The following is a 144179-nucleotide window of genomic DNA, read 5'->3' on the forward strand; positions in this document are numbered from 1 at the left end:
CAGTTGAAAAATCCTTTTCACCCTGGTGGAAGGTCATTTCAAAAATGGCACCCAATAAATCATGCCCCTTTATGTTCTTGCCCTTATGTAGTCCTTTCCCACAATGACCCTGATCGTTATCACGTGACTTGCTTTGGCCAATGGTGCATCAGCAATGTGATGCATGCAGAGAGTTGAAAAATGCTTTGTGCAGTGGGGCTGGGGTCTGAATGCTCTAAGACGATCTTGGGATGTCTAGCGATTGGGGCTGACGGTTGACTGGAACTCTACCTCCAGGTAATACCCCAGTCAACAGCCAGCCCGAACTGTCAGACACTCCAGGTTATCTTAGAGCATTCAGCACCAGTTGATCAGCCAGGTGTCTGAAGCGACATGAGTAGCCTCCAGCTAACTGCTCAACTAAGTCTGGCACAAGTTGATACTTTCAAAAAATAGTAACTAAGGGATGGGGTAGAGTTCAGTTGGTAGAGTGCTTGTCTTTCATGCACAAGGCCCTGGTTCAATCCCCAGCACCACACACACACACACAAATAAAATTAATAACTAAACTTTTAATTTTGAGGTATTAGATTTATGTCCAGTTATAAGAAATAGTAGAAATCCTGTATATCATTTACCAGTTTCCATCAATACCAGTACAAAAAAAACTATAGTACAATACCACAATCAGGATATTATCATTGAGACAGACAGATTTTGCTCAGATCTCTCCATTTGACTTGTACTCATTTCTATATATTTAGTTCTATGTATTTTTTCTTTAGCTTTTGTTTTGTTTTTGTGGTACTAGGGATTGAACCCAGGGGTGCTCTACCACTGAGCTACATCCCTATCCTTTTTTTATTATTTTATTCTGAGATAGTTTTCCCCTAAATTGCTGAGGCTGGACTCAAACTTGTTGTCCTCCTGCCTCAGCCTCCAGGGTTGCTGGGATTACAGGCATGCACCACTGTGCCCAGCATTTCTATGCAGTTTTGTCACATGTGTAGGTTCTTATATCCATTACCACACCAAAAAGTGATATTTGTGATTTATAAAGTTTATTTATTCAATTCTTTTAATACTTTTGAAGAATCAGGGTTTTGTTTGTTTCATTGATTGTCTACATTATTGTTTCCAGTTTCATTGATTTTTGCTTTTAATTGTATTATTTCCTATTGGATTTATTGTGTTCTTCATTTTCTAATTTCTTTTATGTATGTATGTATGTATTTTATGGTACTGGGGAATGAATCCAGGGATGCTCCACCACTGACCTTCATCCACAGCCCTTCTTGATTTTTTATTTTGAGACAGGATCTTACTAAGTTGCTGAGGCTGGCCTCACACTGGCGATCCTCCTGCCTCAGCCTCTCGAGTCGCTGGGATTACAGGTGTGCACCACTGTGCCCAGCTTTTTCTAATTTCCTAAAGTAGGAACTTAGGTTTTGGATTTGTTGCCTGGTATCTGAAATAAGCATTTACTGTCATGCATTTCCCACTCAATCCTGTCAGCAGTACTTGAGATTTTGTGCTTGACTTGTAGGTTTCGATGTTGTTGCTTATTTTATTAACAAAGGTTCTATTTGATTTTCAAATATTTGAAGATATTCCTGATATTCTGTTATTGATTTTCAGTTTGATTTCCTTACTTCTTTAAAAAGTCTTGTTGGGATTTGAGGATTTGGCTCATGAAGGCCTTATTTTAAGGGAGATGGCGACTAGTCACTGTCATGGATGAGAGGGGCTTCAACTGAGGAGCAGTGGCAGCAGAGGCTGGGGTAGAAAAAGACAAGAAACTACTAAGCATGGAACAAATGGGGCCACCTCACAATTTCACTGCACCCTACTACAAAGGATTTTCAGGCACATTTTGCTTTTATACATGTTACACAGTCATTAACATATGAAAGCCCCATGAAGACTCTGAGACTTAGCAATTAACTTCATAACTATAATTTACAGAAAAGGAAACTCAGGCTCAGAGAGGCTGAGTGACTTGCCTGAGGATGCACAGTGACAGAGATGGATCTCCAACCTATGTTGTCTTTGCCTCCAAATTCCAGTGCCTTGTTGTGTCATAGCTATTTCCTGGTTACAGAAGATGGGAACAAAAGGAAGAAGAAACACTGGAGAGAAGCAAATTTGATTAAATAAAGAGTGTTTTTGAAGGACAGGTGTGTGTGTGTGTGTGTGTGTGTGTGTGCAATTATTATTTTTTTAAATAAGAGAGATCTGTAAATACATGATAGGAAAGGGATATGATAAAGGGGAAGGATTAGGCTACAAAAGGGTGGGGTTAGAATGTCACAAATCAGAGGCATTATTCCATCCTTACTGCCAAGGATTCTAATCAGAGCATCCAACAATTGCACACCAAATGTTTCCCACACCATCTAGTGAGGCAATGTGGCAAGCATGAATCAGAATCTTAGGGGAACTTGGAAAGGCAACCAGGAAACTTTCAAAGTTTGAATATACACAAACTACATTCTCATGAAATAATACAGGGCACTTAAGGCATCGGACAGTAAGCTGCAAATCCTGAAGGAAGCAGAAGAGAAAATAACAGAGGTCAGGGATGCTAAATCTAGTCTTCCGTGAATGTACTACCCACTGGGACAGCGGCTGGAAAGGGTTCAGTTGGGGGATTTGGAGAATTCTTGGATCCGTTGCTGGTAGCACCACTATCTCTGATGCACAGCTCTCAGGGATTAAGAAAAAAAATAAAAAGCAATGAAAGAATAAAGCCAGTGGGTTTCAGACAATCAAAAAGGCCTGCTCTGGTCCCAGGCATAGTTGCCAAGAGAATCATTTATGCTGGAGGGATTGTCATTCGGATTGCCTTAATATATTCTTTTCTCTGAATGTGAACTTGCTCTTGTGAGGACTGAATTCTCAGATACCCAGGGAAGACGATTAGCCAAGCACTGTGAAATGACCTGAGTATGAACAGGAATGGGGAGAGGAAAATGAATGTAAAATAGATGGAGTCCAAATGCAGAAAAAAAAAAAAAAGCAACAACAAAAAAAGCTAGTCTGTCATTTAGTTGGATGCACACAGACCAATGCACATATGAAATTGATCATATCTGCTTCATTTTTCTTCTGTTGAAGGATGTTAAAGTAAATTGCATTAAGGTATTTCACCTTTATTTATTTTTTTTTAAAGAGAGAGTGAGAGAGGAGAGAGAGAGAGAGAGAGAGAGAATTTTTAATATTCATTTTTTAGTTCTCGGCGGACACAACATCTTTGTTGGTATGTGGTGCTGAGGATCGAACCCGGGCCGCACACATGCCAGGCGAGCGCGCTACCGCTTGAGCCACATCCCCAGCCCGGTATTTCACCTTTAAATCTTTCAGTAGATATCTCTAAAGATAAGGATATATTCCTACATTTTGTTTGATAAATGGTTGAGCATCAGCATTTGCTGGACTGGGTTTGCTAAGGCATGGGTGAACATAACAGAGCTCATGTTCCTTCAGTGGAGTGGGGGATACAAGATTTTGGTATAATTAAGTTACAAAGGTGATGCTCATGATGCTGTAGGAGTGTGTAAAAGGGAGACCCCTCCCAGGGGGTCTGGAAAGACCTCTCTCAGGAAGGAACCCTCCAGGCAGAAGGAACTACATGTGGTATGGCTCTGAGGGGTGAGGAGGGGCAGCATCTTGGATCAGAGAATTAAGTATGGATTCTGAGGCCACCTCTACTACCTATTAGCTCGCCATGTTTCAATTTCCCCACCTCTAAGTGGGCATGTTAACAATGGTGTTTGAAATGATGGCTGACACTTGGCATGCACTCAACCATCCTATCCTAAGTCATGTTGGTTAAGGAAGTGGCCTATGGGCAGAGGATGCCAGTAGCTAAGGGCATCAAAAAACATGGAAGGGATTATGTGACAAGTCAGGTTCTACATTTTTAATTTTTCAGGGGTTTACCTAATTACAAAGGTGACGTCTACTTTCACATTGGAGTACCCACATGTCCACATCTTTGTCAACACTGGATAGGACTGAACTTTTCAATGTTTGGCCAACCATATGAATTTTAAAACTCTATTTCTTGATGACAGATTGAGTGGCTTTCATAGTTATCAACAGTTTGCCTTTCTTCTTCTATAAAATGCCTGTTCCTTCTCTTAGTTCATTTTTTCAATTTGTCCGCTATTTTAATATTTATTTACAGAAGCTCTTCATATGTAATATTGAACTTCTGTTTGTTAATGCCTGTAGCAAAATTTTGTCTCCCAGTCTGGCTCTATCTTTCAGCATTGCTCTTCCTTAAAACAAACAAACAAACAAATAAACAAAAAAACAAAAACAAACAAAACCCCCTTTTTTTGGTTTGTTTTTACTTTAAGACTTCATAAATAGAAGACTAAAAAGAAAACACACCTCTACATACTCATCATCTGGACTCAGTACCTTGTGGATATTTTTTTATATGTGCATCATCTTGTTTCTATTGAACTATTTTATTTTTAACTACTTTATTTATTTGGCATTGGGCAATGAACCCAGAGACTTTTTGCCACTGAGCTACATCCCCAGCCCTTTTTACTTTTTGTTTTGAGAAAATGCCTTTAGTTGCCCAGGCTGGCCTCAAACTGTGATCCTCCTGCCTTAGCCTCTTGAGTTGCTAGGATCACAAGCATGTGCCACTGCACTGGTAGACTAAAGTACTTTAAGGGAAATTACAGATATTAAGATATTTTATCCTAAATACATCATAAGTATATTTGCTCACAAAACATAATGCCATTATCACAGATTTATAACTTTGGGTCCAAGTTTTTTCATTTTTTTTATAGTCAAAACTGTCAGTCTTTTCTTCTATTGTTTTGCAGGGCCATCTGTTTTAGGAAGAACTTCTTCATGCAGAAATCATAGAAGTGTTATTCATAGTATCATCTGTAACTTTTATACTATTATTTCTTATACCAAGATCCTTAATCTATCTGCAATTTATTTTGGTATATCATTTGAGATGGATATCTCATCATTTATTGGATACTTAAGTAAGTCATTCTTTATGAGCATTTGAAATGTTATCCTTAACAAATTCTAAGTTTCCACAAATATGGCAACTTATCTTCTTCTCTCGCTTAAACTCTTCTAATAATTTCCCATTGCCCTTAGAATAAAATTCAAATTCTCTACCCTGACCTACACTATGATTCTGAAATTCATCTTGTCCTCTGCAGATTGTGGGACTTGTGTCTAGATGCTTCCAGTTCATTCCAGGGTGTTTCACATTAACTCTACACATGCTGTTTCCTCTGCCTGGATTCCCCAGTCACTTGCCGAGGCTCCTGAGATCCCTGCAGCTCTCACCTTGACTGCCCCTTCTTCAGGTTTCCTCATACCACTCAGTCCACAGTGCCCACTCCAGCCACCACCACATCATTCTTTATTCTCCCAGAGCACTTCTCACTCTTCAAAACCACCTTGCCTTTGTGTCTAAGTGCCATGAGAGCAGGAAACCTTCTGGGTCTGCCTCACTACTATAGTTGCTCAGTCGCAGCTGTGGAATGCAAGAGTTGTTAGGGCAAAAAAGATGTGGTTTTATAATTCTGATAGAGGATGCTAAATTGCCCTGAGAAAGGCTAGCCCAATTGGCCTTCCCATTGCTGCTAACCAGAGCACCTGTTTCCCTGAAAATTCTCATGCACTAGATATCTTTCAACTTTTAATTTTTTCCTATTTTTCCAAATATATTCAATTTATTTATTCTTAAATTTATGTATTAATTTTTACCAGTATTAGGGATTGAATCCAGGGGCTCATTACCACTGAGCTACCTCCTCAGTCTTTTTCTTTCTTTCTTTCTTTCTTTTTTTTTTTTTTTTGATACAAGGTCTTGCTAAGTGCTGAGGGTCTTTCTAAATTGTTGAGCCTGGTCTGAACTTGCAATCTTCCTGCCTCAGCTTCCCCAGTTGCTGGATTATAAGTGTGATTACAGGCATGTACCATCACTCCTGACTCTTTTCAACTTTTATTCTCTAAAATATTAAAATTGAGACACAAAACAAACAACAAAGTGTGTCATTGTTTTCTACATTTCAGTTTTTTACAGTTAAGTGTAATTAGACATGATTTCATATTTATTAAACATGTGTGTGTGTGTATACATATACACACAGATCATCCCCAACTTACGATGGTTTGACTTAACAATTTTCTAAATTTTTGATGGTGCAAAACTGAAATGGTATTTAATTCACATTCCATTACACATTCATTGAAAACCAAACTTCAAATTTAGAATTTCTGTCTTTTGCAGGATCAACAACATATGATACTCCCTTGAAATGCTGGACAGAGATAGTTAGTCGCAGCTCCCAACCAACCAAGTGGTCACGAGGGAAAACAATCAGTACTCAACAGTATACTGTGTTGTTAAGTAGGTTAGGTATGATAAATGCATTTCTGACTTCCAGTATTTTCAGCTTAACAATGGATTTATCAGGGCATATTACAAATTAATGGACCTATCAGGCTATATTAAGATCCACTGTAGGGGCTGGGGATGTGGCTCAAGCGGTAGCGCACTCACCTGGCATGCTTGGGGGCCGTGGGTTCCATCCACATACCAATAAAATAAAGATGTTGTGTCCACCGAAAACTAAAAAATAAATATTAAAAAATTCTCTTTCTCTAAAAAAAAAAGATCCACTGTAGGAATGGGGATATAGCTCAGTTGGTACAGTGCTTACCTCACATGTACAAGGCCCTGGGTTCAATCCCCAGTACCCCCATTTCCACAGCCCCCTCCCTGCCACACACAAAAGATCCAGTGTAAATTGAGGAGCATCTCTATAGTTTTTTCTAACTGTTCATATCCTTTGCCATTTTCTTCTTCTTTTTCTAATGCTTTTTAAGAATTCTTTTTGTTGAAGAAAAAGTCTGTTATATGCATTTCAAGTGTTTTTCCTAGTTTTGCTCTTGTTATGGCTTTAAGCATTTTTTTTTTTTTGCCTGTAGAATTTTATGTTTTTAGGCAGTCAACTTTAGCAAATCTTTCCTGTACAATTTTTAGGCTTTTCCATTCTTAGAAAGATCTTCCCTATGCCAAGATATCCAGATCTCTCCCTACATACATGTTTTAATCTAGGATTTTTATGATTTTTTTTTAACTTTGAAATCTTTAACCCATCCAGCATTCATTTTGATATGGGAAGCAAGATGGAGAATCCAGTCTTTTTTTACTCTCCCTTCCCCAAAGTGGGAAACCAATTTCTCTAAGATGATTTGCTAAAAACACTATCTTTTCCTTATAGATTTGAAATGCTCCCCTCATGTTATTAATTTTTGGATTAATTCAGTTTATTTTAAAAAATTTAAAAACATATTACCCTTCATAGTTTCTACAAAAGCATGGATTAGATGTAGTAAGATGCAGCAGTTGTATTTTTCAACATATGGAACTGAACAAATTAACAATTAAATAAACAGCATCTGTGTGGCACCAAAAGTGATTTCGTGTGCTAACAGCAGTTTGAGGAAATTGGTCAGAGCACTGCTATCAGTTCTCCAAATGAAAACCTCCACTTGGAAGCAGGCCATGGAGCCTGGCTGGTAATCTGATCTGTTGCCTGAGTAGAATGCTGGTTGCCCAGTAGGGCTGACTTTGTGAAAATCACCCAGAGGTTCAGTGATATATGTATTTTTCCAAATAATTATCATCTAATGAAATGTTTTCCAAGCTTTAAAATGTTTTAAAAGTACCGCTGTACTGTTTTGTACTAATTACTGGTAATACAACCTGTTGCATATGCTCTTAAATACAAAGACAGACTTGGGGGTCTGGTAGCTCAGTGCAAGCTTGCAGGCTTAGCAGGGAGAGACTCCAGCTGAGTTCCATCCCCAGCACTGATTACACAGTCAGACTAACAAAAGGAATGATGCTACACAAACTTAAACACCAGTAGAAGTTTTCTTCTTTAGAGTTCTGATGTTTCTGCAAGCAGATTCATCCTCACAAAGGTCCTGGTAGGTCTGAAAAGGGCCATAGATGATATCATAGGCCAGGCACAATGTTCGTGGGATGAAAAGATGTCAGTGAATTTATCTGCAAGACGGAATTAGACAATAATGCCAAAGGCCAGAGCCTCAATATTCTTATCTGTTAGTCTTTATTAAAGGTTTACAGAGATAAATGGAAAATTCTATCCTAACCTCCTGGAGATCAAATTAAGGAGCATGATTGCAGGTAATCAAATATCTTACACTGACCTGTCACAAATAATTAGAAGCAAGCAAACATGTCCCATGACGTTTTACCCTAAGGTGATTCTGGCTTTTAGACTTCCACATTCTCTGCTTTCAGAGTCCACCTCTTGCTGGGCACCCTCAGCATTGATAGTCATAAAGATCACACACTTTTAATACTAAAATCTCCCTGTAAAATAGAAGCTGCTGATTCTTAACATGGAGATTCAATTAGGTTTTATTTTTTTGTCCTTTAAAACAGTATAAAATAACCCAGTTTCCTTCTGTTGGTAGCCATGGAGACTAATTGCAAATATTTCAGTGGCTGAATAATTCTAAAAATGACAACAATCTTCAAGGGCATCTATTAATATGCTTCACATTAAAAAAAATAAAGCTAGCAATCTTAAAATTCCACTGCCAGGTTTTCAATAAGTCCCACTGGTTTCACAATTATTTGGGAGCCCATTGATTAGGAGAAAGAGGTAGATGATGCTTGTCAAAGGAAAAGCTCGAGTCTTATTTTCTTGAGTTCCTCTCAAAGGCCTGTTCATTTCCAATTTTCTACAACATAGGTGTGCTTCCACTGGTGTCTCTGCCCTTCAACTTGGAAGTTTCTTACCTCTGATCTTCCCTGAACTGGAAGCCTCTGAGTATGTATGTCATTGCGAACCTTTAAAAGGCTCCTCTCTCCATCCAAGAGTCCCCAAGAGACCTTCCTGAGATGGTACATTCACTTTTAATGTACACTTTTAGGCTGCCCCATTTGCATAATCTGCTTTCTGGAAAGCTTTTTGGAGCCTTATGCCAATTAAATTTCACCTCAAGTTTCTCAAAATCCAATTGTAGCAGGTTGCCAGCTTTTGTTGCTTCCCAAAACAAATGATATAAACCTTTCTGTTAAGGTAATTTGCTTGAAGAACTGTCAAGGCAGGGATTAGTACGAGGCTTCCAATTATACTTCCAGAGAGCTCTGTGCCAGGTGATGTAATTCTACCAACGGAGTCTGAAACCAGCCTCCAGGACACGACCTGCAGAGCAGAGCATCTGCTAGTGTAAGCCTGCAAGGGCTATTTAAAGAGCTCCAGGCCTGGAGGACAGGGGCAGGGTGGCAGTGAAGCCCCGTTCTGGGCAAATGTTTGTAATGGAGCTCAGGGTGTTGGAGGCAAGGACAGGAAAGGGTGAGGGCAGGGACTGTTCAGAGGATGACAGAGGATGCTGGTGGCAGATAGGCAGAAGAAAAAATAACAAGAGGAAGGATGACCCTCCACCTGGGCAAAGGATTCCTGTTCTCTTCAAGCACAAACTCACAAGCCCACATGGTGTCAGGCTAGAAGATCATAACTGCACTTATACATATTTTGGTGGGTGTTTATTTCTTCTCACCTTTCTCATTGCAATAGGATGGAGACAAAAATTTTTTTTTTTAAATTTGTGAATTTTAGTTGTTATCTTAGATGGTCCAAATTTTCCTTCCACATTCCTCATTATAAAATGGAAATTCTGGATCTTGGAGAAGAGTCAAGGTTAGTGTGGCGTACTTTTTAGAACCATATTTAAAGGCTGGGCAGGGTGGCATACGCCAGTAATCACAGCAACTCAGGAGGCAGAGGCAGGAGGATTACAAGTTCAAAGCCAGCCTCAGTAACTTATAGAGATCCCAAGCAACTTAGTGAGACCCTATCTCTAAATAAGACATAAAAAGGGCTGAGGATGTGGCCCAGTGGTTAAGCACCCTTAGGTTCAATCCCTGATACCAAACACAGACAACCAAAAAACACCAAATTTAAATCCCTATATTATTTCAGGACTTATGATCTCAAGCATGTGGTCTCCATCTTACAACCTGGTTTAATTCTTATACTTGATTCAGTATAGAGCTTTGTCCCTTCACGAAACTTACCCCACTAAAGCCTGTTCTCTTAGGTTGGACTCTCCCAGGGGTAGACCCTGAGCCAGGGATTCTGATATAAGAGGTGTATTAAGGAAAGGCTCTCAGAGACACCTGTAGGTAGATGGCAGGAAGAAGATGGAAAAGGGTAAAGCAGAGCAAGGCTGTGATGTCTTGCAGAGTCTCAGTCTTGGCCTGACCCTAGGAAGAGAGAACTCTGGAGCATAGATTGAGGCAAGGAAGCCAGGCTTCTGACTCCTAACCCTGCCAGTCAGCCTTGGCCAGGGTGAATGGGAGGTGGCATAGGAGGTAGGTTTCTTCACAGGGGCTGACTGACTTCAGGACAGATTGCAGGTGCCAGTGTGTAACTGCAAAGCTTTTAGCTGCGGGCTGGGCACACACAGCTGTCAACAGACCCCAAAGGACCCAAGGGTGGGGTGGTGTTGGGGGCGGTGGGGCAGGGGGAGGTACCAACAGCACTGCCACAGTGCTGTACCTATGCTGCTGCCTGTTCTCACTGCCAGCACCAGTTATGGATCTTTTATCACATTCTGCTGCAACAGGAAATGAATAATATCTTTTGAAAGTCCTGGAATTGGCTTTTCATTATCTAGAGAAGCACTCGCTTCCCCCAGTGGGTAGAAGTGTGCGTCCCTGGAATGCTTCTGTAAGACTGAGCAGCCATCCCGGTTGAAGATGACCCGGGCCATCTGGAAACAGCGGAGGGCATACTTTTGGCTCTCCTGGCCCCCCAGTTCAGTGATTTTCTGAGACAGGCAATGGAAGACAGATGCAGAGAGTGGATTCCCAGAGACTGGCTGCAGATGGCCAAACACTTCATAGAATCTATCCAGGGATTTCCGAAGTTCATCCTCCTCCTCTGTGGTCTCTGATTGGCCTTTCATAGAAATGTCAAACCAGATGTTCTCAGAAGTCCAGGAGTCTTTTTGTTCAGTATTTGGATTACTGCTGTCTGCAAGACAAAATACATTCCAATAATCAAGCATACAATTAAAAATATTGGAAAGTAAGCCAAGAACAGATGATGTCTTTTTTCAGTTCAACACACAACTGCTCCTAGGGAACTAGCAATGGCAGAATGAGCTGATTTCAGAATCTGTTCTCACCAGACTCAGCCCTTGCCACTTACTTGCTCATCATAAGAGCACCTTACTTGCCTGTATCAGGGTCTTAACCTGGGGTTGCTGCATGGCAATGCAGGAGGTTGTGAATCTGGATGGGAAAAAAATCGTTTTTATTTTTATTAACCACTACCTAAAATTAAGCATCGCCTTCCATGATGAATGTAGGCAACAAACCACAATATTAACAGCAATCATTATGGCTCTGTCACCAAGAGATCACAGCTATTTTCATATCACACTGTAATGTGTAAAAGATGCTTTGAAATATTTATGCCTATCATTATGCTACAGACTGTTTGTGTTCCCACCAAATTCATGTGTTGAAGCCCCAACCCCTCATGGAATTGTATTCAGAAAGGACTTTTAGGAGGTACTTAAGATTCAATGAAATCCTTAACGATGGGGTTCTAATCCAATGGTACTGGTGGACTTATAAGAAGAGGAAGAGGTGGAGGAAGAGAGAAGAAGAAAGAGACCAGGGAAAGACAATATGAGCACACAGTGAGAAAGTGGCCTTATGCAAGCCAGGAGAAGAGTGCTTGCCAGAAACCAACCATGCTGGCATCCTGATCTTAGACTTCCAGCCTCTGGTACTATTGGTTATGGTATTTTTCTATGTCAATCTAAGAAGATCAAGACACACTACTTTGAAATTATCATTTTACATTCATGAATGGATGAATGGATAAAGAAAATTGAAATTATGTCATTTGCAGGAAAATGGATGGAACTAGAAACCATTATATAGCGAAATAAGCCAAACTCAGAAGATCAAGGGTCATATGTTTTCTCTCATATGCGGAAGCTAGAGAGAAAAAAGGAAAAGAAAGTATGTGGGGGAATGGCAGAGTGGATTTCATAGAAAGGGATCAGGGAGAGGGAGGAGGGAATGAAAAGGAAAATACTGGGAAATAATATTGGCCAAATTATATTCTTATATCGTGTGCATGTATAAATGTGTAGCAACCAATTCCACCACTATGTACAACTGTAATACACCAGTTTAAAAAAATGGAAGTATTAAAGCATTTTTAGAAAGAAAAAAAGAAGAAAGAAATTATCAAAGTTATTATACCTGATACTAGATTTTATGGTTTATGCATTAACTAAAAAGCATACATTCATTACAATAGCATATATTTGTTTTAAAAATACTCCAGTGTTTTTTTTCTTAGTAATTCTATATTCAGTATTTTACTTTATATATTTAAAAATATTATTCTGTGAAAGGGTTGATAGGCTTCAGCAGACACTAAAGGTCCCTATGGCACAAACACTGTGAAGCCACCTGATTAAACAGTTCTTAGCATTTACACAAATTCAGATATTTTCTTTCTTGATGTCCTATAATAATTCTACAAACTATTTCTAAATTAAAATCACCACCTTCATGTGTTTTCAAAGGCAGAGTAAAAAATAAACTGAGTCATTTAACCACAGACAATAAGAAATCAGAACTGAAGCCAAATCCTAGTCCTTTCTGAACCTCTCAGACCACTCGGATTCTTGATATAGGGATCTCTTAGGTATTTTGAAACACAGGGCTTTCTTTCCTATTAATGAGTTCAAGAAAAGATTTGTACAAATAATTAATCTGAATTATTTAGTTTGTAGAATTCCTTATATATCTGTTTTATTCTATAACATTTTATACTTTGAATCAATATGTTTTCCCTTTTGTACACGGATAAAAGCTTTCATAAATCATTAGCTTTGAAAGTTCCCTGCTTCTGCTAACTTAATTAACAGCTATGATTAAAATATTTGCATTAATTAATGATAAAGGAAAGTGCTTGCTGCAGTGGGTGGAGCTTTAGAAAAGGGAGGGTTTGGGATTTTTGCCCTAGTTTTGCCAACAGTTAGATACGTCGCCTTAGCCACGACATTCAACCTTTCTGGTCTTCAGTATTCTCACCTTCAAAGCAAAGTTTTACTAAATCAATTCTCTCTTTTCTAGAATGTCTATGGTATTATAAGGCTGAGAGAAGTAGATTATACAAAAAGAATGTGGATACATGTCCTGAGACACACACACATGAACAAGCATTTATCTATCCAATACACATTTATAGAAAGCAAATACTAGGGCAATTAATCATTGTGAGTTGCTGCAATATATAGCAAAGGTTGGTGATGTGGTTTGAATCCGGACTGACATACTTCTAGACATCAAACTGAAAATTAAACACAAGATATACAAAGATACATAACAATGTGATGACATTAACTGGAACAGTGTGAATTCAATGGAGAAATGCAGTATAAGGTAAGGATTAGCTTGTAACAGAAGGCCACTTGCAAACTTATCCTGAAAGAACCAAAAATCAGAGATCACAGAAACAGAGGAGCAGGGCCAACAAAGACGAAGTTGCAAAAAGAAACAAAAACTACTTATAACTGGTTCGAGTTCATCTCTTTTACCAGCTGACCATGTTCCCAGCATCCTGAGACAGCCTGGAGGCAGGAGAGCAAGAATTCAGAGTGGCCAGACAAGGTAGTGTGACCAACGACAGAAACCAAGTTTTTAAAAGAATTCACTAGTAAGGGATGGTATGCCCACCACACTGGTTCCCAGAAAGCCTAAAACCATGTTGTATGCTCCTCAATCATGGAAGGAAGGGAGGGAAGAAGAGGAGAAGGAGAAAGAGGAAGAAGCAGCTAAAGAAACTTCCCTGGACTCTGCTAGGCCCAGAGCTTCTACCCAGTTCTCCTGTCTGTTTCTCCCAACAACCCCATTGCTGAACTGATGTGTCCTGGGTGGATGGAAGGAGAGGGAGGCAGGTACTGGCCTCTTGCTGGACCTGATGTCAGAAAAATAGCAATAGCTTATATTTTCAGAAGTGCCAAGTTCATGAAAACCAAGGAAATACTAAGCAACTGCCCAAGACTGCAAGAGTTAAAAAGAGACATGAAAACTCAAAGCAACAGGTGATTCTGAACTGGATCCTTTTACTATAAAGTACTTTATTGGAACAACTGAAGCACTGTGAATGGGGCTGGTGGATTAGGTGGTAGGAAGGTATCACTGCTAATTTCCTGATGTTGATATTTCAATTTCATTATGTCCAAGAGTGTCCTTGTTTGTAGAATAATCAGGAGTGAGAGATATCAGGTTAGCAATTTACTTTCAAATAATTCACAAAAAAGTTATCTGTATTGTTTTTGCAAATTTTCTATGAGTTTGAGGTTGTTTTTAACAAAATTTTTTTAAATTTGGAGGGATAATTGTGAAAACTTCTTTGCTGTTCTACTTTAAAATTAAACAAACAAGTGAATGGAAAAAGCCTAGGGACATGGCTAAAAAGCACTTGCCTAACAAATGGTATTGCTATTAATGAACCAAGAAGGAAGGAGGATTAGGGTCCACATGGCAGTAATAGGTGTCCCTTGCCACCTTCTTCCCCACAGATGATCTGGCTTTAGGTAGGAAGGTAAGAGGAAGGGGGCTGAGAAGGGTCTAAGAACAGGGAGATCCTCAGGAACTCTGGGGAATTTGGAGAATTCTTGAAATCTGCCCACCCATGGTAGTCACATATACAGAACACTCCAAATAGCCCAGCATGTCCTGGTAAGTAATTGGTCAACATACTTTCATTTACAAGATGTCAAATATTCACCAGAGTTTCATTTTTAGGTTTAAATTTATTTTAACTTCTGAAACCCAGTGTCTACAAAAAAAGCCTCAAAACTAGCCTGCCTCCTGAATTTTTCATAAAAATGTCAAGCAGAATGAGACACATCTTCAAAGAAACAGCCTTCCCCTTTCAAAAGAACAACGACATATTGTTTGAGTCATTTACTGTGTCAGTTCTTTCCAACGTGCCTCCAGTCCATTTTGGTCTTTGATTTCCTTTAAAATGTGCTTTACTACAGCTACAAAGCCTTCTCTCTAGTCATGTTGCTGTTGTGGTCTTTCCGATGTCACTGTTTCTTTGCCAAAATTGAAGCTTATCACCTATCCCTTCCTGATTCCTTTATGTTAGGAAAAGGTGGATCTTCCATAACCTGGTCAGTTCCTGCTCAGTGGTCCATCCTCCCAGCTGTGTTCTAATCCCATCTTTTTCTACATGCTGGTATGCTGCAAATTTTCAGGGCTCTCAAAGGTGACAGAAAACCACTTTAGGGAGAGTCTGGGGAAGTTTGGGTGTTAGTGATTGCAAAGTGCTGCTTTGTATTGAGTGAAGGGGCTCAAGGATATAAACATCCTGCAGTGCACAGGTCAGTCCCACACAACAGAGAAGTGTTCATCCCCAGAATGCCAATAATGTCCCTACCTCTATTTACTCCTACCCTGAAGAGGAACATTGACACAAAGGACAGATTTTTGGAAAGAGAGAAAGTGCATGCTGAATCCTACTGCACTGTAACAGACTGACTTGGCCTTGAGCTCCCAAGGCAGCTTTGCCATTGCTCCTCCTCTGCTGCACAACACCCCTTGGTCCCCATTCACATTATATGTCTTCTTCCCTTCTTTGACCTTGAGATGGCTTTTTCTTCTTTCTTTCTTAGCAAGGACCCCATTCCCAATGATTGGCATTACCTAAATTAGATGAAACTTCCCTTTCTACTTCGACATGCTTTCCATCGTGAGCAAGATTTCTTTAGAAAACTATAAGAAAAGGAGGACATCAAGACTTGATACCACAATGTCTTTGCATGCATTGTTTCAAGGTAACCCATTTACCAGAGTGTCCATTTGTTAAATTTTCTCTTGGAAGTGTGGAGAAGATCATATAGATGTTTGAGATTCTTTTAAAAGAAAAAAATATTTTATTGCTTTAGGAATTACCAATGATAATTTGAATTCACTAATTCAAGACAATCATTTAGCACAGTTGTATATTGTGAGGGATGTCATTGCCTTCAAAAGCCCCAATGTCTAATTGGGGAATTCTTCCAGAGAAACTTCCATGGCTACATCTGTGGTTGATAAATGCACAGCAGGATTTTATCTCTGTAAAACATTTTAGCCTTCAACTTTAACAAGTTTCTACTAAATACATTTGATATTTAGAATTTTGTCTCCACACATCTTTACCAATAGCCATCCTTTCCCCCATTTCTTTTACTAGCAACAGCTTGTTAGGAGGATCTGTAGTTTCAAGGTTGTACAGAGATGAAAGAATCTAAGACTCAATATAAAAATCTGGGGAAGCATGAGGATCCAGGAAAAGAAGGACTATGTGGCTTCTAAGTCTGTTTCTATGCTGCTTGATGGGAATCTACCCATTTCAGGGTGCTACCTGGCACAATCCCCAGTTCCCAGGCCTGGATGCCTTGGTTTTTCTGATGGAGGCTCCCTGGGTTTTGTGTGGCTCTAAAAGGAAGTCTGGGCATAAGAACAAGATGAATAGGGGTGTGGGGTGCACTTCCTGAAAGTCAAGTCATTTATTATTACACTTTGATACACCACTTATCTTTGGGGACAGATGTTAAACTTCAGAAGCCTCACATTGCCCTGGACAACAGTAGGGGCTATGGCCCACAGATCAGGGGCTCTGCTCTGCTACACTACATCTGCCTGCTCTGGTCTTTGCTTTCTTTTCCTTCATACCCTTTTCTGTTCCTCTTATTTCTGCTACCCTACTCCATACTCTAGGGAGGAAAGAATCATAGAATGAACACAATTAAGTGATACCTTAAGTCCAGCCCTGTAAGCCTGCATGAATGTCTGACTGGCACTCGTACCTCTGACTGCATTTCCACTTTGAGAAACCTGGCTTCTTTCCTGACCCTTGAATGCATTAAGCAAGCTCCCCTTCAGAACCTTTGCATTTGCAGTTCCTCTTCATGCAACATGCTTTCTTCATATGTTTGCACGATTGGTTCCCTTATCTCCTTTAGGTTTCTTTTCAGATGTGAATTTTTCAGTAAATTTTCAGTATCAGTCATAATAGGCTAAGTTATACTGTATAACAAATAAGCACCAAATCTCAGGTGCTTATTTGTGAAATAACAAAGGAATACTTATCACAACCTATAGAAATGTATCACATCACATGAATACACATATACAAATAGACCTATTCACCTTACCTTTAACCTAGAAACCAGTCTGATGGAGCAGCAGTTAGCATACTAACTGCTCAGTGACTGTATGTAACAGAGCTAAAAGAGCACGTGGAAGCAGGCAGTGAATGAGGAAGCCCTATTCACATTCCAGTGATCAATATGCAGTCATATGGCCAAACCTGATTTAAAAGGATGAGCATGAAAAATTATCCTATAGGGAGAGAATACTGGTGAAGAGCAATTCAGTCTATCATATCTTCTCTGAGCATACTATTTAAAATTTCATTTCCCATTTTTATAATAGCCCAAAGGTCGAAGGAATCATGTTCCCATGATAAAGTTTGGAATATGCATACAATGGAATAACATTCATCCTTAAAAAGGAAGATACTCCCCACGCATACTTACATGGATAAATATTGAGGACATCATGTTAAGTGAAACAGACCAGCTGTAAAAAGATAAATATTGCATGTTTCTACTCTGATGAGTTACTTAAGGAATCAATTCATAGAGACAGAAAGTACAGTGGTGGTTACCATGGGCTAGGTGGGAGGAAAATGGAGAGTTGTTATTTAATGGGTATAGTTTCAGTTTTGAGAGCTGAAAAGAGCTCTGGAGAGTGTTATTACGTTCACATTGCTGTCCACCAAAGGGCATGTTTAAAAATGGCTAAGATGGTCAATTTCTTGATACACATATTTTACCATAATATCTAGTAACTGCATTTTTCTTGCTTCCCTAAATCAGGCTATCCCCTTCCTGCCTTATATTTGTTGATTTTCTATTTTTCCCTATTCAAGGTTTTTTTTTTTTTTTTTTTTTTAAAAACTCTCTTGTTTCTTGTTACCTGCTATATCCTGAGGGCCTAACATGGGTGCCTGGTACATGGTAAATACTCAGTTCATTAAAATATTTTTCCTTTTAGTTGATGAGTTCCATTTTCAAAGACATAATTGACTTTGGGCATACAAAGACCTATCTATTTTATATTTATTAATCCAGAGACCTCCCCCAACTAATACATTTGTGGAATGAATAAGCAAGTGAATGAAATTAAGGTTAACAAAATTCTAAAGGAGACATGTAAGCAGAAAAAGTATGAGCAGTTGAATTTCTACTCCCAACATAACTACAATTCAAGGACACTTCCTAAAGATTGGCAAAATATAAGGAAAAATATGAAACACTTAACAATAGGAAACGATAGAATTCCACACAGTGTAATAAAGTATGATCTGAAAATATACACATCTCTGTGCTATGCAATACACTAGCTACTAACAACATGCTACTAATGGGCACTTGCAGAGCAGTTAGTCTGAATAGAGATGCAAGTATAAAATCATATCAGATCTTAAAGACTTAATATGAAAAAATATATAGCTCAATAATTTAAAAATACTGTGATGTAATGTTTGATGTATTGAGTTAAATAAATAAATGAATTTTATGTTTTTAAATGTGGCTACTAGAATTTTTTTCTTTTTCTTTTTTTTTTTTTTTTTTTTTTGTGTGTGTGTGTGTGGTGTGGGGGATCGAACCCAGGGTCTTGGGCATGCCAGGCAAGCACTCTACCAACTGAGCTATATCTCTAGCCCTAGAAATTTTTAAATGACATTAGATTACATTTCTGTTGGATAATGGTTGGTCTACCCATTCTTTACAGTTGTGATTTAAGAAGAAGTTGGCTCCATAGTTATCTTTCCTGAAGGCTTCTGTTGATGCTCTTGGAAATCAGGTGACATTCTAAGGCAGCCTGGATAAAGATTGCAGTATCATTGTATTAGTCTGTTTTACGTTAGTATAATGAAATAGGTTTATTTACCACACAGTTCTGGAGTTAAAGGGGCTCACATCAGATGATGGCTTTCTTGCTGGCAGAGGTCCAAGTTGGTTCAGGGAATCACACAGAAAGAGCCAAGAAGAGCCAGTGAACATCTCTCATGTATGTGACTCTCTTCTGTTCTCCCTCCCTCTTCTCATAAAGCCATCAGTATTCAATCATGAGGGCTCTTCCCTGATGACCTTGCCTAATCCTAATCACCTCTTAAAGGCCTCACCTCTAAACACCACAGATGGATTTAGATTCTACCCTTTTAACCCACAAAGGAAACTGAATCTCAACACACAAACCCTTGTAGGACAAACTCAAAAACCATTCAAACCATAGCAAATGTGTTGTCTTATCTGCTAGGGAAGCATGAGATGTCCACACCCAGGTGGTCAGTGCTGTGTTGTCCTCCTCTGCTAGCTGCCCCTGCAGAACACTCCTACAAGGAAATGAGGCCCAGCTTTCTAAAGTGGCTCAGATGTCTCTGTCTTTCAGACTCAATAATTACAGACCATCTACTACTGGAGGCACAGAGTTTGGCCCAGTGATGGCTGCTAATGTCCAGGATGAACAGGTAATACTGGGATGGAAAGATGAGTCATTTTCAGAGGAAGGAAAGCCATGCCAGTTGGGGGAAGGCCAGAAGCAAGGTGTAGAGAGAAAGATGTCCAAGAGCCTCATATGCATGGTCTGATGAGGGCAGAGAATTCTTACAAGACAGGAGAAGCCAGGTTAGGCTCTAAAGACTCATGTGCCAGGCAGAGAGGCCAGGCAAGCACTTTTGATAACCAGCCAGCTTCAGGTATTCCCTACTGTGAAAGCATGTTATTATTAAGGTGACCAGTACTCTCTAGGGCTTCTGGGAGGTTTATCCAGGACATTCCTGGTTTATGCCTATTGTCTCAATTAGTTATTAATAGTGCCCTCTTTCACTCTGGCAAGGGCCCCAGATTACATTATTCATAACGTATGTACAAGCATCGTGACACATTGATGGGCAGATACAGCTGGGTTAACAGTGCCTCATTCTTACCCCATATCCTATGTCATGGGATGGGCCAGGGGGTTGAGATTGAAGCTGGAATAATCCCAGTCCATGTGTAAATATATAACGTGTACAGATTTTACTTTCTGATAAATCTTGGGTTTGTTCTACTACTCCAACACAATCTTCCTTTTCTTTTTCCTCTTTTCATAAAATATATTATGAATTTTATGTTTTTAAATGTGGTATTTATTTTCATAACTGGTATTTCTTCTATTCCCTTGCTGTCCGAGAACCTGGTTACTGCCAGTAAATGAAGGACCCATTCACTCTACCCATCTGTCCCTCAAAGGTTTCTTCTTTCTCGTTTTATCTGTCCCCCCACACCCTGCCACTCTCTACAGTGCAAAAATAGCAGCATTGGCACTCTAAGGCACCTTAAATTCTTTCTTACTAATCATAAAATTAATGATCCAAACATCAATACATTTAAGCTTGCTTTTTCCTGATAGCAACCCTACCAAGCACAGCTTACACCTTTTAGAATTTGCAACTGTTCCTTTAAAGGACAAAAACCACATACTCACAAAGAGAGGGTTGTGGATATCAAGATAATTTAATCCAAATTAACACTTCAAAAGGATGGATGCTTTTGTCAGGTGCTTTTGAAGCCAGTCTCTGTACTTGTTTACATCTGAAAGCTAAAAGTGGATGAATCACCCAGAGGGAAATGGCATATGCTGTTACCCTTCATCCTAATGACAAACAGATGCAATGTACAGAGGATAGGGTCCTCTCAGAGGACACTGTTGAGGAATAAAATGAATGCTGGAAAAAACCAGAGACATGTGTGGGCAAGTTAAGACCCTTCAAATCAGGTGCCAGGGCCATTTAGTGATGTCAATGGTCTGAGTAATAAGTTATTTTACTTTTGCAAATTTTATATTTTCTTAAGAAATTAAGATGTTTTTCTTTCCCATATTTTTGCTGGCACATTAAATCATACACAATGGTAGGATTCTTTGTTACATATTTGTATATTCACATAATATAACAATATAATTTGGTCAATATTGTTCCCCAGTAAGAAATTAAAATGTTCTAAAAATTATGGAGAACTAACAAGCTCACACTTCCCCAAACTGACAATTTACATAATGTCACATTTGCTTCAAATCTTTTTCTCATTAAGTATTTCAATTAAAGTTGATTGCTCTCTCACGGATATGAATGTTTCCTTCCAGTCCATTTTTATCTATCTATTTATCTATCTATCTATCTATCTATCTATCTATCTATCTATCTATCTATCAGCCATACAGAACTGCTTTATGTATGGTGCTTATTTTAATTTAACTTTCAATATACAAAGTTTTGCATCTTACTTTAAAGCTTTTTACTTTCCATATGCAAAGTTTTGCATCCTGCTTTTGATACACAAACTTTTACTTCCAACTTTGTAATTTTTTATTTCTAGCCATTGTTGACAGATACAAACCTGCTTTATGCTATTCTAATATAGAAACATACTATTATTTTTCATCCATTCTCTTGCTGATGGACACGTAGGTTGATTCTGATTTTTCATAATCACAAACAAAGCCTCAGTGAGCTTCCTGACACATACTTCTTTGGGAAACTTGCAAGACTTTCTCTGGAAATACATCCAGAAATGGAATTACTGAGTCAAGGGGAATATACATTTCAGTTTTACTAGACCCTGCCAAACTGCTCTCCAAAGTGGTTGTAGCAATTACACTCCCACCAGCAGTGTCTGGGTTTTCCTGTTTCTCCACATCTTTGCCAAACCCTGATATTGTCAGACATTTCAAATTGTATCACCTTATTTGGTTTGCATTTTCCTGATTACTACTATGGTTGAGCTGCTTTTGCCACACTTATGGGCCCTTTCTATTTCCTATTCTGTGAACTGCTTATTCATATTTTTTAACCATTTTATATTGTTTTTTTTGTTCCCTCTCTCTTTGTATCCTCTTTCTAATAGCATACAAAATGAATTATTAAGAAGACATTTTTTTGCCTAATTTTTATTTGATTAATTTCATAAATAGATTACTCCAGTCTCTTACAAGGAAGTGGATAAAAAGAATGTGAGAATTAAAGACTTCTGAGAAAATACAAGTTTTTGTTTTAATGACAAATCTCAAGCAATACATCACTCACAGTGTCAGCTTATTACCACCAAAAGATGAGGATATTGTGTTTCAGCTCCATTTAATAAAAAAGTCATGTACCAAGCTGGATCCAAGGCTGGGAAAACATCTGGCTCAACAAGGTCTGATTTTTCAGACAAGAAAACTGAGACAAGGATCAAGTTTCCAGACTTACTGGATGAAGGGATGGGCAATTAAAACATAAAAAACTCTATCTGCTCATTAATTTCTCTAATTCATGGAAACTTCATATGGTTATCATTTGTCATCATAAGAACCCGTGGCAGGTTTACATGTTGGCAGTAGTGGGCCAGGCAGTGGAGTGAGAGGGCCTCCATTGATGATTCAGTTAATTAAAGTTTAGGACTTACTGGCTTGGATCATAAAAATATTTAACAATTCTCTTCTTTGTTATGAGATTGAAGCTTAGCCTGAAACTTGATTTACTTGGTTTTACATTTTGTCATAAAGTTAGAGGATCAGAATTTATGTATGTATGTATGTATGTATGTCTACATTTATTTTTGTGGTGCACATGATTGAATCCAGGGCCTTGCACATACAAAGCACATACTTTGTTACTGAGCTCCGCCCCCAACCCTAAAGAATCAGAATTTGACCTCTTTGTATCTAGAAAAGGCATTGGGAATTATCTGGTTCAACTCTTCTGAACTAGAACCTTATAGCTAGAGCTGAGACAAAGAATTACAATCCCCAGACCCTGCTTTATGCTGAGGAATAGTTCTTGGGCGATTCTATATTTCATGTCCTAAGAGGAGACAATGAGGGAGGCTGTCAAATAAGGAGAAAAGAGACAATTTCCTCTAGGAGTCTTTTGGAGTTCAGAACATCATCGAAACACTTAAAACAATAATTTAAAAATATTTTCCCTCAAATGGTTTTTAAACTTTCATTTCACATAGGAGGTTTCTGCAGATTCATTTAATATCCTGGCCTAGATGAGTAAGGAGCCCTTGTGAGCAGAAAGGAAAAGCCAGTGATTTGGATCTTGGTTGCTATGGCAACACCGCTATTTTGATTATGACTGTTTACTGTAGCAGAATTAAGTTAAATGTGAGGAGCCAACTAACATGAAGCTTGAAAATTTAACCTTAACTGTAAGAAAAATATAAGCTCTTTAAAAATGATGCTTCGAGTACATTAATGGATACATAAAATTTAGCAAGAAGATCATTCCTGTTTTCTGAGGAAGCAGAAAGGTGATCCTTTATTGAAGAGGAATGGGGGCCTCCCACAATCTGCCCAAATCAACAAGTCAATATTTGGCAATTTTAAAACCTAAAGAAAAACTGAACAAAATTCCAAATCAACACAGACAATCCCAGTGTTGACATCTACTATATCTGAGACTATATATATTCTCTTGGGTTTCCAAGAGAATATATATCTGAGATAGGGAAGTCTGACATTTCTACCTGTAGCGGGGTTTTGCAGATTTTTGCAATGGATCTCCATGTTGATCTAAGAAATCACAGACTAAATTGTAAACAAACATACCAAGGGCTGGGGATGTAGCTCAGGGGTAGAGTGACTTCCAGCACTTCAAACAAAAAGAAAAATAAACAAAACCTCCACCTACCAGAATGTACTTATATGGCTCAGGGCTCCTCTCCAAAATCACCACCCTAGGGGCCAGTTCTTATTTGTAAAATGCTAACACTGCTCACAGCCTGTTAGGAAATGTCTTCGCTCCTTCTGGAAGTTTCTTCTGAATGTTTGAAAATAATGATTTTGGATTCAGAAGATTGAGCTATGTGACCTGGGCAAGTAACTTTTTTTTTTTTAAGAGAGAATTTTTTTTAATATTTATTTTTAGTTTTAGTTTTTGGTGGACAAAAAACATCTTTGTATGTGGTGCTGAGGATTGAACCCGGGCCGTATGCATGCCAGGTGAGCGAGCTACCGCTTGAGCCACATCCCCAGCCCCCCTGGCAAGTAACTTAATATCACTTAATCTCATGTCCTCCTCTATATAATTTCTATACTAATAGCTCTTATCTCATAGGACTATTGAAAAAATTACAATGATTTATTAACATAAAGCTTAGCCCATAGTAAATACTCAATAAATAAAAAATATTTTTGTAATCATTACCATAGTAACAGGAGCAGTACCCATAGCAGAGTTGTTATATCTAGGTATCAAAGCGCTTGTCATTTAACATCTGGGATTTATGAAAATAAATTGTAAACGCTTTTGTATTTCTACTACACAGTGATAGATACATATCATAAGGAAGGTCCAGATGGACAAACAGTTACGTATGACTGGAAGGAACATCATCTTTATCAATAGCTACAACTCCACCCGCTAACACAAATGAAGAGATGAATCACCGTGAACACCACCCATCTCACAGCAGTGGGACTGTAACTACAGAGAGGTCCCAAGTGCACCCACTACAAAGCAAACATGATCCCAGCGTGGGTAGAAACAGCAGGTGCCTCAGTGTGTGGGAGTGTCAAATATTGAAGCCCAGGCTGGTGGGGCCCTCCAGCTGTCCCCAAAGACATCCTCCCAAGGGGGACTAGCACCAGAGTGTGGGTGGGACTAAAATGATTCAACCTCCAGAGCCGGATGGTGGTAGCAGTTTTTGTAAGTTGAGGGCAACTATAAATCAGGTAAAGAGCTTCAGGGAAAAGTCTGAGTTAATAAATACACCAAAGAAGGAGAATAGGCTATATTAAAAAACAAAACAAAACAAAAAAGATTGTGAAATTAGGCAGGAAAGATCTAGGGTTCACAGAATGATTGCAGACTGAGTCAGAAATGCAGTGAATGAAGTTAAACATAAAAAGGCAAGGTGAGACTGGGAAATACAGAATAGTTATGGAGTCGATTCTAAACCCCTACCCCCATTTATACTTAAATCTGAGGCGAGTAAGTTTTGAGCCTTGTCTTCTGAAGCATATAACTGCAGATAACATGAAAAACTTAGAGAAATTGGGATGGGGGGGAGCCCCAAACAAATTTAAAACTTCTATAAAACAAACTATGCAGAAACTCATTATAGAAAGCAGAGAAGTACAAACCGAGGTTGACTAAACAACTGAAAGTATCAGCCAGGATGAGTTTGGGATGTACTTGTGTTGAAACATTTCTTTTCTTTTTTTTTTAAGAGAGAGAGAATTTTTTTTTAATATTTATTTTTTAGTTCTCGGCGGACACAACATCTCTGTTTGTATGTGGTGCTGAGGATCGAACCCGGGCCGCAAGCATGCCAGGCAGGCGCGCTACCGCTTAAGCCACATCCCCAGCCCCGTGTTGAAACATTTCTAATGAGGATTTAAAATGAATTTCTACATTTGAAAGGATACTCTAGCAAGATTTTAGAGATGTTATAATTTTTTTACAAATATGGTGGATGTTATAAAAATCTCTATACTATTGAACATCTAAAAGTATTAGATAAAATATGTTTAAAAGTCTTTCAAGCCAGATGCAGTGGCTCATGCCTATAATCCTGGTGGCTCAGAAGGCTAAGACAGGAGGATCACAAGTTCAAGTTCAGCCTCAGCAACTTAGCAAGACCCTATGAAACTTGGTGAAACCCTGTCTCAAAATTAATATTAAAAAAGGGCTGGGGATGTGACTCGGTAGTTCCTGGATTCAATTCCTGGTACAAAAAAAAAAAAAAAAGAAAGAAAGAAAAGAAATGTCCTTCAAGATACAAGGCAATAAAGTAAAGACAGTCCTAGAGACCATTAAGAAGCAAAATGAAAGTGGGACTTCCAAGAGGTTACTCAGACCTAACATGTCAACTTCAACAGATTCACAGGATTCAGAACATGCAAGTCTAGAGGCATGGCAAGATAGTGTGCTTAAAAGAGATTGATACATAAAGTCAAGAGCCCTGAAGTTATACCTTCAAAGAAAAGGTGAACTAGAAAAAACAGATCTTGCAAAAGGTCACAGTAAGAAAATTTGTCTTAACCTTGATCTAGGTGGAGAGAGAGAAAAAAAAGAAACACCTCCCCTGAGATTTAACCACAAGCCAGAACTCACGTTTGTGGACTGAATTGTGGTCTAAAAACCTCCAAGCCAGGTATTTATTTTAACATGATTTCAGATTGATGTGCCCTCATATGTCTCCTGAGAGCAAATTTTAATCTTAGAAGAATGTGCTCCCAACCTACAGCTCAAAAACCCTACAAATAAAGTTCCACTGATCATGAGCTCACAATAAACCAATACTCACAAAATCTACACTGTTAAAAAACCTTTATTGAGAGGGAGTAAGCAAAAAAGAGCCAACAACAGGATGAGACCCATAGAAACTTTAGATATTAAAGGAATTAAATAGAGAATTGAAAGTCTGAGTAAGGAATAAGAAACTACAAAAAAATGAAGAAGTATATGAGAAAAAGAAACAAAAAGAACAATTAAAAATGCAATTTATAGAAAAAGTGAAAAATTACAGTACTAGATATGTATACAAATGGGTAAAACAGAAGCCTCGACATAGTTGGAAGAAGAAATTAAAAATAGAAATCAGAATTAAAGATATTACTTAGAATTTAGCATAGACACAAGGTGATGAAGGAAAAAATAAGTAATATGTTAGTCAAAATGAAATAGTCTAATAATATGTATCTAATTGAAATTTCAGAAAGAGAACATGGGGGCAGTGCACAATGAGTTAATGAATGGGAATTTTCCAGAACAATGAAAAGCATAAATTCTCAGATTTAGCAATCTCAATGTTTTACAAGCAGGATAAAAGAAAATCTATAACTAGGCACTTGATAAAACAAAATATTATTAAAGGCAAAGGTAAAATTCTACAACAATGAAAGGAGGAATTACCCCCAAATGAATGACAATTAAGTTGGATGAGACATCTCCATAGCAGCATTGCAAGCAGACAGCAATGGAATAATGCCTTCAAAGTTCCATGGAAATAATTACTAACCTAAGGCCAAGCAGGAAATGGTGAGGAAATTAAGACATCAGATACAGAAGTGGCCGCCAAAAAATCATAAATGTCAGAGTCAGATTGCCCTTGGCTCACTAAGAGATTAACATGTTCAAAATTCATATCACTTATATCAATTTATGGAGATTTTGCCTGAAGGCAAAGGAAAGAGCCATGTGGAATTGTAAAGGAGTATTAATTAAGTGGGTATAAGTCTGCTTAATTTCCAAGGTGCTCCTGCTATCCTTGAAACAGTATTCCAACCTAGACTTTGATTCCAAATCATATGTGATCATCTTAAAGTATAATTCATGTCCATTCTACATTTTGCTCTAAAAGTTTCATTCCAAAAGTCAATTATGTAAAATAACTCAAAGTTGTTAAAAGTTGATTTTATTAAAAAAAATGTTCTTGATGTTTTGCAGATGATATTTTCTCTCTCTGTAATCAACTGTTTTCATTTGCTTTTGAAGTAACTACTAACTTTATCTCTCTGACTCAGCTGATACCTACTGTTCTGCACTTCAATACTCACTGCATAGCCTTTGGCCCTCAAACCAAGATATCTGTTCCAAACACTCTTCTGGAAAAAAGGGGAAATAATTATACTTACCCTCTCATGATATTCACTCTCTTTGAAGAGATCATGCAAAAGAAATTATACAGCTTAATTTGAAGAAGCTTCATTTTAGCCAATAAACTAATCATCAGAAAATAAATAGGGACAGGGCTGGGGATACAGATCAGTTGGTAGACTGCTTGCCTTGCATGCACAGGTCCCTGGGTTCAATCCCATCACCGCAGGGGGTGGGGGGAAGACAAGAAAATAATCAGGGACAAAGCATCATGAAGTTATTGCTGGTAACATTTACTATCTTACTGACATTTTAGAATGTTCTGTTACCTAATACCTTCCTTAAATTTATTTCATTTCACATATAAATGCATAAATCTAAAAAGGAATAAAATCTTGAAGGGAACTATGAAGAAGAAAAAAATTTAAAAAATGGCCTAGTTATACTGGTCATTCTGAATGACTAAATTTTTTTTAACCTCTAAGTGGCAAAACTTCAAGTGCATTACTTTAGCTCCTAAAAGGAACCCTCAGAAGCCATCTTTCATGCACATGCTGTTTTTCTGCATCTTGATCTGAGTAGTGGTCACATGGGTAGATACAAATGTAAAAATTCACCAAAGTATAACACACATTTGTGTACTTTATATACATTATACCTCAATTAAAAAATATAACTACAAACACATATATTACATGTCTTCAGTAAGTCTTGGAGATAGCACAGAAATGAAATTTTCAAAAAGATTTCCAGATGGTTCTAATGTTCAGTTAGTAACTGAACTGGGGTAACCAGGATAATGTTCTAAGCACTTTAAATGTCTTGCCTTATTAAATTTTGGTGTAGTTTGGATTAGTGTTCTTCAAATGTCTTGAAAGTATTGGTTCTCAGGGTGGTGTTACTGGGGGTAGTGATACCTTGGGAGGTGGGGCCTAGTGGGAGGTCCTTAGGTTATGGGGGACATGAGCTTGAAAGAAACTGTGGACCCTGGTCTCCAGTGTTTCTTAGCTTCCTGGCTCAAGGTGTAAATGGTTTGGTCCTCCACTACCCCCATCATGACATGTTGCTGTGGTCAGAGTCCCAAAGCAATGTGGCCACCCAATATTATACTGGAACCTCCAGAACTATAAGCTAAAACAAATATTTTCTTTTTGAAAGTTAATTGTCTCAGGTATTCATTACAGTAACACCAAGCTGATTAATAAAAATCTCAAAAGCCCTATGAGGTAAGTTAACTGTTCTGGGCTTTTGGTTACAACCAACTTAAATCACTATTAGCTACTATAAGCAGAAAGATATATTAAGAAATGTAATGGGCCTGGGGTTGTGGCTCAGTGGAAGGGCGCTCTCGAGGCATGAGGGGCTGGGTTCAATCCTCAGCACCACATAAAAATAAAGCAGTATGGAGATTTCTTGGAAAGCTGGGAATGGAACCACCATTTGACCCAGCTATTCCCCTTCTGGGTCTATTCCCTAAAGACCTAAAAAGAGCATGCTACAGGGACACTGCTACATCAATGTTGATAGCAGCACAATTCACAATAGCAAGACTGTGGAACCAACCTAGATGCCCTTCAATAGACGAATGGATAAAAAAAATGTGGCATTTATACACAATGGAGTATTATTCTGCATTAAAAAATGACAAAATCATAGAATTTGGAGGGAAATGGATGGCATTAGAGCAGATTATGCTAAGTGAAGCTAGCCAATCCCTAAAAAACAAATGCCAAATGTCTTCTTTAATATAAGGAGAGTAACTAAGAACAGAGTAGGGAAGAAGAGCATGAGAAGAAGACTATCATTAAACAGGGATGAGAGGTGGGAGGGAAAGGGAGAGAGAAGGGAAACTGCATGGAAATGGAAGGAGACCCTCAGGGTTATACAAAATTACATACAAGAGAAAGTGAGGGGAAAGGGGAAAATAATACAAGGGGGGGAAATGAATTACAGTAGAGGGGGTAGAGAGAGAAGAGGGGAGGGGAGGGGAGGGGAGGGGGGTTAGTAGAGGATAGGAAAGGCAGCAGAATACAACAGACATGAGTATGGCAATATGTAAATCAATGGAAGTGTAACTGATGTGATTCTGCAATCTGTATACGGGGTAAAAATGGGAGTTCATAACCCACTTGAATCAAAGTGTGAAATATGATATATCAAGAACTATGTAATGTTTTGAACAACCAACAATAAAAAAAAGAAAAAAAAAGAAATGTAATACGATTGATTTTACTGTTGGGAGAGTTGCAGAAATAGCCTATAGGATAAGCTTGTAGAAAACATTGCTCAAAACATTCAGCAGAACTGGATAGCCAAAGGGAATGCTGCCTCCATCACTATCAGAAACTTGAAGGATTAGGAAGCTGCTGCTACAGATGCTGTTCCAAACTATGAAAGTTGCTGTTACAACCAAAGCTTCCCAGTCAGAGAAATATCAGTAGAATAGACAGAGGGGATTGAGTGGGAGGGAGGAGAGACAGGATAAGGGAAGAACAGAAGAATTAATCTGATCTAACTTGCCGCAGTCTGGCTGGGCACAAAATCACCGAGCCACCACAAAAGCCTTGTAGATTCCAACAGCAACTCTTTATTCCCGAACTCTCACTGACACTCTACATGCACGTTCTGGGAAAATACACTCCCTCCACTGGGCTCTGCATACCAAGTACTCTCAGAACCCCACAAGAACTCCAGGTTACTCAAGGAGTGGGTGCCTGAGGCAGCAGGATACGCCCTATTCCCAGCAGGATCCACCCTAAACCGGGAGCAGCCCTAATCCCTGAGCAAGGTCACCTTTCAAACCAAAACTCTCAAACATTCATGCAATGTCACTGCAAATGACCTGGGTCCAAGGCAAGCCCATTTCCACAATGGAGAGTCCTCCCTCTAAGCAACATTGAGTAGGCTGACAAGGAAATTGCCATGCATCATTCCTACTTGGCTATGGCTCTCAGCACTAACTTTCCTATGTACATATATGAATATACCACACTGTATATTCACAAGACACCAAGTAAAAACAAAACAAAACAAAACAAAACTGTAAGAGCCAAAATATCAATAGAGGGGACAGGGGCAGGAGGAGAAAAGGGGGGGGGAGGAAGTATTTGGGACTTAATTAGAGCAAATTATATTCTATGCTTTTATAATTATGTCAAAATGAACCCTAATGTTGTGTATAACTAAAAGGAATTGATAAAAAAAATAGAAGGGGGTAGAAAAACTTCCCCATCAGGAAGTTGTCTGTTGAATCAGGGAACTGTCAATACAGCAGCTAGTTCTAGAACCATGTTGTTTTTTCTGCTACCAGCTAAAAATGAAGGCTCCATGCCACATATCTCTATTCCCACATAATCTAGGTCTGAATTCAAAGGTTTATGGGAATACATTTGATTAGCAAATTTTTAAAAAATATTTTTTAGTTGTAGATGGACAATACCTTTATTTATCATTATGTGGTTCTGAGGATTGAACCCAGGGTCTCAGATATGCTAGGCGAGCGCTCTTCCACTAAGCCAAAACCTCAGCCCCTGATTAGCAGATCTTGACTTATAACCAGAACACTATAGTTACTGGAGATTCTGGAAATGGAAAGTTCACATCCTCTGTAAAACAAGAAATCATGCTAGAAGGGAACTGGAATAGGCATTGAGTGGGCTGAGAGATTCACATATGACTAAACCAAAGCACAGAGATTAAGAAACTGTTCAAAGACACACAACTATTAAGTGGCAGAGCCAGTATGCAAACCCCAAAAGTATGTCCCCAGAGATTAAGCAGATAAAAGAACAATAATACAGCACACAGATAAACTCATAGGTAGGAAGTTTCCATTCCTGTCATAAATTTCCTCATTAGAATGGTACTGAATAAAATTTGTCTGCCCCACTTAAAAAAAAAAAAAAAAACAGTGTGTGTGTGTGTGTTTTACTGCAAATAAAACACAAGGTTTTGTGCATGCTATTCAAGCATTTTACTACTAAGCTACATCTCCAGCCCTTTTTATTTTTTATTTTAAGATAGGGTCTTGATAAGTTCCCCAGACTGGAAATACTTGTGATCCACCTGGCTCAGCTTCCTGGGTCACTGGGATTACAGGTGTGTGCCACCATGCCCAGCTTATAAATAGCAACTTGTAATTTACTGTATTCATTAATTCTAATAGTACTTCTAGGAATTGAATCTCACAGTTTCTTATCTTCTAAATTCAAAAGATGTTAATTTATGTGGCTTTTTTACCTGTGGTATAGAAAGTAATTTCAAGTATTGTGGGAAGAGGGAGGGGAATCCAAAAATCATCCTTCCACCACACAGTTACTGAAGACATCCATACCTAGACTTTTATATCCATTTCCAATTCTAGATCCTCACATCAGTTTCATGGTACAAATAAAAAATATCCATTAGTTATTTTAAAACTTTCTAAGAGAGCATATTACTGATTCTTCCTTCAGCAGTAACTCTTGGGTGTAATAGAATGATCATTATTTAGCCTTTGCTTGGAAAGCTGACCATTATATAGATTTTTATGAACTGAAAACCTTAAGACTAACACTTACAACGTATTCTCTGTTATCTGAAGCTGTATTTACGTACATTTGGTCTTGCCTGTCTAATAATCCATCCATTTATCCATCCATCCATCCATCTACCAATCTCCATTCATCCATCCATCTATTCATCCATTTATCCATCTATTCATTCCTCCTTCTATGACTCAGATATCCAAATAAAAACATTAAACCATACCCCAAATAAACATATCAGTAAGTGTATCCTATGACTCTGAGGAGAGAAAAGAGTAAGTTCCAAACCACAGGATGGAAATGTTGAATGTTCCTCACAAAAGAGAATTTGTCAGCTATTTTTAGAAGATAATTTTGAACAGAGATCCTTCTGGAGGGTGGACGAAAGATAAAATGCTTCCTTTGACATGGCAAGTTATAAATTGTAAATATGCCAGTTTGGGAAGGTAAATATTTGCTAAAGAGTAAGTACATGGCAAAGGTACGTCATTATATCAAAAGCAATTAAAAAGCTCCATTTAATATCACACACATCTATTCCATTTTTAATAAGCTTATAGCCTCCGCTGACCATAGCCCAATCTGTCTCCATGGTAGAAAAGGAAATGATAAATATCCTTAGCATGACTTCCAACAAGGTGAGTCTGAGTTAATTATTCTGTATGCAAGTGAAAATGGATTTGGTTAAATAAATTAGTCTGCCAGGCAAGTTCATCAGCCACATGCTGGACAGAATTTCCTATTAATCAAACGTACATCAAACTGTATCAATGATGTGTTCACAAGAAGAGCTGCTTAAAACTTATATGTTGGGACTGGGGTTGTGGCTCAGCGGTAGAGCGCTCACCTAGCATGTGCAAGGTCCTGGGTTCAACCCTCAGCATCACATAAAAATAAATAAACAAAATAAATGTATTAAAAAAACAAACTTATATGTTGATTAATAACTAACTTTTAGTTCTATCAATGTAATATATGCTCATAGATTTTAAAAATCACATGAGGCTAAAGGTGAAAAACAATAGTTCCTTTCTCCCTTCTATTATCTTCGCCCCCATTCCTCATAGTCTACTATAGAAACTTGCCATTCTAGTTTTTACAATCATTATGTATTTAATTAATATGTTTACCTACAATAATGCATCACTTTTAGATAGTATATATTGGTATCCTATTATGGTAGGTAAGAATTTAGGCCTCAAGCTGGATGTGGTGGTGCACACCTGTAATCTCAGCAATTCAAGAGGCTGAGGCAGGAGAATCGCTAGTTCAAAGCCAGCCTCATCAACTTAGCAAGGCCTAAGCAATTTAGCAAGACCCTGTCTCAAAATAAAAACTAAAAAGGGCTGGAGACATGGCTCAGTGGTTAAGCACCCCTGGGTTCAATCCCCGGTACTAAAAAAAAAAAAAAATTTAGGCCTCAGATATACATATATGTGTAGATAAAAGGCTTCCTTCCCCATTTTCTAAATATGGTGAGGTCAATTTTTTTTATTAAAACAATATGTAGTGTTTATATTATTGTAAACATATAAATATTGGTCACTGCTAAATAGCCTAAGAATATCTTTTATTATATAATAATATTATATTAGTATATTGCTGCTTCTAAGGTAAGTAGTTTTTCTCTTCTGCATTTGCATTGCCTGTTCCACAGTTGTTGACCTGGGACTACATGCTATTCCTCTGCTAAATTTCTTGTATCATTTCTATGATGATTTCCTCTGCCTTGTCTTTTGTTTTTTGTTTATTATTCCTCCTTCATTATTGTTCCTGTTTCTTTCATGTTTTTTATTTCTTATTAGTCTTGTTCTTTGTATTTTATAATACAGGATCTCTTCAAGTAGCTGGTGATCTTTGGCTGTGGGTTCATAGTTAAGGGTGAAGCATTAAAATTTAACTGGAAGCTCTTGCTGTGGATAGGGCTATGGATTGAGGGCTTTGTACAGTATGTCTGGACTGTTTTGCCAGAAATGGATCTTCCTACTGCTTGACTAACCAGAGAAAGATGGGTAAGGATACTGTTTCGGACAGAGAGGTTCAAAAAGTCCCCTTTGTGGTGACAGCATTTAACCAGAGAAAAACTGAACAAGGGTTGGAGCAATGCAATGATCTGGGACAGGTTCTAAACAGAGAAAATGATAAAGGCCCTAAGATGGGAACAGGTTGGCAAGGATGAGAACCAGCCAGGAGGCCACAGCCATGTGAACAAAGGAGATCAGGAGGAAGGATGTGCATTTCTGATATCTGCAAACAATTTTTAAATAGATTTTGTCAGGGACATTAAAAAGCCAAACATTAAAATATTTCATGACATTTTATAAAAATAAATCCAAATTCTTTTAACAATGTTTGACATCAGACATAGAAACTCATCAATATTTTTTCTTTGGTGAGTCAGGCAAGCTAACAGTTATGTGATATTTTTTATCCCATTCAACCTATTAAGATTCTGAAAAATAAAAAAATTCATGCCTCATAAACACTTACATTAGAGACTCTCTGAATAAGATACAAATCTCTACACAGAGGTCTCAGCTAAACCAAAGGAAGTAGCTCATATTGTTGAAAAACACCAAAAGCTTAAAAAAAAAAAAAAGCAGTTGTCAAGGCAACAAGAAAAATAATTACAAAAAGTTTTCAACTCATTAACTATCGTGTTCAAAGCTGAAGTTTTATTTACCCTTAATAAGCCATTTTAGAAGATGGGATGTGAATGAAGAATCCACAACACAGGGGAAACTCACTAGTAAAAAGTCACTTAGGAAAATAAAAAGTGAGTCCCAAAGTTTGTAGGCTAAGTCACTAGAATTTTTATTTTTTTAATTTAAAAATGATTCTGTAACTTTCTGCACGGCACAATTTTGCAGAGAACTGCCATTTATTAGTGTGACACCAAATGGTTACTGAGAGACCAGAAGGTCAAATAACTTGCTGGAGGGTTTCCAGATCTTTCTCCTTGAATGTCTGTAATTTCAGAGTGACTCAAAGTTGACTTTAAACGCCATCTGTGCTCTTCTACCAACCACTCTGCCAAAAATCCTAGTACTCACATGCCATCAAAAAGGTTCCTAAAGGGCTGGGGTAGTAGCTTAGTGGTAGAACGCTTGCCTTGCATGCCTGAGGCACTGGGTTCAATCCTTAGCACCACATAAAAATAAAGATTGTGTCCATCTACAACTAAAAAAAAATTTTTTTAAAAAAGAGCTATAAAAAGGTTCCTGACTCTCCTCTTCCCTGGTTTCTCCACTTGGAAGCCTCCACAGTTCTTGGGGACTCTGTTGTCCTCCTCCTATGGAAAACCTTCCCCAATTTCCCAGGTGGAGCTGGCCAGCCCTCACCCACACTCCACAGCATTCAGTATATGATATCAACAACTATTATGTCTACTGAATGTTCACATGTGTCTCTTACCTGTCATTTCTTAGAGTCAGGAGCCCTATCCTATCTGTAATGCCCTGGCACAGTGCTAAGGTAAATGTATTTGAGGGAATAAGAAATAATGAATTATAACTTACTGCCCTAGTTTTCATTGCTAAAGGAAAATCCCAAATCACCAACTAGCAGGAAGACTCAGGAAAGTTCGTAATGCAGCGGGAGGCAAATGCCGTCTGGTTCTAGCTCAGCCCTAGCTGGAGGTTTGACTATTGAACCTCTTATTTTCCAAAATGTGTTTATAGAATACCACCTGTGTCCTCTGAGATGCTAGCAAGTGTTCCAAGAAATAAATAAATAAAGACAAGATTTTCTAATAAGTTTGAGAATAGCAGGGTGCTCATGGTCTGAATATTTGTGTCTTTTCCAGTTTCCTGTGTTGAAATCATAACCCCCAAGCTGATGATCTTAGGAGGTGGGCCCTTTGGGAGGTGATTAGGCCATGTAGGAGGGGCCCTTATGAATGAGGTTAGTGCCCTTATAAAAGAGACCTCAGAGAGCCCTGGTGCCCCTTCCTCTATGTGAAGATACCTAGAAGGCACCATCTGTGAATCATGAATCAGATCCTTACCAGACACCAAAGCTGCTAGCATCTGGATTTTGGATTTCACAGCCTCCAGAACTGTAAGCAATACATTTCTATTGTTTATAGGCCACTTAGTCTATGATATTTTATTGTAGTAGCCCAAAGAGACTAAGACAGCAAACAGATCTTTTTACAGCAGTCCTCTGTACAACAACATCTTGCCCCTAGGACTAGAGGAGGATGGGATGAAGTGAGGCAGAAGTGCTAACCAACAGTTAGATAAATGCAAACTGTGTTTTCCATTATTATTACTTTTCACCCCCACCAAACTCTGTAGATTAAGTACTTTTCACAATAACAATTAAGTACTTTTAATATTAATATTTTAATGTACTCAAAGAACTAGTCAAATTAGAATGCAACCCAGCAGGGTGAGTTTGTAATATTTTTTGCTTGTATTATATAAATGACCCCTTTCTAGTTTCTCCTCTGCATGAAAGTTCCACATTGCTACTTTCTCAAAAACAAATGGACAAAAACTTTGAAAAGTTATATTGGAAGAGAAAGACTCAGAATAGTGAACCAAAGACCCTACCATAAACCTTCCTCCTGCAGGCAGCTGCTCCCCAGGCTTTCCAGGCCTCCAGGAGAAGGCGTGGATATGAATGACAGCTCCCAACTTGCTTTCCCAAAAAATTGAGCACTGCCTTCCTGACAGCCAGAACATAAATATCACCATTACAAACTCACCCTCATGCAGATATCTGGACCCTGATGGTCACTAAGGGAATAAAATATAAACAATCACCTTAAGTTTTGGCTCCTCAGCACCAAAGGACAGCAGGAATATTGCAGATGAATGGGAGGTTCCAGGCCACTTAAGGTAACTTAGCATAGGCCGAGGGTTAGATAAAACAGAAATGATAAAGATACAAATCCAAACTATACCCTGCTTTTCTTTTCTGAACAATTCTCTCTTTTAACTTCTCCCTTTGTTTCTATATCACAGTCATAGACCCACCACCACCACCACCACCACCACCACCACCACCACCACCACCACACAGCAGGGTACTCAATTAAATGGACTGTGCTCAGAACAGGCAATAATTTATAGTAACCCAGTTAAGCAGAGGTCTAGAGATAATGCAAATGTCACATTGTCCTAAACCAGAGCAGAGCAGAACAAACAAAACAATGTACCCATTAAGGTATTTTAAAGGTCAGGAGAAACACAGTCTATCAGTGTTACAAGGATGAATAATCTAATTTAAATGAGGATCATTTAAATACTTCAGGAGACAAAGGAGAAACTAGGGACAAAGCTCAGAGGAGTCTGGAAGGAAAAATCTGAAGAAAGTCAAGAAGGAGAGACGCCTAGGAGTCTATTTTAGGACTGTCTTAGGACTCTATTTTTAGGAGGCAAGAGCAAGAGTACAAACACTGTAGGTTGTGTGCACCCAGGAGCCTGACAGCTCCAGGTCAGAACAAGGGGGCCATGTCAGCCACAGAGCACTGGCTGGCCTCCATGTGGTTCCAGAAACATGAAGAACAGTGCAGCATTGCACAACTGCCCAGAAATCCAGGCGGGACCTAGAGAAGCAAATCTTCAGACTGTAAGGCAGGGAACCAGGAGTCATGAGATTTTAGTCTAAAAGCTGTTGGATCCAGGCCTGCTTTCTAGATGAGACTGAGGACAATAGCATTAGTAAGCAGCATGGTTCTATCCTGGAGGAATTCTAAGTCTTTCTCAGAGGTTTGGAGTATATGATATACTATGACCAACATAATTTCAAAAATTTAAGCTGTGGACAGGAGGAGCATGAGTTCTAGGTCATGTGATACTATTTTCCAGCAAGACATGAAAGCCCAGATCCTAATCTGAGTTACACCTTTGTGTGTGGTGGAAAGAAAATGGAGGCGGCAACATATGCAGGTCCCATTTGACCCAAGAATCCTACAACAGTGGAGAAGTTTCTCTCTTGAATTTACTTCCACTTGTCTTAAGAAATGAAAATAAGGGCAGCGGTGGGACAGGAGAGAGGAGAACAGAGGGCATGAAACCAATGGAATTATACGAAAAACAAAAGAAGGAAAAACATAACAAAACAACATGAGTTTCCCTTTGTACAGAAGGATTATAATGTTTAGTCTTTTTTGTTTTTATAGGTTTTTTTCATATTTCCTAATCTTCTACAATGAACACTTAAACAGAAAAATTTTGAGAGAGAAAGAGAGGCCAAAGGGATTAATCAAATTGAGACAGTCCAAGGGAAACAACAAAGCTATTGCCACGTAAAAGCTATTGCCTCAGGCACTGCCTCCATTCATCTTATTATTTCTTCAAGGGCAACAAACAATCACTTATTATGTATTTATTAAACATCCACCACATTCCTGACCCTGGATAGAGAAATGAAAGATGTGGCTGGTGGTGTCAACAAATTTGCAGTCAAGTACCAAAAGAAATAATGACTATATATTAACACATATGTATATGCATATAACATCATAAGCTCTGAATCATTATAAGCTCTATTAATTTTTACAAACTGAACATACCTAAGGATACTCAGCAATGAGATCAAGAAACAGAACCCCAGAAACCCTCCTTATGTCTGTTTCTAATTATTACTCTTCTAAGGTACTTCAAAGGATTCTGAACACCTAGATTGTCTTTTAAAATACTTTGCATACATGAAACCACACTATATGTACTCTTTGGTACCTGACTTCTTTCACTCATCCTTATGTTGTGAAATTCATCCCTGCTGTATACAGCAGTAGTGTGTTCCTTTGCAATGACAGATTTCCATTGTGGAAAACCATCACCATTTACTTATCCATTCTACTGATGACCGGCATTTAAGTAGATTCTAGCTATGGCTGCTTTGACCATTTCAGGGTATGTTTTTCCATGAACATACGGATGCACTGCTGTTAGGTACCTACCTGGGAGTAGAACTACTGCATTGCAGTTATACATATATTCAGCTTCTGGAGATACTGCAAACATATGACAACTTCTCAGAGAATTAAGGGTCCAGTTCTAGTTTTTTCTGCATCATAATAATGGCATCAAATACCAGGTCTGTGACAAATCCAATCTACTACCCAAGATTGAGAGCCCCCAAAATCAATCTGTTTTCATTTACCTTAAAAATACTATATTTGCAGATATTGCCTAGGCCTATTTTTTCTCCCTAAAGAACTGACTATGAATTAAAAAGTGCAAAGGAAATTATATTGTAGCTAAAAGCAAATCATATCACAAAAGAACAAGTTGCCTAAAAAAACACAACTTGTAATTACTATTCACTTCAAAATAAATCAAATTATCCATATAAACTCAACCACTTACTGGTAAATTAATGAAAAATATGACAGTATTGAACATTTAATTGCTTCTAATACAAAACCTCCAAACTCAAGCTTAGTTTATCAGACAGGCAAGGGGAAATTAGTTAGCAACAGATGCATCAGTAAAAACCTGTTAGAACACAGCTCCAGAGTTAATCTTCCCCAAGTTTATTACAACCATCTGCCCATTTCTTTTTTAAGTTTTCACTTTAGACAATCTTACTTAGTACCTCCAAACAAAATGCTTTTTGCTTTTTTTCCCCTTGATAAGTATCTTTTCTAATATCTTCAGTTTATAAGTTTCTAAAAGCTCTGTTATCTCAAACTACAAGTTTAATTTCCTTTCCAGAATGTTTTTTTTTTTTTTCAGATTATTAAGCCTCTGGAAAATGGCAGATGAAAAGACCATTGAGCAATGGTAGGGCTTAAATAAATTAAGGCTTCTAGGCTATGTTGCTACTTCCTGTTTCCACAAGGTAGTCTTTTTTTCAGGTTATTAAACATCACTTGTGACCTTTAGAAAGAACTCCCTGAAGTCATTCATCAATAATAAAATTTGGTTTGACTATCACAATAGAGAATAATATAAAATGATGTCAACTTTCAATAACAAGATGTAATAATGCCTGTTATCTATTTTCAAAATTACTAAATTGATTCAAGGTAGTCCAAATTACAATTAAACATATTTTACTTGGCACCAAAAATTAAGAAAATACAAATAAGCATAATTAGGAAAGACAAATGAGAAGTTAAAATAAAGCATTTATGAAAGATTTATTATATACCATACACTGTTCTAAGGCCTGGAGAGTTCAGGATGCACACCACAAACATACAGAAATCACCCTGCCTTCATGGAGCTAACGATGCAAGAAGGGAGAAAAACAGAATAAGTAATTCACAGATAAATTCTAATAAGTCGCATGCAAAGTGCTCCCTGAGGCCATGACATCAACTAAATGTGGGTGAGTAGCAGGTATGTCAGGGAGTGACTAGGTTATGTACAATAGGTGATACTGTTAATGAGAGTAAAATGTGCTGGATCTACTAACCATAACTAACACCATTGCAGCTAGTAAATGATACTCTTCATATCTTTCCATTAGTCATTTGAATGCAAGTAATTTTGTTGAGCACTCATTTTTATATCAAATAATTGGAAGCAACACAAAGAAATGTAGAGATGATTATGGTGTGGTCACAAGGAATAGATGATCTAGTCTACAGGGGAAGCAGTCCCACAAGAACCAGCAAGACCACAACATGAAATGTACCACCTTTATAGAGTCAGGAGGCAAGGGGAGGTTCCAATGCTGCATTCTTCGAGCATTCCTCCAGGCCTAGAAAGAGGACAGAGAACTCCTGGGAAAGGGACTAGACATAAAAGGTTAAAAAGAGGTGCAAAGGTCATGGTGTATTTGGTAAGTAGCCTGTAATGGGCAGAATGGCAGAGGAGGAGACAGAGAAGTCTTGGCCTCTTGGCCATCCATGTAGACTGCTGAAGAAGAATTACTTGAGACAATCTTGCTGTCCTATACAAACTCTAGGTAAATGACAATACATCATTTTGTGTAGGTAGCAGAATGCTCAACTAAATTACTGTAGCCAAATAAATTAATTAGTTTTGCTATACCATAATTATGTTCTGAAGAAACCTTACATTATTAGAAAGCATATTAATAAATAGCTATTTCCACTTGAGAAAAGGAGGGTTGTGTTTACAGAGAGTTAAACTAGATAATTTTTCCTGCAGGAACTTCAACAATAAAGAGTAGAATTACTGTGAAAGTCAGTATGGAGGGTCTTCAAAAGATAAGGAATAGGGTCTGGGGATGTGGCTCAAGCGGTAGTGTGCTCGCCTGGCATGCGTGCGGCCCGGGTTCGATCCTCAGCACCACATACAAAGATGTTGTGTCCGCCGAAAACTAAAAAATAAATATAAATATTAAAAAATAAATATTAAAAAATTCTCTCTCTCAAAAAAAAAAAAAGATAAGGAATGGAACTACAACAAAACCCATCTATACTACTCCTTGATATTTATCCTAAAGAATTTAAGTCAGCAAATTATAGTGATGCATGCATACCTAATGGACAGAACTTCAGAACATTGTGTTAAGCAAAATAAGCCAAACTCAAAGAAATCAAGGGTCTTATGTTTTCCCTCACATATGAAATCTAAAGAGGCAAAAAGAAAAGAAAGGTAGAGGGGTGATCTCATAAAAATCAAAGGGAGATCAAAGAGATGGACATGAGAAGGGAAAGGGGAAATACTAAGGGATAATATTGGCCCAATTATATTGTTATAGCATGTGCATGTATGAATATGTAATAACAAATCCCCCCATTATACATGGATAGCACAGAAAACCTGAGCCAAGTTCACACCCACGCATAGCAAAAAAGCCTGTGCTGCCAGCTGACCTCCTGCCAGGCACAGGGTGGGAGGTGAGCCCTGTGCCCCACGGGCAACTGCTTCCTTCCTGCAGGCCCAGGGCTCCCTCAGGTGCTGAAACCACAACCAGAATATTCAAACCCTGCTCCCAGCCCAGTCAGTTACATAACAGCCAGTTCTCAGGATAATAGCCAGTTCTCAGAATGAAAATTTACACTGTAAGGAAAATATTAATTAATTATGTTTGTTTAAGGTCTCTTACAGCAGATAAAATCATGAAAACAACAGTGTTCTGGAAAGTGAGGTCTGCTCGATAGGTATAACAACAGCAAGACACATCCTGTTACTTGTTTTAAATGGCATCTCACCATCTTAACTCAGGCTGTCTCAGCCCAGCCAGCATGCCTATTAATACCAGAAATAACTACCACAGCAAGCACTCTCTTCTCCTTAAGGAGGAAGATAGAAAAGGAAAATGCTCCCTAGTCAGACCCATATCTTTCTTATTTGTCCTGCGGGCTGCTAAACATACCCACTCAGCCAAGACTGCAATGAGGAATTTAATAAATGGTTCTTTAAAACATCACCAGGGGACTTCAGCTGTATGGTGGGCTTTCGATAACAGTGAGTGACTCTATTGACTGGCCTTGACCTCAGTCTGCTCTTCCTGAATGTTCTCATGCAGGGTCTCATGCACAGTAGTTCTGTCACTGTGCAAAAGGTCCATTTTTGCAATTGTTCACCCAGCATCAAAAGCACGTTGCCATGATTACGCACACACTTAGTTTTTATGTGCAAGAAAGGGCAGTGGGCAGATGACACTTGTTAATCAGTGATGTTCCACAAATTATATCAACAGCAGCCCCACAAAAGCAGGTGCAAACTGCTAATTTGTTTTAAAGGAGTACATCTTCTCCTTCGGGTATGGTAAAGGGAGGGATTCGATAAAATAATAAAAGAACATCGTTTAGCTAAGCAATCCTGTAGTTCTGAAAGGAAAGCTAAGTAAGGTCTCTAATGATTACAATGGTCAATATGTTCAAATAAGCCACAGAAATCAATCCACAACTTTAAAGTATTAACCTCAACATTAAGTATTGGAAAAGGCAATCTCAATTTTAAGATATTCAAATGAAACTGATAAGAACAAACTTCAATCTACATTGTAGAAAATTGGAGATTTTGCCATAAAGTTGCTCCAGGTACATTTTTTCCCCCTTAAAAATGCAACCTTAATCTAAAATTAAGTTTGGGCACCTAGGGCTGGCAGGAAGCCTGCTTTCTGGTCTGCTGCTCTGACTGTACAAAGGCAGCCCTGCCTCTGTGGGTGGGGCCTGAGTTATGCAGAACTACCTGGGTTCTTCTAGAAATCCTCCAGTTATAGCTGACAGGGATGAGAATGTACATTCACATTTTGCTTCATTCTGTATCTAGTAGCTCTGGGATCGTTTCCCTTTTCACTATGACATTCCAGTACTTGTCCCCCGCAAATATGACTTTTGCTTCTTTGCGTACACAGCTTGGCTGCATTTCCAACCAAGTATGGCCATATAACTAAGTCCTCTCCTCTGGAATGAGATCAGAGGTGATGGGTGCCCCTTCCAAGAGTGGCCCATAAAAAATATTGTGTTCACTACTTCACACTCTTTCCCGTTTGAATGGACGGATGTGAATAATGATAATGCCTGGGGAGCCACATGATGGAAAGAACCTGGGCCCCTGTGTGGCTGCTTGGAGGAAAACCACCTTGCTGACCTGCCTAAGAGTTTTATATGAGCAATAAATAAATTTCTATTAGGGTAAGCAAAAGAGTGTAGTATTACATCCTATTCTTAGAAAAGTTATTCAAAAGTTTAATAAAATATTAAAATATGTCACCTAAAAAAGTTTGCAACTGACAATTCAAAATCCTGTTATCAATTTCCCTATATACACTCTAAAAGATGAAACTATGGAGACAATAAAAAGATCAGTGGTTGCCAGGATTTGAGAAAAAAGAAGAAATAGGCAGAGGAGAGGGGATTTTCAGGAAAGTAGAACTACTCTGTGTGATACTATAGAATGAACCCTCATGTAAACTACGGATTTTAGGTGATAACAACATATCAGTACAACAAATGCACCACTCTGGGAGCAGATTTTGGTAATAGTGCAGGCTATGCATGTATTCAGACAAGACCTCTATATTTTCCTCTTGATTTTGCTGTGAATTTAAAACTGCTCCAAAAAAAAACCTGATATTTTTTAAATTCACTGAAAAACAAAACAAGACTATTTATATAGAACTCTGCAAGAGCCATTAGGCCACTAGCAGGAAAGTTCATTTTTGTTTCCTTCTCGTAAACCAGGGCTACCCAGCAGAACTTTCCATGAGGGAAATGTTTTCTATCTGTTCCATCCATCCAATGTGGTGCCACTAGATCATGTGATCATGGAGCACTTGAAATATGGCAAGTACAACTATGGAAATGAATTTTAAACTTCATTTATTTTTAATTCATTTTAATTTAAGGAACTTTATATAACTTCTGGCTACCATATTGAATAGTGCTGTTCTAGACTGCCCCATAATCTCATGGTTATCCAGCTCAGAATGGGGACTGGATGACCTAGATTCTATTTCTGATATCTGGCATATAAGATATCATCTACATTTTTAATCTCTAAAACTTAAGAAAGAGGCAATACTTGATACTTCAACGGCTTCTGTCCTAACCACCAAGTCTCAAATCCACCACGAGATAAATGCTCCTATATGCAAATGGCTAAAAATCTTCCTGCATAAACTATTATTACCTGTTATCTCAGATAATATAAATAATTACATTACACTTATACTTTCTTTCAATATCACTGTTTAGGTTTGTGTGCATTTCAGTGTACTTTTCTTTAAATATTGTCCAAATAATTTTACTGTTTAATTATAACTTTGAAAGAAAGGGCAGATGTGTGTGTGGGAAGATATTCCTTGGACAGAAAGCCTGTACACGCAAGAATCATTTTAATTCACAAGTGATGTGCCATGAAGCAGCAATACAAATACTTACAAAACAAATTTTGTGTTGATAATATATTTGGTACAGAATGTTTTTAATAGTATTTTATCAAATGACTTAATTGTAAAACAAAAATAAAAGATTCATAGTTTATTTTAATGCAGCCTGAAAAATCAAGTACCTTGTTTTATCTTAAAACTTTAGAAAGTCCCACATTTGAAATACATAGTCTTAACATTAAGGTAACTTTAAAAATTATGCCAGGAAAGGTGGCGCATGCCTGTAATCCCAGTGGCTCAGGAGGCAGAGACAGAAGGATTGCGAGTTCAAAGCCAGTCTCAGCAACATAGCGAGGCACTAAGCAACTCAATGAGATCCTGTCTCTAAATAAAACACAAAATAGGCTGGGATGTGGCTCAGTGGTTGAGTGCCCTGAGTTCAAGTCCCGGTACAAAAAAAAAGATAACTTAAAAAATTAAATTACAGGTTATTCCTATGAAATTAAAATTTGTTAACATTTAAAATGCAAAAGCTTTCAATACAACTTTAAAAGGTTAACAAAGTTAATAAAGTAGCAGGACGTGGTGGCGCACACCTGTAATCCCAGTGGCTCAGGAGACTGAGGCAGGAAGATCTTGAGTTCAAAGCAAGCCTCAGCAATGGTGAGGTGCTAAGCAACTCAGTGAGATCCTGTCTCTAAATAAAATATGAAAGGCTGGAGATGTGGCTTATAGTGGGTCAAGTGCCCCTGAATTCAATCCCTGGTACCCCCGACCCAAAAATGTTAATAAAGTGGTACCCAGTATGGTTTAAAAAAAAAAGGCAAAAATTTAACAAATAAAAAAATTACTTTCTATAATCAGAATTACTTATTTCCTAAAAGAAATGAGCTACACTGATATATCATTGTATTACATCTACATTTTCCTATAGTTCTCCCGAAGTTGCATAGCCAGTTACTACAAACCATGTGCACGTGTTGAACATCATAGCAATTCTGAATTCCTCAGCATGGGATTCCACTGAAAGTTGGGTGGGACTGAGCTGTTATGCTAACAACTGCTGAAGCAGCTACAGAGGCAAAAGCTAAGAGAAGCAATCTCCCTATCATGACCCACAGGCTCCAGGTGAGCAAAACCAACTTTTGAGTATAGGCATGCTTGGAAATCTGAATGCTACATACAAAACAGTTTCTACAGGGAAAAACAAAAACAAAAACAAAAACCTGCATTTTAAACAACTGACTTATAAAAGGTATTTTTTAAAACATAACTCATCTATAACCTTAGGGTTACCCAAATACATATTTAAATCAATTCTATACTGGGAAGAAATTTTAGAGAGACTATATAGGGTCAATTTATATGCAAAATGTTTATAATTTTAACGAAATATATTTACCAAGTTTCTGATCTATTTTTTTAATTTCATTTTTTAATTTGCTCTAATTAGTTGTGCATGATAGTAGAATGCATTTTGACATGTTGGACACAAATGAAACACAACTTCTCCTTCCTCTGGCTGAACAAGGTGCAGAGTCACACAGGTAGTGTAATCACATATGCTCATCTATTTTAAAATATTTAATCCAGGTTCCTTTTAATGCCATTTATCCAGTGACTGGTAACATTTCTCCCCCTGTGAACTCTTGTTTTCATCTTGCTCAATTCCCTAAGCCACCTCCTTTTCCAGGAAGGAAATGTCTCATTTCACTTAAGCCATGGTCATATCAAAATTTTAGTCTACTCTAAATTATGTTTGACAGTTATCATAAAAAATGGCACTTCCAATCCTTTTCACTAAAAGGTAAAAGTAGATGCTAGTACCAGTAGGCTTTAGATCCCCCTCACATAAGCAGAATCCTGCAGATTCTATGTTGTCACTCCTTCACATGACAAATAATACTTTAGATCAAGGCAAAAAAGCAGACACATAAGCAAATAATTCACCCAGAGATCTGTATTATTTTGTTTAAAACACAGCCTTTCAATTACATTAAAAGAGAAATATTCATTTATTCATCCAATATTTAGCACAAATTTCTTAAGCAGCTACTTCGTGTTAGGCATTATTCCATGTGCTGGCAATACAGCAGTGAACAAGACCAAGTTAGCAAGGTCCTAAGCAACTTAGCGAGACCCTGTCTCAAAATTTTAAAAGTATAAAGGACTGGGGATGTGGCTAGGTAGTAAAGTGTCCCTGAGTTCAATCCCAGGTACCAAAAGATAAAAAATGGAGAGAAGGACAAAGTGCTTGATATCATGGCGCTTAGGTTCCTGGTGCTAAAAACAGACAAAATACAAAAAAGAGAATTTTATCACTGAAGGTAGTGATAAATGTTTTGATGAAAGATAAAGCAGAAAAAGTAAATAGGAGACAAATGAATGGGAAGGCCAGGTTGGATGGGTGGGCCAGGAAGAGTTCTTGGAAAAAGTTATATTTGAGCAGAAATCTGAAAGACACAAGATAACACTCCATGCTCTGGGGGAAGAACATCCTAGGATAAGGGTCCAGAGCACAAAATCCTAGAGGTGGGAATAAGCTTGTGTGTGAAAACCAAAGGAAGCCCAATGTGGCTGGGGACAAGCAGGAGGAGCAGTCCTCGTCCGGGAGGGATAGCCAGATTACCTGGGGTTCTGAGGGCTGATGGAAGCACTGGGTTGTGTCCTAAGTACCCTGGAAGCAGGAGAGAAAAGTGGAGGATCTGTCAGTTTTAAAGATCATGCTGGCTGCTGCTGGGAAGCAGACAGGAGGGTAAGAATAGTACTGGAGACCAGTTAGGAGGCTTCTATGGGAGTGTGTGCTAGCTGGTGTGGCCTGGGCTTGGATGGAATAGAGGAGGTGGAGTCATTACCTTACTCAGAACACATCTGGAGTTAGGGCCAATAGGACTTGCTTAGATTGGGTACAGGGAGTGGAGGAAAGAGGGGCCTAAAGAACTGAATGAAGCCAGGCCTGGTGGCCCACACCTGTAATCCCAGCAACTGCAGGTCAGGTGGTGTGAGGTGGGGCTGGCAATGAGGGTTGAGGCAGGAGGATTGAGGCCAGCCTCAGCAACTTAGCAATACCCTGGTCTCAAAATAAAAAATAAAAAGTGTTGGTAAAGCACCCCTGAGTTCATTCTCCAGTACTAAAAAACAAAAACAAACAAAACTGGATGAAGAGAAGATAATGAGGAGAGAGGTAGAGTTGTTTGAGGGCATCAAGAGCTCTGTGTGAACCTGCCAAGTCTGAGGTGCTTATTAGATCCCATCTGGGGATGCTGAGTAGTCACTGGTAGCCCATGTCTAGGGCTCTCAGGAGAGGACTTGCACCACAGAGGTGGAAAGAGAATGCCAAGGGACAGAGGACAGAGGGTAGAGGGAACCAACCAAAAAATTGAACAAGTGCAGCCAGTATGGTGGGAGGAGAAGCAGGAGAAAGGGGTGCACAAGAGCCAAAGAAGGAAGGGAGTCACCAACTGCATCAAATGCCACTATTTCATCTAACATGGTAAAGACTGAGAACTGTCCACTGGATTCTGGAAGACAAAATCCACCACAGCAACGCTGTAACAGTGGTGGAGAGTGTGGTGGGGAGAAGGTTAGGGGTGGCGAAGACTAAAGCCTGACTGGAGTGGGCTGGAGAGAAACTGGGAAGGGAAGAGGTGGAAGAGTGGGTATAGACAAATCAGGCACAACTTTCACAGCCTTTTGCTATAAAAAGGACCGAAAACGGGGCAGTTATCTGAAGAGAAATATGTGGTCAGGAAGGATTTTTTTTTTTTTAAGATGGAAACTCTTACGTCATCTTTGTATGTTGCTAAGAATGAGCAGGTCAAGAGGGAAAAAATCAATAGCGTAGGAGTGAGGAGATTATTGCAGGTGTTATGTTCGTGACCAGGGGACAGGATGTAGGATTAAGTAGATCAACTGCCTTCAATAGGAGCAGACAGTGCATCCTCCTTAAGAGTTGGGGGCACCTGGGGACACATGCAGGTGGTAGGGAGATGAGAAAGATTTTTTTTCAGTTTTCTCAGCAAAAGTAAGAAGCAAGGTTTGTGTGGTGGGAGGAGAAGAAGGAGAAAGGGGTGCACAAGAGGCAAAGAAGGAAGGGAGTCACCTTATGGGGTGATCCCTAGAAAAGGCAGAAACGGCTTCTGTAGACAGAAACAATAACAAGCCTCAGGCTGGATGCATGAGGATGCCAGAGCCCACCTGGCAGCCCAGCTCTCAGCAAGGGACCTGCCAAGCCCATTTCTAAGGAGAGAAATACCTACTTTGCAGCCAAGAGGGGGCAAAAGAAGGCAAACCTCTCGGGGAATCAGGACCAGGCAGAGAAAAATACTCAAAAACCTTTTAACAATGCCTTAAAAATAAAATCTTTGATCCATTTGCTCTCAATTTTCCCAATGAATTCTTTCTACTCAATGAAAAAAAATACTAATGTTTCAATAGGAAAAATAGGCTAAGGTCACAAAGAATTCACATGTTTAAAAAAATGTGAATGGCCAATACATTTAAAAAAAAAAAAAAAGCTGTATTTTATCCATAGAGACACAAAATGGGTGGTGGCTGCCAATGACTGGGCACAGGGGAGGGGCAGGGTATTAAGTGTTTAATGGGCACAGAGTTTCAGTTTGGGAAGAAGAAAAAGTTCTGAAGGTGGATAGTGGTGATGGTTATACAATATGGTTGTTTGTTTGTTTGTTTGTTTTGTGTGTATGCTTGGAAATTTGAATCCAGGGCGTCATGCAATGCCAGGCAAGCACTTTTCCACTGAGCCACATCCCCAGCCCAATAATGGGTGTTCTTATTGCCACTGAACTATACACTTAAAAATGGGTAATATGGTACATTTTGTTAAATGTAGTTTAACACAATTTTCTTTAAAATTGCATTTTATTGGCCAAAAAAAATGCAAATTAAAACAATAGGGTGACACTTTGCATGTAAGCTATGTCTTTGATGAGGACACATAGTAGGCAAGGAGATCTGCCGAATGAGTGAATGTCCCCTAGGGTTGAAAGAGGTGGGAGATGAGCCCCCTCCCAACCTGCTGGGAGCAGGTTAAGCAGATGTCATTTTCCCAGAGAGCCATGGGACTCAAATATTTTGAGTGCGTTATCTGTCAGCAATCTATTCTAAAGAAACAGTAGCCAGGCTCAGAATATCTAAATGCATATGCCTTGATCCACTGCATGCTGGAAGGCCAGAGAGTACCACCAGTGGACAACAACCGGGAGAAACGTCAGAATGATACAAAGAACAGTGGGCAAGAGACCAGGGAACCCTGCCCAGCTCCAAGAAGACTGTGAGTTTCCTGGCAGAAATCTGAAATCACCCTAAAATCAGAAACTAGAGGAGCTGGAAAGAGAAAGAGTGGGGAAGGAGGTCAGCAGTCCATCTGTATATTATTTAAAGGGATCAGAAGGGCTGAGTCAGGTGTCCCTAACACACTTTGTAACACATATCTTTTCAGACTTGCCAGCTCTAATGTGTGTATTAGCAGGACAAAATGCAAGATATATGGGAGGTTGTGTTCACAGTGGCAGTATCTGAAAGCAAAAATATTAATAATAGGCAGCAAAAATGGTTAATAAATTGTAGCACATTTATGTGTTGGAATATTACTTGTCACTAAAAATTATTGTATTTCAGAATCTAAATGACTTAAGAAAAGGCTTACAGTACAATGGTAAAAATTTAGACAACTGGCAAAATTTGAATCAGGTCTATGGGTTAGATAATAATTCTGTATCAATGTTGATCTTTCTGATTTTGATAATCATGCTGTAGTTAAAAAAGAAAGTAACACTGCATGGTGGCACACATCTGTAATCCCAGATTCAGGAGGCTGAAGCAGGAGGATCATAAGTTTGAGGCCAGCCTCAGCGATGTAGTGAGGCCCTAAGCAACTTAGTGAAATCCTGGGGCTGGAGGGTGTGGCTCAGTGGTAAAGAATCCCTGGGTTCAATCTCCAGCACCAAAAAAGAAAAAAAAAAACCCTGTTTTTAGGAATATACACAATACACAACTTCAAAGTACCCAAAGGAAAGGAAGTGGGGAGATCATGAATACACTTACTCTCAAATTATTTCAAGAAAAAAAAATATATCAAGAGAATGATGAAGCAAAATGTTAACAATGGGAGAATCTGGTAGAGGTTATAATTTTTAACAAAAGCAATAACCCAACTTCGGGGGGAAAAAAAAAGAGCTAAGAAATGGATAGGAAACTCACAGGAAAATAAACATGTCTAACAAAATTACATGGAGTAATCATCAACTTCACTAATGAGAGAAATGCAAATTAGAACAATAATGAGTTCTTGTTTTTTTACCCATGTCAGCAAAGATGTGGGAAAACAGGCATTCTCAGACATTTTTGGTACTGCCTTTCAGACTTATCAGCAGTTCTCTAATGAATTTGGAAATGTGCATGCCCTTTGATGCATCAAGTCCACTTTTAGAAATCTGTTCCATAGACTGAAAAAGTCAGGTATAAAATCTCATGGAGAACATAATCCTTACTAGGTTAATTAAAAAGCTACAAGTAAATCACAAAAATGGTAACAATGATTATCTCCAGCCTTTAAAAAGGAGACTTTCTTCTCTTCATTCCTTAAAGAAGAAGAAGAAGAGGAGGAGGAGGAGGAGGAGGAGGAGGAGGAGGAGGAGGAGGAGGAGGAGGAGGAGGAGAAGAAGAAGCCTTAAAACAACTAGAATACAAATAAAAGCAAATTTACTTAACCTCTAAGTACCCACCACCCACCATTATTATTATTTTGAGGGGTTGGGGGATTGGGGATTGAACTCAGGAGCCTTTAACCACTGAACCACATCCCCAGCCCATTTTTATATTTTATTTAGAGACTGGGTTTCCCTGAGTTGCTTAGGACCTCACTAAGTTGCTGGGGCTGGCTTTGAAATTGTGATCCTCCTGCCTCAGCTTCCTGAGCTGCTGGGATTATAGGCGTCAGCTACTGTGCCCACAAGGCTCACCCAGCATCAATAACAAATATTGATGGTTACAGGGAAATAAATCATTAGATACATTTGAAGACCATCCTATCTTTTCAACTTTTTCTTCTCAAGTTCCTTTTTGTGCATGCATGCACGCATGTGTGCGCGCGTATGTGTGTGTGTATATATATATATATATATATATATATATAGGGTTTTTTTTGTGTGTGTGTATGGTGCTGGAGGTTGAACCCAGAGCCTTGTGCATGTGAGACAAGCACTCTACCAATTGAGCTATATCTTGAAGTTCCTTCTTTAAGCTTTTCAGTATGTCCCAATGACAGTCTTTACTCTTATAACAACTAAAGCCTTTTTAAAAGCAACATTGACCATGCATGTATAATACATCGATATATACTCTACTGCCATGTATATCTAAAAAGAACAAATTTTTAAAAAAGAAAACCAACACTGGATATAAATAAGCAATTGGTCTGCACACTGCTTATTATGCCCAGGGACTTTGGAGATTCCCTCCAACTACTTTGCACTGTTGTTGGGTATGTCCATTTGCAATGAGATAAGATTGGCTGGTTTCAGGGTTCTGAGGTGGTATCAAATGTCATGTGGGAACCAGTAACTTTCACATTCGAGTGCCCAGGTAACTGCAGTAGAATTCTTCCATGGAATACTGGTGAACTAGCAGCTGCAAAATGACCAAGCCAAATGGAAGGACTGTGCTGATCACCTTTCTGGTTCAACTACTTGGGTCACTGTTGAGGAAATTAAGATCCAGGGTAACCATGTGTCTTGCCGAAGACCTAACCCCAGGTCTGATATGGAAACGGGCACCACCAGCTGCCTGGGACTGGGTTCTCTTGCTTTTCCCTTTTTGAAAAGTGAAGATGAAAAGCTACCCAGGCCACATTTGAGAAGGTGTTCCCAGAATAGTTCCACTGAAAAAAGGCTCCCTCCTCAGATTTCCCACAGGGTGAACCTGGCCAGTGCCCCCTGTAGTGAACTAAAGCATGGAAGAGAAGGGGTTGTCCTTAGACCTGAAGCATTGTTCTTATTCAGGATGAGATTTAAAACTTTTGAAGTCTTCTTGTTGACTCATCCCTGCCTCTCAGGAGTTAGTTCTTGGACCCCCTAGAATGATAAGAATTGGTTTTATTGCTGAGACACACAGCCATACAGCTCTTGAGGGGGAAAAAATAGCTACAGTAAATGTCAGTTCACCTGAGCCAACACAATAAACCAATTACCTAAGTGAAATTCTGCCTGTCCAATAGTCCATGGGGTGGCCAACCTCCAAGATGGCCCTCACCTCCTGGTAGTCACACCCTGTGCATTCCACATTGTACCTGGGCTGGTCTGTGTGACTTACAGAATATGGCAGAAGTGAAGCCTGCTCTCTGTCTCCTCTCTCTGTCTCTCTCAAGACTTACTGTCAGGAACACTGACAGCCATGTATTGAGGATGCTCAGCAGTCCTGGGGAGAAGCCTCTGGAGAAAAACCAAAGACTCCAGGTACGGGTCACCTGATGCTCTTATAGAAGCAGACCCTCTAGCACTGGTCCAGGTTTGACCACAATCCCATAAGACAGCTGATTCAGAAGCATCCGGCTAAGCCACCTGGATTTCTGATCCAGAAACTGTGAGATGGTCAGTGTTTGTCACTTTAAGCCTCTTGTTTGAGGGGTAATTTGTAATATCTCCCAACAGATAATCAAACTCCCTATCCTTCCACATCTAGTATGCTATAAACGAAGTCTCTACCAAACTGTATTTTACAGGTTAAAAAAGTATTGGTCACTCAAACTCTAGATAGGGCAGAGGGGTGGGCGGAGAAGGAAGCTAATTAAACTCAAATGCTAAAAGATAGTTCAAAGGACTACAAAATCACCACTGGACTATCCAATACCCAAGCAAATTATAAATGTCAAAGAAGGGTTGGGAAACTCTTTCTTTTATGGGGCTTTAGGGGAACTACCTTCCCAGCAGGTTCTCCCTGAGGTAGCTAAGGATTTCAGGATCTAGGACAACACATCAGGGGTTTAGGTACATCCTGGCTGAATTTGTCTTCTCTTTTCTCTTTCTTCAAAACACTATAAATCAAAGGCCCAAGCTAAACCTATATGTCAAACCTGGTGATGAAAAGGAGACAAGACCAAAGAGAACATAAATAAAATCTTTCCCTGTGAGATAGTATGGTCAGTCTCAAGTAATATTTTTTTCTTTATTTTATAAACTTTCCCTTGTCTTTTGCAATGATTCATTTTTAAACTTTCCCAGGTGAAAATATCACTGTGGGAGAGTTTTTGCTAATCTCAATATTTTGGGGGCTGGTTTGTTGATTGTTTCATCACTAGGCAGTAAACTACAAAATGGCAGAGACTAATTGCATTTAACTCACACTTCATCCCCCCTAATAAGTGCCAGCACTGTGCTAGCTTATTAATATCTGCTGAATAAATGCACTGAATTTGCTTTCCATCTCTGAAAGTCTACCAAAGAATATCTGTTGAGTGCTTATGACTATAGCGTAGTATAAATGCTGCCAGGGCCATAAAACTTGATATAGAATATTACTGCAAGTATTTAGAAAGATTCTCAAGTCCTCATTGTTTGTCCACTTGGATCCAGTAGGTTTTCAGGCATGAACATAAAAATATGGCTTTCTTGGCAAGTTATGTAATATTTAAATATTCTATACCATTCCTTTGGTACCTGAAATCAAAAGGCATTCATTGAGTACCTCCTATATTTGATGGAGGCAAAGCAATTATGAAGATGAGCATTATAGTTAATAAGCAAAGTTGGGATTGGAAATAATAGATACAGATAAGGGTATAGATGATTCTTTATAGTCTTTCAGATGTTCTATATCTGTTCAGATTCTTCTATACTTAGCATGGATTGGTTTTAAAGTCAGAAGAAAATAAACGGTCCTCCAACAGGGATGGAAGGGGGGAAAACAGTATTCGGGCAAATCAATAAAAATTAGTACATGGAGAGATAATACCTGGTAGTTAACCATATGATCAAAAGCATGAGCTTTGAAGTCTGCAGATATGGGTTCAAATCTTAGCTCTGCTGCATATTAGCTGGGTCTCTGAATGGATAACTTTGCCTTTCTTAGGCTCAGTTTCCTGATCTGTGAAATAGTGATAAAGGGTCCTCTTTAGATAGAGAATGAGGATTTGTAAAGATGAAACAATGAAGGATCTTGGCATACTGATAAAGGTGCCTACTATATCTATATCATTATGGGTGACGGGAGTAATATTTGTTGCAGCTCTTGGGGTTACTCTATCGGGCCTGAAACTACTTCCTAACACATAGCTATACAGCCTTCCCCTGCTCTGTTCTTCTATCACCTGTTTTACTCTTTCTTCTCTACTTTTTTTTTTTTTTTATTCCACTGGCCTTGTCTCCACCAATTGAAACCAGTAATACCCATAGTGTGCTTAGGTCTGCAGAAGGAAGGATATGGGATTTAGTCAAGTGAGGCAAGGGCCGGGCTCCTGCCATCTTGTCAACCCAGTATGTGCTGTCAAGCTCTTACTCACTCTTGGCAACTCTGGATTATCTGACCTATAAAATGGGAACTGGTCCAGGCATAGTGTGCATGCCTGTACTCCCAGTGACTCTGGAGACTAATGCAGGAGGATTGCAAGTTTTAGGCCAGCCTCAGAAATTTATCAAAACCCTGTCTCAAAATAAAAAGTAAAAAGGACTAGGGATGTGGCTCAGTGTAAAGTGCCCCTGGGGTCAATCCCCCAGTACCCTCCCCCCCAAAAATGGTGACTGGATCCTGAATTTACTTACAAGAGAAAAATATCAAGATGCTGGGTGTGGTGGTACATGCCTATAACTCCAGCAACTTGGGAGGCTGAAGCAGGATGACTGTAAGTTTGAGACAGCCTCAGCAATTTAGCAAGATCCTGTCTCAAAATAAAAAATAAGGGCTGTGAATGTAGCTCAGTGGTAAAGCACCTCTGGGTTCAATCCCCACTACCAAATATATACATATATCAAAAGAAAAATCTAAGTAAACAGCCTCCAGCAATGACAGAATAACTGGACTAGACTTTTTATTCTGCAGTAAACAATTAGAAAACTGGGTGAAATGTATAAAACAATTATTTTCAGATACTGAACTCTGGTGGTATAAAACTTTGATCCCTGAGCAAAGGGAAACAAGTAAAGTAAGCCTACAATTGCCCTATCATTCTGCCTGGAAGCACTATCTAGACCACAGTGTAGGAAGAGGGAATCTAAGCAGAGCATAGCAGTCTTACTGACTCTCAGCAGTCTCCAATCTCCCCACTGAGACAGAGATCAGAGATTCAGATGCTTGGATGTGTGCAGCAGAGTCCTGGGGAGAGACAGCCACACAGAGAAAGGGCTTCAGGAATCAGCAAAGGGATTCTTCTGAGTCTTCATCATTAAACTGTTCATGTTTAGGTTGAAACTCCATAAAAGCAGGCAAAGCCAGGGGAACTGAGAACTGAACAGCTCCCACAGCTCTCACAGGGTTGAGAAACACACATGTCCTGACAGCCAGAGTGGAGAGATTGGTGGAAAACCTGGATTATTCACGAAAGACCCAGAAATGCCACACGTCAATATGGCATCTAGTCAGAGAGTAAATGCTATTCTAAAATCTCCCCCGTGATCTTAAAAGCAAGCCTTGAAAGGATCATAATGATGAGCGAGTAACTTAACTGCCTTCCAAAACAAACTTTAATATTTTTTGAAGAAAGAGAACAAAATCCAGACACTCAACAATGTAATATCATTAAGTCCAGCATTTAATAAAAATATTAGATAGGAGAAGCAGGAATATACAATCTATACCCAGAAGAAAAATCAGGCAGTAGAAACAGATGTTGAAATTACAGAGATGATGAAATTAGCAGGCAAAGATTTGAAAGTAGCTGTTATAAATATCCTCAAAAACTTAAAGAAAAGCATGAACATAATGTACAAAGGAATAGGAATATCCATGATAAGTTTTTAAACTGGCCTTTTATACTGTTATACATTTTAGTCATAAATTAACTCTTGAGTAGGATGTGATGTCACAAAAAAAACTATGAAATGGAGTCCAACCAGGAGATCAAGTTCCAGTTCTGCCAATGTCTTGCTATGGTCCTCAGATCCTTACCTGAATTTTTTAAGAGCTAGTTTCCTCAGTTTCCCTATCTGTAAATTATAGATGTTGACCTTAATAATTTTCCTATTTTTAGATTCATACTGTTTATTCTTAGACAAGAATTCACTTATTCAGCATTTCGCCTGATTTTCACTTTTCATTTTTCAATCAGGTTGTGTTTGACAAATCCTGGGTTTGCAATACTGGAACTTTTTATATCCAGAGAGAAATCTTCAGTGATTTTTGAATCCTTCTTCCCTGGGAACCCTTATTTATTTGTTTTTTTAAGAGAGAGAGAGAGACAGAGAGAGAGAGAGAATTTTTTTAATATTTAATTTTTTTTTAGTTTTCGTCGGACACAATATCTTTGTTTGTAAGTGGTGCTGAGGATTGAACCTGGACCGCATGCATGCCAGGCGAGCACGCTACCGCTTGAGCCACATCCCCAGCCCAAGGAACCCTTATTTAAAACCAGAAAATTACCAGATGCTACAGAACATAACTGTACTTGGGAGGCTGAGGCATGAGGATCATGAGTACTAGACTAGTCTGGAAATTTAGCAAGACCCCCTCCTGAAACAAAATAAAAAGAGCTGAGGATATAGCTCAGAAGCAAAACATTCCTGGGTTCAATCCCCAATATGTATATATGTATGTATCTATGTATGTGTGTATAAATACAGAAAATCATCACTCAAAGAGAAGGTGTCTTTTGGGTGTTACATTTACAATAAAATCACTAAAAAAAAAAAAATTTTTTTTTTTTTGGTACTGGGCATTGAACTCAGGGGCACTCAACCACTGAGCCACATACCCAGCCCTATTTTGTATTTTATTTAGAGATAGGGTCTCACTGAGTTGCTTAGTGCCTTGCCATTGCTAAGGCTAACTTTGAACTTGTGATCCTCCTGCCTCAGCCTCCTGAGCTACTGGGATTCCAGGTGTGTGCAACTGCACCTGGCCACTAAAGAATTTTTTAAAGTAAATGTAGTGACCAGGCACAGTGTCACATGCCTGTAATCCCAGTGGCTTGGGAGGCTGAGGCAGGAGTATTTCAAGTTTGAAGCCAGGCTCAGTGACTTAGTGAAGTCCTAAGCAACTTAGCAAGATCCTGTCTCTAAATAATAATTTTTAAAAAGAAAGTAAAATAAAAAGGGCTGGGAATGTGGCTCAGTGGTTAAGTGCCCCTGGGTTCAATCCCTAGTACTTCATGTGCAGAAGAGAGAGAAAGAGAGGGGAACAGGGAGAGGGAGATGAGGGGATAGAGAGAGAGAAAGAGAGAGAGAGAGAGACACTCTCTCTCTTAGTTCAATCAAATCAATCATCAAGCTTATCTGGTTAGTAGGGAAAGCAGCCCAATTCTCTGCTGGGGCTATTCCTTTTCAGGGATGAATGGATTCCAGAGCCACAAGGTCTAGCAAGGAGCAAGAATGATGACAAAGAACATTGAGAAAATTCTTACTATCTCCTTCCAAGGCTCTAGTAGTATGTGTCACTAGAAAAAGCAATTTGGAAATATAGAACTTATCTTAAAGGATGCTAGCAATTTCAGCCTCAAAAGTTAAACATTTACCTAATGTTTAATGGGCTAAGCTATATAGAGTCTCAAAAAAATAATAATATAGGAGAAGAAATAGTCTAGGACTCTTAAATATATATTCCCTAACATTCATCATTTTCAACTTTGGAACTATTTAAAGGATCTAGCTCAATACTTTAGGGTTGTGCTAAAAAATATTTACAATCTGGAACATTTAACTGAAACTATTCAGTTATTCCTAAATAGGCCACCAATGAGTGGTCGGTACGTTTTTTTCAAGATCCTTGGATTCTATGGAATTTCACACATGAGACTTACTTTACCCAGTGTTAATAAATATTAAATGCCTTTAAAGATGGTTTCAGAATTATACCCAGGCAGTCAGAGTGAAGAAATAATCTATTTAAAAAAATGTATTTGGAAAAAAAGCAGGCTCATTTCTTAGCCAAAAAAAAAAAAAAAAAAAAATCTAATTTAAAACAACCAATTAACTCAGTTTGTGTGTGTGTGTGTGTGTGTGTGTGTGTGTGTGTTTTCTTTGCTTTGTAATGTGCAGAAATAGTGCTATAAACATAGGACCACTTCTTGTTCTCTTATTTAATATTTACATATTCTCTTCCTCCACAGAAGAGAGGCACTTTATCACAGAACTAGTGTCATAAGCAAAGGAAAACATATGAATGTACTCCCTTAATCCCAGAGTTCTTCCAGGCTCTACAAATTTTGTGTCATCACAGAGGACCTTCCTGGACACCTTGTATTAATCACATCCCCATCTTTAATACTGCTTTCCTTTTCTTCATAGCACCAGCTCATATAGCTCTTTGTAGTCCATCCCGGCTTCAGTACCCCACTCCAATCCTGGGTAGAATAGAAAAGCCACTTTGACATCAGCATATTTGCTCTGTTCACTGTGTGTCCCCAGAGCCAAGCATAGGGCCTGGAACAGAAGAGACGCTGAATGAACAACATCAACTGCACTGGAAAGAATCCAGTCATGAGGGGTTCAAATAAACACCCCAATAAGATAAGGAGAAAACAGAAGAGAACTCAGTGTGTTGGTGAGATACAGACCCAGTGAAAAGTAACACACACAGCAAGCCACTGCTCATTAACCTCATGATTTACTTTATAAAGCAGAGAGACACTTTTATGAGCTCTTTAAAGACTTACATAATCTAAAAAAAATATGATCCACAAAACTTTTAAACTTGTTTTCTTATAGAGGCCACCCATTCACTTGTTCAGTGATTGTAGTTATTTTTAGAACTGAAAGAAAGGACTCTTCTAAGTTTTTACGCATCATGATCTTTAAGCAATATAGTTATTAATATTTCTTACCATCTTACAGTAAGCCCCCAGTACAGAGAACAGTGCTATATATGCTACATACACCATAGTTTCTTTCCTAAGCACTGGTCTACAGATGATGAAATTCTTCCCAGCCATGGTCAAGTGAAAGAACCAGGAACTACAGAAAGCTGATCTTTAACTAGGCTTTACTTTCATTTTCAATATTAAAATATAATTTCTTTTATAAGATCATGTTGATTTGTGGGGACCATGGTGTACACTATTTTTAACATCTTTCCTTGGCAAAGTAAAAAGTTGGGCTAATCTATATGGACTCTCAAAAAAAAATAAAGGAGAAGAAAAAGTCTAGGACTCTTAAATATAAATTACCTGACTTTATCCTCATAGTAACCCTATAAATTTATAAGGTTTTTTCCATATTTTATTGGTGCATTATAATTATACATAATGTTGAGATTTGTTTTTACATATTCATATATGCACACAATGTGACAAAATAATTTGGGCGATATCATTCTCCAATATTTCTCCTTTCCTTCTCTTCCTCCCTCCCCTTGTCCCTTTGTTTTACTATACTGATCTCCCTAAATTAAATATTATTAATTTCAGTTTTGCAGATGAGAAAAATTAAGGTTCAGAGGTAAAGTAACTTGCTGATAAGTGGAGAAGATGGAATTCAATGCAAGACTCCAACTCCAAAATATCACTGAACCACATCCCCATACCTTTTGATTTCTTATTTTGAGACAGAGTCTTACTAAGTTGCTTGCTAAGGCTGGTATTGAAATTATGATTCTCCTGTCTTGGCCTCCCCAGTTGCTGGGATTACAGGCATGTGCCACTACACCTGGCCAAATACATGTTCTTTTGTCTACAATTCTGTTGCCACAGAGAGACCATTTAGTGCTAATACCCTTAATGTCAAAGATGCATTATTTACAGAGGAAATTTTAAACACTTGAGACTTTTGTCCATTTTGTGAGATGTCACCTTTCTTTTTTTTTTTTTTTTAATATTTATTTTTTAGTTCTCGGCGGACACAACATCTTTGTTGGTATGTGGTGCTGAGGATCGAACCCGGGCCGCACGAACGCCAGGCGAGCGCGCTACCGCTTGAGCCACATCCCCAGCCCATGAGATGTCACCTTTCTGAGGGCACATGTTTTCTTTTTTTTTTTTTTTAAGAAAGAGTGAAAGAGAATTTTAATATTTATTTTTTAGTTTTTGGCGGACACAACATCTTTTTTTGTATGTGGTGCTGAGGATGGAACCCGGGCCGCACGCATGCCAGGCGAGCGCGCTACCGCTTAAGGAGGGCACATGTTTTCTAACCTGATCAGTAAAGACCTTGACTCAGATGCAACTGGCCATGGTTCTGCTGTCCTGTGACTTAATGGGACCACAAGAGAAACATGCTCCCTTTAAGAATTAAGGGGATCTAGGAGATAGCCATCCTGAAACTGTCATTTAGGAGGCCATATGACCTGAGACATTTCTGTAAGCTGGATTTCTGCACCCTAATTATAGAAGAATGAGCCCTTTCCTACCTGTCTTCAGCCTTGTTTTGGATCAAATAGTTAGCAGAGATCAGTGCTCAGTAAGTGTCCAAAGAATGAATGTTGAATGAACTAATGCTGTGTTACTGTTGCAGGAAAACTAAGAATCAAGTGTGATACATTATTATTAGGTCATCAGAGCGTCTTAGAGTTGGAGATCTAGTCAAAGAACAGGTTGATCTCAAAATCCAGGATATCTGTAGAGTTATCAAAGAATCAGATGACAAAACAATGTCTCAAAGAATCAATGGGACAGCACATCTGTATGTACCTACTGTTCATCCTCACCCCACCTTGGAAATTACATTTGCAATGGTATAGTGATGAGATATTTTAAGCCTTAAAGAGACTCTGCAGATAACTCAGGCAAATGCCCTCATTTCAGATAAAAATAATTAAATGGCTTGCCAAAGGTCCTGCTTCTAATTAGAAGCAATAATGAGCTTAGAATTCCTATCTCCTAATTGCCATCTAGCCTAATGCTAATATCACTCCACCACAGTATCAGTCCCCTTAGTTACTCTGAGTCTAAGGCGGTCCATTATTGAACAACACAATTTTTGTCAAAAGCACAGTACATAATAAACTAGATGCCAGAAAATTAAAATAGTAATTTTAAAATAGCCAGAGACCTCAGTATTTGGCATCATTGAGTACAACAGGGTTTCATAACCCCAGCACACCTGGGCTAGATAATTCTTAGTTATGTGTGGGTTGCAGTTCTGTGCATTGTAGGATATTTAGTGGTTTCCCTGGGTCTCTACCCTCCAGCTGCCATTAGCACACCCAAGGCCATAACAACCAAAAATGTTAAGTCCAAATGTTGTCAGATACCCCATAGGCAAAACTGCCTGCAGTTGAGAAGCATTGATGAAAATACTTGAGTTAACTTACACTGAGAGAGGATGGAAGCAGTTGTTGTAAGATGTTGGATAAGAGCAGCTAGAAGAAAAACCAGTCCAGCTGGAGCTGGAGCTGCTAAAGGCCAATTGCACTGGGCAATCAGTGGTGGCAGAGTGGCAGTCCCCTTAGGAACAAGCTGAACTGTTTTAATGGGGCCCACCTCACATGAGATAGCTTCCACCTGGAGGCTGCTAATCAGACACCTGACTGTAGGGATGTGACATAAAGGGAAATGTGATTTAACTGTGAACTCACAGCAAATAAATCTAATTCCAAGGATTTACTTAAAAACAGTCATATCCCAGCAGCTTGGGAGGCTGAGGCAGAGGATCACAAACTCAAAGCTAGCATCAGCTACTCAGCAAGGCCCTAAGCAACTTAGCGAAAACTTGTCTTAAAATAAAAAATTTAAAAAGGTGCTGAGGATATAGCTCAGTTGGTAGAGTGCTTGCCTCACATGCACAAGGCCCTGGGTTCAATCCCCAGCATCACAAAAAAGGGGAGGGGCTGTGGAAAAAAGTGGGGATGGTGCTGGGGATATGGCTCAGTTAAGTGTCCCTGGTTTCAATCCCTGGTACCAAAAAAAACCAACCAAACAAACAAAAAACCCCAGTCATATCTATTAATGCTTTCAAGATTCACTGTAAACAACAGTTAGTATTCATTTCATGTAATTAAAATCTTTCCTATTTTTGTACAAATACATACATTCAGTACATATTTAATTCTTAAGTAATTTTTAAATGCTATTATTTTAATCATGTATAAATACACTCTTAGAAAGAAAAGTGCACCCTCAACATTTCTCACCTCCTCTTACGAGTTATTACTCATTCTCAATTCCACCTCTGGAAGTACAGGCTAATGTTGCATGTGCCACAGGGCTATATCTGCCACTACAGAAACTCATAAAAATTGTGACCCTTTTAAATTCCTGCATGGACTATTAATTTAATGCTCTAAAATATTTTTCTGAAATTATTAATAAATTAATAAACCTAACTAACCTGACTTCTAAACACCTCTACCATCTGGAAATATGTTTTCTATACATTTTTAGGAAGATCATTTGTTAGTCATTAGGCTTCAACATATTTTCTGCTAAAATCTACTAAATTGCTAATACTCAAAATACAGCAATATAGTATTCAAGTTTGACTACATTAATGAGGATATTCATTCACCAAATATGTCGGGTAAGAGACCCACTGCAATATTGTTTATAAGAGTAAAAATGTCGGAGGTAACTTAAACATCCATTGGCAAGCATCACATTAACTACATGTGGCTAAGTCATACAATGGAAAACCATGAAGCTCCTAAATTGAGCAATCTACATGTGCTAACATAGCAAGGGGCCTTGATAAAGCACTAAAAGAAAAGAGCAAGATACAAGATGGTAGAGTGGTAAAATTCCATTTGTAGTTTTGTTTGTTTGTTTGTTTTTAAGAGATGTGTGTGCTATTTGTGTGTGTAAAATTGTGTGCAGGTATACATGTGCCTAGGTATATATGTCCATGTATGTGTTTATATATATATATATATATATATATATATATATATATATATACATGCTTATAATTGCATGGAAAATACCTGGGTGCTTTGTTTTTGGCTTTTTGGCAGTCCTTGGGATTGAATCCAGGGCTTGTATGAGCTAGACAAGTGCTCTACCACTGACCTATACCCCCATCCCACATGGGAAATATCTGGAAGGATATATAGAACTTATATAATGATTACTTCTAGGAAAAAGCATTGAGGAGATCCAGGACTTCAATATTTCATTTCTTTCTCTTCTGTTCTATTTATAACTTTTAATAAATAGTCCTGACAAAGGAATGTAAGTGGTACTTCTTTCCCAAGAATTCATTTAGCAAACTAGGAGCATTCCACAGAAATAGGACTCTGTAACTTATGAAACTGTTTTAAAGGACTGGGATGGGTATTATTGTCAGAAATATTCTCAGAAGTGAGGAGTCTATACTGTATTTCCCAAATTTTATTTTTTTTAATGAAAGTGATTCTGAATTACAATTCAAGTATAATCAAACATAGCCAAGAGCAGCACTGAGCCTAGCATAGGAGGGGAATGATGCAAAGGTTGATCACAGAGAGGCACAGCCCTGCAGGGCTTCAGCTGGAAGCACTGAATATAATCCTAGCACACAGTTACTAGGTAACTGATTTCTAAGCCAGAGTGTGTTCATGAATAAAATGAGAATTCAAGGCAGAAAATTATAGGTAAAGGTTACAAGACCATTCACTCAAGTGCTAAAATCAGGTCTTTTGTGGAGAGACACAAGAAGTGGTATTCTAGTGAAGAGGGTGGCAGCCCTCACTGCCACCACTCCAAACCTCCTACACACTCTCTGGGTGCACAGAAACAAAACCACAGAATGTAAATACAAAATGTTGGTGTCTTAACTGATCTGCATGCCATGGGCAGACAAGATGGCTAAAGCCAACTCTGCCATCATTCTGCAACAACATGGTGATGCTGAATTTCTGTCCATGGCCAGAATTTCTGTCTATGGTCAGGAGCTACTGAGACAGCACTGTGAGCCTCTGCCACTTCTTTCAAAATTCTATTGCTTGGTTTCTTTCAAGCTATTCCTAATTCTTTCAAAAGTTGGGAGGCAGTTTATCAAAACCTCATGTTTCATTGGTAAAAGTAGAAATGAACAAAATGGCTTTTATTGAAGATAATCCACTTTCTCACTGTAATCTCACAAAGAGATCATGCCCCAATACGCTTATTTTAAGTTGAAAATGCATTTAATAACTCAAATTCAGAAGGTTAAGGATGTATGTTTTCTCTCATATGAGGAAGCTAGAGAAGAAAAAGGAAAACAAAGGTGAGGATGGATCTCCTAAAAATCAAAGGGAGATGAACAGAGGAAAGGGTGGGAGGCATGAACAGAGGAGGGAGATGCTGGGGAGTGATACTGACCAAATTATAGTGTTACATTATGTACAACAACAAATCCCAACAATATGTACAATATGTATAATATGTACAATATGTACAAGTATAATGCACCAACTACCTCCTGTGGTTGTGAGGCTAACTGGGAGCTGTGGCTCACTGCCATGCCCAGTGTCACAAGAAAGTACATACCACACATTGCAAGTCTAGGAAAAGATCAAATTTCAAAATTCAAAGTACGGTTTCTCCTGAATGTGTATGACTTTTACACCATCACAAAGTCAAAAAAAAAAATCACAACTAATTCATTGTTAAGTTGGGAACCACTTATATAGGAAAATGATCAGTTCTTCATAACTGTCATAAGGGATTGGGAAAGTGACAAAAACAAATAAGACAAGGAAATGGTCTAATCTTTACCAAGGAGGAAAAAGATGAAACCCACACATTAAGGAGCCCTGAATGTGATTGTTTTGCCAGAGTTTAATAGCATGGAGGTGAGGACTGTTATCTGTGTCACCTCTTATGTGTCCAAGACAGGTGAAAAAAAAAATTGGAGTTCAGATAACTTGCCTAAGTACATTAAGTAAAAAGTGATAAAGCCCTTCCAACTCCAAAGGCCACAGTTTCTCTCCACTCAACAGAACAATGGAGGTTACCAGGCCCAGCCATCAGTCCTACCACCTTAAGCTCATCTCAGCCTGATAACAAATTTAGCAGACAGTTCTAGAATTTACATTGCTATATTGTGAATAATTACTATTTACTTATGTATTTGTACTAGGGATTGACTCCAAGGTTGGAGATATAGCTCAGTGATAAAATACCCCTAGATTCAATGCCTGGGGGAGGGGTGGACAAAGGGACCATATTCATCTTTACTGCAGCATCATGACTGTTAGACCAAGAGTTGGGCAGGCAGTACAACTCTCCTAGACAAGATTATCTTTTTTTTTTTTTCTTCTGAAAAGAGAGTGAGAGAGGAGAGAGAGAGAGAGAGAAAGAGAGAGAGAGAGAGAGAGAGGGAATTTTTTAATATTTATTCTTTAGTTCTCGGCGGACACAACATCTTTGTTGGTATGTGGTGCTGAGGATCGAACCCGGGCCACACGCATGCCAGGCGAGTGCGCTACCGCTTGAGCCACATCCCCAGCCCTAGACAAGATTATCTTCTGGGAGGTAAAAAGGATATTTGGGTTAGTGTTGTCAGATTTGGGGAGTATTTTTTTTGTACCACTGGGGATCAAACCCAGGGCCTTGGACATGCTAGGCAAACACTCTACCACTGAGCTATATTCCCAGCCTGATTTTTTTATTTTTCCTCAGCTCATCACTATGGACTGTTATCAGGACTCCTCTTCCTGACATCCACCAAGAAGTCCTGGGCAAAGCAAAGGCTTTATTTCACTACCAGCAGACAATTCCCTGTTTCATAAGCAAATTGCAGTGGAGTCTGAATATGTAGAATCTCTTTGGTTGTCTCTCCCCAACACCACCTTCTCCCCACTCCACCCCTACAACAGGAGCACCGCATGTAAAGCTGAAAGAGATCCCGCATCTTAAAGTAAATTCCTGTCTTGGGGAATATGCACAAGTTTCCATGCCAGTCTCAAATGTATGGGGCACTGGCATACATGGTTAGGTGACAAAAATAGCAGGTGGCCACTTTGCCAAGTGCAAGTTCTGCAATGGAATTCTTGAGGTACACACTATTTTAGGCCATAATTTAAATGTTCTCATATAGTTACAAATCAGCTCTGAGATAATGAAAGATCACAAGATATAGCAGACCCTGAACAAACAAAACTGACCTATAGGGACTATAAGGTCATATAAAAAATATACAGGAACTATATTCTTTTTACCTCTAGCTACACGAATGTTTTACACTAATTATATTGATCCAGCCACAAGAGTAGGCAACTTCCCCTTTGAAGAGTCAGGACCCAGGCCTCCAAATCCCAAACAGCAAGCCCACTCACCTGCTCTTTTCTCATTTCTGTTTTATTCCTTTAACTGTTAAACTCAAGGGCTAGGTTTCTGGTGACTCCCCTAAAACCACACACCTCCATGTTTGAAGCAAATTCCCACCAATCCAAAAGTTTTTATTTTATCAGAGTCTCATAATGATCTGCAATCACACAAGGTGAAGATCAAATGTCTTCAAAAGGCAATCTGGTCTTCAAAAAGACCATATTAAAATATGGGTGAGAATAAAACTAGGATGGGGAGAAGGTAATCAGGACTGGGAATCAAGCCGGATGAGAGCCAGAGCAAAATGAAACCCTCTTACACTATTCCAAAACTGGCCCTGGTCCTGCAGTGTGAGCAACAGAGAATTCTGAAGCACAGCTATTAGAATAAATCTCCAGAAGCACTGCTGCATATTAGCATATGAGCTTAAAGAAATTGCTTAATCAAGGGGTAGTGTTGCATATAATGGTCTCTGACAAAGCTCTAGAGACTTAGACTGCTTAATTCTACCATGTCCTTATAGCTTTAAACTAGCTGAGCCTCAGTTTTGTCCACTGTGAAATGGGGATAAAACAGTATCTTTCCCTTTACTTTCTGAAGGTTTATGAGAGATAATGCCTAGTAGATATTTAATAATGTCAAAAATCATGATTACTATTATCAGGTGATTTAATAATCCCTTTGTAATAATTTTTATGACTTTTGCAGTAAATACTAAAGGAGATTTATTATGATCTCTAAGCTAACTCTTCTATTTCAGAATCTTGTGGCCACATGTTTTTAAAGTATGTTCTTAGTTCTGCTACCAGTAATAATGTTACCAGCTACCTAGGCATCCCTTTGGCCAGTCAAGTTGATCCATAATACTAAGCATCACAATTTTTCTTATATTCTATTTTATGTAGATATGACATGAGGTCTACAGTGATTTGGATATTTCTAAGATCAAAGGACATAATGACAAAGTGGTTTTCCAACCTCTACAACAATAACACTACCCAAGAATGTCTTATATATAAATATGTATGGTGCTTTTCACTTTTCTCAATGCTTTCATAACTCTTTAAATTAATTAACTGATTAATCAATTTGTACATACTCCTATTTTTTCCCATCAGGACTGAAGGTGGCTTTAAGGATTCACAGAAGTCTACAAGATGATTAAAATAGAGTCTAGAGAAAGAAACAAGGACTGAAAATCCCTGGGCAAGAGGAAGAAAAGATATTTCTCATTTTCATAGAGCAAAAAATGGACATAGTCACTAAATAATTTTCTGAAGTTACATGACGTTAAATGCTAACAATGACTTTATACTAAGGCAAGCCCTTAAAATGATATCCTGGGAATTTAAAGTATTGAGAAATTGACTTAAAAAAAAAAGATGAAGTCAAAGAGACTACCATCCAGAATAAAGTGGGGATGGAGAAATGAGGATTCTTCTAAGGACCTCCCTAGGAGAAGTCCTAGGAGCTGGATGTGGATATAGCCTGGGAGTTAGTGACGACAGCAACAGTGAGGGCTGCTAACATGGACCAAACTTATGAAGTACCAGGTACCATTCCAAGCACTTTCTAAGCATTACCTCATTTCATATTCACCATAGTGCCTTATGATGTATGTTCTATATTTAAGTTTTACAAATGAAGAAAATGAGGCCCAGAAAAATAAGTCAGTTAGTGAGTAACAGGTTTGGCCTGTTCAGGAGTCTGACTCCTGAACCCATTCCTAACCTATTGTCTCCAGAAATCAACTGCAGACAGAAGCCACCAATAGGAAAGTAGGGCTTGAAGGACAAGGACGTCCTTTTGCAAAGCTGAGAAGGTGAGAAGAGCGGGGGGCATGGTGGGAGGGTCAAGGGACTTGCAAGGAAAAATAAGAACTCAGCTCTAAAATAAGGGAAGTTGGAGTCTAAATCCTCATGCTGGAAAAGGCATTTATTTGGATCCTAGCAGTAGTCAGCTTGGCAGAAGCAATTCCTTGAAGAAGTACCCTATCACAGGGGTAAGGACTCTAACTTGTTTCCAAACAAACCTTGTGTGTAAGATAGAATAATAGGATAATAATAATAATGATAATTTTTAAAACTAGCATTTGCTTTTTTGTATGGTAAGTTTACAGCCATCATTCAATTCAATAAGTATTAACTGAATACATACTAGGTACCAGGCTACAAGGCACAGTAATTTTGAACACAAAACCTTTTCATGAAGACTTGGTATAACTTCCATAGCATATTAAATACTTATCAAATATTAAGAAATTTCTAAATTAAAATAGAGCACATATCCTAATTCTCCCATCTCTGGGATACAAGTGGATACCAATCTCATAGGAATTCCTGTTACAATGTTCTAAAAAATTACTGTGTTTTGTACAGGGTCCTCTCCTCCTCCTCATAACTTTAGGAAACACTGCCACCTTCTATAGTAGCCCTGTCCTGTGCAACTTTGAGCTGTGGCTTCTTCTCTTATTTACCTTTGTGAAGGAGGCAATAAAGCTGTATGACAAATATTTCCAATCCTCCCCTCTCCAGCCATTGTCAGGATTGTACTTCCTCGTTCCTTTATGGAAATGGAACCATGTAAATAGTTCTGGGCAATGAACTGTGAATAGAATCAATACCTGACGCTTGTCATTTCTAGGGCAGATAATTTAATTGCCCATGTAAAGCCCCCTAGAGTTCTCATTTCCCCTCTACGTGGCCATAACAACATTTGGGATGGTGGCTGCTACATCCCTAAGTGATTAGCCCTTCTTCAGTCCTGGGTTCAATACCTGGAACCAAAAAAAAAAAAAAAAAAACACTGCATCAATGCCCTCATCCCTTGAGTCTGAGCTGGCCTGTGACTGCTTTGACCTATAGAAGACATGAAAAGAAGGGCGGGCCTTTAAGAGGACTGCCAATTTCTGCTTTCCTTCTCTTAGAAGACTCACTCAGGATTTTCCCCTTCCGAATTCAGCTGCCATATTGTTAGAAGCCTGAGCCTCATGGGTACGGAGAAGCCATGGGTGGCTGCTCCATTTGACAGTCCAACTGGGCTCCATAGATGGCCAACAGCAACTGTCAGCCATGTGAATGAGCAGTTTGAATTTCCCAGACCATTCAACACCCAGCTGACTGTAGCTCAACATCATATGGAGCATAAACACCACCCAACTGAATCAAGTCGACCCACAAAATTGTGAGAGATAATACAATGGTGGTTTGAGGCAAAATTAACAGTGTGACTACTACAGGAAGGAAGCAGTGTGCATCATCCTTAAGATGTAAACAGACTTATATCTTTCATTCCTCTCTACCTCTTTCCTTCTCTCTCTCCCTTCCTGCCTCCTTCTTTCCTTATTTTTCCTTCTTTCATCAAGAAGGGTAGCTTTAGCTAGGCATGGTGGCACATGCCTGTAACCCCAGTGACTTGTAGGCAGAGGCAGGAAGATCACAAGTTCAACGTCAGCCTCAGTAATTTAGGCCCTCAGCAGCTTAATGAGACCCTGTGTCAAAATTAGAAGTAAAAAGGGTTAGAGATATGGTTCAGTGGTAGAGCATCCCTGGGTTCAATCCCAGGTATTAAAAAAAAAAAAAGGTAATTTTAAGCTACATTACACACTGTTAGACAAATAAAGAATAAAGTTTCCTGTCATTACGGGAGTAAAATATAGAATCCACAGCTCTGTTTCTGTTTTTCTTCCTAGTTGTTTTCACTATGCTGAGAGACATTTGATAAATCTTCTCATTTTTCTGTCTAGTTGCAAACAACTTCAACCTCTCATGCCCGTTGAAGGTTGAGTTAATATTTGAAAAGTGATATGCAGCCAGATGCAGTGGTGTATGCCTGAAATCCCAGGGACTCAGGAGACTACGGTGGGAGAATGAAAAGTTGAAGGCCAGCCTTGGCAATTTCATAAGACCCTTGGCATCCCTGTAATCCTAGCGGCTTGGAAGGCTGAGGCAGCAACTCAGTGAGACCCTGTCTCTGAATAAAATATATATTAAAAAAAAAAAAGGGCTGGGGATGTGGCTCAGTGGTTAAGCATGCCCCCCCCCCAATCCAAAACCAGGTTCAAAAAAAAAAAAGGATTATTTGTAAAGACTACATAGGAACACCTTTCAAATACAAATAAAAATATTTTGTAAATGAGAAACATATCTTGACAAGTACACAAAATTTATGCAATGACAAGTTTATATGAGAATAGGATTATATAATTTGCCTACAATTATATGCAACATCAGCAGAAAATACTGTTGAGGTATTGGTTCCAAGACCAACACCCCCCACACCCCTTATGGATACCCAAATCCTCAGGTGCCAAGTCCCTTATATAAAATGGCATAGGATTTGCATATAATCTAAGCAATCCTCCCATGTACTCTAAATAATCTCTAGATTACTTATAATACTTAATACAATGTAAATACTATGTTAGTAGTTGTCATATTATTTAGAAAACAATGACAAGAAAAATAAGTCTGTATATGTTCAGTTCCAACACAATTTAAAAAAAAAAAAATATTTTCAAACTAGGCACTGTGGCGCATGCCTGTAATCCCAGTGGCTCGAGAGGCTGAGGCAGGAAGGTCATGAGTTCAAAGCCAGCCTCAGCAAAAGCAAGATGCTAAGCAACTCAATGAGACCCTGCGGATGTGGCTCAGTGGTTGAGTGCCCCCTGAGTTCAATCCCTGGTATCAAAAAAAAAAAAAAAACCAACTTTTTTTCAATCCACAGTTGGTTAAATTCACATATGTGAAACCCACACATACAGAGGGCCAGCCATAACTAATGGCAAATGCTTGAAAGTATTTCTATAGATACTTTGGGTCAGTGTTAGTCAGAATTTCTGAAGTTCTGTCCCAGTACAAATCCTTTATCTATCTACCTACCTATCTACCTTTCTATCTGTCTCATTCTAAGCAACATAAAGGAATTTAACCAAGAAGTGCAGACCAGAAACCAATGCTAGCAGCATTACTAGTTATAACAACAGCAGTAACGACAGCTAGCCTTTACTATGTGTACCGTGCTATCTGGGTGTCTCACTGAAAGCAATGAAACAGGCAATATTATCAATCTCGTTCTACAGATGAAGAAATTGAGTAAAGCAAAATGTAGCAACTTGCCCAAAGTCAGAAAGCTAATCGGTACAGAATCAAGGGCAAATTCAAGTTCAGACAAAACTGAAAATAAAAATATGGACTATGTTTTGTTTTGTTTTGTTAAGTAAGGGGAACATTTAAAACCAAAAGGAAACCAGATGGTGGCGGGAAGCAGAAGGATCACAAGTTCAAGCAACTTAGCAAGACCTTGTCTCAAAATGAAAAGGTGACACGGCTCAGTGATAGAGCACCCTGCATTCAATCCCCAGTACTGACATAACTTTCCTATGAATATATGAAAACACAACCAGTTTCATTGTATGTACATCATGTACAACCTCAAGAATGGGATCCTAATTAGAATAAGTTATACTCCATGTATATATAATCTGTCAAAATACACTCTACTGTCATGTATATCTAAAAAGAACAAATAAAATTTTTAAAAAACAGATATAAGCCCTCATATATATGGTCAAATGATCTTTGACAAGGATGTCAAGACTACTCAATGAAGAAAGGAAATGGTGCTGGGAAACTGGATATCCATATGCAAAAGAATAAAGTTGACCCTTTATCTTATACCATGTACCAAAATTAACTCAAAAAAAAAAAAAAATTAAAGACCTGGGGCTGGGGTTTTGGCTCAGGGGTAGAGCACTTGTCTAGCATGTGTGAGGCATTGTGTTTGATTCTCAGCACCAAATATAAATAAATTAAATAAAGACCTATTGATAACTAAAAGAAAAATATTTTTTTTTAAAAATTAAAGACTTAAACAAAAACCCAAAACTATAAAACTCCTAAAAGAAGATACAGGGGTTCCCTTCATGATGTTGGAACTGGCAATGATTTCTTGGAAATGATAACAAAAGCACAGGCAACAAAAGCAAAACCAGACAAATGAGATTACAAAACTTAACTTTTACATATCAAAAGACACAACAGATCGAAAGGGAGAAAAAAAAAATTTTTAAGGTGGACACAATATCTTTATTTTTATCTTTATGTGGTGCCAAGAACCGAACCCAGTGCCTCACGCATGCTAGGCGGGCGCACTACCACTTGAGCCACATCCCCAGCTGGGGAGAAAATATTTGCAGGTCATATATTTGATTGGGGGTTAATAACTAGAATATATAAAGAATTCCTACAATTCAACAATAAAAAAATCATATAACTCAGTTTTTTTAAACAGCAAAGGACTTCACCATTAAAAAATAGAAAATAAGTAGTGAAGTGAGGATGTGGAAAAACTGAACTAGGCGTTGTTTTATAAAACTGGATTGCATAAATCTGGGGGGAGTTGAGTTATATGTTCTAGATAATAGTCCTTTGTCAGATATGGAATTTGTAAATATTTTCTCCCAATCCATAACTTCTCATTCTTGTCATGTGAGCTTTTACAAAGTAAAAGTCTTTAATTTGAAAAGGCCAGATTAACTAATTTTTGACTACTGTGTTTTTTTAGTTTGATCATTTCCATCTGTTTCTTTCTATAACTTACTTCTTTGCAGATTTTGTATTTTTTTTTCATGTTTCAAGAGAATTTATAATTGATTGCTGAAGCATTTTTACAGTGCCTGCTATAAATGCCTTGCCATAGTCCATCTGATTCCTCTCAGTGTTGGCCTCTATGACTGTGTTTTTACACTCAAATTGTGATTTTTCAGTTCTTGGTGTGACGGTGATCTTTGGTTGTACCCTGAACATTTCCAACTATGAGGTTTACAGAGTATGGGTCCTATGTAAACCCTTTACTTGGGCTGCTAGTCATCCTGTTTAGGTTTAGTACACAGGTCCTAGCCTACTTTTGAGGGATGTAGTTTCAATGACAATTAAATTTTCTGAGTATCTGATGTTTATTTTGGTTCGCTTGATTTATCTGGCACAGTAGGGTACTGGTGCCACCTGAAGTCATTTATCTAGATGTGGCCTCCAGGCCTTAGCTTCAAGGTCTGGGTATCTCTTAGTGGGGAAAGAAGATCTCAAGCCCCCTGAGAGTGAAGGCTCTCCTAGACCAGGCTGCTTTTTGGGCTGGGGTTCCCTTTGCCTGTGTCCCTGACTGCCCCAGTGTGTGTGGTTAGAGAATAGGAATCTCAGGTCCTGAAGACAAAGAGACCTGCTAGGCTGGATCATTTGTTGTTTAGAAAAATCCTCTTTTTAAAAATCCTCTGTTTTAAAAAATCCTCTTTTGTGTCTACTAGTCACTAAGGTATCGCTTAGCAGGGGAAGGATGTTTTAGGCCCAGCAGAGAAAAGTGCTTCCCTTGGCCACTGGATCCCCCTTGCTGGGTGCTAGGCTTTCTGAGTGATAGGTAGACAGCCAGTCAGTCCTAGGGAGAAACAAACCTCCTGGGACACCTTCTTGTTGTCAGATTGCCAGTCAGGAAGCACAAGGTCTGGGTCACCTTCTTCAGTTGGATAAGAGGGCACAGACATCTTGCTGCTATTTTGTTCCTCTAGTCCTAGGGCCCAAACCAATTCATTTTCTTTACTCTTTTTTTTTGTGGGGGAGGGGGGGTAGGGGCAGTGCTAGAAATTGAACCTAGGGCCTCTTACATGCTAATCAAGCACTCTACTACTGAGCTGAATCCCCAGCCCTCACCTTCTTCTTATCATATCTCCCTTGGTTGCCTCTTGCATTTCAAGTTGTTTATAGTTATACTTAGCAGGGAAAAGCAAGGTCCATGCTATTTTGTTGGGTTAGAAGTCCCAAGAGTTTTTAAATTGCATGATTGCCCTTAAATGATATTGTAATTTCATCAAAGAAGGAGAAACTTAAAATTCCTTTGGTCTTGTCAAAATAACAACAACAACAAAACAAACAACAATTTTAAAAAACCCACAACTTTTACTTTAACTTGGCAAATGTACAAATAAAAATCAGACATCATTATCTATACTTTGCATCCTAGTCTGCAATCAACCAAACAGAATAAATGAAAAGGTCTCTTCAAATCATAGAACACATGCACAATGAATATACCTAATAGTGGTGACCTTAAGAGAAATTAGCTTCTTAGATTTCAGTGAAGTAAAGTAAACTCTAACAACTTTTAATTTTACCTCTAGTAGGCACAGAACTCTGCAAAGAATAAATGTCAAAGGTCTACCATCTAGTACATTTAAATTCCTTTTCTTTGTAAGGTTCAGGAATGTGCAACAAGTAGCCACTAGAGGGCAACAGATTCAAACACTGCCTTATGGCAAGAAAGCCAGGCCCTATCTCCACAGATACTGTTTAGAAATTATTGACTGAAAACACAGCATATTATTTGAACCAATTTCCCCCAAAACTCTACTTCTAAAATGGAATTGGCCAGTAAGTAACTTCCTTATATTTGTATTTGTTTAAAATCTCTAATATTTTTCAAGATCTTTGTGAAAGAAGATTCTGTATATTGAATATATTGTATAAAATATATACAATATACAATACATATACAATATATAGTATAAAATACATATTGTATAAAATGAATATTTATATAAAATCAGGGGTATAGTGAATAAAAATATGAATATATTGTATAAAAATGGGAACGTTTCTATTTTGTTTGATTTTTAGAATTTACTTAAATTTTCACCTCAATTGTATTTTTTTTTTTTTTTGGCGGAAGTGCCGGGGGAATGAACTCAGGGACACTCAACCACTGAGCCACATCCCCAGCCCTATTTTGTACTGTATTTAGAAACAGGGTCTCACTGAGTTGCTTACTGCCTTGCTTTTGCCGAAGCTGGCTTTGGACTCATGATCCTCCTGTCTCAGCCTCCTGAGTTGCAGGGATTACAGGCACGTGCCACTACACCCAGCTTGTATTATTTTTTATTTAGGAAAAAACTCACAGTGCTATGAAATGTGATAAGAATAGTTAAGAAAGTAGGTCTTTTTTAAAAAAGATTTTTTTAAAGATGGACACAATATCTTTATTTTATTTTATTTATTTTTATGTGGTGCTGAGGATTGAACCCAGTGCCTCATATTCGCAAGGCAAGTGCTCTGCCACTGAGCTATAAGCCCAGCCCCAGAAAAAAAAAAAAAAAAAAAAAAAAAAGCCCAGCCCCAAGTAGGTTTAATAGCAATCTTTCTGCATATCCTTAAAGCCATAACCTCACACATTGTGACTAGAGAAATTCTGCAGAATAAATAAATAATCCACTAGGAATATACATACTTTCTTCATGAACAGGAAGTAGAGGAAAATTTTACTCTCAGGAGCACTGTCTCTACTTACAGTTGTTCATTTTCCTATTTTCTTTTCACAGAAAAAAGGCAGGGGCCAGTTTGGGCTAGTCCAGACTTTCTAAATAAGACTTTTATATAAATAAGAGTTAAACAATTAAGCAGGGCCTATAGTAATATTTAGTTTTTAACTCAAAAACTTTTTCACATACCATTCTATACAAATACAGCTGAAATTTGCTGATGAAGTTACAAATTGATGAGAAGACCTGTGATAAATGTTATTTATCTATTTAAAAATCTTTTTTGAATTTCTTTTTAATTTTAATATTTATTTTTTTTTAGTTATCGGCAGACACAACATCTTTGTTTGTATGTGGTGCTGAGGATCGAACCCGGGCCGCATGCATGTCAGGCAAGCGCGCTACTGCTTGAGCCACATCCCCAGCCCTAAAATCTTATCAAATTTCATTTATATGTGTTTTTCGTTTATTCAGTCCACCAGCCTTTACTGAACACCTATTACACACCAAACACTGTCCCCTTATTCTCTACTCACACACCAGGGTCTGGGTTTGGCAGAAGGCAGTTGTAGGCAATGTGTGATCAGAATTGGCAGAAAGCAAAACATGAATCCTGCCAGTCAAGCATGGGGAACCCAGGAATGAATAAAGCACTTACCCTGAGGAATTATGTTCCAATAAACTGGGTTTTGTAACTTCAAGTATGTCAGTACCCAGCTACGAAAAACTCCAGGGAACAAAAGGGCAGCCACTCAGAAAAAAAAGAGAGCAACTTCAAAGGGCAAAAGGAAGAATAAAAACAGTTCTAGAGCCACAAGCCAGGTGCTGTGGTATATGCCTATAATCCCAGCGACTCGGGAGTCTGAGGCAGGAGGATCACAAGTTCAAGGCTACCCTGGGCAGCTTTAGCAACCTCCTCAGCAACTTAGTGAGGCCCTGTCTCAAAATAAAAAGCAAAAAAGACTAGGGATGTAACTCAGTGTAAAGAGCCCCTGGGTTCAATTCCCTCCAAATAAATAAATACAAAGGTTTTGGAGCCAGATGAAAAATTCCTTTTGAGTAGAAAAAGGTTTCATTCATTGCCACAGAGTTCAAATTCCTATTTTCTTTCCTAGGTTTTAACAAAAGTTGAATCCTACCTGGTGTGGAACTGAACTGGGAAGGCAATGCCTTCTCTCCAATTAGTCTGCAAGTTAGAGCTTCTTCCACAGTGGAAAGATTAGAGGTTGAGAGTTCTGTGGACAGTGGATGCAAGGCTGGTCAACTGAGCCAGGAGGCATGGTGGCCCCTGAGAGGGTACTGATATCACTTTAAAGATATTCAGAGTGAGCAAAAAAGAGCCAGCAGGGAACTGAAGAGGTATCTGCAAATGTTTTAAAGTTTATTGCTGAATACATAGTACACAAGTATACCCAATGTTTACATTTCTTTAAAGTCCTTCCTTTGAAGTCGGCCTGACCAGACTGAGTCTCAGCTTTCTACCACTCTTGGGTAATATATTAATATGTAACCAACCTCTCTAAGGCTCTATTTCCTCATGGGAAAGATGGAAATCATAACAGTATTTACTTCTTGGGAGTGGCTGTAGACTCAAAGGGGACAATGCCTATAAAATGCATTTGGCACAGTGTCCGCAGTGAATGTGTACAATGACTGAGAAATGATCAATATTTCAGTCTTCCCTTAATTACAGATGGTCTTGTTTGTCCTATAGACATGTAATAATGAATTTTTAAACTAGGGGTGGTGTCTGTCTGGCTACTGTAATCAAGTTGTTTTCTCATATTTTAAAAAGATACAGCTGAGTGACAAGTCACGGGTGAATGTTCACTTGGAGAAGCCTTTGAGGAAAGCTATTGGGTCAGACCATGATGTCACTGCTGTAGACGTGGACTCTACAGATAATTGCCCTGCAGCTATGACTGGTGACAGAAGCGCAAGGAACCTGTTTTTCAACTCGGTTAGGATTTCTTTTAAATAAAACCATAATTGCAGTCAAGGTACACAGAAGTAAACAAGTCTCTCTTTCAGAGCAGGTGTCCTTGAAATTCAAAAGTGAGGAGCAATGAATTATGTCACAGATGGAGAGTAGCATTCTTTCTTTTCATTTATTTAGAGAAATACTTTATTAGCAAGTAGTATTCTTGAATTTTTAAAAATAGTTTTTCTCTAAACTATTACCATCTCCAATGACTATCTGATGTGAACTACAATTTAGCAGTCTAAAACAGAGAACTGCCAGGTGTGGTGGTGCATGCCTGTAATTCTAGCAACTGGGGGTGCTGAGGCAGGAGAACTGCAAGTTCAAGCCGAGCCTCAACAATTTAGTGAATCCCTAAGCAAACTAGTGAGACTCTGTTTCAAAACAAAATTTTTAAAAAGGCTAAGGATGTGGCTCAGTGGTCAAGGGCACCTGGGTTAAGTCGAAAGAAAGAAAGAAAGAAAGAAAAGAGAGAAAGAAAGAAAGAAAATTAAATAGAGAACTATATTGTTTTTTACTTAAAAAGGGGGTGGGGGTGGGGGAGGGCATGGTGGTACATGCCTGTAATCCCAATGGCTTGGGAAGCTGAGGCAGAAGGATCCTGAGTTCAAAGCCAGCCTCAGCAGAAGCAATGTGCTAAGCAACTCAGTGAGACTCTGTCTCTAAATAAAATACAAAACAGGGCTGGGGATGTGGCTCAGTGGTCGAGTGCCCCTGAGTTCAATCCGTAGTACCGCCCAAAAATGTGGGGGAGATCAGATTTACATAAATTGTGCACATAGCAGGTTACTCAGGAAATAGGACTTGCCAGTTTGCTGTGACCCTCGGTAATTTTCTTTATTATCCTGAGATTCAGCTTCCACCATGTGGAAAAAGAGAGAATTACTGAAGCTTGGTGGTTCCAAACTCCTTTTGGTCCTGAAGTTTTTCTTTGGATGAATGCTGGCCTGGAAGCCCACACTGTAAACAAGCTAATACAGATATGCACAGGTGGAGAGTCCAGGGCCCCTAAAAGCTTACAACTTTCTCGTAATCCCAAATCTGTATTTCCTAAAGGGCTGTCTAGAGCACCCACCAGGCCAGAAGCTCTAACCGTGTGATGCTCAGTCATATACACTTACGGTTTCTTTCACTACTAGAGCCACACAATTAGGACCCACTATTGTTGCCTTCCACCAGCAGCAGGCAATGTGTTCAGAATCCTGTTTTAGGGGCTGGGGTTGGAGCTCAGTGGTAGAGCGCTTGCCTCACATGCATAAGGTACTGGATTCGATCCTCAGCACCACATAAAAATAAATAAAGATATTGTGTCTATCTACAACTAAAACAATTTAAAAAAAAAAAAGAATCCTGTTTTAGATCTGAAAATTCAGTCTAGACGGTTAAATCTGCGTAACTCAACCTGGGGTAGAAAGAAGGAGGAGGAGGAAGGAGAGGAGGAGGAAGGGGAGGAGGAGGGGAAGGGGAAGAGGAAGAATCCGGGAAGGAGAAGAAAGGGAAGAAGGGAAAGAAGAAATGCAATGCCATACAAAATACCTTAATCTTCTATATAAAACCCATAAATTTAGCATATGATAGGAAATACTCAGTTTTAAGCTCAGTCATGTCTCAAAGAATTGGCTTAATGATTACTGTCCTGTTCTTTCCTTTCTTCATTGCATCTTGGGTCCAGTGTAGAAGATGCTGGATCATTAGCTACTAGATTGGATATCACTGCATATATCTATAAAAAGATGCCTTTAACATTATTTACATGTCCAAAATATACCCTAATTCCTACTTAAAAACAGCAAAAATATAGCCAGAATATTGTAATTATTGGGAAACTTCTAGACTAAGTTTTTGACTCTTAAGAGCTTATAATTGCTTTTATACAGTAATAGAGTTTTATAGAATTACAAAGAGAAACCATATGAATTATATTTATTCATTTTTAAATATTAAATGCCCTGGATGAAATATCTAAAGATAGAGGTTATAAAGGGCTTTTGAAGACTGGGATGTTGACAAATTCCAAAAAAAAAAAAGAACAAAGGGACATTAAACCACTATTTACTTTAAACTTATAGCCGCCCACCAGCTAGGGCCTTTAATCATCAAAGACTTATTGTGTTTAACATTCAAATCTGCTGCACACATTCAACTAATTTCCCCAACACTGTTCTTAGACAGAAGTTCACGTATAAGGAAAGGGTTGAGATTTCCTATATCCGTATTGCAATGTCTAAACAACAACTTCAGAGAAACTGTTTGTCCTGTATTAGAATTCACCTTGGGTGCTCTGCAGGACAAAGGTTCCACAGGCCCTGATAAGCTATGCCACAGAAGCCACCAGGAGCTTATGAAGCCCACAGCAGTATAAACAGGACTGTGCTCCCAAGAAACCTTTGTGACCTTGCTTCTGCAGTTACTTTAACCAATAGTATCTGTAGCTTAATTGGGCTATTCCCATTCTGTATACTCTCCGCTTCCCTGGAGTCCAGCAGCAATGGAGAAAGGGAACACATGCCTAACAGGGAGTTCAAGTCCATCTAGTCTTAGAACTAATTGATGGATCCAATTCAGTAGACTCTGGAGTAGATTAGAGTTGATCAGGGAAAAGAGGGCACATTCCAAGGAGAGGAACAAAGACAATGAAGTTTGGCTCAGCTTTAAAGCAGGAGTATTGGGCCTGTGTTAGTTAGAAGTTAGATACCTCCAGGGGCCCATATGCAGCTTACATGCACCTACACAAACCTGCCAGTTGCTAAAATACTGCAAAACTGTTATATCAGCAGTTAAATATTTTTAATAAATACCTGGACACCAGATTATAATGAGTCCTGAAAATGAGGCAGAGAAATTTTGATTGGAACTGGCAGTTAAGAAGCAGTACACACATCTCAAAGTGATTTAAACAAGGAATGCAATGAAAGCAGTATCCCAGGAAGACTTTTTTTTTTTTTTTTTTTGGCAACAGTGGGTCTTCTGCCTTATCTCACCAAGAAGGGCAGCTGGGAGGAGTTTCATAATCCTGTGCCTGGCTCCAGTGAAAAGTAATTTCCTCCACCAGTGCTTCATGAGATGTGGCTGCCTCATAACTTCAGAAGGATATATGTTTACTAAGACATCTCACAGCCCAGCCTTACGCCTTTGCATACCAGAGTGAAATGATCAAGACTTTTGAGGTTTTTCTGACTAATAGCCTGGGATTCTTATCAACCCATTAGTTTCTTGGAAAGTGCTCTTAAGACTCATGTTTCTTACCACTAATAGCCTCCTCCAGGGCATGAACAGTGACATGGTAGTTGGACACATAAGATAAGGACAGGGAAATGTCCATTAAATTTGGCTCCTAAGAGCAGGTTTAGTCCAGTGGGTAGATGGGGTGGAGGGCATGTGCCTAGGCAAGAGGAGCAATCATAAGATGAAGAAGCAGAAAGGAGTAGAACTGGGAGTGTAGCTCAGGGGAACAGCACATGCTTAGCATGCACAAGACTCTGGGTTCAATCTCTAGCACCAAAAATTTAAAAAGTGCAGGCAGCCTCTTCACAAAGCATGGCTGAGAAAAGCAAGGTAGAGGAATGCTACAGCTAGAGATGAAACAGGAAATTCTTTACCAAAATGAGGCTTAAGCCTGGGTCCAAATTACTGTAACTAAGCTTTTGCAGTGTCCCTGCCGCCTCATAAAGCTGAGGCTACTCTTCTCTTGCCTACTACTCTCCAGAGATTTGAATCTGTGACATCGACTCCAACCCTGAAAGTGGGCCCCTACTACCCACTGATAATCCACCTGCATACCATCTGCCACTTGCCTGGGTTTCTGAGTGCTCTCTTGATAGTTTACCTGTTTCAGGGCTATACTCTATGGTCAGTAGGCTACTTCACCTGACCACCTCACTCTATTGCCAACTGTGTGTCTGGTTTGTGACTGGAGATTCTGACAACTGGGATGACCTGGATGAATTTTAATAGTGGATTCCTGGCCCATATTTCACCTAGTAGCTGGGAGAGTCACACACTAGGTTCACTCTTAGACCCACCCCCATTCCACTGTAAGCTATCTGCCATACTCTGCCAATTCTTGAGACAGTCAACTCTATTTAGAGCCAAGCACAGGCAACACAAATGTAGCCAAGAGTATGCCTCACTGAGTGAGTACCATGGTGGGCACAGACCAATGCAGAGTTACTATGAATGACTATCCAACTGTAAGCTTTGGTATTCACCAATCCCTGAATGATTAATTTCATAACAACACATAACAGCAAACAAATAAACCAAGAATATCAGATTGGCCTGGGAACCTGAATGTGTTAAGAATCTTGAGATAGAACACCACTGGAGATCAATGTAAATAAAGATTGGCATGCCTCTGAGCAGACAAGAGTCAGAATTGTCAGAGTAAGGTTAAAATGTTGGCAAAAGTCTATTGAGGGGCTGGAGATGTGGCTCAGCGGTAGCGCGCTCGCCTGGCATGCGTGCGGCCCGGGTTCGATCCTCAGCACCACATACCAACAAAGATGTTGTGTCCGCCGAGAACTAAAAAATAAATATTAAAAAAAAAAAAAAAAAGTCTATTGAGGAGCTGCGGGGAGAGAACACGTAATTACGACTACCAACGAACATGCAGTGATGGGAGAGAAAGTAGACTGTGAGTGCAAATGTCAAATGAAAAACCCAGGCCCTTATGTAATTTTGAGAAACTAGAGATGACAAATTGTCAGATCTAAGTAAATCAGACTGGGCTATTGGGACAGTGACCACCCTCATATAGTTCAGGGTTGTCCATCTCAAGTTCATTGCTTGGTAATGGTCATATTAACAGTGGTGACCTTTCCTTTCCAGTGATGACCTTTGCAGACAGTCTTTAAGACAGTACTAACTTTGTAGACAGAAGCTCTAGGACAAAAATTAATGTCCCCATGCTATGTACACAAAGTTCCCCTTGGGGTAGATAAACCTGAGCATATGTATTTCTGCATAGGATAAATTATTATTAGAGATGATATTATTAAATAAACGCGGTGGCTGGTCTTCCATTTGATTCTAATGTCTGACTCCCATCATGACTGAAAAATGCCATCTTAGTTCTGAGAAAGCTGAGTGAGCTAGTCTGTTTTTTCTTTTTTTTTTTTTAACACACCTAGTAATCACACCTATGAGCAACAAATGGCATAATACACAAAACTAATAGAGAATGGCAGAAGGTACAACAAAATCAAAATTGTTTTTAAGTATGAGGTCTGAATAAAATATATCAAAAACTTAACTAATTCCTCCTAATCCCAAATGAGTTATTTGCTCTATCAAGCTAATAAAACTTGCCTAAAATTTTCAGCAGTTCCTTATCTTAGTTGTACCATCCCTTTGGTCATCCCCAAAGTTAGAGATGTAATTTTTTTCCCAACAAAAATGTAATTTAAAACTCGGCCCCAGACAGGCACCACAGCACACATCTGTAATCCCAGAGACTCAGGAGGCTCATTGAGGCCAGCCTTAACAACTTAGTGAGATCCTTAGCAACTCAGTGAGACCCTGTCTCAAAATAAAAAATAAAGAGGGTTGGAATGTAGCTCAGTGGTAAAGCACCCTTGTGTTCAATCCCAGTACCAAAAAGTAAAAATACTGCCTCTGCATTCACCCACCTCTGTCAACTATTTAATGACACTGGACAAGCTTCCTAGCATCTCCAAGCCTGTTTTCTCATTTACAAAAGGTGGATGAGTCCCACTTAGTAGGTCTATAATAAGAATTTTAAAAGGGTGCAGGGATGGGCTGGGGAGGTGGCTCAAGCGGTAACGTGCTCGCCTAGCATGCACCGGGTGCTGGGTTTGATCCTCAGCACCACATAAAAATAAAGATGTTGTGTCCACCAAAAACTAAAAACTAAAAAAAAAAAAAAAAAAAAAAAAGGGTGCAGGGCGTGATGGCACACACCTGACATCCCAGCACCTGAGGAAACTGAGGCAGGAGGCTCACCAAGTTCAAAGCCAGCCTTGGCAACTTAGTGAGGCCGTAAGCAATTTAGCAAGACCCTGTCTCGACAAAAAATAAAAATGGGCTGGGATGTGGCTCAGAGGTTGAGTGCCCTTGGATTTATCAAATATGTAGCACTGAGTTGGAAATACAAAACTACTTACTACTTAGAGGTAGTAGGTTCTGAATAACTGAAAGTGATAATTGTTAATGGACTCTAAAACATCCAGTGTCTAGAATGCATAGAAAATTATTATATATAGAATCTTCCTTGCTGAGGCAGGAGGATCACAAGTTCAAAGCCAATCTCATCAACTTAGTGAGGCCCTAAGCAACTTAGTGAGACCCTGTCTCTAAATTAAAAAAAAAAAAAAAAAATTAAAAATGGTTGAATAGGAGGCTCAGAGATTAAGCCCTCCTGGGTTCAATCCCTGGTACAAATAAATAGGTCTGGAGATGTAGCTCAGTGGTAAAATACCCTGGTTCAATACCTAGTACAAAAAAAAAAAAAAAAAAGCTATACTAAATATGCTGTACAGAATAGAGATCACCTCTGCTTGGATGATCAGTGAAGTAGAATGATCCTACCTAGATCAGACATAGTAGTGTACCCCTGTAATCCCAGCTACTCAAGAATGATCCCACCTTGAAAGATCAAGTTGGAGGTAGGCAGAGAGAGAAGAGTGAGAATATGTGGGGTGGAAAATATAGAAGGCCTTTTGAAGACACCAGAAAGGCCATTCTCTGCAACTATGTCTTCTATCTGACTCTTGATTCCTGAAATCTAACCATTCTTTTAGGTTAAGGTTAGATACTCATCAATAAACACATGCCTGGAAAAGCTAGCACTTGAAGCCATAGTCAGTCCTTTGTATTCTATTCTGAATAAGTTTCTAACTTTATTGAGAAACTTTAATAAGAGACACATGAAGGCACTGGCCACCTAGAGCTGGGGAGAAGGCCCAAGCAGGGAGAAGGAAAGTAAGAACCAGGACTCCAAAGGACACAGGCAGAGTGACTCACCTATTTGTGGAGCATACATTACATAAGTTTTCTATGTTGACAAAGTGGTATAGAGTTTATACTATGGCAGCATGCTTCATGACTCACTCTGTCCATGTTAAAATGGCTCACAGTTCTGTTTCATATCTACTGCAGCCACGTGTCTTGACTTCTAGGAGGTAGAGAAAACCTGATAACCTCCTCTTCTAACACAGATCATACTAGGGGACTAAGTCAGGCTTCACGTAATTCAGTGCTACATATGATTCTCTTTCATTCTACATGAAACTTCCCTAAGTTATCCACACCAGCCCTAAACTATGTAAAGGGGTTGAAAAGAATGGAAACTTTTTGCTGTGAACAACTTCAGCACTAAATCTGTATACCTGTTATACCTGTGTCTGTCTGTCTGTCTCTCTCTCTCTCTCTCTCTCTCTCCCTCCCTCTCTCTCTCTCTCTCTCTCTCTCTCTCTCTCTCTCTCTCTCTCTCTCTCTCTCTCTCTCTCTCTCTCTCTCTCTTTTGGTGGTACTGTACTGGGGATTGAACCCAGGGGTGCTCTACCACTAAGTGACATCCCCAGCCCTTTTTGTTTTGAACCACAGTTTTGATAAATTGCTTAGGGCCTCACTAAATTGCTCAGGCTGGCCTCGAACTTGTGATCCTCTTTTCTCACCCTTGCAAACTGCTGGGATTACAGACATGTACCACTGCACCCACCTAGGCCTATCTCTTAATGATATAATAATAGCAGTTAAAATTTTCTTATTTATTCCTCATATAAGTATTTATTGAGTATCTGCTATTCTGGAATTTATATCCTAATGGGAAGAGACAAACAAATAAGTTAATAATCAAATATATAGGGTGCAATGGTAGTAAGTGCTATAGAAAATAAAACCAGGAAGGAGGGTCAGTGGTGGGGAAAGGTGATCTAAGATGCTTTTGCTCTGAATTAGATGAGAAGCCACAGGGGTTTTGTATTGAGGACTAACATGATCTGACATACACACATACACACACGTATATATATATGTATATAAAGAAGAGCTTGTGCTGGGTATGGTAGCACAAGTCTATAACTTTAGCAGGTAAGAAGGCTGAGGCAGGAGGATCAGAAGTTCAAGGAACTGTGATTAGGCAAAGTTGGGGGAGAAGCATAGCAGCAGGAAAGATGGTGGAATGAGATGGACATCATTACCCTAGGTACATGTATGACTGTACATATGGTGTGATGCTGCATCATGTACAACCAGAGAAATGAAAAGTTGTGCTGTAATTGTATACAATGAATAAAATGCATTCTGCTGTTATATATATCTAATTAGAATAAATAAATAATTTAAAAAAAAAAAAAGTGGAGAGGGCAAAGGCTGTTTAGATTCTAGATTTATTTTAATGGTAGAATAGAATAGGATGTGAGGTTTAAGAGGAAAAAAGAAGTAGAAGTTATGTTAACTCCTAGGTTTTATGGCTAAGCTTAAAGAAGGATGAAAATCCTTTTCTGAGCAGGTGAATATGTATGTGTGTTCAGAAGGGGTTAGGAAGGAGGCAGATGAATTATTAATTTGGTTTAGGATATGCAGATTTAATTAGTCTAAGTAGAACAAGATGAAGACATCAAGTTTGCAGACGGTCTAAATGTCTAAGCTGGAGACAGGAATTCAGAATGGAGCAAGGTACCAAGGGCATCTAAGGACCCCAGCTTGGATAAGATCCCTTAGGGAGTGAGTGATGCTAACAAGAGGAGCGCTCTGAGGTCTCAGCCTGGGGTTTTCAATCATTAAATGCTGGAGAGGTAAGAAAGAAGAAATTGGCAAAGGAGACTGGAAACAACCAGAAAAGTATTAAGAAAACCAGGAGACAAGAAGAAAAACCTCAAAGAAGGAAAAAGTCAACTGCATAAGCCCTGCTAATATATTGAAAGGATAAGGCCTAAAATGTGACCAAAGAATTTTAAAATGTGGAGATCAATGGTGACCCTGACAAGAGCTATTTCTGTAGAAGACTTAGGATAAAAGCAAGGCTGGAGGGTTTAGGAAGGAATTGGGAGGAGAGGAATTGGAGACTGCAGGCATAGATAAGATCTTTTGAGAGTCTACAGAGAACAAAGAAACAAGACTATAACTAGAGAGAGATTTAGGGTCAAGGATGGGTATTTTTTAAAAGACAGGAGATGTTGTTATCAGATTTTGCAATGCTGTGACCAAAACACCCAACAAGAACAACTTGGAAGGGGAAAAGTGTGTTTGGGGCTCAGGATTTCAAGAAATCTTAGCCCATATTCAGATGATTCCATTGCTGTGGGCCCAAGGTGAGACAGTACTTCATGGGGGAAGAGCCAGCAGAGGAAAACTGCTCAGCTCATGAAACAGAGAGAGGGAGAGAAAGGGCCACAAGGAAGATGCACCCTTCCAAGGCCCAACCCCAGTGACCTACCTCCTCTGGTCACACCCCACCTGCGTACATTACTACCCAGTCTGTTCAAGCTAAAATGAAACAGATTAGGTTATAGCTCTCCCAATCTGATCATGTCACCTCATTCCTGCATTAACAGGAGTTTTGGGGGACACCTCATCACCAAACCATAAAACCTGGTACTTTATGGAGACTAAGCATAAAGGTTATGCAGTACTTTATATGGAATAGAGTCATTGCCCTGAAGTATTTCAATAGGCCAACATTTCTAAAGTCTGTTCAATTACATCCATTAACTTGTAGGAAAAACTGTTATCAGAGATGATTAACAAAATCAGTTTTAGAGGCTTAAAGTAGAAACAGTAGTACAGGAGGAGGAAGAGAGAAGGTTAAAGGAAATAAGATGAAGCCAATTCTTGATCAGGAATTAAATTAAATAGGAGGCTTACTGATCCTGATTACTCTATATCAGAATAGAATCACAAGGGAGTTTAAAATTCTTTTCATAGAATACTTCAAGAAAATGACAAGCACATGTGCTATAGTTTGGATCTTAAAGAGCCCTCAAAGGCCCGTGTGGTAAATAAAGGCTTGGTCCCAGCTTGGTGCTGCGGGGAGATGGCGGAAACCTTAGGAAGTCAGGCGTAGTAAGAGGTCTTTAGGTCATAGAGGGCATGCCCTGAGGACAGTAGGACCCCAGCCTCTTCCTTCTTCTCTCTCTTTCACTATCTGGTTATGAGGTGAGCATAACCTGTCACATACTCCCATCCTGATATACTATGCTCCCCAACTACTCACTAGAGGCTTAAAAGCAATAGGTGCACCCAATCGTGAACTGGAACCTTTAAACTCTCTAAAACCATGAGTTAACCCTTTTCTCTTTATCATTGATTAACTCAGGTATTTTTCTATGGCAATAGAAAGCTAATATCACATATCTTTGTGACTGTCATCAATGAATTCATCACAAAAGCCATACATTTTCTTCATATCCAATGAATTCTCTTTAAAAATAGAGATTTCAGCCAGGTGCAATGGAACATGCCTGTAATTCAGGCAGTTTCTGAGTTGAAGCAGGAGAATTGCAAGTTTGAGGCCAGCCTTAGCAATTCAGTGAGACCCTGTCTCAAAAAATAAAAAGAACTAGGGAAGTGGCCCAGTGGTAGAGCATACCTGGGTTTACAAAATCTCCAGTACCAGAAATAACTAATTAATTAAAAATAATATATTTTGATTTCTTAATAACAGCAATAACAAAAACAACATAGTATGAGCACCCATATGCAGCAGACACCATGATAAGTACTTTACATTATTCCTTGAGTCAAACCTTATTCCACAAGCATTCTGATTACCATTTTATAGAGGACTGTGAACTCAGAGGAATCAAGAAAAATACCCCAAGTCATATAGCAGAAGCAGCAAAGCTGAACTTGGCAGGTCTGCAGACCTTCAGGGTTGGATAATGAATGGGTAAAAGATGAGCTTTCAACTAGAGATGGTCACTAGCTACATCAGGGAATTATCGTTAAGCTTAAAATAGACTTTTTGACAATTCAGTCAGAATCAGGGAAACTTATAGAAAAGTTGTTATTCAAATACAGTGTAGCTCAAAATATACTCCACTGTCATGTATATCTCAAAAACAATAAAATAAATACATATTTTTTAAAAAATCAAGAGTAGCTGGATGTGTATCTCAGTGGTAAGAACTTGCCTAGTTTTTATTCACGAGGCCCTGGGTTCGATCCCCAGCACCACACATACACAAAAAAAGATTAAGTCCAGAGTACGCTTCACCATAGGAATAACAGTCTGTATTACTAATGGTAACACATTAAAAAAAAAACAAAAAAAAACAATTCTACTCTCTCCCTCTTGAACTAAGTGTTTGTCTCTGAGTGCATTTGGATGGAGATCAGAAAGGGACCCAAGATTAAAAAGAACTCCAGGAAACACCTACTCCTTATTGTTACATCGGGGAGGCTGTCCTTTGAAGTCTCTCCCTAACAGCTTTGCTTGGGTTATGATGTTTTTCTACGTAGGACAATAAATCATTTCTCTGAGATCTACTACTGGAAGAAGGAGAAACAATCACACACCAGTGTATCTGCTAAATTGTTTTTATGTTAGTTTGTTTTAAATTGTGCTTATTACCTGGATCCACATCAGAAGAGCAAGGAAAAGAATGGCATTCCACAGAACTAAGAGCCTCGCTGTTGGCCTCTTGGCTGGGTCTCTGCAGCACATAGTCTCTTATGTCGCTTGCTGATGGTAAGTCCAAAGCACAACTCTCTCCTGAGTGGCTGCCTGGACTGGCTTCCTGGGCTGCCATCATCCTGGGGAAAAACATAACAATTCAACACAAAAGGCACTAATAGCAGAAGACTTCATTAGAGCTATTGCTTGAAGAATCTTAAAGTCAAACAACAGTAAAACCAGAATAATCTCTTTTTGCCTGTTATTAATGGTCTTCCTTGTTTTTGCTTCAGACCCACCATTTGTTTACCATGTTTTTGTCATCATGGGAAAGAAACACTCTCAGCTAAAAGACACCATGAATCATTTCAGCTGGAAAACAGGCTATATATTTGGAAATAGGAAAGGTTCAATCACAAACCACATCACCACTGAAATACTATATAGGACTGATTCAAGGGCCACAAGAATATTTGATAGCTGGGTGCAGTGAGGCATGCCTATAATTCCAGCGGCTTGAACAGCTGAAACAGAAGGATCACAAGTTCAAAGCCAGCCCCAGCAAATTAGCCAGGCCCTAAGCAACTTAGTGAGACCCTGTCTCAAAATAAAATTTAAAAGGGCTAGGGATATAGCTCAGTGGTAGGGTTCAATCCCCAGTACCTTAAAATTTTTTAAAAAAGAATTCTTTGATGAGGAGAAATGTTCATAATATAATAAATATGGAAAGGTTTTAAAGTTTGATCTGAATTTTATAAAACAAAATATTGCGTGTGTGTGTGTGTGTGTGTGTGTGTGTGTGTGTGTGTATTAAAGAGATGTAAAGCTAGGGGCAAAAAGTCCAGAAGGATATATTACAAATTACGTGCAATGCCATGAAGGCAATTTGCATGCTCCCCTGTGGCTTATTCAAACAGCAGTTAGTTAGCATATCAGGCTTGGTGCCAAGCATGGAGGATACAAAAGGTGAATTTAACAGGCACTTCTCTCAAGGAGCTCATAGTTTGGGGTGATCCAAACACAGAGACTTATTATGTTAACATAGTGAGTTAAGGCAGAGCAGGCCCAGAAGGGGGCCATAGTCTTTCTGGAAGAACTTACCACCACCATGGGGCAGTCCAGGCTATGGCTGTGAACAGAAGCAAGCATGAACTCAAAAAGAACCAGTTTGGATAACCACATGTGACATGGGGTATTGAGAGTTTCAAGGGAGAGATAAGTATTGATCACACAAGGAGTGGGTAGGGACAAACACTGTTGTCTCAGCTGGATTGTCAAGGAGCCCTCCTCCTCCTGGTATTGAAGTAAGGCCTTGCTGCTGTCAGCCAGCAACCTAGAATACAAAAACTTTCTGAGCTCTTGAGGCTTTGAAGGTGAATTGTTGGATTCAGTATTTAGCATTTCTTGTGTTCCATACCACTCCTAGTCTATGTTTACTTGTGGGGCACTGGATTCTTACTAGAGGGCTCTCTGCAGTGTACCCAGCCCAGTCTACCTCTCTATGAAATAACTACAGGCCTGGGTAGATCCTGGACCTTTGCTACTCTCTGCCCCATAAGCTGCTATCATCAATAAATTTTATTATGTCCAGTACCAGGTGTTATGAATGCTACCAGCTTTCTTGAATCATGCAGAGAATTTATGTAGTCATAATATTCATGTTTGGTAGCTGGACAGCAGATGGATTGAGATTTAAGCCTGCTTAATTATGGTAGCAGGCAGTCTTGTAATAGGAAATCATTCACCTATACAGACCAGGTGAGAAGAAACCATGTGAACCAGGTCAGAGCCCTACAGGTCAAGAACAGGAGGGAGATTAAGAATACATTTAAACCAGGCGTGGTGATTGAAGCCTGTAATCCCAGCAGCTTGGGAGGCTGAGGCAGGAGGATCACAAGTTCAAAGCCAGCCTCAGTAATTTAGTGGGGCCTTAAGCAACTTCATGTGGCTTAGTAGTTAAGCACCTCAGGGTTCAATCCCTGGTACGGGGGAAAAAAAAAGAATCAATCATAAACTAGAACTTAATAACTGAATGAACAGAGAGGTTAAAGAGAAACTGAGTTAATGAGGAGAGACAATTTCAGTGGCTGGTTTTATTATCAACTGAATTAGGTTCAGGCTGGGAGGATGCAGTTGTCCAATTGAGGAATATTACACTGCTATTAAAAATGATAATCAGGGCCTGGGGAAGTAGCTCTAGGGCAGAACATTCACCTAGCATGAGCCCTGAGTTCAGTCCCCAACACGGGACATGGGGCAGGGCTGTTAATCAGTACTTAAAAGATCTCAAAGACATGTTTGAATAAAAGAAGCAATTTCAGAATAATGTGAGCTGCCGTGACACATGACTAAATCAGTCAGGGTGACTCCAGGTGAACTGGGCTGGCACGAAATAATCACACAGACAAACAAAATACCTTTTTCTTTGGGTTCAATGATGGTTCCTCAGCCACAGCACCCACAAGAGGGGCAAGACAGGCAAGGGGAAAAAAAAGGGAGAAGCAGGTTCTGAGCTTTTTTATTGAGGGGAAGACACTTAAGAAAATTCCACCCCAAATAAGGCATGGGGTCAGGTTTCTGAGGGTTGAGTCTAGCTTCGGGATGTCTTTAGGTCAGCAGATTGACTGACATCTTGGAAGGCCACGCCCATCTCACTGGGTATCGCCCACCCCAGAGCTGCAACTCTCTTAAGGGGCAAGGGCAAACCCACATGCATTGCATGTACCCCTTTACTCCAGACTTAAAGAGGTGCTTAGCTCCTGTTCAGGGCAACCCCGACAGTGAGCAGCATAATAAGAGTACTTGACATTTACTGAGTGCTTGTTAGATTCCAGCCATAGTCCTAAGAGCTTCATCTGCAATAAACCTACAAGGCAAGTAATTCTATTATTACCCTCATTTACAGCCAGACTTAGAAACAGCTACACTAGGATGAGCCCTGCTTGCAGGCACAGCCCCAATGCTGTAGCCTAAACTCCACGTGACAGCAAAGACAGGAAACATACAGAAACAAATCAACACTGAAACCTGGGGAGATCCTTCTTGTTTGCGGACACCCAGTCGGTCACGCAGTCATGTGCTGTTGTGGACATGCCTTCACTTAGAGAGGGAGCCAACATATCAGCTGATTTCTCCTGAACCCAGTGGAATGATCAAGGTTCCCAAAGAAGCCAGAACGTCCTGTCTATTCACACGTGCTGTATTAGTCAACCAACTCTGAAGTTTCAGCAAAGACCTCTGTGACAGGAACCTTTGGCTTCCCCTTCTCCTCCAGTTATCTAACACTCTGCTCTGTGGACTTCCAGAATGGCACAAACAGGTCACTGAATGATACTGGCATATCCTGCCTGCTTTCAAAGGTGCCTTGAGTGTATAATCAGTGACTTGAAAAATTGTGCTCTATATGTGTAATATGAAATGAATTGCATTCTGTCATTGTGTATAACAAATTAGAATAATTTAATTTAAAATGATAAAAATATAACCAGAAGGTTAAAAAAAAAGTTGCCTTGAGTAAACCATCAACTGAGAGTGTGATGAAATAAAAGGAATCAGCCAGGCATAGTGTGGCACATGCCTATAATCTCAGTGACTCTGGGGGGAGGGGATGGGCTGAGGCAGGAGGACAGCAAATTCAAGGTCAGCCTCAGCAATTTAGCAAAATCCTTCCCAATTTAGCAAGACCCTATCTCAAAGTAAAAATAAAAGTAGCTTGGTGATAAAGCGCCCCTGAGCCAAAAAGTAAAGAGAAAGAAAAGGAATCCTTTCTGCAACAATTAGCATAGTGATGTGATATATATTCTTTGCTTTTAGAAACGCTTACATTAAAAGCCAAATATAGCCAGGCACAGTGGCATATAATATATATAATATAACCACTTGTAATCCCAGCAGTTCAGGAAGGCTGAGACAGGAGGATCGCAAGTTCAGATCCAGCCTCAAACAACAGTGAGGCACTAAGGTGCTCAGTGAGACCCAGTCTCTAAATAAAACACAAAATAGGGCTGGGCATGTGGCTCAGTGATTAAGTGCCTCTGATTCAATCCCTGGTACCCACCCACTGCCAAAAAAGCCAAATCAAAACAAACTAGCACTGGCCCACCAAAAGAGGAGGAAAAGTCTGCTGAAAGGTAAATACTTTTAATTACAAAATAAGATCTGTGCATCTTCTTCTTCTAAATATATTGTTTGGGAAGCAGTGTATATGTACAGGGAAAAGCAAGCAGTGAGACAGAGGAGCCCCTTCCTGTAGTCTGAACAGCCTGATAACAAGAAGGATGCAATGATTATCCTTGGACCAAAACTCCCCCCGCCCCCCAGGGCTGGGTATGAAACCCAGGGCCTTGCACATGCTAGGCAAATGTTCTACCATTGAGCTAAACCCCAGCTCAGCCCTTTCTTACCCAAATCTTTTGATATGTTTCAACTTCTCCCAGCAGGAATACTTATCTTTCACTCTTAAAACTTCCCACCAGGCACAGTGGTACCCACCTGTAATCCCAGCAAGGCAGGAGGATCTTGAGTTCAAAGCCAGCCTCAGCAACTTAGGCCCTAGGCAACTCAGTGAGACCCTGTCTCTAAATAAAATAAAATTTTTTTTAAAAGGCTGGGGATGTGGCTCAGTGGTTAAGAGCCTCTGGGTTCAATACCTAATACCATGAAAAGAAAAAAAAAAAAAAACTTCCCTAATTACACAATCTAAATAAATATTATTTTTCTTTCTCTCTTTTTTTTTTTTTTTTTTTGAGAGAGAGAGAGAGAGTCTTAATATTTATTTTTTAGTTTTTTTTGGTGGACACAACATCTTTGTTTGTATGTGGTGCTGAGGATCAAACCCAGGCTGCACGCATGCCAGGCGAGCGCGCTAACGCTTGAGCCACATCTCTAGCCCCAAAATATTATTTTTCAATACTAGAAGTCTACTTTGTCCTGGAGTTGGGCATAAGAAATCCCTAATTACATAAAAGCCTATTTACCAGAAGAAAGCAGCCACTATTCTATTACTTATAGATTCTTACAACCTACAAATACAAGTCCATAAGGTCCACATACAAGAAGTGTTTTAACTTGACTTACATTTTTTTTCAATTAAGTCACTTCCCTCCCAAGTGGGTTGGGTTCCTGGGGAACCCAAGGATGCCTTCCACTGAGCTACATCCCCACCATTATTTTGTTGTTGTTGTTGTTGTTGGTACTGGGAATTGAACCCAAGGGTGCTTAACCGCTGAATCACATCCCTAGCCCTTTTTAATCATTTTGAGACAGGTCCTAAGCTAAATTGCTTAGGATCTCCCTAAATTGCTGAAGCTGGTTTTGAACTCGTGATCCTCCTGAGCCACTGGGATTACAGCCTATGCCACCTCATCCGGCCCCTCCTAATATTTTGCATGAAAATTTTCAAACTTAAAGAATAGTGGGAAGGGATGGGGATATGACTCAGTGGTAGAGTATTTGCTTAGCAACAAGACCCTGAGTATTTCAATCCCCAGGAACACACACATGCAAACAAAGTAGAAAGAATTATACAATGAACAACCACAAAGCAACCACCTAAATTCCTTCATATTTTATTATAATTTATTTCATAACTACCCATCTTTTCAACTCTATTCATCTTATTTTAATAGATATTTTCATTGAATCTTAAAATAATGGAAGTTGAGCTGGCATGTAATATGATCAATTTGAATTCTTTTTAAATTTTATTTTATTTATTTATTTTTGAGAGAGACAGAGAGAAAGAGAGAGAGAGAATTTTTATTTATTTATTTATTTTAGTTTTCGGCAGACACAACATCTTTGTTTGTATGTGGTGCTGAGGATCGAACCCAGGCCGCATGCATGCCAGGCGAGCGCACTACCGCTTGAGCCACATCCCCAGCCCACAAATTTGAATTTTCAAATGCTCACTCTTAGCTGAATGAAACACAAACTGGAAGATCCTAAACATCCCTGGAGTTTGAGAGTCAGGCTCAAGCCCTCTTGTCACTGTTTAACTATGTTACCTGTGGCAACTTTTCCTCAGTTTGCTCATTTAAAGTATTATTATCACAGATAATATGGTCATATTTGTTAATTTTCTCTTTCTCTCTCTCTCTCTATATATATATAGTTATATACCTACATATACATATATAGATAGAAAGATATATAGAGAGATAGATACATATATAAATATAGATATATATGGGGAAAGTTAACAAATATGACTATATTATGTGTGATAATAATAATACTTTATTGTTATTATCATATATGGGGGGAAGGGAGGGAGAAAGATAAAGTAAATAGAGCAAATGTAGACAATTAGCAAATTTGGAAAATGTTGTTTGGGAATTCCTTGAAAATTTTATTTTTCTTTTGTAGTGCTAAAAGTGAACCCAGAGCCTCACACAGCTAGGCAAGCACTCTATCTCTGAACTATGCCCCCAGGCATAGTTAAGGTATAAAAGTGTGTGTGTGTATAAAGTTGTTGGTGGATGTGGTAGCACACATCTGTAATACCAGCAACTCAGGAAGCTGAGGCAGGAGAATGCCAAGTTCAAAGTCTTTCTCTTGGTTGTTCTCCCACCTTGTTGCCTGTTCCTATTCTCCAAAGCTCTCTCCTTTCCTTTCCTCCTCGGGGACAGTAATGACCATGAGAAAATCTCTCTCTAGCCCAATCCTCCTTGCATGTTGGGCCCCCTCTCCTTCCCTGCTTCAGGCATAATGGCTTTCCCTCAGGTTCTCCCATATGTCCTGCTTCTTCCCCCTACACTTGCCCTCCTTCCATCAGGAGTGCATCTTCCTCTCCTGTATTATGCTTCTAAAAACTGGAAGAGAGACAGGAATAGTGCCACAGGACTGTAATTCCAGCAACTTGGGAGCCTAGGCAGCAGGATCATAAATTCAAGGGCCAGCCTAGGCAACTTAGGGAGACCCTGTTTCAAGAAAAAGATTAGGGATGGGGATATAGTGCCCCTGGGTTCAATTCCAAGTACTGAATGAATAAATAAATAAATAAGACCAAAAGGGGGAATATTTTCTCTTTCCCTCCCCCACAATATTGGGGTTTGAACCCCAGGTCCTTTACCACTGAGAGACACCCAGCCTTTTTCATTTTTTGAGTCAGAGTTTTGCTGAGTTGCCCAGACTGGCCTGGAAATGGAGATTCTCCTACCTCATCATCCCAAGTAGCTGGGATTACAATGATATACTCAAGGGCTCTATGCATCCAGAATTATACTGACAAAAAAGTGGGGAAAAAAAGACATCATAAGAAAACTACCAATGAGAATTCATACCCCATTTGAATCAAATGTATGATATGTCAAGATCATTGTATTGTCTCAAGCAACTAATAAAAAATAAAAATTAAAAAAAAGAAAACTACCAACTGATATTATGAACAACAGCACAAAAATCCTCCATAGAATACTAGCAAACCAAATCTAGCAAAATATAAAAAGGATTACACTCCGGGGGCTGGGGGTATAATTCAGTGGTTGAGTTGTACTTAGCAAACACAAGGCCCTGGGTTTAATAATCACCACCTCAAAAGAAAAGAAAAATAGAAAGGATTATTTATTTATTTATTCCACAACTAAGTGGAATCCTAGAAACTCAAAATTGTTTTCATATCTGAAAATCAATGTAATACACTATATTAGAAGAATAAGGTATAAAACCAACACACACACACACTCACACACAAACTTTCAACAAAGTCAAACACCCTTTTCTTATCAAAGCCCTCAGCAAACTAGGCATAGAAGGGAACCCTCTCAGCCTTATAAATGATGTTCTTGAAAACACATAGCTAACATTCTACTTTATGGAAAAAGACTAAATTATGTTCTAAGAGCAAGAACAAGATAAGGGTGTCTGCTCTCATCATTTCTATTCAACACTGTACTAGAAGCTTAAACCTGGACAATCAAACAAAAAAATAAAACATGAGGCATTCAGATTGCAAAGTGAGCAGCAAAACTCTTATCCATAAAAGACATAATCTTACGTATAGAAAACCCTAAGGAATCTGCTTTTTTAAAAAACTAGAATTAAATAAAATTACAGGATACAAAATCAACATAGAAAAATCATTTGCATATATATACATTAGCAATAAACATCTGAAAATGAAACTAAGCACATTTCACTTATAATAGTATAAAAAGAAAAAAGAAAAACATTAAATTAGTATAAAAAGAAAAAATAGAAACATATTAAATAAGTGTAAGGCACATACATTAAAACCTATATTTTAAATGTTGAAAGAAATTAAGTAGCTGAAGGAAGGGAAAGACATACCATGTTCATGGACCAGAACACTTAATATTTTAAGATCAGAAGACTTAATATTTTAATATTACCCAACTGACCTAAAAGTCAGCACAACTTCTATCAATATTCCAGCTGGCTATTTTGCAAACATTGACAAAATTGTTCCAAAATTCATATGAAAATGCAAGGAATTCAGAATAGTCAAAACAATGTTGAAAAGGAAAAACAAAGTTGGAAGACTCATATTTTCTGATTTCAAAACTTACTAAAAATACATATTAGTGAAGGGTGTGTAATACTAGCAGAAGGACAGACATACAGATCAATGGAACAGAACTGCAAGTTCAAGAGTAAAATCATACATTTATGGGCAATAGATGACGCAATGTGAAAAACAGGTTAGCAGTTCCTCAAGAGGTTAAACATAGATTTACACTTTGATCTGGCGAATGCCTAGGTATGTGCTCCAGAGAAAAGCATATATCCACAGTAGAACTTTTCACAAATGTTAACAGCAACTTCATTATGGCCCCAAAATGTTACCCAGACATCCATCAAATGATTAACAGAAAAAATGATATATGCATACAATGGAATATTGTTGAGCAATAAAGAAATTTAGTTTTGATACAAGCTACACAGACAAGCTTTGAAAACATACGTACTCACATATATGATTCCACTTATATTAATTAGAAAATTATAAAGTACACCAGTAATTGCCTAGCTCTGGGGGATTAATGGTAAATGAAGAATGATGCTACTGGGTGCAGAAATGCACTATAGTCCTGCGGATACAGAGTTTTCCTTTGGAGTGATGAAACTATTTTAAAAGTAATAATGGCTGCCCAGGGCTGTGAACGCACAAAACCCAATGAATCTGGGGCTGGGGTTGGGGCTCCATGGTAGAGCTCCTGCCTTGCATATGTAAGGCACTGGTTTCGATCCTCAGCACCACATAAAAATAAATAAACAAAACCCAATGAATCTTACACTTTAAATAGGCAAATTTTACAGTACGTGAAATTTCTTAAGAAAACCATTTTTTGTAAAAAAATCAGAAGAACCGAAAATCATCCATCCCCCGCTGCCTGTACGTTTCCGGAACTCCCAAAGCCCAGGCAGCCACAGAGCGCCTAGGGTTGAGGCAGAGGAGCGAGGGGGCGGGGAAGAAATGGTAATAGCCTACGGAAATCGTCACAGCTTTCCAATTGTGAAATTGGAATGATCCAACGCGTGGCTGTGGCTTCTGGGGTCTCTTTCCTGCGCCCTTCCCAAAGCGCAAAGTTGATGAAGAAAAGTGGAGCAAAAGAAATCAGCGGGGGCCCCAGTTGCACTCACCGCCCCTCCACAGCCAGAGCCCGGATCCGGAAGTGGCGGCACCATCTTTGTTACGGGAAAACCGAGGCGTGAAAGGAGGTTACTGGAACCATCCTTGCTATGGGCAGGAGAGGACAATAGAAGGGAGCCCGGCCATCTTAACTGAGGGCATTTTCCGAGGTAAGCACTTCACAGCACTTTGGTGATCTGGAGAGGACGCTTATTTTTAAGTATGCTTGGTAGATTCCCGGGGAACAGAAAAAATATTTAAAGTCTTTAAAAAGTTAAATTCCTCAGCTCCAGAGGCAGAGATAGGAGGATCCGCAGCCTCAGCAACAGCAATGCGCTAAGCAACTCAGTGAAAGCCTCTCTCTAAAATAAAATACAGAATAAGGCTGGGGATGTGCCTCAGTGGTTGAGTGCCCCTGAGTTCAATCCCTGGTACCCACGCACCGCTCCCCCCAACAAAAAAAAAAAAAAAAAAAAAAGAGTTAAATTCTTACTATTAAAAAAAATTTTTAACTAGAAGTTAAATAAAGAGCATGAAAATATTTTAATACATTGATTCATTCAGACAGCTGGACACAACTACCAGAATTGTAGGACCATATCAAAAGAGAGAAAAGGGACTGTAAAAGACAAAATGACAACAAAGTCTAATCAGTGTTCTGAAGAGCTAAGCAGAGGAGGTTGGCTTTACAAACAGAAAAGGACTGAAGAAAGCAGAAAGAGAACAAAAAACGAATTGTCGGCTTCAGAGTTACTTTTATCTTTGGGCTAAAACAAGACAGACCGGTGAGGTGGTGGCAGGAGAGGCTGAAGCAGGAACATCAAAAGTTCAAAGCCAGCTTCAGCAACTAGGGAGGCCCTAAGCAACTTAGTGAGACCATGTCTCAATAAATAAATAAATAATTTTATATATCTATATGAGCTGGGGCTAGAGCTCAGTGACAACGCGTTCCTGGGTTCAATCCCCAGTACCAAAACAAAACAGAAGACTTCCTTATTACCCTGACAGTCTGACTAGAACTTCCAGTTTAGGGAAAATTGACTTCCAAGTTTTCAAGTTGGTTTATGTGGCACTTAGCACAGGTGATACCATTCTGATTTAGTTTGGCCTCCTGGGGCCCACTACAGAGTCCAATCCAAATTAAAGGCCTTACATAAACTTTAACAAGAGTGACAGCAATTTTTCTATTTTAGTATCTTCTTGAGCTAATCCTAAATACTCATAGCCTCGCGAAGTTGTCTACAACTGGGATAAGACCCCACAAATTAGAAGTCCTGAATTTAAGATGAATATTTTTAAACAACCCTGGCTGAGGTTTGGCTAACCACATGCCAGCTGCCATGAAGATACACAGGAGATATTCCCATCACTATCTCCCAACCCCATACCTATACAATGACTGGGTTTTGGGGATTTTGTTGTTGTTTTCTCGTTAAGTACTCCATGTTTGCCCTCTCTTATCGCTGAGTTTTTCTCTCATACAAGTTTCCTCCCTTAGAAACATTCCTCTCTTCTTTGCTCTTTTTCATACATCTCAATTTTAGAGAATTCTACCTCCTGGAACCTTCTCTGATTTGTCAAACAGGAGTTAGTTGTCCATGTTCCTCTGTTTATCCTGATTATTCTATATTCCTTTGCCCTTTCCACTTTCCCTGCCAAACTGTACCTGTCTCAGGGGCAAAGATCAGTCTATCTTGTACTCCAAACCCCAGCTCAATGACTCACATATAACTGCTTAGAAATTGCAGTTTCGTGGATGAATGAATAGATCTCACCCAGGCATTTTCCATACACACCCTACTCAACCATTACACCTTCCCAGAACTCTCAAAGACATGATTTGTTCATAACCTTCTTAACAGTGAAACAAACCTTGAAGCCTTTTTGCCATGTCACCTGTACTGGAGGGAAAAAACTGTGTCTAACTGAACTCTCGGGTATTCTCTGGTGGTTTTTCCATAATGGGGCTTGTCTTTCCAGTGAGCTTCTGGGAGCATGTTTCTTAGTCTAGAGTGACTTTCCTTGCCATATAGCACATCTCTGACCATCCTCTCTCATTAATTTCAGTACACAAAAAATGAAAACTAATTGAAGTAATTATGGAAACAAAATTTTAACTCTGCACAGAGAGAGCAAAATCGAGTTTGTTGCATTCCAAATGTAAATTATAAATCATTTTGGATTCCCTGCTCTTTTGTCATTGATTATATAAAGGTTGTAAAAGTGAGTTATGTCACAATTTTATGAAGCTCTTTATATTTCACGGTTGATTTTCTGCCATCAGCTAAGCCAGCTACTTCAAACAAATCTCTTTTCAGCAGAAAGAAGTCATTTTAGTTGAAAAACCAAAATAGCTTTTTCAAAATAGGGTAAGGTTATTTGCAATTATCTTGTCACTCTTTGTCATGATGAACCTCGATCTATCTAATTGCTCTTTTACTTGAGAACTTGACTTTAAGAAATGAGAAAGGAAATAGCAAAAGTTTGAGGGTTAGGGACTTGGATTGTGGCTCAGCAGTAGAGCGCTCCCCTAGCATGTGTGAGGCCCTGGGTTCGATCCTCAGCACCACATAAAAATAAAAAGATAAAATAAATGTATTGTGTCCAACTACAACTAAAAAACAAATACTTTTAAAAAAGTTCAAGGGTTAAAAAATTAATAAGCTTCAAGATATTTTATTGCTTGTTCAATCATGCAATACTCTAATGTCATAATTAATAAACTGACAATCAAAGAAAAATATGGATGGGTGCAGTGGCACAGGCCTGAAATCGCAGCTACTGGGGACGTGGAGGGAAAAGGATTGCAAGTTTGAGGCCAGTCTCTCATCAACTTAACTTTGAGACCCAGTCCCAAATTAAAAAATAGAAAACGAAGAACCAGGGAAATAACTCAGTGATAGAATGCCCTTGAGTTCAATCCATAGTACCAAAAAAAAAAAAAAAAGAAAGAAAGAAAAGAAAAGAAAGAAAGGCTGAGGCAGTGGGCAGGAAAGGAAAGAACAGGCTAGCTGTCAGCTAGACTGTGAGCCTCCCCAGCTAGACTTGAAGGTCTACAAGGAAGTGTGGGTTTTATTTCCCAAGAAATTCCCAGCACTTGGATAATGTTTCAGTCAATATCTTCTTGTATATTTACAAAGAACAAAAAGCTTGGACAGTAAAAACTAAAATCAATACTAACACAATGCTAGGCAAATAGTAAAGACTTTTAAAATCCTACTTGATGGACATTCCATAGTACTAGGAAGAAGACTTTCCTGGCAGCTCAAGTATTCAAGCATTTAATAAAGAGCACAACATTTCACGATATTAGGGGCAGATATGTCTGATCCAACCCATAGCCACCCTCAACTGTCTACACTCAACAGCAAAGCAGCAAGTGCCCTGAATGTGGAGTCAGGAGTGGACTCAATATGGATTCAAGTGGTTGAGTTCTGCTCTCCTACCAACCAATTATATGACTAAGGCCATTTAACCTGTCTCTGAGCCTTGATTTCCTCATCTGCAAAAAGGGAACAATAAATGCTTTCCAGTGTTGGTATATGCTTATAATCACAGTGGTTCAGGAGGCTGAGACAAGAGGATTGCAAGTTCCAGGTCAGCCTCAGCAAGGATAAGGCGCTAAGCAACTCAGTGAGACCCTGTCTCTAAATAAAATACAAAATAGGGCTGGGGATGTGACTCGTTGTTGAATGCCTCTAAGTTCAATCCCCGGTACCAAAAATTTAAAAAATTTTTAAAGTTCTATATTTATTTTGCTAGAGTATTTTTCTATAAGCCTATGTTACTTTTGTAATTCAAAACAATTATAATAATGCTAATGATAGCTAATCTTGGTAGAGTGCTCTAAACTGTACTAAGGGCACTAATTATGTGAATTTCCTTATTTAATTTTCATAACAATGCTGTGATATGCTACTATTGTTATATTGTTGCACAGATGAAGAAACTGACGCACAGAGATTATAATAACTTGTGACAGAACTCATAAATAGCCAAACTAGATGAGAGATATAAACTGTAAATATCCTATTATCCAAAAAGAATGATATTTACTGCTACAGTTTAGATCCTGAATGTTCCCCAAAAGCTCAGATGATAAAGAATTTGATTCCAATGGGAGGTGATGGCTTGGGGTGGGGGTGGGGCCAAAGCAGTGGCTTACTATGTGCAAAATAGAACCATGAACAGATATACCAGTCCAGTCAACCCAGCTCTTGAAGCCAGAATTAGAAAGGCAGTCAATATAGATAGGTAAATCAAGTCAGGTCAGATCAAGGAGGCATTTTGAGTGAGTCCCGTAAGTTGGAGACTGTGCCTCTGAAACCCATGATCCAAAATAAACCTTTCCTCCTTATAAGCTGATTGTCTCATGTATTAATTCCTTCAGAGCCCTTCCTTCACTCTATCAAGAATCTCTCCCTGCTCCAACCTGTTGCCAAGGTAACCTGTCCCAGCTCCCTACAGGGAGCTGTAAGTTTGTTAATGAGTCCTGGGCTGCACCATCCTGCCCTTCCCCCTTCAGCCCACCTGTTTCCCACCTTTTGGCCGTCCCACTGAGCATTCCTGGGCCTAGTCACTTACACGGGAGGGAGAAAGATAAAGAGAAGAGGGCAGGAGAACAAAGGAAGCCTTGGACATAGAAAAAGGGCAGAGCACCTTGCTTCTTGGGGTACCAGGATACCAGCTACGGCCCCCTTCTCCCTCCCGGGAGAAGTCTATGTTACCCCTTTTTAAATAATCCCTGCTTCATATGCTTGCCTCGGTGAGCTTCTCTAATGTTCAAACTTCAACATGTTTGAGGAAGCAGGACTCGTCACCGATAACCAGCAGTAACACTCTCTTCCCCCTCATCTGAGCACGGTGCTTCTGGCTATTGGCATGTTCTTCACCACCTGGCTCCTCATTTATGGTATTACCTCCACCAAGTACACGTGGGATAGCTACAAAGAGCTCTTCATCTCCTTGTTGGCCTCAACCTTCAAGGGCAATGGCGTTCTCTTCCTTCTGCTCTGGGTCAGCATCAGCATCTACATATGAACTCTCCTAGGTACCCACCAGGTAGCTTCACCTAAATCCCTGCTTTTGTAAATTAATTTTTTCAAATATTTCTTTAGTTGTAGATGGCCACAATACCTTTATTTTATTTGTTTTTACAAATAAACCACTTTTATGTGATGCCGGGATGGAACCCAGTTCCTCACGCATGCTAGGCAAGTGCTCTCCCGCTGAGCCACAACCCCAGCCCCATGTAGATCAATGTTTTAACTATTGCTAGAAGTGTCTCACCTGCTGCTCACAATAAAGACAGATGTGTGACAAATATATAGGGATATATATATATATATATTAATGGAAGGTGATGTAATTTTTAGGAGGTGGGGATTAGTGGAAGAAAGTTAGGTCACTGGGAGGTGTGCCCTTGAAAGAGACATTGGAACCCTGACCCCTCTTCTCTCTGTGTTTCCTAGCTACTATAAGGTTAACAGAACTTTTCTGCCATGTGCTTCTGCCATGATATACAGTGCCACCACAGACCCAAAAGCAATAGGGCCAAGCAACCATGGACTGAAACCTCTGAAACCCATGATCCAAAATAAACCTTTCCTCCTTATAAGCTGATTATCTCATGTATTTTGTCACTGTGATGGAAAGTTGATACAGTGAGAAATTCACAGATTTCAGGCACCTGCAAGAACCTGAAGTTGATACCTTTAGCAAATAATTTAAAAGTTAAGTTTGAGTCAGGTATGATGGCACAAACCTGTAATCCCAGAGACTTGGGAGGCTGAGAGAGGAGGATGGTAAATTCAAGGCCAGCCCCAGAAATTGGCAAGACTTTCAGCAACTTAGAGAGACCCTGTCTCAAAATGAAAAATTTTAAAAAAGGATTGAAAATGTGGCTCAGTGGTGGTTCAATCCCCATTACCAAAAACTAAAATAAAGGTAAGTTTTAATTGAAGAACAATTGAGTCAGAGCATACTGAACTCATAAATTTCTAAAAATATTATTAAAATAAATACAGTAGGTCTGGTAATGTACCTCAGTGGTAGAAGCATTTTTTTTCCATGCACAAGGATCTGGGTTCCTAATACTTCAGGGAAAAAAAAAAAAAGATACAATAAACAACCAGGTTTTGAATTATCTGTGACCCAAATTCTGTGTGTGTGTGTGTGTGTGTGTGTGTGTATTTGTGTATGTTTTCAGGCCTGAGGACCAAATCCAGGGTCTTGCACATGCTAGACAAGCACTCTGTCACTGGTTAAATCCCCAACCCCTTCTTTGTGAGGATTTTTGTGGGATGGGGAGGGTACTAGGGATCGAACCCAGAGGTGCTTTAACAAGTGAACCACATCTCCAGCTCTTTTTATTTTTTATTTTAAGACAGGGTCTGACTAAGCTGCTTAGGTCTTCAACAAGTTGCTGAGCTTGGTCTTGAACTTGTGATCCTCCTGCCTCAGCCTCCTGAGCTGCGGGGATTACAGACTTTCACAACCAAGCCCAGCTCTCTTTGTGAGTTTTAGAAGCATCACTCGTGTGTGCTATAAAACCTCCAATGTCAGATTGTCTCATTGCTAAAGTGGCTTGCTTAAAAGCCAACAGAGGGAAAAATCACTAATAAAAGGATAAATGAGGAGAAATGTGTAATTATGAATCTTACATGCCCCATGCTGATTGATGTAGAAAATAAACACGAAGACAGCTCTTCCTTCCCATGGGCTTATTATCTTAAATTGGCTCCCTCCTTTGTTGTGGATGGCCATATAGACTTGGGAGAGAGGCAAAGTGCTAACCTCATGTCTGCAGTGGTACTTGGAGTGGGCAGCTCCTATGGCTTCAGATGTTCCTGTTCTATAAAATGGAGGTAATAAAAACTATCTCGCCAAGTACCTGAAGGCAGAGACCTGCGCATGAAGCATAGTCTTCCTAAGTCATCAAAGGCACTGCTCTTGCTACTCTCTTTTCTCTGAGAGAAGCAATGACGTACTGTCTACTGATAGCATCTCTTATAAATACTCATTATCAATAAATTCTTGCAGTTTCTAGCAGAAATCAATGAATTTCTCAGGAGCACAGCCAGCCAAATGTTTCTGGAGTTCCAAAAGGCAGAGCCAACCTCTCAAGAGAGTGTTAATAAAAATTACAGGAGGCCATTATTTTGGACTAAGCTCCTTTATTAAGCCCTAACAGACAAGGCTAAAAATTTAAATGGAGTCAACTCATGTTTAAGTTCCCATCATTAAGCTATAACTAAGCTGCTCATTTGGCCTTCCAAGAAATCAGGATTAGAGAGACAGAGCTAAATTTCCCCAGTGGACCAGTTTCAGTCGTCAAGATAATGAAGTTGCCTCTGCTTTAATCCTTACACCAAAAAAAGTGACCTGATGTCAACCCATCAGTTATTTTCCTATTGTTCTATCTCCCTTCCTACACTTTATAAGAAAAGTAAACCAGAGTTGAGCACTGACCTAGAATTTGTGAGGCCCTGGGTTCAATCCCTGGCATTGCAGTAAAGAAAAAAAAAATTTTTTTTAAACAACCAATCTGCTTTTTGCTCTCTGTTTCTATTTTTCTTTTTTGTCAATAAAATCAACCTCCTCTGCTTGGCTCATTGAAATACTTATTCTATTTTAGGGAACATAATGTTGCCCAATTCTATAATTGAAAATAAAGCCAATTAAGATCTCTGAACTATTATGGTTTGGATGTGAGGTGTCCCCCAAAGGCTCACATGTGAGACAATGCAAGAAGGCTCAGAGGAGAAATGATTGGGTTGTGAGAGTCTTACCACAATCAGTGAATTCATCCTCAGATAGGGATTAACTGAGTGGTAACTGAAGTGTAGGGTGTGGCTGGAGGAGGTAGGCATTGGGGGGCGTGGCTATTAGGTATATATTTGTATTTGGTGAGTAGAGTCACTCTATCTGCTTTCTGATCATCACACGAGCTGTTTCCCTCTGTCACATTCTTCTGCCATTATGTTCTGCCTTACTTTGAGCCCCGAGGAATGGAGCTGGCCTTCTATGGACTAAGACCTCTGAAACCGTGACCCTCAAATAAACTTTTCTTCCTCTTCCATTGTTCTGGTTAGGTCCTTTAATCACAGCAGCTGAACTAAATTGTTGTAATTTTGTTTTTTGAAAAGGGTGTTGTTTGAAGCCCGGAGCATACCTGTAATCCCAGGAGAAGAAGGAAGATCATTCAAAGTCAGTGTCAGCAACTTAGCAACTCAGCAGGACCCTGTCTCTAATGAAATATTTAAAAAGAGGCTGGGGTTGTGGCTCAGTAGTTAAGCAACCCAGGGTTCAACCCACAGTACCCCCCTCTAAAAAAAAAGGGTGAAGTTCATGGCAATCTCTCTGGTATTTTGAATAGCACAAGGTAGGTACTGCCTCAAATTATTTTTGTCACTGTGTGTATTGAAGTTTCACCATTAGAAATGCATTCCTCTGAATTCTGTAGAGTCCCCTTCAAAATGCAAAAGGTCTCACTTCAGCCCTATATGTGGGTAGTGAGTTCTAGATTGGGTTTAGACAATGGTGTTTCAAAAGCCCCATGAGACTTAGATGGTGTCAGCCTCCCCAGACAGGAGACACAGACTATTTTGCGTAGGACAAACCCTGTAACTGAGGACTATCACACTTCTAGGTCATTATCTGACCAAGGCCAAGCTGATGGTCTACTTTCTAACTACATGAAAACCTCAACTCAGGCTGGGCTCTCTCTGATGTCACCTCCCTCCACACACTGAAAAGCAGTTTCCCAGCAAAGAGCCATCAGTCAAAGCAGACTCACTGACATAATTTCTCTCTTCTGGTTTGAGGCCCTGCAGACCCCTGGGGCTGGGCTCTGGCAGAGATTAGATGTTGATAAGCAAGAAACCTAGGGATTTTTCCTTCCTCTGCATCCCAAAGGACTGACTTTTCTTTAATTACTATTATTAAATTGTCACTACAGATTTTCTAATCTTTTCCATAGGGAATGAGTCAGTATTCTACTCTGATTAAGAATCCCAAACTGGGGTTTGAGCACTTGTCTCACATGGATGGGGCACTGGGTATGGTCCCCGGCACCACATAAATAAACAAAATTGATAAAATAAAGGTATTGTGTCCATTTACAACTAAGAGAGAGAGAGAGAGAGAATCCCAAGTTCTTAATGTGTTTTCCCTCTTGCAAAATAACTAATTATATCCATATTCTTGCTCTTACCATGCACTGCACTGTTCACTAAAATCCAACAATATAAAACTAAGAACCATTTCCACCAACAGTGAATGTGAAGAGGTTTTCATAACAGAAAACTATTAGTGCATAAGTAATCTACAGACTGAAGAAGTTCCAGTGGGTAGCTCAATGATAGAGCACAGGCTCAGCTTGTGTGAGGCCCTAGGTTTAATCACCAGCATGCATGTACAAACACACACACACACACACACACACACACACACACACAGGCAAGCCTGCGCTGGGCTGGGCACAATAGCGCACACCTGTAATCCCAGCAACCCAGGAGGCTAAGGCAGAAACATCACAAATTCAAGGCCAGCCTGGGCAACTTAGTGAGAACCGGTCTCAAGACAAATAAACAACAACAACAACAAATCTGCATGGGGTTGGAAGGTAGCAAAGAAGAAATTCACAAGCTGCCGATGTTTAGGTATCTGCTACATTCAGAGTCTGGAGGCAGACACTCCCACACCCCGCCTCTCCAGGGCTCATCTCAGAAATTAATAGCATTCGGACTTTGCACCCTGAACAAGGGGTTAGTAGCCCATCATGTTACAAAGAGCAGTGAATACATTCCCTGAATGAAGGTGACAAGATCAATATCACCAGCCTTCTCCTGGCAGTATCCTCTCAGAATCTTTTGGGTTTCTCTGCCTCTCTGTGCGTCTGACATTGCTCACCTGTTTTATATGAGAAATTTAATGAGTTGGACATAATATTTCTAACATAAATTCAAGTGCTTCTTGCTGGCCATTCCTTCCTTTCCTCCCTCCCGGTAGATCTACAGGAGGCAGGTTCCCATGACGGTAGTCCAAATAGAAGGCACTCCTTTTCCCAAGAAGACCATAAAAAATCAAATTCAGTTCTCTGAGAAGAGCCAGGTAAAAATCACTCACGGGGCACAACGGCTCCTTTGTAAATTCGTTCTCTCACTAGGGTGTGCTCACTCAACAGGGACTTGGGCCATCGCAAGCTTCTCCCCTCCACCATGATTATCTCAGATTTCCCTCCTCTCCCTCTCAGTTGCTGACTTGCTTCCTAATCCATTCAAATCCAGACCATGACCTTCCCCTTCCCTCCTTTATCTCAGAAGTGACAGACAGCCCCTTCTTGTCTTTCTTTGCCTGATCCTCTGCCCCAGCATGTTCACAGGACATTCACACTACTGGTCCTCCCTTCCGTTACCTTGCCAATTTCTCCCTCTCATCTGGTCTATGGATAGATAGATAAGCCGCTGAATCTATAATACTTAAAATAGATTCAGGGCTGGAGATGTGGCTCAAGTGGTAGCGTGCTTGCCTGGCATGCGTGAGACACTGGGTTTGATCCTCAGCACCGCATAAAAATAAAATAAAGGTATTGTGTCCACCTAAAACTAAAAAATATCTATTTTTAAAAAAATAGTTATAATGTGCGGTACACATACACAATGAAATATTACTCGGCCATAAAGAAGAATGAAATTATGGTATTTGCTGGTAAATAGATGGAACTAGAGATTTAGGAACTGGAGACATATCATGCTAAGTAAAACAACCCAATCCCCAAAAAACAAAGGTCAAATGTTCTTTCTGATATGCAGATGCTGACTCACAATAGGTGCAGAGGTTCACTGGATTGGATAAGGAAGAGTGAGAAGAAGGGGGGGCCGTGGGAATGGGAAAGTAGAAAGAATCCGATAGAACTTTCCTATGTTCATATACGAATACACCACCAGTGTAACTCCACATTGAGTACAACCACAAAAATGGGAAGTTATACTTCATGTATGTACGATATGTCAAAATACATTCTATTGTCTTATATAACTAAAAAGAACAAATAAAAATCAGGAAATAAAGTTTTAAAAATAGATACAATGCATTGCATCTATTACCTTCAAGTTTGTTATTTTTCTTTTGTATTTTGGGACAGCCAGCACCCCACCAGAGCAGCCAGCAGCCCACCAGGGTCATTTCCTGCTCAGAAGGTGATGAGCCACCTGACAAAATGAAAGTCTGAAAAATTTAGTAAATAAATAAGAGACAGAGCCAGAGTTAGATTCCAAGGAAGTGAAGTGCCTGATAAATCCAGTCCACACAGAAGCTAGAACTGAATGGCTAGAAAATGGCTCCGATCCTTTATTAAGGGAGAATATATCAAAGGCAGGGATGAGGTTTCAGCGGGTGGAATCTTGCTTCATGGTGTCTTGCAGTCAACAGGTTGATTGGCATCTTGGCAAGTCACACCCATCTCTGAGAGGCTGTGTGACTATGTGGCTCCAGCAGGTCACCCCAGCTCCAGTGCAGTGCTGAACCTGACCGAGCTTTGCACTGGGCGGTCTCGAACCAGCAGGAGCGCCACTGGGAGTTCCCAGATAGCAGACTTTCCTACTACTCAATGGCTTCCATGCCAATTGGGTTCACGCACATTTCATGGGTGGCTTACACCACTTTTGACATTGTTTATGGTGATTTTTGTTTGTTTGTTTATTGTATTTTTTGCTATGCAAATCAATCTTCCTTCCTTCCTTCCTTCCTTCCTTCCTTCCTTCCTTCCTTCCTTCCTTCCTTCCTTCCTTCCTTCCTTCCTTCCTTCCTTCTTTCCCTGGTACCAGGGTTTAAACTCAGAGGTGCACACTCATTCTACTACTGAGTCACATCCCCAGGCATTTTTATTCCTTATTTTGAGACAGGGCCTCGCTTAGTTGCCCAGGCTGGCCTCCAACTTGTGATCCTCCTACCTCAGCTTCTTGAGTCTCTAAGATTATAGGCTGTGCCATGGTGCCTAGCTTTAAACTGTTTTTAAGAGACGTGGAATGCAAGTCAGACTCTGATACTGTGACCAGGATATTGAGAATAAAAGACCTCTACTTCTAACTCCAGTCAAAAGTTTCAATGGTAAATTCAAAAAGATTTTAAATTTTGTGGACTTCTTGAAGGCATTCAAAATATGGCTGCCTCTTTTTAACTTTCATTATATTAGTTATTTCAGTATTTCCCTCTTCTACTGGGTTCTCAGATTCTTCTTTCTTTCTTTCTTTCTTTCTTTCTTTCTTTCTTTCTTTCTTTCTTTCTTTCTCTCTCTCTCTCTCTCTCTCTCTCTCTCTCTCTCTCTCTCTCTCTCTCTCTTTCTTTCTTTCTTTCTTTCTTTCTTTCTTTCTTTCTTTCTTTCTTTCTTTCTTTCTTTCTTTCCAGTATTGGGAATTGAATCCAGGGGCGCTTTATCATGGAACTATAGTGCCTATCCTTTTTTATTTTTGAGAAAGAGTTTCCCTAAATTGGCCAGGCTAGCCATGAACTTCCCATCCTCCTACCTCAACCTCCTGAATCACTGAGTTTATAGGTATGTGCCTCTCCTCCCACCTGGATTATCAGATTCTCAATAGATGACTTTATGTCTTATTGATTTTAGGGTCCCTGTGGGAACCATTACTTCAAAACACATAGGAGATATTCAATCAATATTGCATAAATGAATTAACAGATGCATAATATATGATGGAATGGTTATTAATAACATTATGAAAATCACACTAAAAATAATTGAAGAATAGTGTGGAGAATTTCTATTGCAATTTTATCAGAAATAAAATACAAGCAGAGATGTTCGAAAGGGAAACATGACAAAACTTTGTTCAGAGATTTAAACAAGCAGAGCTGACATCAGGTTAAACCATAAAGTAGATGTTCAAAAAGACCTTAGAGGAAGATGAAGTGTGAGCTGAAGAAGATGTAGGCATCTGAAATCAACAGACTATCAATGAGTGTGAATGACTCAGAATTAGCTTCAGTTACATATAACATAAAACTTAAACATGATAGAAGTTCATGGCAATGAAATCCAGAGGCAGCTGATCTAGTGTTTATATACTGGCTCCAGATGATAATGAGACCAAAACTCCCATTTTGTTTATTTAAACACGTGTCTTCTCCTTCATCCAAAATGATTGCTTAAATTCAAATTATTGTGCCTGCATTCTAGGCAGGGTAAACAGGAAGCCTTGTCTTCTAGGTGGAAAACACACTTGGAAGTTTAACCGTTATTCAAGAAGCTATGTGCCCAGTTAAACATTAGCATGAATTACGGGGTATAAGAAACAGTCTCTGCCCCAACATATAATTAGAAGAATTAAAATAAGAGCTAGTTTGTAGGGAACAAAATTGGAGAAAATCCATAAATGGAGCCAAACTTTATTTATTTATTTATTTTTCTTCGTACCAGGGATTGAACCCGGGGGCACTTACCCACTGAGCCACATCCCCAGACCTTTTAAAAATATATTTTATTTAGAGACAGGGTCCCATTGAGTTGCTTACTGCCTTGGTTTTGCTGAAGCTGGCTTTGAACTCTCAATCCTCCTGTGTCAGCCTCCCAAACCACTGGGATTACAGGCGGGCACCACCGCACCTGGCCTCTAATTGTTCTTATTGGGTCTTTGGTCACAGTGACAAAAAAGCTCATGAAAACAGGGGTTCAGTGATGGCTCCTCAACCTCAGCTACCACAAAGGAAGCAAAAGAGCGAGTATGCCTGAAACTCTACTATTTATTGGGGGGAAAGACATTCGAGAAAGTTCTACCCGAATAAGGCATGATTGGGCTTCAGGGGGTCACTTGGTGATGTCTTGTTGTCGGCAGATTGACTAACATCTTGGAAAGCCACACTCATCTCAGGTGTTGTGTGGGGATCCCAGGCAGAGACAGCGAAAAGGACAAATATGTCACGTAGCTTAGTCAGAGCAGCAACATCAGTCCGGTTCCCTCAAATGCTCAAATGTGCATAGCTCACACACACAGTCCATGGCTGGCTCTCCACGAACAATATTCTTCCTTTTCCAAACCTGTCTCTTCTATCCCTGGGAACATGCCAGTGTTGTTTCTGTACCACTCACTCACTCCAGCCAGACTTGTTCTAGGTCTGCTCTCTCATTCTTTGCAGCAGATACCATAGGATGGAGAACTTGATATCAGTTCCCATCCCCTTTCTCTATTATGCAGATATTAAATAGATGTGCCTTTCTCACACAGTTCTGAAGCTACTGGGATGAAATTCTGGCCAACTCATAGAAGTTTGCAACTTTTCTTTATTTCAGTGCTGGGGATTAAACCCGGAACCTTGAGCATGCTAGGCAAACACTCTATCACTAGGTTATACTCTCAGCACTCTGTGACTGATTTAGTGAATTCTTTTTTGCTTTCTTAATAAAGGAACAGATTCTGCCTTTATTCCCTCCTTCCATTCCTGAATAGACAAGATGTCTAAAGCTGCAGCAGCCTTTTATGACATTAAATGACAAACATTATGAAAGGTCAGCAGCACGTGCCTGTAATCCCAGTGATTCAGAAGACTGAGACAGGGGGATTGCAAGTTGAAAACCAGCCTCAGCAACATAGTGAGGCCCTAAGTAACTTAGCAAGACCCTGTCTCAAAATAAAAAATAAAATGGCTAGGGATGTGGCTCAGTGGTTAAATGCCCCTGGGTTTAATCCCTATTACAGATACATATATATATAAAATCAGCCTTAATAGTGTTGACTCATTGAACCAAAAGCAGCAGTTGCCTCAAGTCAAACTTCTTGTTATAGAAGAAAAATAAACTCTTTGTTTATTTATTTTTTAAAATATTTATTTATTTACGTATCTTTAGTTTTAGGTGAATACATTAGTTTGTTTTTATGTGGTGCCGAGGATCGAACCCAGTGCCTCATTAATACTAGGCGAGCACTCTACCACTGAGCCACCACTCAGCCCCTCTCTTTGTTATTTTTGATTGGGATTTTTTTTTAATATTTATTTTTTAGTTCTCGGCGGACACAACATCTTTGTTGGTATGCCAACCCGCTACCGCTTGAGCCACATCCCCAGCCCTTTGATTGGGATTTTCAATCAGAAGAATTCCTAGCTGGGCTCAGTGACACATGCTTGTAATCCCAATGGCTCAGAGAAGCTGAGGCAGGATGATCGTGAGTTCAAAGCCTGTCTCAGGAAAAGCGAGGCACTAAGCAACTCAGTGAGACCCTGTCTCTAAATAAAATAGGTTTGGGTACGTGGCTCAGTAGTCAAGTGCCCCTGAGTTCAATCCCCAGTAACCGCCCCTCACCCAAAAGAAAAGAATTCCTGAGATTCTAGGCACAGCTACTTGGGAGGCTGAGGCAGAAAGACTGCAAGTTTGAGGTCAGTGAGTGGCAACTTAACAAAACCATGTCTCAGAATAAAAGATAAAATGTGCTAAGGGATGTAACTCAGAGGTAGAGCATTTGCCTAGCGTGTGGGAGACCCTGGATTTATTCCCAGCACTGTAAAAAAAAAAAAAAAAAAAAAAAAAGAATTCCTGATATGCTTTCATTCCATTCCCTAGTCAGTTGTCGCATCCCATTCACTCTAGCTTCCGAGGTTTTTCACCTGTATTTCCTTCAGCTTATCTCTGCAACCTTGATTCATAACCCCATGGAATTGTTTCAGTAGCTTTGCAAATGGTCTCTCTACCTGTAATATTTTTTCAAACAAATCCTTTTTATTGCCAACATCTGAATCATTCAGAGACTCCTGATTTCCAAGTATACAAAGTTTTTATCTATCTATCTATCTATTTTGGAGTACTGGAGATTAAACCCAAGGGCACTTTACCACTGAGCTACACCCCATTTTTATTTTTTTAATTATTTTATTTTTTACTAATACATTTTTCCCTTTAATTCATTCAAATTTCTTTGTGCTCTTGCTTTTAATGCTAGCCCACTCCCCACTAAATACAGTGCTCCTAAAATTTTAAATTTTTGGCTGAGTTTTTTTTATAATTGTTCTAATCAGTTATAATAACAGTGGAATGCTCTTCAATTCATTGTACACAAATGGATCACAATTTTTCACTTCTCTGGTTGTACTTATTTTTATTTATTTATTTATTTATTTTTTGATACAGGGTCCTGCTAGGTTATTGAGGATCTTGCTAAATTGCTGAGGCTGGCCTTGAACCTGCAATCTTCCTGCCTCAGCATCCTAAATTGCTGGGATTACTGGCATGTGTCAATCCCAACCCTACTCCTACAGCCACTGTTGCCCAGTATGTAAAGTCTTGATGACTTAGACTGCCTTTCAGTAGTACTTCTAACAAACTTTCAAATGGCACTGAGCTGCTGATAGTGGGAAAATTGCTTTTGAGAAGTGTTGGTCTGGAGTTCTTTTCCTTCAGAGTATTTGTCTCAGCATCCATCTGTTGACAGATACCTTCTATTCCTTAATTAAGTGATTCTCAAACATTAGTGTGCCTCCAAATTCCCTAGAGGGATCGTTAAAACATAAATGGCTAGCTTCCATCTCTAGAGTTTCTGATACAGTGGTTTTAGATGAGACCTAAGAATTTGCATGTGTAATAAGTTCCCAGGTAATGCTGATGATGCTGTCCTGGGATCACACAAGAATCATTGATTTAGTGCAAGGTTTCTTAGCCTTGGCTCTATTGACATTTTGAGCCAAGTAATTCCTTATTGTGGAGCAGTTATTCTGTACATTAATGGATGTTTAGCTTCATCCTTCTCCTCTACTCACTATATGTGGTCAGTGGCCCCTCCCATTATGCCAAAAATGTCTCAGATTATTCCCAAATGTCTCCCTGAAGAGCAAAATTGTCCCTTGTTTAGAACCACTATTATGAAATCTCTTTGATTTTTTTTTCTTTTCTGTTTTCTTTCTTTCTTCTTAAACTGGGGAATGAACCCAGTGGTGCTTTATCACTGAGCTACATCTCCAGCCCTTTTTGTTTTTTAGTATGAGACAGAGTATCACTAAATTGCTGAGGCTAATCTTAAACTTGTGATTTTCCTGCCTCAGCCTCTGACATTGCTGGGATTACAGGCATGCACCACCATCCCCTGCTGACCCTTTGATTTCTGTGTATCTTCTTTAATCTCTAAATTTCACAATGTTTTTGTATTCCCAGTGCCACAGATAGGTACTCGACTTGTTTAATAAATGAATACATCTAATTCCAACAGCAGTGAAGGCCCTTTGATGATTTCTTCTTCCTTTCTTATATCCTTTCTCTCATCACCAAAAATCATAAAAAGAAATCTCTCTGTCACCACCCTACCATGATCAGAAAGGACAGACTCCTGAGTTTCTTTGGACAAGAACATAGGAACCGAAGACATTTCTGGTCTCAGGCCTTTGTTTAAAAAATCTGGTCCATTCTGGAGAATTGCATCAATTGTTCCAGAGAGAGAAGAGAAAAGGGTTTTATTTTTCCAGGATAAGGTGTGTGTGGGTGAGTGTGTGTGGAGAGGTGATGTTACATTTTCCACTTTACTCACCCTACCCTCCCACTGAGACGAAAGGCCTATGGCAGGTCCAGCACCTGCCTCTACGAGAGTTCCTGCAAGGTGGCTGGACCTCCCTCCATGGGACAGATCTATGGATCGATGTTTATGGATGTTAGAGTAGCAGGAAGATCTCTGGTGGCCACTCCATGGCCCACCAGAGTGGCAGTACCCTAAAGGCAGTGACCATGCTGCCAGTCTTCTTTCTGCATTTTTATAGTATATTTATGTTCTTTGTAGCAATCCTCTGTATAAATAATACATCAATCACAAGACAACTCAGTAATGAGAATTTTATGAACTAGGATAGACTGGCAAAAAAAAAAAAAAGATATTTCTGGTCAAAGGACAGATGCTAATAACAGCATCTTACTGGGAGCTGCCTATTCTACCCACACATCCAAGTGACTCAATAGCAAAGGCAGAGAAGTGAGGATTTGGGAACTCTGGTGGAAAAGCAAGTAGGAGTCAAAGAGTTTGCAGAACTGGTATTCCAGCCTGTTCCTGTTCCGGCATAGTTGATTTCCCTGACTCACTCCTACTGCCACATATCTCTAAATCTGGAGCAGGTGGTGAGCTTGTGCTGCCTCAGCTAAGGTAATTAGGGAATAAACTGTTTCATTCTGGACTGTCTTAGACCACAAGCACTTTGCTTTAGGTGCCAGCCAGGTTTTCAGGTCAGGTCTTGTAAATGCTGGAGGGTAGTTGAGGGTAGTTGTTCATTCACCCGTGGGGAGATTAACACTCATTGTGCTTTCAGGGCAGTGAGAAAGAAAGTCTTACAAGGAGTGTAGCGGAGCAGAACTTTCTGGCACACTGAGTGAGGATGTAATTTTATGATGTTCTTCTCGATGACTCTTTGGCAGTATGGAATAAAAGTTGGTTGAGCTAGCTTGAAAGACAAGCTATTGTTAAAGGTATATGGACATAATTCATAGACCAGGACCGGAGTAGGAGGGCTTTGGGAAGATAGGAAGCTAGCTCTCATTTCCAGTCCTCCCACTCATCCTTCTATCACCTCCTCACCCCAGACCACCTTTCTCTGCTTTTCCTCCTCGAGTGATACACCATGACTTTGCAAAGTTCCTGAGTTCACGTGGGAGAGCCCCAGCCTCCTGCAGACACCGACATTCTCCCAGTCCAACGTGAGAATTTAAAGAGGTGGGTTCTGCTTGAATCAGGTGCCCAACCTGGGTCCAGCCAACTCTGTGTAGTACTAACAAGGTACAGGGGTTCATCCTAAGGGCAGGGGCAATTCTCAGATGCCATAGGTGTCATGCTGTTTTAGATTGGGCTCCCCCAGAAGCAGAATCTACATCAAGGATCCAAGTACGGGCGGGGGGGTGGGGATGGGGGTGGGGGGGTGCTGGGGTTGTGGCTCAGTGGTAGAGCGTTCACCTAGCATGTACGAGGCCCTGGGTTCAATCCTCAGCACCACATAAAAATAAATAAATAAAAAGGTATTTTGTCCAACTACAACTAAAAAATAAATATTTTTTTAAAGGATCTAAGTACCAGTACTAGTCTACTACTAGACTAATAGTGGTCTATTGGAAAGAAGTTGAAAGAACATATAATCCCACCAGACCCTCCTCATTCCCTTTGATCACCTGCTGGGTCTCTCTATTTGCCAAAGTCTGAAGGGCAAATGGAAGATATAATGCATACTTTTCTCAAGAGAATCATATCCTAATAAACATTTTTTTGGGGGGTACTGGGGATTGAACTTAGGGGCACTTGGCCACTGAGCCACATTTCTGGCCCTATTTTTGTATTTTATTTAGAGACAGGGTCTCACTGAGTGGCTTAGTACCTCGCTTTTGCTGAGGCTGGCTTTGAATTTTCGATCCTCCTGCCTCAGCCTCCCTGGCTATTGGGATTATAGGCATGTGCCACTGTTCCCGGCTCCTAGTACACATTTGTAAAATAAAGCATTCCATTTTTTTTTTTAAATTGTAGGTAATTGTAACATTTAGGCACACCCACTTTCACAATTACCATATATGAGATTGGAATGGTCTATCCATATGACATTCATCACTGTTTTGTACAACCTGGAGTCAGATGTGTCAAAAAATTTTGTTCTGGAATGTAAGCATATTTAGATTTATATAACTAGGAGCTAGGCTTTCCATAACAAATGTCACAAATGCAGGTGGCTGGTACGATATGTCTACATTAAACCTCATGTGAGTAATTGTGTCCTAATAAAAAAAGTGTTGATTTCAGAACAGTAAACTTAGAAATTTTGCTCTTCTCCATATCTTAATATATTACTTTCAGAAGTCAATGTCCAGAGCTTCATTTAAACTCCCCTAATAATGAACCAATTTCATCCCATAAAGACTTAGACAGCCAGTTGTGATGGCACAGGTCTTCAAGCCCAGCAACTGGGAAAGCTGAGGCAGGAGGATTGCAAGTTCGAGGTCAGCCTCAGCAACTTAGTGAAATCATGTCTCAAAACAAATAAAAATAACTGGGGATGTAGCTCAGTGGCAAAGTACCTCTGAGTTTAATCCCCAGTACCAAAAAAAGAAAAAAGAAAAGGAAAGATGGCAGTATATCTTCAAGTCTCCCTCCCTCTCTCTTTTTCTCTCTGCTTTCCCATTTTCCCTGTGGTACCACTTCTGCGTGCTATTTCATCTCCTTCTCTGACACTAAACCTCCTGCCTCCTTCTTATAAGGACTCTTGTGATTGCCTTGATCCCACCCAGAGAATCTAGAATAATCTCTGCATTATCTCATTCACTTAATGACCTCTGCAAAATCTGTTTGCCAGGTAAAGGAATATACTCAAGGTTCCAGGAATATGAATGTGAATACCTTTGGGTGGGAAGAGGGCATAAGTCTGTCTACTGCATTGTTGTTAGGGTTATTCCCTTGACAATTTATGAACATCCCAAACTGTTTCAGAAGGAAGAGTTCTAGCCAAGTACCGTGATGCATGCCTGTAATCCCAACAACTCAGGAGGTTGAGGCAGGAGGATTGCAAGTTGAAAGCCAGCCTGAGCAACTTAGTGAGGCCTAAGCAACTTAGCAAGACCCAGTTTCTAAATAAAATCTTAAAAGGGGTGGGGGGAACTGGAGATGTGGCTCAGTGGTTAAGCACCCCAGGTTCAATCCCTGGTACAAAAAAAAAAAAGGAGCATCGTACATTTTCAGGTGGTTGTAGGAACCCCTCATAGTAACCGAGGAAGGATCTCAAGTCTGTCGTTAGAAGAAATTTATAGGAAATCCAGCAGGGCGAAAGAGCAGTCTCTCCCAGCAATTTGTCAGAGAAATTTGCCCTTTTGAAGTTGAAACTTAACTCGCATCTAGTTAGAATTGGGTGCTGCAGAAAGCACAATAAGAAAGAGGAGGAAATATTAGGGCAGAGGAGTTTATTTGCAAAAACAGGTTACACTGACCCTCCCTAACACTTAGGAAATTAGATTCTCAGGACAGGGGAAAAGATGGCAGGCCTCAGGGCTACCTTAAACCCAAGAATTCTCTTATAGTTTGGGCTGATTCTTCAGAGAAGCTCCTGCTTCATTGATACTTGGCTTTGCCAGATTGGGCTTTTCTCATGCCAGGATGCTGTTTATCTAATCAAACTTCCTCTCCTATTCACCATAACACCTTTTCTTTCTTTTTCTTTTTCTTTTTTTTTTTAGAGAGAGAGAGAGAGAGAGAGAGAGAGAATTTTAATATTTATTTATTTATTTATTTTAGATTTTGGCAGACACAACATCTTTGTTGGTATGTGGTGCTGAGGATCGAACCCGGGCCGCACGCATGTCAGGAGAGCGCGCTACCGCTTGAGCTACATCCCCAGCCCCTTTCTTTTTTCTTTCTTTCTTTTTTGGGTACCTGGAATTGAACCCAGAGGCATTTTTACCAGTGATCCACATTCACAGGCCCTTTTTAATTTTTTACTTGAGATAGGGTCTTGCTAAATTGCTTAGGGCCTTACTAAATTGCTGAGGCTGACCTTGAACTTGCAATCCCTCTGCCTCAGCCTCCTGAGTCATTGGGATTACAGGTGTGTGCCACCAAACCCTGCTCACTATAACTCCTTTTTGCTTAGAACTATTATATTCTTAGTTTCCAAAAAGGACCCATTATTATGGAGATATGGATATTTACCAGTGATTCTCACAGTCTCTATCTTGGCTCTGTGTTAACAAAAGATTATTTTCCCCCTTACCAGTGTACAGAAAAGAATATTAATTAATTTTGTTCAAACTACACAAATAGAAACAAAGGCTAAAGACACTGTTAAACTCTATACTACATGAGCCAGGCATGGTGGCCCATGCAGTAATTACCATGCAGGTAATCCCAGTGATTTGGGAAGCTAAGGCAGGAGGATCATGAGTTCAAAGCCAGCCTCAGCAACTTAGCAAGTCTCTAAGCAATTTAGCAAGATCCTATCTCAAAATAAAAATAAATGAAGAAGAGGCTGGGGTTGTAGCTCAATGGTAGAGTGCTTGCCTAGCATGTATAAGGCCCTGGGTTTGATCCTCAGCACCACATAAAGATAAATAAATAAGGCGCACGCGCCTGAGCGCGCCCCCGGTAGGGCGGGACCGGACTCGCCGGCCGGGACTCGCCGCTCGCACGCCCTTGGGCCGCGGCCGGGAGCCCGCTCTGCTTTCCGCTTCCGACGCGCGGTCCAGCGAGCCGGTGGATGTGCGGCAATAACATGTCTGCCCCATTGCCCTCCGTCGTTCCTGCTGCCCGGAAGGCCACCGCCACGGTTATTTTCCTTCATGGATTGGGAGATACTGGGCACGGATGGGCAGAAGCTTTTGCAGGTATCAGAAGTTCACATATCAAATATATCTGCCCGCATGCGCCAGTTATGCCTGTTACATTGAATATGAAAATGGCTATGCCATCTTGGTTTGATATCATTGGACTTTCACCAGATGCTCAGGAGGATGAACCTGGAATTAAACAAGCGGCAGAAAATGTAAAAGCTTTGATAGATCAAGAAGTGAAGAATAGCATTCCATCTAACAGAATTATTTTGGGAGGATTTTCTCAGGGAGGAGCCTTGTCTTTGTACACTGCTCTCACCACACAGCAGAAACTGGCAGGTGTCACTGCACTCAGTTGTTGGCTTCCACTCCGGGCTTCATTCCCACAGAATCCCATCAGTGGTCCTAATAGAGAGATATCTATTCTTCAGTGCCATGGAGATTGTGATCCTTTAGTTCCGCTAATGTTTGGTTCTCTTACTGTTGAAAAACTAAAGACTTTGGTAAATCCAGCAAATGTAACTTTCAAAATCTATGAAGGCATGATGCACTGTTCATGTCAACAGGAAATGATGGATGTCAAGCAATTCATTGATAAACTCCTACCTCCGGTTGATTGACGTCACTAAGAGGCCTTGTGTAGACGTACACCAGCATTCATTGCAGTAGAGTCTAAACCTTTTCCCATGCTCAACTTTAAAACTTCTAATGTTTGCAGTGTTGAAATGTTTTGCAGATACACACCAATGATACAGACAAAATAATGGCTCCTCGTGGGAAACCTAGGATCTTTTAAGTTTCTATATATGTATTTGTATACGATGATCCAGACTACACTAGTATTAAAATAGGTGAAGCACCTAGCTTCTTTTTCTTAAATGTAATTCAGCAAAATAAAATACTACAACCAAATTTTTTTTATCATATAATTTGAAAATTACTAGTATGCTTGACAAAAATTTGTTTCAGTATAAACAAGCAATCAAGATATAAACAATTTATGCATGCTGTGACTTGGTCTATGGATTTATTCCAAAATTGCTTAGTCACCATGCAGTATCTGTATTTTTTAATATATATATATATATTCGTATATACATAATGATGGTAATACATAAAATTAGATGGTGTTACATTATTCCTGATAATAGGGATAATGCTTATAAGTGTCAACAGAGAATAGTGTTGCTCTTTTCAATTAATTGTCCTTTTATTTGGGGGACCAGGCTGTTCTTTTCCTTGATATTATTTCTATTTAATAGTCTTTTCTCTCGAGAAAAATAAAAGTCCTTTCTTTCTTGATTGTCCTTCAGTAGCAGACCAGTTATTGCTTCCTTGCCATAGACATCTGAATCACTGACATAGGATATTTAAGATCAATGTATGCTTTAAAAGAAATTGAACATTATTTAAACTTCCTGTACTACATATTTCAAAAACTATACCTTAGTCCAAATTTAGACCTGTTTAGTTATTAGAATATTCAATCAATAAGAACAATTCTGTCTGTACTTTTATTTTTTTCTGTAAACAACTGAAAGACTAATTAGGTCATATTTTGGCATTTTCTGAAATATTTGAGATTGATCTTAAAAACTGGTTTCTAAAATGATTGGGTCTTGTAGCATACGGTTTAGATTTACTTTTTCTCTCTCTCTCTATATATATATGTTTGAAACCAACTACTACAGAAAATGAGCTGTCCATTAGAAAAAGTTGCTTTATTTTTGTCTGCCAGTGTACTTATTTGAAATTTTCACTTGAGTCAAATGATTTTTAATATTATGCCTGTAATCCCAGCAACTCTGGAGGCTGAGGCAGGAGGATCACAATTTCAAGGCCAGCCTCACCAACTTAGAGAGACCCTAAGCAATTTAGCAAGACCCTGTCTTCAACATAAAAAATAAAAAGGGGTGAGGATAAAACTCAGTGGTAAAGTACCCCTGGGTTAAATTTTCAGTATCAAAAAAGCAATTCTTTAGTTAATATGCATCAGAATTTCCAGATTACTGATAAAAATTATTTGAAAACAAATTTATGGGTAATAAAAATTAATCAGACCCCCCTATATATATGATGTAGTACCCTCACAATTTAGTATATTGCAAAAATGTATGCTTAATATTTCTGAACTGTTAATTTTTTTTCTGTACTCCAACTGACCAAAACAATGTTAAGAATGCATCTTTATAAATGGGTGCTAATTGTTAATGGAAATAATTTTGTAATGGACAATATAGGATGTTAATAATGAAGCCATATGTTTATGTGTGGATTTGAAAATTTTAAACAATCATTTACTAAGTCATTTTTATTTTAACTTGAAGAGCAAAAACTGTCTAATTTCAGTTATACAAATCAGTAAGATCTTATTTATGGCAAGAAATATTCCGTTGAAATGTTGTGCTGTAACATGGGAAAATGTCGGTGTTTTTCACAGTTTCTATAAATGTGAAATAAAATTTAATTCTGAAAAAAAAAAGATAAATAAATAAATAAAAGGTATTGTATCCATCTACAATTCCAATATATATATATATATATATATATATATATATATATATATATATATATTTCTTTTTTTTCTTTTTTTTTTTTTTTTTTACAAAAAGGGCTGGGGATGTGGCTCAGTGGTTAAGTACCTCTGGGTTCAATCCCTGGTACCAAAAATAAAATTTAAAAAATCAACTCTACACTATTTGAGAAAAAATGAATTGTATTTTATGACCAATGTTGCGATTTACATTTTATAGAGATGGACACAATACCTGCCTTCTACCTCATCTTACAATGTAATGGACCATCCTCCTATTTGCAGGTACAGCCTTGCTCTCTCCCCTTGAATCAGAGTGGACTTGTGACTGGTGGAAGGGACATTACAGGACTTCCAAAGCCAGATTATAAAAGAGGACAGGTTCCCTGGGATTCTCTTGGGAAACTCATTCTCAGAACCCAGCCACTGTGCCATGAGGAAGCCCAAGCAGTTGCATGGAGAGGCCATGTGTGGATGTCCCAGACAAAAGTCCAGTTGAGTTCCTAGCTAACAGCCAGGACCCATGCCAGGCTTGTGAGTAAGCAACTTTTAGACGGTTTCAGCCAAACTTGGAAAGTCACTCCCTGCTGCATGAGCCTTCCCAGATAAGGTCCCACCCATCACCAGGCAGTGACGATGTGTCCCTGCTGTTCTTTTTCTGAATTCCTCACCCAAGGATACACACTCAAAATAAAAGCTGGTTGTTTTATGCTGACAAGTTTGGAACAGTTTTTGCTATGGCACTCCTTCCCAGAATACTCAGGTACATGTAAGTATCGAAAAATAGCAGACGCGCTTTCTCCCCAGCAAACACGATAACTATAACAAGATATCTGAAGCTCTTCCCCAGCTTCCTTCCTTCTTTCTTTCTCCCTTCCTCCTTCCTTCCTTCCTTCCTTCCTTCCTTCCTTCCTTCCTTCCTTCCTTCCTTCCTTCCTTCCTTCCTTCCTTCCTTCCTAGCATTCTTTCTTTTCCTTGGTACTAGGGATTGAGCCCAGGGGCACTTTATCATTGAGCACAACCCCAGCCCATGTTATTTTTTAGTTTTTAGACAAGATCTTATTAAGTTGCTTAGGGTTTCATTAATTTGCTGAAGCTGGCCTCAAACTTGGCATCCTCCTATCTCAGCCTCCAGAGTTGCTAGGATTACAGGCATGCACCACCACACCCAGCCCTGGCTTGTTTCTTAATAACAAATGTTTCAACCCTACTAATAGAATCCAGAGCTGACCTTTCCTCTTTCCCCCAATTCAATTCATCTTTTCCCAGCAATTGATGTGGCCAAAATTCATTGCTCTTAGAGATTTTACGTAATTTCATGGAAATTTTTCCTTAAAATTTATTTTTGGGGCTGGGGACATAGCTCAGTTGGTAGAGTGCTTGCCTGGCATGCACGAGGTTATGTAATCCCCAGTACCACTGTATATATATTTTATAAAATGAAGCATCAAACAAGAAGGAAACCCTCTTTTGGGAGGTTTTCCAGACGACAAAACTTGAGAGTGAGACTGCAGATAATAATCCAGTTGGGAGGGAAAAGAAAATCCTTATTTTCACTTATCTGAGGCTTCCCCATCCTTAAAATATCAGCAATGCTGTTGAAATAGAATCTTTTTCTAAGATAATTTTATCATCAATTTTGCTAGCATAAATCCCTCTTCAACTATCTGCCCACCCTTCAACAGTATCTGTTGATTCAGACTTCACAGAGTAATCATTTCCTGATAGAGTGTTTTTTAAAAATCAGTTACATTGAGGAAACTATTAATTCTTTCATTCAAAAAATATTTATGTTGGCTCTGTGGAAGGAAAGGACTTCAAGAAGAGAGGATGTGTGAAACAAGAATCTGGGGTAGGACAGACGGTTGATTTAATCAATCTAAAATAAAGTGCTATGTGATTTTATGAAATGCTCCAACACCAGTCCCAAGGAATTTACTTGTTCTTCTGTAGAGTCATTTAATCTTTTTTTTTTTTTCCCTGTCCTGGGGATTGAACCAAAGATGCTTTACTGCTGAACTACATCCCCAGCCCTTTTTTATTGTTAATTTTTAAAATTCTGAAACAGGGTCTCATTAAGTTTTTGGCTGGCCTGGAACATATAATCCTTCTTCCCCAGCCTCCTGAGTCACTGAGATCACAGGCATGTGTCACCATGCCCTGCATGAAGAGTCATTTAATGTTTCATTTTATTTTTTTAGTTGTAGATGGACACAATATCTTTGTTTTATTTATTCATTTTTATGTGGTGCTGAGAATCAATCCCAGTGCCTCACACAGGCTAGGCAAGTGCTCTACCACTGAGCCACATCCCCAGCCCTAGAGTCATTTAATCTCAATTTGTGTTCCTTGAAGTTCTTTTAGAATTTACTTATTTAATAATATTTCCTGAATAATTTTGTATATCAAATATTTGTTCTTTTTTTTTAAAGAGAGAGTGAGAGAGGGGGGAGAGAGAGAGAGAGAGAGAGAGAGAGAGAGAGAGAGAGAGAGAGAGAGAGAGAGAAGAGAGAATTTTTAAAATTTATTTTTTAGTTCTCGGCGGACACAACATCTTTGTCGGTATGTGGTGCTGAGGATCGAACCCGGGCCGCACGCATGCCAGGCGAGCGCGCTACCGCTTGAGCCACATCCCAGCCCCTGTTCTTTTTTAATAGCAGCTACTTATTTTTTTGAATTTTACTCTTTTGTTGTTTGTTTGTTGAGATGGGGGGTTTCCCTGTGTTGCCCTGGCTAGACTTCAACTCCTGGCTGGACTTCAACTCCTGGGCTCAAGGAATCCTCCTGCCTTACTTAGCCTGCCACATAGCTGGAGCTGTGGGTATGCACCACCATGCCCAGTTTACGATTTTTGCATTGGGTGGCTCAAGAGCCAAAGCAAGCTTATGTGTGTGGGTCGATGTCTACAGACTGTGATTTTCACACTTTATTAACACTCTGCTTCACTGAAAAGCACAACTTGAGGAAATAGATGACTGAAAAAGCATGGATGATTGAAATCTTCTGACATTCTCTAGCCACAGTGTTGACACTGTCACCTCTTTCCTATCAGCCTCAAAAAGCTGATGGCAAGGTGGGGTGCCCGTGTGCATCCCAGTGATTCCAGCAACTCAGGAGACTGAGAGAGGAAGATTTCAAGTTTGAGGCCAATCTCAGCAACTTAGAGATATCCTGTGTCAAAATTAAAAAGGGCTGTGGCTCAGTAGTAAAGCACCCCGGGATCAATCCCCAGTACCAAAAAAAAAAAAAAAAAGTTTCAAGTTGTGTCTCATTAGTTTTAACCAAAGCAGATGTTAGAATTTCAAAATTTCCAGAAGATTAACTTATTTGGTCCTTTTAAAAACCTTAGGAGGGGCTGGGCATGGTGGCTCATGCCTGTAATCCCAGTGGCTCTGGAGGCGAAGGCAAGAGGATCACAAGTTTGAAGTCAGCCTCAGCCACTTAGCAAGGCCCTGAGCTACTTAGAGAGACCACTTCTCAAATAAAAAATAAAAAGGGCTGGGAATATGGCTCAGTGGTTAAGCACCATGGTTCAATCCCTGGGAGTTGAACCCAGACCTTGTGCAGGGTAGGCAAGTGCTGTACAGTTGTGCTACACTCCCAGCCTCTCATGCTCATTTTAAAGACAAAGAAGCTGGGAACATTGTTGCATGACTGTAATCCCTGTGATTTGGGAGGCTGGAAAAGGAGAATCACAAGTTGGAGGCCAGCCTGGGCAATTTAGTGAAACCCTTAGCAAATTAGTGATAATCTGTCTCAAAATTAAAAGGTCTGGGGATATATCTTAGTGGTAAAGCACGCTTGGGTTCAATCCCAAGTACAATAATATAAATAAAGGCAAGGAAAGGGAGGCACAGATTATGTTAAATAATTTATCCAAAGCCCACAGGGAGTGGGCCAATGAGTCTGAACCCAGAACTCTTGACTTCAGAGTCTGTGCTTTTAGCCATTAAATCATGTTGCCATTGAGAGTTTATATTTCTTTTCTTAAAAAAAAAAATCAAAAACAAAAATTCTAAGACCAAATTGCTGGTGCATTTGGCTCCTGCTCTAAGCTTGCCTGCCCACTAATCAACAGTCAGAAGCAAATGATCTTTTGTACTCAATTTTGATTCAAAGAGAAATAGGACGTATTGTTTTGGCGAACACATTCTTGGAAGGGACGTGTTTATGACTGGCATCCATTTCCTGTTGGATCTGGCTTGCACAACATTTTCCAGTGCAACAATCAGTTTTCAGAAACTGCCGAGGCTTCTGAAATAAAACCTGAGAGCATGCTCACGCCAGGAATATTTAGGTGAATGTGGCTAACTTCTCATGAATATTCCAGGCAAGATGGACAGGCTTCATCGGTCACTTAGGTGACCAGTCTGTCTTTCTTTCATGTTGTTCCTGGAGTCCTTGGCCAGGGGCTTGACTTTGGGGATCCAATGAATCAGGTCCAGCCTCTTATCACAAAAACCAAACAGAAAAGATAAAGTGAAAAGCATGAAAGGAACTTTATCAGTTTATATCAGTTTAGCCATAAGGGGAACACTGTAGCCCTTTCTGAGGGGCTGACCGTGGGAATGACAGTGGGGGTTTTGGACAACTGGAGACCTTTCTTTCGTTCATTCTTTTTTTTTTTTTTTAATCAGGGATTGAACCACCCAAGGGCACTTAACCACTGAGCCACATCCTCAGCCCTTTTTTAGATTTGATTATGAGACCAGGTCTCCCTATGTTGCTTAGGGCCTTGCTAAATTGCTGAGGCTGGCTTTGAACTCATGATCCTCTTACCTCAGCCTGTTGAGCCTCTGGGATTACAGGTGTGTGCCACCACGCCCAGCAGCTGGAGACCAGCTTGATTAGGTGTGGTCTGTCCCTCATTATCTCAGGATTGGTCAGGCAAAGCCTCCTACTGGATAAGAAAGTTGCTATTGCCTGGAATGCCGGGTGAGGGTAGGGTAGCTTCCACTCATCACAAGATGTTTATTGATTCAGATCCTGTTTCTGGAATCCAAGGTGACTTGGAGCAAAGGAGACAGATGCAAAATGGAGGCAGGGCTGCCAAGTCTAATCTTGCTGTTAGCCACCCATTGGACATTTGCAGGCAAAAGTGAAGAGTCTAGATCCTTGTTTCATTACATTTACCACTTTATATATTACCACTCTGGTGGTTATGCACTTAGTACAAAGGCCAAGTGAGCAATCTCAGATAATTATAGGGTAAATTCAGTTCATTTGTATTGTCAACATTAGTTGGCTTGTCTGCAGTGGTTTTCTTACAAATCTCTACCATTGCTTTACACACACACACACACACACACACACACAAGGCAACAGATTGGAGACAGTGAGGAGCGACACGGATACATGGCAGCTTCTCCCATTTAGTGATGAAGACAATTTTGAATTTGGACTTGGTTATGTAAATTACTTTATCCAACGGGATGTCAGCAATAGGATACAGAGACTTGAAAAATACTTGTGCATGGAGGTTTACCTCCTATTGCTAGAAGATCTTCTGCCACCATATAAACAAACTCAGGCTAGCCCATGCCTAGCTTTTGCCAACCAACCTCTTTCAGGGATGCTAACTCCTGCTCTAGCATTGAACTGTTATCCTAAATTGGATGTGCAGATGACCTGGTGCAGATGGGCTATTACACTGGGAGTTGTCCTTGGCAGAGTTACTTTTGCTTGCCATCCCTAATTCTTTTTGAAATGATTACATCCCCCTTTCTTTATCCCAGCAATCTAAATTCTAAAGAGAAGACCTACCTAGACGGTTATTATGTTAACTGCTAAATAATCTCTCTTTGGATTTACAGAACCCAGAACATCTGGCGCCCTTAGTCATACCCCTCCTTAGTTCTATGCATCAACTGACACAAGGCATGTAAATTACTGTGAGATTTGATGTGCAGAAAACGAATATGTCTAAAAAGAGCTACAGGAACTAGCCCCAGGAAATGGAAGTCCATTGCATTGTTACAAAGAAGAAGGAAAAAGGAGACACACCTCCCCAGATGACTGAGACTGTGCTTAGCACATAGGTTTCCTGTCCTGACCTTCCTTTCCCTCCTATAAAAGTCCTTTGTGCTCCTGATTATCCCAAGATAGAGCTTTGAGGTTGACCCCCTCTATCTAATCAAGACCCCGGTCCTAGGGCTGGGGTTGTGGCTCAGTGGTAGAGTGCTTGCCTAGCATGTGTGAGGCACTGGGTTCAATCCCCTATACCATGTAAAAATAAACAAATAAAATAAATATATTGTGTCCATCTGCAACTAAATTTTTAAAAAATCCTTGAATAAACATGTTTCCTTCCTATAAACTGTCCTTTCATGGATTATTGACCTTTGAGTGGTGAACAGCCTGGACCTTATTCTGGTAACAAGTGTGTTTGATATCTTACCTTTGCTTCTCCAAATCCAATCCCAACCTTTCTCCATTCTGTTTTGTATACTGGATGCTAACCTATGGACTGCTTCAATGGGCCCCTCCCCCTGCCTTTCCTTTGGATCTAGCAAATAGTAAGACTAGAGACTCCATTTTCCCAAAGTCTTCCCCAGATTGCTACAGGTAGACTGTGTCCTTCGGCTGAAAATCAGAGGTACCAAGAAGTTGCTACTCACTGCTACTGCCCATTGGCCCTTCAGGCTTGGAAATATAAATGGCTCCCACTCTTGCTAGCCTCCATATTACCCTATTCATTTTGGTCTCCCTTAACCTGCAAAGGTCTTTCTAAATAGTCTATGAAAATTTCCTCAGTTACTTCATTTGCTGGTGACATTGGTTTCCTGCTGGAAAATAGACTGGGAAATCACAAGACTGATACCTGCTTTACTTGAAGGAAGACCTGCCATCTATGAGGATTTGCTGCCTTGTCTCAACCACTGGTTTTGATTATCTAGGATACCAACAACCCTTGGCACCATGCTCCCTGAGATAATGGGTAGTTTATGGTGTTTTTCCACTTTGAGGTGGATCATACAATCAGTTTCCATTCCCTCTCATACTAATCATCTCCACATTGCAACAGTCCAAACCCCAGGACTAAATAACACTAGGTTCCTCCCTCTTCCAAAGTGCTATATGCGACTGGAAAACCCCAGGAACAATTCCTTGCTCAGCTGTCACTTGTTGGGCTTGACTGATCGATTGTTTCCTGATCCTTTGCCTAGCTCTGAACTCTGGGCACCTGCCTCCTGGCATGAAATCCACAGTAGCTTTGCCAGGGATGAGTATCTAACCTCTGCTCCCTTGGCTTCTCTTTGTGGCATATAGATGATGTAACATTTGTTGTAGTTACTTACAAATGTGTTGTTCTTCTAGATCCCCAACATTGTCAGATGATTCCTGTGGCTTCGTATGTTGTTTGGAACAATGCAAGAAAGTAAAAGAGCTGGGGACTGGACTACAGCTCAGTGTAGAGCCCTTGCCTAGTATGCACAAGGTCCTGGGTTCCATCCCCAGTACTGCAACAAAACAAAAAAAAAAAACAAAACGCTTTGCACTAGACCAGGTTTGGTAGCACACACCTTTAATTCCAGCAACTTAGGAGGCTGAGGCAGGAGGATTGTGAGTTTGAGATTAGCCTGAGAAATATAGCAAAATCCTGTGTCAAAAATAAATAAATAAATAAATAAAGAGCCAGGTGCAGTGGCACACACCTGAAACCCCAGTGGCTTGGGATGCGAAGCAGGTGAGCAGGAGGATCACAAGTTTGAGGCTAGCCTCAGCAACTTAGAGAGACCCTTGGGCCTCAAAATAAAAAATAAAAACCATGCTAGAGATGTGTCTCAGTAGTTAAATACCTCTGGGTTAAAAAAGAAAATTAATTTTAATATCTATTTTTGGGGGGGTGGGGGTACCAGGCTCTTGACCCCTGAGCCACATCCCCAGCTCTATTTTGTATTTTCTTTAGAGACTGGGTCTCATTGAGTTGCTTAGTGCTTCATTTTTGCTGAGGCTAGCTTTGAACTCAAGATCCTCCTGCCATGCTGCTGGGATTATAGGCATATTCCACCATACACTGTGAATATCAATTTCATACAGGGTGGAATGAGAATACGTCTCTGCTCCATGACATATGGAGGCTCAGCTGGGAAGATTTGAGGGCTGGTGGGGACTTGTCAGATGGAGGCTGGAATCATCTGGAATTGTTCTCTTCCCTGATTCCTGGGCTGGGATGGCTCAGAGACTGGGATTGCTAACTAAATGTCTACGTGTGACCTTATGATGCGCTACAGCATGGCAGTTTCAGCATTTCCAGGCTTCTTACCTGGCAGCCCAGGGCTCCCAGAGTGGATGTTCCATGAACAGGGCAGGAACTACCTGATCTTTTCTGAGCCAGTTCTGGAAACCCAACCACATCATTTCCATGTATGCCATTGGTTAGAGCTGTCACAGCACACTGGGGCGGCGGTGGGGATGAGTTTCTCTCTCTCTCTCTCTCCTTCTCAATATACTGGAGATTGAACCCAGAGATATTTTGCTACTGAACTACATCCCCAATCTTTTTTTATTTTTTGAGGTAGGGTATTGCTAAGTTGCTAAAAGTCATGCTAATGTGCTAAGGCTGCCTCGAACTTGTGATCCACCTGCCTCAACCTCCAGAGTCACTGGGATTACAGGCACATGCACCACTGTGCCCAGTAGAGATTATCTCTTGATATGGGAATGATGAGGTCACATTGTGTAGAAATAGGTTGGACAGGATCTGTTGTTGAGCCATCCTTGGAAAATGCAATCTGCCCAAAGAACTTTAATAGTCATTGATTCTTTTTTGTTTGTTTGTTTGTTTGGTACCAGGGATTGCACTCAGGAGCACCTGACCACTGAGCCACATCCCCAGCTCTATTTTATATTATGTTTAGAGACAGGGTCTCACTGAGTTGCTTAGTGCCTCGCTTTTGCTGAGGCTGGCTTTGAACTCAGTGATCCTCCTACCTCAGCCTCCTGAACTGGGATTACAGGTGTGTGCCATGGCAGCCAGCTCTTTTAATCTTAAAGTGGTATTCTCCCATTTTGTAGATGAGGAAGCAAAGGCAAAGAGTAGATAAGTGTCACAAGGCACCTGTGGGCTGTATATGGACTGTTACGCATAGCAACCTCCCTAGGGGATAAGTCTGGCATTGGGAACTCCCCGTGGCACCCCCCAAAGGGATTGACCACCTGATTCAGGTGGTCAATGTCCCCCCTCAAGCTCTGCCAAAGATCCCACACAGCACCTGAGATAGATAGGTGTGACCTGACAAGATGCCAATCAACCTGCTGACTGCTAGACATCACTGAAGCAAGAGTTTGCCCTTGAAACCTTATCCCTGCCTTTGATGTACCCCCTTAAATAAACCACTGGTGCTATTTTGTCTTTGTCTAGTTCCAGAACTCATGTGGACTAGATCTATCAGGGGCTTCACTCTCTGTAAATATATTTCTGAGTATTTATGCTTTGTTATTTGTTAATTTGAGATTGTAAATTTTAGGGTGGCTTGGATTATCCTGGGCAGAAAGAAAAACTCCTTAATGAGATGCTGGCTCTCCCCCCACCCCAGATAAGGTATTTGCTCAAAGAGAAAGTAGTAAAGATGAGTTGATACTTCCGGGCATGGGCGTGTATTTATGAATGTGTATTTAAATTGGGATTTTTTTTTATGAGGCAGAAACATTTGTATCACCTTGTAGTCATTTGCAGGCCCTTCCTCTCACCTTTATCTATAGTGTTAAAAGATCTAGATTTTCAAGTTTTCCCTGGCTTCTTATAGAATAAGCCTATTTGTATTCTCCAAAAATGGCCAGGGCATGATCTTCCACTATTGCAACTCTACCATCACAAGGTGGATTCCATGTCCCCTCCCCTGGCCCTGCACTTGGTTTGTGGATATTCCAAGAGTCCAGGGGAAGGGATGCTATGCAATTTCCAAGGGCAGGTCACAAAATCCCACTGCCTGGCTCTGTCTTTGGGATGCTTACTCCAGGGGATTATGGTGGGTGAGAAAACCCAAACTAGCCTATTCAGAGAGCCCACATGGAAAAGCCGGTGTGGAAGAGACACAACTCCGGAAGCTGGGAAGTCCAAGATCAAGGTTCTGGTAAATTTGGAGTCAAGTGAGGGTGTTGAAAAGACCACCAACTCCAATTTTAAGTCAAATTAAAGCAAGCTTATATTGTGTACACAGAGAGAGCTAACTGGTCAGCAACTGTCTCACCCAAAGCCGGGCTAGAGAAGAGCACCCCAGCTCTCCAGGTAAAAGGTTTTATAGCACAAAAGGTTACCTATGGGGGTGTCTTGGGAACTTACAGCTAACAGGATTCTGTCAAGCATAATACAAAGGCAGATTGCATGTTAATAATCTCAAGGAAGGGAGTAAATTGAGATTCCAACCTCAGAATTTATGAGGGGCCACTAAGGTTGAAGGGAGGGTTGTTATCTGGTCAAGGAGAGCCAGGTATGGGTGAGTTTGGAGTTAAACAAGATTAGCCCTCAGAGTATGGTCAGGCCGAATAAATATCTTAGTAAAACAGAAATGAACTTTTCTTAACTTTTGACGAGATGGCTCCCAATCTTAGGATAGAATTAGGTTGTGTTCATCAAGGGCCCATTTTCTGCCTCATAGATAGCACTTTTTAGCTGTGTCTTCACATGGTGGGAGGGTTGAGCTAGCTCTCTAGGGCCTCATTTATAAGGGCACTAGACCCATTCATGATGGGGAGTCCTCAGAATCTAATCCCCTCCCCAAGGCCCTATTTCAAAATACCATCCCATTGGTGATTAGGCTTCAACATATGACCTTGGGGTGGGGAACACAGACATACATATAGGCCCAAGTTCAAACTGCTCGTTATTGTCAGGCATGGTAGTGCTCACCTGTAATCCCAGGGTTTGGGAGGCTGAGGCAGGAGGATACCAAGTTCAAGGCCAGCCTCAGCAACTTAGGGAGACCCTGTCTTAAAGGGGAAAGGGTTCTGGGGATGAAGCTCAGAAGTAAATTGCCACTGGGTTCAATTCTTTTTTTTTTTTTTTTTTGGAATTTTTAATATTTATTTTTTAGTTCTCGGCGGACACAACATCTTTGTTGGTATGTGGTGCTGAGGATTGAACCCAGGCCGCATGCATGCCAGGCGAGCGCGCTACCGCTTGAGCCACATCCCCAGCACTGGGTTCAATTCTTAAGGGGGGAAAAAAGAAGGGGGTCTAGGGATGTGGCTCAGTGGTAAGTGCCTCTAGGTTCTATCTCTACTACCAAAACAAACAAACAAACCAAAAACAAAACAATATTCACTAGTTATTTGAAACATTGCTCAGTCTGAGTTCTCTAGACACAAGGACCTAGGTGTAGACCCTTTCCTTGGGGGGTGACCTCAGGAAGCTCAGTGGGAAAGAGGAAATGTAAGGGTCCGGCAGAGCATCGGAGGGAGAGACCACACAAGAGACTTACTCCATGCAATTGGCAAAAGGGGATTTATTGGGGATCCATTCCAGCGCGCTGGGGCTCTGTGCTCACTCAAGAAGGGAGAGCAGCCCAGAGCCCAGAGCAGAGGTCAAGCAGAGCTTAAGTACACTTTCTGGAGAGGGCGGTGGGCTTTGCATACATCAGAACAAATCATCATGAGGCACGGGAAAATTGAACAACAACTCTGAGACGGGATTAGTACATTCATTGGCGGGAACAGGGCGGGCGGGGGTGATTGGTCACTCCTAAGCGGGGTACACATTTAAACTGATTGGTTTTGGAGCCTAGATGCTTACGTGCCATGCTACCTGGAGCCCTTAGCTATTAAACAACCAGGGAATCAATGGAGATATTTACTGAGCAGTTCCAGCATTGTCCTAACAGCTACAGAGATTACAGGTTCCGGGGGTAGCAGAAGAATTTTAACAATACCTAGTCTTTACTTTTTAGCCCAGGCCTTGCCATTTAGAAGTTTTACAATGCCCAGTCTTTTACACTTTAACTCAAGCTTTTGCAGCTTAGAATCAGCTTAGAAATTTTACCTTTACAGAAAGAGAAGTCATAAAAGCAACTCACAACTTAAGGTAACTCTGAATCCCACTGGGGACCCTCTGAGAAACTGGGTGGAAACTGTCTTGGGACTATCACACCAAAGAGTGGAGAGACTGAATATTTGTGCCTCTGTCCCAAATTCATATGTTTAAATCCTAACTCTCTATTTGGCTGTATGTGGAGATGGGCCTTCAAGGAAGTCATTAGGGTTAATTGAGATCATGAGGGTGGAGGATAGAATTAGTGTCCATCTAAGAGACAACAGAGAGGTTATTTTTGCCTCTCTTTGTCTATACTTTGAAGAAAGGCCACGGGAGACCATGGCCAGAAGGTAGTCACCTGCAAGCCAGAATGAAAGCCCCCACCAGAAATTAGACCAGCCAGAACCATGATCTTGAACTGCTAGACTTCAAAACTGTGAATTTCTGTTACTTAGGCCTCGTAGTTGGTGGCATTTTGTTGTGGAAATCTAAGTGGACTAGTTCTTGTGCCATCTTCCATTCTCATCGGTTGAAAATTTCCCTTGAGGGCCTTGAAGGTGGCTGGAAGTGGCAAGTTTTGTCAGTTTGTCCCTAGCTACACGTGAACTTGGAGTTGAGTCAAAGAAATATAGGAAGGCTGCACTATGTCTGCTATAACATTGTTTCTAATCTCCAACTTACGCTGTTGCATTGATGTTCTTTGTCTGTATGCCGTTTTCTACATACTGAAGTATAAATTAGAGGTAAATTTGTAAATTTATCCCACTCCTTTTTAAGGAAATTTTTTTAGTAGTAGATAGACACAATCTCTTTCTTTTATTTATTTATTTTTTTATGTGGGGCTGAGGATAGATCCCAGTGCCTCACGCATGCAAGGCAAAAGCTTAACCACTAAGCTACAACCCCAGCCTCCCACCTTTTTTTGGTACTGTGCATGGTCCTTCTACATGCAAGGCAAGTGCACTACCACTGAGCTATACCCTCACCCTTCAGGACAGATTTGTTTAATCCGAGGGTATGGCCATTTTAAATTGTGACAGATATGACCAAATGGTTCTCCTACAGGATTATATCAATTTATTGTCCACTGGCAGCAGCTCCTTCTCCATCCCCCCTCTAATAGTTTATCAGACATTTTGATCTTGCCAACTCATTAAATAGACCCATGTCTCTCATCTTGATTTTCATGTGTAAATTTCTTTTGGCTCTGTGTCATCGAATATATGGCAATGGTGAAGAAAAGGAAGTTTTCCAACTTCTTTAGCAACTTCAACTTGTATATCAGATCTTTATAGCTGAGGCATGGATATATCAGAAACCTCAAAAGTTGTGATGCCTTTGGCCAGGTTGAGGTAGGAAGGAAATCTATCTAAGTGTAGTTTGGTTTAGGTTTGTCTTGAGCTCAGTGGTAGCCATGGTAACATCAGTGTCAACAAAGCTAGCAAAAAAGTAGCTTCAAAAAAAAGTCATCAAAAAGACCTTGAAGCAGATTAAAATCCAGGAAACCACAGTGGAGGTGGGGGTGGGATAACAGTACATACTGCATGATAGTTATGTCCGCAAACTCCCCTAAGTTAGTCCTGCCTACCCTCAGAAGCTGGGGGATCAGAGACAGAAAAATCAAGTGTGCTGTTTTAGTGTGTCTGTATTATCATCTCTGCCTGGGTCCACAGTCATTTTACAAGGTTTTGCCACAGACATTATTCCTCCACCATGCTGAAGGACTGTGACATCCAAGCAGTTGAGAAGCATTATTTTTTGTCACCTCCACTACTGACAAATTAGAATTGGGGTGACTATGTAAAGCACAAGGAAGCTTGCAAGGGATTTAGCAGCAGGAAAATTTGGGAGGAACATGTCGGAGATCCTGCAGACCCAGAGTTGCATATGGACAGTTTTAAGTGAGAATTCTCAGGCTGGGGATGTGGCTCAAGCGGTAGCGCGCTCACCTGGCATGCGTGCGGCCTGGGTTCAAACCACATACAAACAGAGATGTTGTGTCTGCCGATAACTGAAAAATAAATATTACAAAAAATCTCTCTCCTCTCTCTCTCTCTCTCCCTCTCTCTTTAATAAAAAAATAAAAATAAAAATTAAGTGAGAATTCTCCTCTCAAATATTTAAATTTCTGAACATCTCTCCCTGATAAAATTTTTTCGAAATTTGTGTTGAAAAAAAAAAAAACAAACAAAACTGAACTAGGTATGGTGGTGCATACCATGTAATCCTAGTGGCTTCAGAGGCTGAGAAAGGAGGACCACAAGTTCAAGGCCAGACTAGATAATTTAGTGAGATCCTGTCTCAAAATTAAAATAATAGACCAGGCATGGTGGTGCATACCTATAATGCCAGCAGCTTGGGAATCTGAGACAGGAGGATCGAAAGTTTAAAGCCAGCCTCAGCAATTTACTGAGGGCCTAAGCAACTTAGTGAGACCCTGTCTCAAATTTAAAAATAAAAAGGGCTGGGGTGGGTTTAGTGATTAAGTGCCCCTGGGTTCAATCCCTGGTACCCTAAAAAATAAATAAATATTTTAATAATAATAATAATAATAAAGGGCTTGGGGTATAGCACAGTGGTAGATAGCCCTTGGGTTCAATCCCCAGTACCAGGGTGGGAGGGTTGTTGAAGCTAGATGCTATGGTTCATGTGTCTGTAACCCACCTATTCAGGAGGCTGAGGCAGGGGGATCCCAAGTTCAAGACCAGTCTGGGCAACTTAGGGAGAACTGTAGTGGCACCCCCTCCTCCACGGAAAATCTTAATTAATCGTCTCCATAAAGCTTCACCATAATTGATCTTAGAACTATCAGCAAAAGAATCTCTACAAAAGAGTTCAATGTAATAGTTAAGCTTCCTATTTCCCATTGCTCTATCTTACAATAATTAAATTTGGCCACAGGCTTGAGAGAGATCAGCACTCCAGGTGCTGACCACCTCTTTCCTATTTTTTTCACAAACATTTATGAACTATCATATATATAAACAATTTGTAAAAGTTTTCAAGGTAAGTGTGTCAAATGTGATAAGAAAAACAGATTCTTTTAACTAGGCCTCTGGCCTTGGGCTGGAGCTTCACAAAGAAGTATACATTTCAAAGATGAGAAGAGGTTACTACTAATTGGGCTCCTTGATAACAGCTGGCAGGGGGAGAGGGAAAAAGAGAGAAGCAACTCTCCCTTCCTCAGGTGCTGTCCTGGAAGGGTTAATGATCTACATGGCATGATATTTCAAGGTAGGGAGTAAATTCAGATCCCGACATCGGAATTTATGAAGCACCACTAAGATTTCAGAGAGGGTTGTTATCTGGTCAGGGAAAGCCAGACATGGGATGAGTTCAAGGCATGCGTAGGAATTCCAAAACACATTTAGAAATCACAGTAATTTATAGTAAAACAGAAATTAACTTCACAACTTTGTGATGAGATGGCTCCCAATCTTAAAATGGAATTAGACTGGGTTTATTGGTGTCCCTACCAGGCTGGGCTCAAAATGAAATTTGAAAAGGCCTAGGGAATTGGGCCATGGTGGCAGTGGCATATGCCTATAATCTCAGCTACTAAGAAGGATGAGGCAAGAGGATCACAAGTTCAAGGTTTGCCTGGGCACCTTAATGACTCTTAAAATAAAAAATAAAAAGGGCTGACCTTGGTGGAGAATTCCTGCAATCCCATCAACTCAGGATACTAAGGCAGGAGGATTGCAAATCCAAAACCAGATTCAACAATTTAGCAAGGCTCTAAGCAATTTAGTGAGACCCTGTCTCAAAATAAAAAATAAAAAGGGCTTGGAGTGTAGCTCAGTGATAGAACACTATCCTAGCATGTTCAAGGCCCTGGATACAATACCCAATACCACAAAAAAAGGTGGGGGGTGGAGATGTATTTAGAGCACTCCTGAGTTCAATCCCCCATACCACACACACACACACACACACACACACAAATTTTCTTTTGTCTTCAACTTCTGATAATGGAAGCCCAATAATTCTAACACCCTCACTGAGAAAAAACTGAAAAGTTAGAGGAAATAATAACATATCTTTAAACCATCCATTAGGCAAGAATCTTGAGAGGTAAGCATGGTACTCAGAACAGTTTTTGCCCTTGGATTAGCTGTTGATCTGGAAGTGACAACTACAGAACTGAGCATGAATTCTAATGGTCTCAAAGAGAAAGAGGTGAAGTGTCAAAGATCAGAGGTTGCCCAAGTTGAGGATTCTGACAGACCACACTCCACTTTGGCTTAAGACCAAGACTACAACCTTAGACTAAGAGGGAACCAAAGGTAAACCAAAACTCCTGAGGAACTGAAGCTGGGCTTTTGTCACTTGAGAAGTCTGTGGAAACTTTAAACTTGAACTTGAATTAAAGTTAAAGGGGACAAGTGTTGCCTCCAGATGACTAATAGAAAGATACCATCATCCCAGGCCTCAAATGATTCCCACAGATCAATTCAACACTTAACACACAGCCACAAAAGGATAGGAGCAAGGACCAATAGAAATAGATCAACAACAACAGCCAATAGAAATAGATCCACAAAGATTTGTGATATCAGAAATGATAAAATAATCTGTTTTCTGTGTTTGAAGACATAAGAGATAACCTTGAAAATCTCAAGAGCAAACAAACTGTAAAAAACTAACATAGCAGATATGAAAAACAGCTCAATACAGCATTTGGGTTATATAAAATAAAGAAAAATATATAAACTAGTGGAGGGTCAGGTGAATGCTTGTAATCCCAAGAATTTGAAAGTTTAGGCAGGAGGATTACAAATTCAAGGTCAGCCTCAGAGATTTAACAGGCCCCTCAGCAACTTGGTGAGACTCTGTCTCAAGCTAAAAAAGGGGGGGGGGGCGCTTGGGGGTGTGGCTCAATGGTTAAGTACCCCAGGGTTCAATCACCAATATCAAAAAATAATTAATTAATTAATTGAGTGGAGGGCATATAATTATTCCTGGATTGCCAGAACAAACCACCAGATTATGTGACTTAAAAACATGAATTTAGGGCTGGAGTATAGCTCAGTAATACAGTAGCTTGCCTGGTATGTGTGAGGACTGCTTTTGATCCCCAGCACTGAAAAAAACAAAACAAAACAAAATGTAAATTTCTTTCCTCACAATTCTGGAGGCTGGAAAGTCTGAGATAAAGATACTGGCGGGGTTGGGTTTCTCTTCCTAGCTTGCAGAGAGCTGCCTTCTCACTGTCTCTCCAAATGGAGGAGAGAAAGAGTTCACACATTGGCCTATTCTGTTTTTTTTTTTTTTGAAGGGGGAAGTAGTGGAGATTGAACCCAGGGTTGCTTTACCCCTTAGTTATATCCCCAGCTCAGTCGTTTTGATTTTTCGTTTTGAGAAAAGGTCTTGCTAAATTGCTGAGGCTAGCTTCAAAAATCCTCTTGCTTCAGCCTCTCAAATTTCTGGGATTATAAATATAGGCCACTGGGTCTGGCTTTTGTAATTCTTTGGTGCATTTTCTCCCTCTCTCTCTCTCTCTCTCTCTCTCTCTCTCTCTCTCTCTGGTACCTGGGATTGAACCAGGGGAACTCTACCTCTGAGCTACATTCCCAGACCTTTTTATTTTATTCTATTTTGGGGACACAGTTTTACTGAATTGCTGAGACTATCTTTGAATCTATAATCCTCCTGACTCAGCCTCCTAAACTGCTGGGATTACAGGTGTGTGCTGCCGCACCTACTGGTATCTCTTATAATGACATTAACCCTACCAGAGCCTTACCCTGATGACCATAATATCCATATTTTGTACTAGGGATTGAATCCAGGAATGTTTTACCACTGAGTCACACCCCCAGTCTTTTCTTCATTGTTTATTTTCAGAGGGTCATGCTAAATTGCTGAGGATCTGGTTAAATTGCTGAATTTTAGGATGTCACTAAATTGCTGAGGCTGGCCTTAAATGGCCTTGAGCTTGTGATATTCCTGCCTCAGCCTCCTGAGTTGCTGAAAATTACAAGCTTGTGCCACTGCAGCAGCTCTTTATTTAACTTTAATTGTTTCTTTAGAGACTTTTTCTCCAAATGCAATCACATTGGGGCTTAGGGCTTCAATAAATTAATTTTGGGTTATGCAATCCAGTTCATGGCAGATGTATTAGATACAGTTGAAGGGAGAATTCATAAAGTAAAAGATGTACCATAGACAGACAAAAAGCTATAAAGTACAGAAAATTTGATAAGAGAACCATAAGACAACGTGAGAAGGTCTCATATATATTAAATCAAATTCTTAGAAGAAGATAAAGAATGAGGCAAAAGCAATATCTGAAAAAAAATAATTAGGAATTCTTGGGAATTAATGAAAGACATTAATGTGTAAGTTCATGAAGACCAAAAAAAATCCATGTAGGATAAATAAAAAGAAGTTCACATGCAGATGTATTGTGCACAAATTTCAGAAACCAGAGAGAGTAATCTTATATGAATTTATAGGGGAAAAAAAGAGGTTATCTTTGAAAGATTTAACAAAAGCTAGAATAGATGGAATAATAACTTCAGAAGACTGAAAAAAAAGTAACCACCAATTCAGAATCAAATTTCTTACATAAGTATCCTTCAAGAACAAAGGCAAATAAAAGACATTATGAACAAGTCAAAAGAACCATCTGGACACCCGTAAACATGCAATAAAAGAAACTCTAAAAAGTGTCATGTAGGCAGAAGAAAAATAATCTAAGATGGAAGGTCAGAGATAAAAGAAGTACTGAAAGCAAAGTTCTCTATGTGAGTCATTTTAGATTAACATTCTGTACAGAACCAAAACAATACTGTCATGTATGATCTTAAAAATATGAAACTAAAATGTAAAAAGAAAAAATTGTTTCAATGGGATGAAGACGTTTGAGGATTTCTGATTTGCAATTACAAAATTAGGCTTTTTTTTTTTTTGTACCAGAGATTGAACCCAGGGGCACTTAACCACTGAGTCACATTCCCACATCCCCAGCCCTTTTTATTTTTTATTTTGAGACAGAGTCTTGCTAAATTGCTTAGGGCCTTGATAAATTATGGAGGCTGTCTTTAAATTTGTAATCCTCCTGTCTCAACCTCCTGAGTTGCTGGGATTAGATGCAAGCACTACCACACCCAGCAAAGTTAGGCAATTCTATACACAGGAATATTTTTTTTAACAAAGTAATTGTATTTGTAGCTGTAATATTATTATACCTAAAATCAAGGAGCAAATCCATATTTGATTACATTACGTATTCTTTCCATAAGTAGAACTGTGTCTTAACTTCCTATATATACCATTTTTAATTACTTTTTAATTAATTAATTAATTAATTAAGGTACTGGGGATTGAACCCAGGGGTCCTTTACCACTGAGGCACATCTCCAACCCTTCTGATTTTTTTAAATTTTGAGACAGGGTCTCAATAAGTTTCTTAGGGTCTCACTAAATTGCTGAGGTTGGCCTCAACTTGAGATTCTCCTGCCTCAGCCTCTTGATTGACTGGGATTACAGGTACTCTCCATGACTCCTGAGTCTTTTTAACTTTTTTTTTTCTTTTTAACTTGAATATCCATTTTTTAGAAAAATAGGGGACAAAGACAAATTTTTTAGGAATTCAAATCGGAATAATATCACATACAACCTTGTCCACGTCATCAATATGAACA

At 39.6% G+C, this 144179-nt stretch overlaps 1 protein-coding gene, 1 non-coding gene and 2 pseudogenes across 6 annotated transcripts; 3 read left to right on the plus strand and 1 right to left on the minus strand.

Annotated features, from left to right (window-relative positions):
- The first annotated feature begins 6667 nt into the window (after nt 1-6667).
- Trnav-cac (transfer RNA valine (anticodon CAC)) lies at nt 6668-6740 on the plus strand. The gene has a single exon. It is a non-coding gene; the product is annotated as a tRNA-Val (tRNA).
- A 1418-nt stretch (nt 6741-8158) lies between these two features.
- Shld1 (shieldin complex subunit 1) lies at nt 8159-99817 on the minus strand. 5 transcript variants are annotated; one of them, XM_077799758.1, is made up of 3 exons: nt 99768-99817; nt 90123-90304; nt 8159-11057 (listed from the first exon to the last, which is right to left on the minus strand). In XM_077799758.1, the coding sequence occupies exons 2-3, from the start codon at nt 90301-90303 to the stop codon at nt 10615-10617; spliced, it is 624 nt and encodes a 207-aa protein (XP_077655884.1). In that variant the 5' UTR covers nt 90304; nt 99768-99817; the 3' UTR covers nt 8159-10614. The 5 variants fall into 5 exon arrangements, with proteins under 5 accessions (XP_077655884.1, XP_026241613.2, XP_077655885.1 ...); XM_026385828.2 differs by lacking the exon at nt 99768-99817 and adding an exon at nt 93170-93219; XM_077799759.1 differs by lacking the exon at nt 99768-99817 and adding an exon at nt 92582-92666.
- Nucleotides 99818-103930: 4113 nt separating this feature from the next.
- Nucleotides 103931-104796, plus strand: LOC144255459 (dolichyl-diphosphooligosaccharide--protein glycosyltransferase subunit TMEM258 pseudogene; annotated as a pseudogene).
- A 17044-nt stretch (nt 104797-121840) lies between these two features.
- On the plus strand, nt 121841-124482 carry LOC144255299 (acyl-protein thioesterase 1 pseudogene; annotated as a pseudogene).
- Nucleotides 124483-144179: the final 19697 nt, after the last annotated feature.

Source organism: Urocitellus parryii, chromosome 6 (genome assembly GCF_045843805.1).
Source record: "Urocitellus parryii isolate mUroPar1 chromosome 6, mUroPar1.hap1, whole genome shotgun sequence".
Taxonomy (NCBI): Eukaryota; Metazoa; Chordata; class Mammalia; order Rodentia; family Sciuridae; genus Urocitellus; species Urocitellus parryii.

What these genes read in the sequence shown, in the direction of transcription:
- Shld1 (XM_077799758.1), bottom strand. Translation starts at nt 90,303, where the DNA reads ATGATGGCAGCCCAGGAAGCCAGTCCAGGCAGCCACTCAGGAGAGAGT. An exon ending in CTCTTCTGATGTGGATCCAG is followed by an intron (nt 11,058 to 90,122) that starts GTAATAAGCACA and finishes TTTGTCTTGCAG; the next exon opens with ACAGCAGTAATCCAAATACT.